Source organism: Psittacula echo (assembly GCF_963264785.1).
Source record: "Psittacula echo genome assembly, chromosome: Z".
Classification (NCBI taxonomy): domain Eukaryota; kingdom Metazoa; phylum Chordata; class Aves; order Psittaciformes; family Psittacidae; genus Psittacula; species Psittacula echo.
In genome coordinates, this window is record NC_137742.1 from 102,076,470 (window position 1) to 102,192,778 (window position 116,309).

The window sequence follows — 116,309 nt, forward strand, 5'->3', positions numbered from 1 at the left end:
GGCCTCTGAGGAAGTATTTTGTAAACACTGGTGTGTTTACACTGAGCACCCTCACTAATCAAAGCTTTCGCCTTGCTGTACTCTTTGAAACAATAGTGATAATTTCATTAAACAATGAGTGTTTTCTAAAGCCGTGGCTGTGTTTTAAAACGTTCATTATTTGAAATACAGTCAAAATGAAATCGAATAGGTGTCCTGTTACCTTGTGGATGTATGGGAGAAAAAAGAGGGGGACTAATGAGTAAACTGAGAAGACTTTCAGTTCAGTCTTCTGACCATTTGGGCTGTCAGACAGTACATGAGACCTTGCACATTTTTCACTCTGTTGATTTTCCTGCTTGTGAAGTGAAATGCAAAGCTGGAAGATTTCCTCTCTGAGGCCCAGATTGCTCATCTGACAGGGGGGTGATGTTTCTCCTTGTCATAAGTCACAGCAGAACCATATCTCAGGAGAGCCCAGCATACTTGGCTACTCACAGACACATCGGGAACACAGGTGGGATGCTAATACTTGTGTATTAGAAATATCTGGCCAGAAACACCTGCGGAGGGAAGGTGCCCAAATGTTTCTCCTTGATCTTAAAGAAGTTCTGAAGGCTGGAAAGAATGTTCTCAGCAATCATAAGACAAAGATAGCAAATAAATAAACAGCTCAGTTACCAAAGTGCTTGACATGAACAAGGACAATTCTCCATAGTACAGAGTAAAATGCAAACCTGCACCAGCATAGACACTGCAAGCTATCTGATGCATGCACAGTTCCATTGCTTCAATTGGTTCAATTCAAAGCAAGATAGACAGCCAGAAAATGCTAACTTGGTCAGTTGGAGAAGTCACCCACAATTACCATTATCTGTGACTAAGCAAAATTAAACCATCTGATTCTGCCAGAGCAAACCACAGCTCTTAACCTGGGGCACTTTAGGAACCAGCAATAAACTGAACTCTTGTGTCAGACTGGCCAATTATATTACGGTCAGGCCCACTCAAGAGATAAGTATATTTGGACATGTGAGGAAACACCAGTAGAGAGAATTTTCTATTAATCTGGAGCAGACAAAGCAGGTTCCTTGGTTAGCTGCCCTTGCTATTACTATCAAGAGGTGCAGGAATGCAAGGATAATAGCTATAGCACAGGCCCCAGCTCTTCTTGTGGCTCTTTAGCAACCAAAATAAGTAGAAACCACCCTCTGACAGATCTGAGTAAGTGCAAGGACATTACAGGGTCAGTGGCAACGATGTGGAACAGAGTAATGAAATTCAGGCGTCTCCAGATGAGTCTCAGTGATTGCCATAACCATATATCACACAGCACAGCTGCACCTCTGTCACTTGCGTTTTGGGCTGGGATCCTGTATCCTATTGTATTGAGAAAGGGACCAGGATGATTAAAAAGGGCTTTTCCACATCTAACTTCTCTGATGCTGTTTCTTTTGAAAAGGACTATAGGGTATTGCATTATTTCCAGCTTTGTAGAAAAGATTTATCTTAAGAAAGATTCTTTATTAAATAGTCTCCTGCTGGGATTCATTTACAGAGTTGGGTTATCTGAGTGCTCCAGAGTGCTCTGAAAATAGAAGAGGGAAAATGCTTCAATGCAGGAGAGAATGTATGCCTATTCTTAAATGTTAATGTGAAATTTCCTAGAGTGTTGGACACACAGAGAATGGTGGCTATTGAATTATATTTTTTTTACTAAAAATATTCCAGTCAACTCCAATTGTCTCTTCTACTCATCTGTGTTTCCAAAAGTCTCTTTGAAATCTTCCTTTCATCTCCTGCTTCGTTGTCTTTGATGATGCTGCTGGGGTCAGTTATTTTTTCTGAACACATCTCTTCCCTTTGTCAGGCTGGGTTGCATGTGACCATTGAAAACATGCATCAGTTATAGAAGCATCTCAAAGTCTGCTTATGAATGAGGCCAATCTGGTTTGAAGCATTGCACAGCCATAGAAAAGCAGTCCTTACACCAAGGAATTTGTAATCTAACCCTCAATCAGCAGTCAAGCCCTAGACCACCCTCTCCTAACAATTCAATTTGCAATATACGATGTCAGATACAAACACTTAGAGAGATATTTCTGATCATAGAACCACAGTCTTCCTTCAGTGCAGTGTGGAAGTTTTCCCTTTTAAATCCAAGTTGCTGTAGGTCTATGTCATACTAATGATTGAATTCTTGCCTTAGTACTTAGAAGATATCCAAGATGAGCTGGTAGAAGTGTCTGTATATACACCAGGACAACACTTGTCTGGGGTGATGTTGAATTGGGTGTGTTTTATGAGTTTGGTTTGCTTTTATGATCTGTGGGTGTACAGATGATACTGCCTTCACTCATCTGTATTGTTTTCCCACTGGTTGTGTGTTATGAAGAACAGAACAATTGAGTAAACGGCCCCAAAGGAGACATCCCTGCTAATTGCTCAAAATTAATGTGGAACTTGACACAAGAGATAATTTAAGCCTCTGATAAAATTGCGTATTGCTTATTGCTCCTGAAGGGAATGCTTGACAGCTTGGGGAAATTAACTGATCCCTAACCATATTGATGTCCAAATAGATTATCCCAAGCACTGAAGTTAGAGAAAAGTTAAATGCTAATTTAGAGGCTCTGATGGTGTCTTCTGAATTCAGCTGCCTCTCTGCTGATCCACGAGTGAGCTAGAGGAAATAAAAACTAGAAAGGAATGTGATCCAGTCTGCTGCTGTTTGCCCTCTGATGCACTGTGATGACCTGTTGGGATGGAAGTATAGGAAATCTGCATCACTGGGTAGCAAGCAAATTTAGAAAATACTGCTCTCCTTTAAAGTGTTTCGCATAGGCCTTGCAAAGATCAATGACTGAAGAAATAAAAAGCACCTTATCAATTTTACATTTTTAAGTTATCCTGAAAAACTCTTCATCATGTAGGATACTTTTCAAGGAACTACATCAAAAAGGAGGCTACAGCTACTAAAGGAATTACAGCAGTGGGGATGACCCATTGTCAACGTTAAGCTTCTCCTTCGGTCAACGTGAAGCAGTCACGCTAAAAGGAAGGCATAAAAATGCAACCACGCTGCAGTGATGAAGCTGTCAAAGTCAGAGCACTGTAATACATCCCTTTCAGCGATCATTTCTTCCTGAGCTCATCAAGTAGAACATCTTGGCTCTGTGATAGTGCTGAAAAACACCATTTAAATTTATTAGATACCCAGCATGGTGCCCAGTCTCCAGACATCTTTGCTGTAGTATTCACTGCTTGAAAACTAGTTCAGGGCATCTTTCCTCGTGCTCTAGATTCATCTGATCTTGTCTAAGCAGCATAGTGGGGAAGATCTGCAGCATCACAGATGTATGCTTAATGCTCTGTGCAATTGATTTATTATAGTGAAACCTGGCGTGAGAGGAGGTAAAAGAAAGATAATGTTACTTCTGAATCCAATTATCCTCCTTTTGTGTACTTATTTAAGAACACAATCTTGCCAGAGGCTGAAAAGCTTTGGCTTCAGTTTACACGGACACTTTGACTCTGTCTGCTTGTCCAAATCTTTTACCCTTACATGTCACAGCAACATCTCTGTATCTGGTCCTATAAAGATTGATTTCAGCTGAGCAGGAGCCAGTAGATGCTGATTTTACCTGGACTGTGTTCTTTAACAGATGTAGCTCAGCAATAATTCATGTAGTTGAATGCAACATCAAAATATGAATACATGATTTAAAAAAGAAAAATCACAGTTCTGAGTTTGTTTTTTTCCTTTCCATTTAACCAACAGTAATAGAGAGAAGAATCAGATGACCTGCAACAACAGGTCTTTCTCATTTCTTTTGTACTTCATTGCTGAAATGATCATTTTTCTCTCTGAAAGAATGAGAGAGCAACATGGGACCTTATTACTAGTTGTAGAACGTTTTCTTTGGTGATGCCTTTATCACACCAAGTTTAGAACTGTTGAAACATGATGTAGATCCAAAAGCTTGATAAAGTGAAGGTTTGTCCTGTAGAAGAGGATAATGAGGCATAATTTCAGTTATTGGGTAACAAATAGAGCTTGTATCAGACAACATAAGGGTAGGAGACATCGCTGTAACTTAATTTGCACAAAGGAATTGTGGAAATAAGTTAGTTAATTGCTGCAGCAAGTTCCAGGGTGTCCAGCCACAAGAACCTGTAAGTGTGTAAAAAGACAAGTAGAAGTTCACAAGTTTCATCCTGGAAAATACTGGAGATCCCTGGCAAAGTCTGGGAACTCGCAGGTATTTTCAGGGCTCCAGAGAGGTTTATCCCGAATCCATCTCATGCACCAATTGATCTTGTACACCAGGCTGCCAAAGGAGAAGCTCTCTTCTTACTGTTCGTACTGATTTATGAACTGGATCTGAATGCAAACTGTAGATGTGTCTTTCTCTGTTCTCTTGAAATATAGTGGAAGGTCAAATCTGGCTGTAGATTCAAATAGAGAATTTCAGGCCTATCTGTGATTTATATTGGTCTGTCGTGCTTGTAACATGAAAAGTACTCTGTTTAACGAGAAAGTGGACTCTGTTTCTATTCCAGCTCCTATATCCCTGATTCAATCTAAACCACATTTCCTTCACAAAGAACCTTTCAAAAGCAAAGAATTTCAAAAATCACTGCTATGAGTTGTCCAAGAACCTACATTGTAAAGAAGTCCCCAAATGATCCATCACCATTGCAGATTTGTTTGTTAGCTGGGATTTCTTGGTCCAGCAATGGGTGAATTTTCATACACAGACAGAAAGATCTTTTGTTTTCCCAAGTATGTGTGAATCTTATGGAATCTCTTTAGAAAAAAAAGCATATCTTTAGCTTCAAAGTGTAATGCCAGAACCAGTTGCTTTGAAAACATCCTTGCCTCTAATGTGTTTTTCATTAGGAAAATGTATTTCCAAACTGAAATTAGTACCAGTTTTCAGGAAGGACTCAAGTGTGTGCTTGCCTTGACATCTGTTGGTATAAATAATGTAGTAAAATGTAAATTCAGAATTATTTATGTGTGTCTGAGAAGATAACTTGTTACTGGGTAGTAATTCTGACAACCTGCTTGTAAATGCAGAGCTGTGCTCAATTCAAATACTACACCCTGCATAAAGGAACGGAGTAATTATTGCTGGATCACACTTGCAGATTGGTTTCACAAGTTGCAACCAAATAAAAATGAGAAATTGCAGACTGGCAATGAAATGTCACCAGGGAGCAGCCTTGGGGACAGTTAAGCTTGGAAAAGAAGTTTACAGTGAGAGCTGTTTTGCTGTTGTGATTTACATTTTCAATAAAGCTAAACCCCAGGGGAATTTTGGCCTGTGAAGGGTGTTTGCAAGCTGGTTAATGCAGAACATGGATGTTCTCCATTAACCAGATTTTAAAATTCACCCCAAAAATATCCTTGCAGAATGAAAAGCTGTATGTTGTGCATTAATATTAGGGATAAGTACATTAATAAGGCAATAATTAATTGGCAGTTGCCCTAACAGGCCTCTCTGACCTTAGTTCCAGATTCAGTCGTTATTGCTTTTCAAAGGATTCACCATTCAAAGCAACCTCCTCCCCTTTCCTCTTATGCTGCATAAAGGATTGGTAAATAACAGGCATTCTTTCTGCAAACAGCAAGATTGACTTGCTGGAAGCAGTTTAAATGCTTGAATGTTAAAAACAGAAACTTGAGCACACATTTCACTGCTCTTGGTTCAATTTTCGAGCATTGTGCCTTCCTGCCTTGAGTGAAAGGTACTACTTTATGGTGTTCATAACAATAGTAGAAGCAGAATTTCTCTACCTAGCTCCACAGGCATTATCTGGGGCTGCTGCTCTCTTTTGTGCCTCTGGGTTAAGTGAAAGCTTTATGTATTCTTGCTGTTTATCCTGTCAGAAATTTCCAGTTTCTATTAATCTACTGAGAAGAAAACTCAGTGATCTGCAAGCAGGTTCAGAGGCAGTTGTGCGGGGTGGCAGCATTTACCAGGAGGGCAGCTGGGGGCCAGTAACCAGTTCCATACCTTCTTTTAATCTGCCCTTACATTTCCATCAGAGCTCTTTCCCAGCACATCATTTTTATCCAACATGCACTAGAACCAAACTTTCTTGGTTTCTTGCCTGGTTTACATTTAAGAGGATGAGCTTGTGCTGCTTTAGTTTAATTCCACATCAATTCATAAATTCTTTTCCCACTGGAAGGCTTCAGATTTTCTGGCTGTGCTGAAAGTAGCATTTGGCTACTATCATAAGCCCTACTTAGACAACTTAATCTATTCAAAATAGTGCTGAAAGGAAAAAGAAGCATTATTGCAAACAAAGGCTTGTGTATCCTTATCTAAGGATGAGAACCTTATGGCTATAAGAGACAAGTTTTATCTTTGGATCCAGCTGTAACGCTTTACTACTTCAGCTCTTTGCCCTGTCTGCTCAGCCTAGAGTACAACTGGCTTATGTATGGCTTGTGATTGCAAATGCATCTGAGTTAGCGAAAATGCACTTTGTATTATATAGTTCCTGAGACAGCGAAGATACTTGAAGTTCAGAAGACATGAGATCAAATCTAATCCTCTGTGCACAGCAGGCAATTGTATTTCCCCTCTTTGTTGAGCCCAGTGGTGTTTTATTCAAGCATTTATTCCAGAAAGAGAGCATTCTTGCCTTGTGTAGTAGAAGAAATGGTGAATCAATTGCCTTGACTGTTTCTTCCAGAGGTTAAAAACCTTCCCTTATGAAAATGTGTGTCTAGTTTTTTTTTGGGTTTTTTTTTTTTTAGTTTTTTTTTTTTTTTTTAGTTTTTTTTTTTTTTGTTTCAATTTGTCTGTCTTCAGCCTTCAGCCACCAATTCTTGTCCTGTCGTGCTGTGCTCAGCCAAATGATACCAGGTCAGCCCCCAGCAAAACATCATCCTGTCTCTTCACTCACAGCCCCAGGCAGCATGGTTCACATTTCTATAGTTTGATGCCCCATCACAGTAGGTTTTGTTAATTGCATACAATTGTTGAATCTCCTCTGTGTCCCAGGTCAGTAATTCTTGTAGTATGCCATCCCATTCACTGCAATTAAATCACCCACGGCAAAAATGTGCTGAATTTATGACTGACTCCTCTGTGCACTCGTGTAATAATCCTCAGATAAACTGATCATGAGATTGTACTGCTTAAAGCCAGTGTTTATCTTTCCAAGCACTTAAGGCATTAAGTATCAGTATGAGAGGAAAATGAAATGCTGGCAGAGAGTTTTCAGAAACAAACATGAACCGGAATATTAAAAGGCTTGATGCAAGAAGAGCCATCTACCAGATTTGTGGTTTCATTTGACAGGTCCTAGCTTTTAAATAAGGAGGAGGAAGAGAACAGATTTTGTAGTGTGTCTGATTTACAGCTCTGATGTAAGATATACATCTCTGTACAGATCATGGTTGACATTCTGTATCAAATAACTCCATAATTACATCCACATTAGACCAGTGGCAGCATGATTCTGGAAGCTTCAGGATTCTCCTGAAGGTTTGCCTGAGTATGTTAGAAAGAAGATATAGTTTGATGCAAGATGCTTCTGGGAAAACAGCTTACCAGCGGAAGGAAGTGCTGATTTCTGACTTTGTTTTTCATGACTCTGAAATGCTTTTGTTAACCCTGTAATTCCATCTGAACTGAAGGTGTTTAGGGAAAAGAACTCAAACCGTTTTCAAAGAGAATATGGTATCTGATGACAGCCAGCACAAGGATATTGCAAACAGCTGCTTGTCTGGGAAGTAAGGAGAATACTGATACCTTGATAAGGATACTGAAACCCTTCCATTGCAAAATGGACAAGAGCCACTTTTTAGCTAGAAAACAGTGTAGTGCTGCTCTCTATTCTTAGTAGTTAAGTTCAAATGCTTTTAATAGCCTACACAGAATAATTTGGCACTTGATAGCATGAATATAATTTTATGATAAAGAGTTACAATTTTTTCTGAAATAAAAAAGAAAGCTAGTAATTTTTGCATAAAACCTTAGGGGTTTTGCAGGATTTCTCAAGAATTGTGACAGCTTTTATTTTAATTTTGGTTTGGAACTCAGCAAAACTGAAACATTGAAATTTTAAGTTAAAAACACTTTTCATGCTTTTTGGTATGATAACACACCCTTTATTGTTACATTCTAGATGGAAAAGAGCTGAAAATTTAGACTTGGTCACAGCACACTTTAAGGCTTTTCTGAGCCCTGTATTCTGTAGTGAGATTTCATATATTTTCTCACTTGAAACATTTCTTGGTGCATAGTAACCTAGAAATCAGTGTGAGAAGGCATCCTTCCACCTTTGCAGAGGGCTGATCTCACTATAGCTTTTTTGACTCCACCGAGGACACCCCTGAGACCCGTTGGATTCCTGATTTTGGCAAAACACTTCCTCCCATGAAAAATGATGTCAGAATCAACTTCAGTGGGACAAGATTCAACTCTTATTATTTTTAACTCACATCACCAATATACTTACTGGAGTCTTGCCCTGTGTGTAGTAAAACCTAGCTTAAATTGCTGGGTTCAGCTGTTGCCTTGAACAGATGCATTGCTGTAATTTGCCAATAGGATGTATTACATCCTGATTACAGTTTCTGTTGAGTGATAGGCCAAAATTACGAGGCAGAAATGTGGCTAATCACGATAAAGAAGATAAGTCTATTAATCTACTGCCCACATTTAATATTTGCAGAACAGATGCTGTTTGTTCCCTTTCTGAGGCATCCACATGGAAATGTACTTTCATTCTGAAGACACCTTAAGGTAAATGAAAAACCTTATTGGACATTTTGATGGAGGAGGGAGAAAGCTGAAATATCTTGGAAGGTTTCTTTCTGTTTCTCAGCCCTGTTAGACTTATACAAATCAATCAGTTGGTGTACGATGAGCCAAGTGAGCTACTCCAGGCCAGAAACAGATGTCTGTGGAAGCTGAAGTGACCATTTTTAGCAGATGGATTGCCAGCATAGGTGCAAATCGTACTAGGAAAGCCTGTACCACACGAGGGATTAAGGCCTAAGTGGGCTGTGAATGGTGGTGTTGCACTCATTCCCACCAAACAATATGCGGTTCATCATGCTGCAATTGAACCATCTCTCAGTGTTTCGCATCATCGGACCATAAAGCCAAGCTTTAGATGAGGGCTGCACTAACACATTGCCCCCATTACACACTAAAGAGGTCCCAAAAGTCTGAGGTTTGGAGGCGGAGGAGGTCTCACTTCATAGCTCAGTAAGAGAGATTCCACTTCCACAATGTGGAATGGTTCCAGTCTGGGGAGATCTGTGATTTCCCTGCTTTCAGCCCCACCAAGCACTACTGCGACTGTAAGAAATGCAGTGCCAAGAGCAAGCGGAAGCGCGTCCGCTGGGGACGAGGCAAGAAAATGAGCCACTGTCGTCACGCTGAAACAGAGCTTATAGCTCACATATAATACTGACAGTGATTAGACAACGTCTCTTTTTGTGCTGTGTCCCGGAGCACTGAACTGAGATAGACTCATATTGTAATGCACAAAATGTCTTGCATCTCCTCTTCACCGCTCTCTGCAGCACCTCCGGTGCCTTGTTGCTAAATAACTGCAACAATTCAAGCTGGAGAGATTAGGTCACCCCAGGGGTATGTGCAGCAGAGCCTACTTAACACCAGCCAGTAATCTGGCATCATGCACTCCTTGGGACAGCAGGCTATAAAAACACGGCGGCGGTTTCCATGGGCTGCTCTGTGAAGCCAGGGTTGCCTGGTTCAGCTATTTTATATTCTGCAAAGGCTCACTTGCTCTTCAGAGTGAGAATTTGTTGTTCACGTGTTGCAGCTTGCTATGACTCAGAGCAGCCTTGCTGTCTCCCATGCTCAAACCACGACTTTGCCCCTGCATACAGAGCCTTTTTCTCCCTTATGCCTACCGTGGTCTCCTAAACACGTCTTGGGGTGGTTGCCCTTTCACCCCATCCCCTACCACCATCTGATTGCACTGCATAAAAGACCCCCAGTCTGGGCTTGCTAAAAGGAAGCCATCTGCTGTGTCTGATGATCAGAAGATTTTGGAGGATATTTTGCTGAGTTCTGTTGCTCCCTCCCTACTAAAACTGAATGCCACCTCATATCTGCTGCACTTGTAATGTGGGGGAATAGAAAATCCTTTGGTGATGCCAAATATAAAGCAGCCGTTGAACCGTTTCAATCTGTTCCTTGCCAGACACAGCCCCCAGAGTGCTCTCGCCACCACTGATGCTCTCCTTTGCTTTGTCACAGGCAGAGCAGAGTCTCCCCAAGACCCAAGACCTGACATACGGCAAAGCCCCCACTGGGCTGCCACACGAGGAACACCGCAGGCTCCTGTAATGCAGCCCACAAGCCTTTGTGCAGCAGCAGGGTTTTTTAAAGCCTGATGAAAGGGCTGATAAGGCCAAAGCAGGCTTTGAATACCAAACGGACACAAAACAGGGCGCTTGACTATATCGAAAATACATTAAAAATGAAAAGGAAAGCCCATGTCTCAGACAGTCATTAGCATAAATCCCAGGATGGGGCATTATCAGCACTGCTCTGATAAAGTGAAGAATGCATATTTTAAGAGGCTGACTCCCCAGGCTGTGCTGTGGGGCCCTGTAACATACAGGCTGCTATTTCTGCTTCACTTCCACTGTAAAAGGCCCTTTCCTAGACAGAAGTATTGTGCTCCAGGAACAACAGTATAATCTGGTTTATACTGATCCTTCTGAAACACTCTGAGACCTCCTGATGAGAAGTATTACAGAAAAAAATAGGTATTCTTGATTCCTTTTTTGTCTCCACCACTCCAGTACAAATGCAGTCTGTAATAGAGTCCCTAATATATCTGATCAGAGCATCAGCCGCTTGCATTCAGCAACACTAATGTGCTGTGAAGGATGATGCTGAGGAGGCCTGGAGCCTTAAAATAGAGACAGTTTCCAATTTATGTTGTGTTATTGTGATATGCCAAGCGTGAGATCCCAAATGCACCACCAATAATTGGGTTTACGCTTTCACTCTTCACGTCCCAGTCTCTTTTTCTGCTTAGTTTTTGTCAATTGTTTCTTGCATTCTTAATTATTACCAAGGAAAGATAATGCAAGCATGGGGTAAATACTTTTCCAGCAAAGCAATAGCAGACCCCAGAGATAAGTTAAGTTTTAGCCTGCAGAGCAGGTTATGTATTACGCCAGGCACGTATACCCCTGTGACTAGCTGCACTGCTCCTATTACAAACTTAAGGGTTTGACATGATACTGATAAAGTCACCCTCTTGAGGAAAATTAAGACCATTTGGTAAGGCTGAAGTATAAACAACATTTTAGAAACAAAGCCATTTAATGGCAAATTCAGATTACTCTTGCGAGAGTGATGAGTACACAGGGTGGGAAGCATTGAATTCTTGAAACACATTTTGCCCCAAATGCTCCTAAGCAGCCACTTGGGATGTATATTCATCAGCTTGGGCTGGGGTCAGGGCTGGGTGTGCTTCCACGACATTCTTTATGACAAAGATAATCTTATATTTGACCGAGGGTTTGACAAGCATGGATTTGATTACCTTGGCTGTTGCAGTGTTAGGGGAACAAGACTGTACAAACAAGAGCTTCCCTGTGGGTTTTTCAGAACGGACCCAACTGTGCTCCAGTGACGCCAAAGACAGACCAGCAGTAATGCTTTTGTACATCTCATGCTGGTTTCTCCCCATAAAGTTCTTCAGAGCAAGATCACTAGGTAGCCAGTCTGAGAAGGCAAAATTGAGGCTGGAAACAAAGCAAAACCCCACTAAATTCTCCATTATTAGTATCGTTCATTAGGCTACTTTCCCCATAAGGATTTATCCTGATTTATCTTACCACAAATAACTAATTCCTTCTCTTTCTCATTTTTCTCATGTGTATCTAATGCTGCTCAAGCAGTTGCTGTACTAGCAACAGCAAGATGGATATTCCTGTGGTCAAAATAGGACCACATGTGCCAGTATACCATAGAGACAATTCAAAGAGGGAATATGGGACCTTGCATGTTGTGCAATCTGGACTGACTTAGGGCAAATGGGGTGGTTATCTTGTATGAGTACTTTGGAGTTCCACTTCAGACCACTGCAGGAGTCAGGGGGAAATCCACAGGAAGGATAAGCCCAGTGTCTTCTGTCCCAGTTGGTTCAGCCCCTGCTGGTGAGTCATTTAGGGCACTGGGTCCCAACAGCAGTTCTCAAAGAGGGCATGGAACAGACATGCCAGGAGAAGTGACCTGGAGGAGACAGACTTAGAAAAGATAATATACTATAGATAATATACAGAAATATACTCTGATAATATAAGAAAATATATTAGAAAAGATAATACACTAGATAATATACAGAAAAATACTCTGCGAGAAGCATGTGCTGACTGAGGATAGCAAAGCCACTGAAGAGGTCAGGGTGGTGCCTTCACTTCCTCCATCCAAAGAACTCTGCTTTGACTCACTGAGATGCCTTTGAGCGGCTGAGGATGCCATTTTGGCTCAGTGCTTAGCTCTTCCTTGAGCAGTGCATCAAACCCCACACCACAGCTGGTGCTGATGAATTTCCCTCGATACTGCTGCCAGGCTTCAAGACCAGGCTCAGATTGTTGCCTCAGTACCCCACAAGCTGTCAAATAAAAGTTTATCATGGTCGCTGAAGCATTAAGGCAAAGTCTATGAGCATCGCAAGCTGTCTGCAAAGCTCTTTCCCTTTAGTTACGCCTGTCCCCACTGTCAGTCCTGTGAAAAATAACCATATTCCTTCTTTCAGGGGAAGTTTTAGTAAGTTCTGTCCAGAATTGTAACACCCCATGTAACCCTGTGCAGGAAGCTGAAAGTGTTGCTCTTGCTCCCAAATCCGTTCCTGACCTCTCTACATTTATTTTATGGGGGTGTGAAATTCTTTTTGACCTAATTACAATTCTCACTTGGCATTTTGGTGCTGGAAATTTAGACGTAGAGCTGCTGAACAAAAAAGTGTGTCAGATGCACTGTGGTCACCACTATGTCCTTTCAGAGTGGAGATGAGCAGACAAGGGCTGCAGGCACAGAGATCATTTTACATTTAAGCCAGTGTTTCATTCTCCTAATAGCCCCAAGATCACCAGAGCTCAAAGTCTTACACACAGGATTAAGAGACCTCCTAAATATAGGCTTGTTGTTGCATGGAAGGTAAAAGAACAACAGAGTTGCTGAGGACTATTTTTGAAAAACATTTATTTCTGTCACGGGTTTATAGCGAGGACTCCCAAGCCCCAGTACAACACAGTTTCCCCCTACACATAATTCTGAAGACAGTTACATTTGATGAAAAATGAAAAAGCTATACAAAGAAGCCCCCCAAACAAACAGGATGATACAAAACAGTGCCCAGTTTCTCTCTGGGCCTCTGCTGCTGAATGTTTTATCCCCACATAGATGGAGCTGCTGTGCTCCATCCCGTACTCATTGCTAGAGGAAAGTTCACTTCCTAAAGGCTCCAAATAACTGAAGATGTTGTGTTTAACTGCTTAAAAAAGCAGGGTGCACATGGGCAAGAAAAGGCTGCTAGGATTCAGTGGCTGCTATTTTTGCAGACATCATTTAAAAAGGAAATCTGTGCATTTCAGTTTTACCTCCTGAGCCCCAGCATTAAGAAAGTCAAATATAAACCCAGAGACCAATGTACATAAAATACTGAACAAGTGTCCAGACATTTCTAAGCCACTCGGTTTACTGTGCCTTGAAACCTCCAAAAACCAACAAAATCCCCACATCTGGATCATGTTGGATCTTATTTTGAAGAGGGAGGGATAGAGATGCAGCACATAGCATAGCAACTGTCAAGCAATGTTTAAGGCAAATTTTTTCCCATTTAGGAGCTGAAGAATTTTGTTTGCTTTGTTGTTTAAGCTGTTGGATAACATCTCAGCTGGACATTAAAAACTTAAGACAATTTAATCAACGTTTTGGTGAAGTTGGCTCAAGTTGATCTGAGCACAGGAGAGCAAAAAGCATTATCCCCAAGAATATCAACCTGAACAAATTTAGAAAAATTAATCGATGTTTAGAACTCCCCCAAAACTTTCTTCCCTCAGAAACCAAGTTTGAGCCCAACTAAAAGACACAGACATGCATGCACAGGAGGAAGGACACAATGGCAAGCCTCTACAAACACAACGCTGAAAAACACCAAAAGCAGATACAAACCTAAGTTCCACAGATGTGAGAACACCCACAGAGTTATGAGTAAAAAAATGGGGAAAAGAGAAAAACGAACACCCCGAGAGTGATGTTTCGTGATATGGAATGGAAAGTCCACCATATGTGAAAAAGGGAGTTCTTGTGTGCACAGACAGAAAGCTGGGGGGTTCAGTTGCCTCATCTCTCAGTTGTTAGTTTGTTGTGCCTTTCCTCCCCCTGTTAGACCCAGGTGATGGTGCCAGGAGGTTGGTATGTTTACTCATTCTGTGCATCATAGTTAGCCCCCCCTGCTTTCTTCAGCTCGCTCTTGATGTAATTCTCATCCAGCTCTTTGTGGTCACTGATCACGAATTCTTTGGCAAAGTTCTGCAAGAGAGAAAGAAAAGGTTTGCTAAAAAAGGAGATACTTACCCAAGTACCTGAAAAAAGACAGTTATCCAGCTTCCACGGCTTTATGAGCTATGTACCTACTGCGGTAGGGATGATAACAGAAATCTCTGAATGAGACTGAAGACTGGCAAAATCCAAGACTTATTCTAGAAGACTTGATTCTATTCTATTCTATTCTATTCTATGAAAGAAACCCACAACTATATGTCTACTTCTACAGTCACTGGCTGCAAGACCCAATCTTGCCCCATGCAACAGCTCTTCCTACTGATAAATGCACAGGATGGGTTAGGTCAAGTTTCCTAAGTAGTATGCAAACCAAAAAGCTCAAAAGTGTTGACCGTCTAACTGCCACTGACCCTCAGCATAATCTTGGGCAAGTCACTAATACTATCTGTGCCCTTTTTAGGACCCCTTCTTCTAAAAAAAGAACAGTGCTACACCACAGTACGCTGCAGTATCATAAACAACAAGCTAACAGGAGGATGCCTCAATTAAAGATTGAGCAACTTCAGTAGATTTACTAACTCCTCCTCTCAATTATCTAATACATGTCATGGCCAAAACCAAGATAACTGCACCAGACAGGCTGCGGGCGTTAATAGGCTCCACTATGCTCTGTGGTCTAATGATGCAAGTGACCTTTAAGGACACGCTTTATTAATACACTTGTGTGCTATCTAGCTGCTTGAATGCTTTTTGCCGCTGCTGGGATCTGGGCAAGCCCAAAGCAGCACGCTGTGATGTGAGGTTGTGAACAGAGGAAACCTTTCTCTGAAGAGATGGCTGTGAATGGGATCCCACAGTGCCTTTGGGGTACTTGTCAGGGCAGCGTCACTACAGTCAAGGATTTGTTCCTTTGTGGGGGCTGTTTCCCCTGTCTCATAGCAAGGGTGGCATGCATATGTGCACACAGGCATTCAGCAAACATCCACATTTGCCTCTTGCTTTAGCATTTTCCTTCCCTTCCTAACCACAACTGAAAACACTGCATGTGTCCTCCCCTTCCCCCCCCGAGCCCGCAGAGGTTTTAGACAGCATGAAAAACACGAGCATCCACTGGACTCTGCAGAGATAGGGGCAAACTGACGGCAAATAACCATGAATCAAAATCCCAACAGCCCTGCTGCAATGTCTCAGGAAAGCTGCAATGCTTGGCTCCCTGGGCAGCAAGCGCCCTGAAAGGTGACTGGGGCAGTGCTTTGAGAGGGAAGCAGTCATTTTGTCCGGGTCTTCCCGGCGCTAGAACAGCTCCGGCACGGCCGTGGAAGGGGGTTTCTAATTGATTTCAGACTCTAAGCCATGGGAGAGCTCTTTATTTGGCAGCGTCTCAAGGGTCTCAGTTTGGGATCAGAGTCGGGTAAAGGAGGGGGTGGAGAAGGATTCAGCTTGAAAGAGCCTCAGCACCTCTTTCATGCGGTTGAAGGAATGGAAGGGAGCGCAAAACAGCTCCCTCCCCCTCGCCAGTCTCCCAGGCTGTGGCTGATCCTGTTTCACACTGCAGGAAATCCTCACTACCGAGGAGTTGCTTGGCGGGGGGGGAAGCTTATAGCAGCTATGAGAAGCCTTGTCCGCTCTGCTTTGGTGTATCAGCAGCTAGACAAAGTCCCAAGACATAACAACTGCTTCGTAGCACCATTTTGCTCCATGCTTCAATGGTCAGCTTTTCTGGTCTGAGGACAGATAGACATTACAGGCATTCATCTGTGTCTGAGCAGGGCTCAGGGAAAATAGGAAAGAAATTGTTTATTTAGAGAAAAAAGATCCTTCTTTTGAGATGGGAAATGAAGAGGCAAACTGCCCAAAACATCAGATTTAGTCATGCTCACAAGTGTCCCACTTCCAGGTCTCCTGTGTGAGATGTCTACACAGCTCAGCTCTTGCTAAGACCAAACAAATGATTTTTGACTATTTGATGCTCACTGAGATGTGTTACCTCCATGGATTTTGACCTGAGCCTTTTCAATTTCTTTTCTCTGTGCTAGCAGGTTTAACAAATCTTCCTTCAACTCAGAAAGCAGATTATTCAGGACTACTCAACTTCACTGATAGTCTTTGCCCTGACTTTACTGAGAACTGAGAGGTAGGTGCATAAAATCATTTCTGAGAAGGATCCCATGAAAAGTGTGTGTATTTTATAAATCCATGGAGGGTTTCCTTCAGTGCCCACTCTGCAAAATCCATCTGATTCTGACATTAAAACTGCAAGTGCAACCATGAATGAACAGAGAGGAACTGAATTATACATTCCACAAACTAATCATAATTACTCAAATGTTCTTCCCAACTAGACACTTATCCAGATGAGTCCTGCGTGATGATCTCTGGGCACCAGCCACTATTTCGTGTCTATGCCACCAAGACACCTTGCAAGGTTTGAACAATTCCCCCTAGCAATAGCCAGATGGGTGATGTTTCCAGCTACTCTGATATATCCTCTTAGCTGCCTGGGCCACTTCTTGTGCCAGATTTATAGCCTCAGAGTCTGGGTCACTGTTTAATAACTCTTTGCTTTATTTGTTTCTGCTATCAGGGGCTTCTTTGGTTCTTTGCACCAACTCTAACCCACCACGATGTCTCATCAAGCATGGCCCCAAGGGGAGAAGATGCTTCTGGTGAGTTTGCTGCCTGCAGCTCCTGATTTCAATATCCTCCTTGACCCTTCTTCAGCCATAGCCTTCCTTGTAATTCTGAATTCACTGTCTGAGCTCTTTGGAGTTGAGCTTTTGTCCAGGATGCAAATCATAAGATGAAGGGAGGCATATAAGTATTTTAGAGATGGTTGACACTGCCTCCTGTGTCATCAGGGCAGGAAGACAGGAGGGACTGGGGCCCTTAGATCAGGCGACTGGGCACCCATGATCAACAGTAGCACTTTTTGGCCAAGGGCCATCTTATCCAGAGTTCACACGTTTTCACTACCAGAACTTAAAGCTGCTCACAACTGATTTAATTGGGTCTGATGTTAGCTAGACCAGGCAATGGCCCTTATTTGGCATGACTGTCATCTGCAATTATAAATAACTGATCACAGCAAACTGGCTCCTGCAAAGCAACAGGAAAAATCCCAGCTTCAAGCAGCTAACAGCAATGCCAACAGGCATCCAACTTAAGACAGATTTCTGCTCTGCCACCAGATTTTCTTTATGGCCTTAAGAGACTGGGGTGGAGAAAGTCCCTGCTTTCTCTTCTCTTGCATACACCAATACCTAATGCCTTTCAAGAGCACTGCAGAAGTTGTAGCCACCTAAGGCACAGTGCATAACCGATGCTGAGGCCCTAGCTTTGCTGACATGCATCCTTATTTTACATCCTCCACTTCCTTTTTTCTTCTCCTCCCCCTATCCTCAAGCTTTTTACAACCACAGCAAGCCCTGCAAGTGAATTCTAGCCTTTGTATTCACCCTAGAGTCACCAGCAGCCTACAGATAACAAAAACAATGATGCCATTTATCTTTATCACTCTCACACACAACAGTGACCAGTCTCTTTGCTTTGCCTCTCAAATCATTGATTTTGATGTAAAAAGTAAGGTTTACTCATGGTTCTTCAATACACCTATCTAGCACGTGCTTTACTTTGTGCCTGAGTAGCAGAGGGTCATGATTTTGCAATCCAATCCCGTGTCAACCTCTACGCGATACTACAGACAGAAAGGGCTCCAACCACGCAGGTCAGCTTGCCCTAAGTGAGCCTGCATCTCTCCCTGGGAAGCATAAGATTTGTACAGCAAGCTCAGTCCAGCCTCTCTGTTCCAGACAACTTTATGGGGGAAAAAAAGCCCAAAAAGGTGGAGTGGATTTCTTCCTCTTCCAGGCCCTGTATGTTTAGCATATGGGCCCATAAAATTTCCCTAAGTTGCACAAGGGAAAATCTGGGCGGTGCAGACACTGTACCAAAAAGGTCTGCAGAGGCCCTTATAAATCCCAGCATGGGTAGGCCTGAAGCCAGAAGGAAAATCCTTGTATCGTCTACCGACACTTGGGTTCTTAGCAGCTAGGGATGGTGCCAGGTAGTTGAGCAGCTTCCCACTGGTTTTATTTACACTGGGGCTTGCAACAACCTCCACTGATGTTCAAAATCCTCAGTTCTGCTGTGCTTAATGTCACCACTCCCATCCACTGGTAATCTTATTTTCAGTGCAGTACGGAGGAGGTGACATCTCCCATGTTTCTTATGAGTCCTATATCTGAGGTCATGGGGAAGAAAGGACATGTCCTACGGCTACAGCAGAGGTATGTTCTATCAGGGCCTCTCTGAGTACAAGGAGAGCTATAAACTGAGAAGCACCTATAACAATACATTACCATTGTCCTCTACTCTACTCTGGCTACACCAAATCTGGTCCTGTGATCAGCTGTCACAGTCCAAGCTATCAGCAAAACCTCTCTCTTCAAATCTGCTTCTGGCCAATTTTTACATGGACCAGTTCCAGCCACTGGGAGAAGCCAGCCCAAAACCTCAGGCAAACACATCTCTCAGCAACGGGAACTACATTCCAGCTGATCTGCAAATTCTTCCTATCTGTGCTGCATCCCACTGGAAAAGTCACAGGGCTGTGTGTCAGATGTGGGGGGATGAGAAGAGGCTGCTTATTCGGGCCTGAAGAAGTTACTTACAAAATTAGCGCCTTCCCTACACTAGGGCTAGGAGTTCTTGTAAATCCATATCCACATGGTATGGTCATTACAGTAAACCATAACAGGAAAAACAGTCACAATGAACAATCCCGCTCGCTTTCCCAGCAGGATCTCACTCACCCTTCTGAGAAAGACCATCTCAAAGCTATCACCATATGAGTTTGATTTTCTGACTGCTCTAACAAAGCTATTAAACCAGCTGTACTGACATGAGAAACCCAATGCACATACATGGAGTTGTATGTGTTGTATCCGTCCTGAGACCAGGGACAGTAACCCCATAAGTGCATCCTCCCTTAAGAGGTACCAGCATCAGTGCAGTGAGAAATACAGAGGAAAAGAGAAAGGTGAACAGAAAGAGATCTGGCCATGAGCTTGAAAGCAGGAACTCAGTAAACTTGTTGACATCACTAAAGCCAGACCAATTCTTCACTGAAAATAAAAATGAATAAAATGCCACGAATATTTGCTCACAGAAACAAAGCTGTTTTACCCTGAATATGCAAATAATAGAGCATATGACTTTGTGGGGGCAGCAGCGCTGACGAAAACAGGGAAGAGTAAAAAGTCATGGAAAGCAGAGTGTCAAAGGTGAGGCAGTCCCTTTGCTGAGACAGCCCTGTAGAGAAATTCAGCCCCTTGAGGAAAAAGACCTCCACATTGCCTAATGAAGGGTTAAAATCTCCTGGTAGGAAATGCAGTCATGAAGGGCTACAAGTTCACAGAGAGGAAGCAGCACTCAGAGGGAAACCAAGTCCCGTGTTCAGTTCTTGAGCATTCACGTCAAAACCAAACCGCTTTAGTGCCATTCACCACTACCTGCCCCACAACCGTTGTGCCTGGGCTTGTCCTTACTGGAAGAAAAGCACCAGAACTCCATCCCACTGCCTCTCAAAGCAAATTCACTGTAAGGCCTGATGCTCCTGTGCTTAAACTCCACAGCTGCCAGGTTTCACTGTGCAGGAATTCTTATGGCTGAACTAAACCTCGTGCTGGCAGCCGTTCCAGCCCTGACAAGCAGCTTACAACAGCCTTGATTTCTGGGCTTAAGCTGACCGACCTGTTTCTCCTGGGCCTTTGGAATAAAACAGGTCAAAAGAACAGCCCTCACAGCACAGAGAGTCCCCTGGATGGATTTGTACTAAGGCTGAATGAGCCACAGCTTATGCATATAAAGGAGGTAAAAAGCAGAACCGTCCTTACTTCCAGTGACATAAAACATGAGTTTAAGACCAGCTTTGAATGATCCCCTTTTCAGCCAAGTAGAAAATATGCCCAAAGCCTTTCTTTTCAGCTGGTACCTACTGCCAGCTGGGTACCACTCTGGCATGACAACTAGTGGCTCCCAGTGATCAAACAACAGCACAGGATACAAATGCTGCTGCGGGGTCTGCTGTATATGTGATGCTCTTTAAGCATCTGCCAGTTCACCCACAGGCACAAGGTAAGACTTTACTGATGATGACAAAATAGATGCAGCCTTAAGTCATCCTGGCTTAATGCTTCATAAAGTTCTCCAGCTGTTCAGTTTAGATCATTCTAGATTTTGACTGTACCCCAGAAATGAACTCCCAAACATGTTAAGCAACAGTTTGAAAAGCATGGGATGTTGTGTGCTACCACTCCGTACCCCTAGGTATGTCCTTGGTCTAAACAGAAGCTCAGTGAGAAAAGATTTACACAAGAAAGTCTGTACAGTTTAGTACTTAGCCGTACCCTTAAGAGCATAGAGATAAATACCCATTCCCCAGCCTGGCTTTACTCCTAACCTACTCTGAGCTGAACTACTTGTACCAGGTCACAGGCTTGATTCAGTATTTCCAGCTAAGGTAAAGAGAAAGGATGGACAATAAATGGCTATGGGGAAAAAAAAAGGAAAAAGCTACTGAATGTTCCTTAGATGGAAAATGCATTTTCCTGCAATCCAAAATAAACACAATAAATGCAAAGCCCATTTTCCAACAGCATTAAAGAGGTAATAAGGATGATCCCAAATAAGCAAGAAGACCTGATTCTCAGCTAGAACAGATCAGAAGAACTATAGCCATTTCCACCAGACGAGATCCATCCCTGTAATTTCAGTTATCACAGCTGAAAATCAATTGTCCTTTCTTCCTGACAGATTTTCTGGCAACCTCCTCCACTGACTATCAGCATTGCTTCCCAGGCCACCTCCCTATAGATTTCACAGCACCTGCTCCCCCTTCCAAGGCAGGAATACAAAAGTGACGCAACCCAGTTCCTCTCCTTGCTTTATAATACTTTATCCTTTTGTTCACAAGCCCAGAATCTGCTCTTCAACAGTTCATATCCCTTGTGTTTTCCTTATGGCAGGTGCTTCTAGGAGACTGCTAATAATCACCACGTGTGAACATTCCTTATTCTAAAATGCAGCATGGTGGGGTTTGCTTGCTAGGCGGCATTCCGGCTGACTCCCTATCACTTGGAGTCTCAGTGGAAGAACATTTACTGGCATTTGTTCAGCATTGAGCGGAGTTCAACCGTAGATTATCAGTGCATCTACAACACAGCAGAGGATAAGAAACAGGCTCCCCTCACACCCCATCTTTGGTCTTAAATAAAGAGCCATATCATCTTTTGCAGCTATTACAAGATAGTGAGAGCCCGTTGAGTTTTTACTGAGGGCTTCTCAGACTGAAGAGCAGTTGTTCTGGAATCCAACCAACCACTTCTACAGATGGCAAAATAAAAGCTGTTACCTGCTGTACAAAAGGCCTCCTTATACCACACTTCCTTGGAAGGAGAGCCATCTCACACAGGTGAAGTGCACCTATAGGCTGTGCGCTAAAGCTGCAGAAAGCCAAACTGCATCAGTAGTCTAGATTCTCTTCAGGGTTTGTAAAGAAGAAAATTCCCACTTTAGGTTACTGCTTATTCCAAATGATGAACCAGTGCTATCCAATTTGTAGTTTATCATTACAGCAAACACGCAAATGTATTTTTCTATGTGTAACTCACATCTCAATCTCTGTAAGAAGCAGCAGCAGTGGGGTGACTGGGAATGTACTTGAAGGTCAAGAGAACTAGTAAGAGTGAAATAGCCCTGAGATGAATTGCCTCCGCTAAATTTCAGTTGGATGTTCTTGTCCTTTTTCATTTTGACAGATTATCTGCAAGGTCACATGCATAAAGAAGAAAATAGTTCTGCTTTTATCCCACTGCACTCAGAGGGATTCAGTTGCACATGTAGAACTATTCAAAACAGTGGCCAAGATAATTTCCTATGGAAAGGAGATGACCATTGACATTACTTTCAGAAATGCTTTGGAGTGGGTTGTAGACATGGTTGCTCAATTGTGTATTAAGCAAAAGTTGTACTGTTTTCACATTTTAGTACAGATTAATTGGATTATGAAAACTTTCAAGTAACACCCAAGAACAGTTGAAGTTCCACCTTATTATTAACTCATTTAGACTACTAAACAAAGATGAAATAAGTGAAATTCAAACTTAAATACAACTGACCTGAGGAGGCACAGATCTTACAACAGCATTCAGGAATGCTATTCAACTCAACAGGAATAAACTGTCTAAACATATTTTTTCTAAGTCTTGGGCTTAGTGACTCTTCTATGAGTCATGTATTAGCACTCTATAATTTCATCTTCAGCTACAATTACGCAGTTTCAGCTACTTCACATGAATAGAGGTTTGCTTTCCTTTCTTCAGGTGTCATTATGGAAGTTTCTTTTCAGAATGGACCCCTTTGCAGAGTTGTCATGCTGAAACATTTAGCAACAGTTCTTACCTTCTGGAAGGATATGATTTTATTATATTCTTCATGCTTCTTATCTAAATATAATCTTCTGTATCATGCAAACCACCAATGAATTGAGAGAGACTGCGTTCTCATCCTTCATATTATCCTACTGGGAGATTTCTTTACATAGGCAAGAACACAATTATAGAGGGAGATTATTTCAACGCTCAGCCTGTTTTCCAAGCACCTAAGAATGATCATTCCTCAGGCAATGGAGAGCTGGCCCTAGGTTTAGTTGAAAGAGCTAATCTTGCTTTGAATTCTTCTTCATGGGAAACATGCTAAATGTTAGCATCTTCTCCAATAAAGTCAGCTTTTCGGCAGCATCTTTTTGCAGCCTTACACAATTCAATTCTCTTGTGGCTGCTGCTTGGACTGAGACCAGCTCAAAGGACTCTGGGAGGCCTCGACAGAGTTAAATGATAAGCTCAGTTGAGGCAGACACATTCAAGTGAAGCCCTTCCGACGCACATACTAAGATCGTTTCTCTTTTTCCCTGATAAGTTCAAGGCCAAACAGAAGATCGTTCAAATCTAGTTAGTTACCAAAAGCTGTTAGTTAATTGGTACTGATAGAGACTTCAGACTTTAGTCGATTAGGTCCATGAAGTCATTGTGCAGAGACAAAAAGCCTCAAAAGAAGTTTAAACAAGGGTGTGGATTTTTATGTTTATTTTACCTGCTTAACTTAATATTGCCTTGTTCTCTGTCATTCCTTATGTTATTTCCATACCAAGGAAGGAGATGGGAAACAACTTAATGGTGACAAGGATGAGAGTGCATATATTCCCTCCTTAGGAAATAGTTAAGACAGCCTTACACTCAAAGGTGCTTCTTTATGCCTGAATGCTCAAAGGGCAAATATTAAGCCTTCCTAGTAGGAAGACAGGCAATAGGGAACTGTCTTCTTTTTAAAGGATTAGCTACAAAGTTGAAGGATGATCCAGTCCCTTCCCCTCTCTGCCCTTCTGCTGGTGCTTGTAGAGCTAAAAGCAATCAGAACTGGTGGTTAAAAACAGAAGGAAGAGGTTACCTGTACTACTTCTTTGACCAGAGTCTTATCGGTCCCAGTTTTGGCTCTCTGCAGGCCACTGACATCCTCTCCAATCCAAGTGATAAGGGCAAACTTGACTCGCTTGCTCATGGCATCGCCGGTGGTGAATCGGACAAAGCCAAACAATCTAACATCATCTGGAGAGACAAAGCAAAAGGATAAAATGATTAAACCCAGAAACATCCCTGCTTTGCTGTTTTCCAGGGTGAAAACTGAAGACCAAGCCTGATCCTGTGTTACAATTCCATCATTTGGGATCAACAGGAGCTCTGCTCTTAGGGCCTTCACAGTGGCCATTGTGCAAATCTCATCCTTTCCCCTCCCTCCCTTCTGCAACATTTCTGGCTCACTTGTACTATGAGTTTAGAAGAAGGAGGGGAGAAGAAGGAGCAAAAGAAAAATCTGCAATTACTTCCCCAGATGCGTTTCAGTACTGCTTCCAAAGCTCCGTGGAGAAAGGCCTTGGATTTTAGAACTATTCTGATCTCTGTTTCATGGCTGGTTTCTGCTATATCACATCAGACTAGAGCTGTTTAGCCTGGCCATATGTGTAAAAAACCTTGCAAACTCCTTGTCTCAAAGAGTTTATTCCTTCATTCCAGGATGACTCACCAGCTGCAGCATTCGGATGCCTTCGTGATCAAAGGCCCTTAGAACATCATAGCATCCACTCATATTCCCAGCCTCAGTAACATGCACGATGCTGGAGCCTCCAACCAGGATTGTGCAGAAAAGCAGAGCAGATGGACAGTTGTGCAATCATGGAATATACCTAATCATAGCTACTTCATCTGTTACAGGTCACTCAAGACCTTTTAAGTTAAGATGACTCAAAATAGAAGAACAAACTTGCCGTTTGACAAGAATCATGTTAAACCTGGTTACACTTGTTGTGACCAGTTCAACATGCTTTATAGTTATTTATTTGCTGTCTTGACTACTGCCAAGTGAAGACGAAAGCTCCAGGTGTAGTAACATTCACCAGCCCATCCTTAGCTCCATTACAGAATGCTCCATGAACAGTCAAGACAGCCCCAGGAGCTCTGGGGAGAAGCAGCTCTAAATTGCTCACCCCCAGAAAATAAGCTGCTAGAAATCAGTGCAAAAAAACCCCAAAAGTGGGATGTTCTCCGAAAGCTGACAGATCCCAGAGCTTATTTAGCACCTTGTTTTGTCAAAATGTGAGTAAAGACAACTTCCCCTTGATAAAAGGTAAGATGTTTTTAAGTCTGGACAAACAAATCTACCTATGCTCTCTCTATTTTGTTCTCTGTTTGCTTCTTTGCCACTGACAGAAGACTACTGAGGAAAACTGGAAGACAGACATAGGGGAGTGTGTGAGCCAGTTCAGGGTTTGAAACAAACTCCTCTGAAGACTTCAAATTTGAATCAAAGAGAAATCTCATCCAAAGGAAAAATCCAGATGGAACTTTGAAAGGAGAGTAAGAGTCATGTGTATTGACACTGCAGGCAAACACAACCTCTCTCTCTGATACCTATTACTGGCAACTACAAGAAACACACAGAGAGGCTCCTGTTTCTGACAGTAAATCCTCTTCCCAAGATTGATTAGAACCATAAATGAACCGACAGCCAGGAAATACCCAAGGTGAAGAGAGGCAGTAAATCCCTTAACGTTACTATGAAAAAAACTTGCTTTCCCAGATCTGACAGCAAAGGAGGCCATGCTCTGCTAAGAATTGTGCTGTGGTTCCCAGAGGAACTCAGTGCTCGAAGGCATTTTAATGTCATCAAGTCCTGGCCCCTACTACACTGTAACCGTGTCACAGCCCTTCCCATGGACCCATCACTTTCCACCTTGAGTATTTAGGTGTTTCATCCCTGCCCCTTCTGCCAAAGCGTGTTGCACATCCTGAAGAGAGTTCTTTACAATATGCCTCTTTATAATAAAGATAATGCAAAAATATAATGAATGTGAAAAAGCAATGATTTTTCACAGCAACATAGAAAGCAAGTTGAAGGAATTTAGCTGTCAGCATGAACTTTAACTTGACATGGACCCACAGATCACTGACAGCAGCAGGATTTGCTTCTCAGCAGAAGAGTTTTAGTGCTTCCCCATCCTGCCTGAAAGCAGTTTGATCAAGAGATCCAATTCCACGTGGGCTTTTATCTATTAGCTCACCCACTACTCAGTGACTATGAGCAACTCTTACTTCATACTGAGTAGCAAGAAGTTTAATGAGTAACTGAGGTTAGATGTGAGGCTCTGAGTCACTGTCTTAAGCAGAATTTACCTGGGGCTGGTTTACTTGTGGGGGCTTGAAAGGTTACACCCAAGCTGTATGCTTTCTCCTCCTGTTTCCCAATGGAGGTTGTATCCCCACAGTAGGCAGAACAGACTCTTCAGCTGCCACAATTTTCATTCAATGCACTTAATATAAAGTACCAATATGTGATGCTTTAACTTGAGGAGAATTTCAGCAGCTGCAGATAAATCCAAGAGGGAATGTGAACTGGAACCCTTAGCAATTAACATGCCTGATTTCCTAAAAAGGCCACAAGGACAGATGTGGAGGTTTTTAGCACTTGTTCAGCCTGGGTATGAGCCCCTCCAATTGCAGGGCAAAATCCCTGAGCAGAAGTGGTTGAGTTTCACAATTAGCCTGAAGCATGTTCAGAGTGATAACGGTATCAAAACCCAAGTTCTTTTATACTCCCAGATTTCCTCTTTCATAGTTAATCAGTTCCACCCTGCCAATCACATCACTGCACTGGAAGTCATCAGTGCCATTAGTGCCAGCTCCCCTAGAAATATCAAGGCATTAATACCCACCCTCCTTTCCACACAAACCCAATTCTAGTGGGTTCAGGAATTTACTCTGTGTGTGTGTGTGACAGATCATAGAGAGACAGCAGATTTCCTCTGAAAGAGGAAATCCTGCCTAGCTCTACACAACCACCATCCTAGTCACTAAGCCATGAATTTCAGGGCAGAAAGAAACAAATAACAGGTCTGGGCAGAAGGGAAATAGCAGCTTTATTTCAGCAAACAAAGAGCAGAAATTAACAATGTTAATTCCTACTAATAGCACTACTCCTTTAACCATGGTTGTACAGCATGACGAGGCTATGCAAACAATTAAAAGTTCAATGAATGCCTTAATGAGCATCACGTAGTATTTTTCTCCAAACCCTTTACTTATCAGTGGGCAGGATTTTCCAAATATACTGACTAAGCTGCCCTTGGCTGTCAACAAAGCTCGATGCCAAGCTGCAGAGATTTCCTTGATGGTATTCTCTTTCTCATCCACTCAAACCCTTTGGTTCGGCTGTACTAAAAAACTCCCCATTAGATCAGAATGCCCTGACTCATCAGTAAAAGATAATAGCTGCAGGAAAGAAATACAGTCAAAAGCTTCATGGTTCTTAGTCTTACAGCTCTGAATGGCAAGCCAGGGACATGCTAAGAGAAGGCCACTGCTCCCAGCTTCACCTGCTTGCTAAATCAAGGTCACATACAGCAAGGCAGCTGCTGGAATGATCTGCTTTTGTGTTGTGTCCAACAATGAGTTGCTGATAGTGCATGACAGGTTTCATGAGGATTTATTTTATTTGTTTCAATTGGATTCATTTTAGATTAATTTGTCAATTTTCCACCTTGTCAGTCACCCCTGTAGTCACATGACTGGAAGTGCAGACAGAAAACCTTCCCTAACTCTCACTACGCTGCTTTTTACCTCTTTAACCCTGTACTGAAGCCTGCATCTCTGATGCAGTGCTGCCCTGCACTGTGCTGACATGTTCATTAAGTCATCTGAGACAAGTACAAGATGTTTGACCTCATGACCATAACCCCAGGACATGCTGTAGCTGGGGCACCCAACCTTTTGCATGGAACCTGAGGGGGGTGAGAGGGTACTCAGGACATGAGAGCACAGGGAGGATGACCCCATGCTGACTTCTCCAGCTCTTCCTGCTCCAGAGGAACCACCAGCAGTGATTCATCAGAATGAGTCACTGCTACTCCAGTGGCAGTGGTCCTGTGATGATCTCTCTCCTGGCCTGGGTATATACTGGAGGGCAGTGGGAGGAAACAGGGCATCCAGCTAAATTTTGTTCCCTTTTCCTGAAGGAAGGCACAGTTGTGTTAGTTGGCCAGAAGTAAGGGCCAGGCAAGCCCCAAAACAAAAAGCATGCCAAAGGTCTAATGCTGCTCTTTACCTGCTCCTAAGCCTAGCACAGGATGTTAAATGCAGACCCACAGCCATGTTATTTTGGTTAAGCATCACAAAACTAAACTAAAATTAAAGCAAGAGCTACTATTTCAGTGCAGAACTCAACCTGATCAGCTCCTACCACAAAAATTGATGAGAACATTCCCTAAAACAACCTCCTGTCCACTGCAAGGGACAACCTAAGTCACTGGTCAAGCTGTCAGCCCGGAGATCACTGTCAAACATATGCCACTTGAGATGAGCCTCCCAAGAGCACAACTTCTACAGCAAGCGGAGCAGGGAAACACTACAAAGACAGTGTGAAATTCCAATAAGCCATCATGGCCCCAGGTCTTCCTTTATAAACAGGCATTAAGGGAAAGCAGGCAAGATGCACATTAAAGAGGAAAAACAAAAGCAATAGGAGACTGATTTACAAAGCCCATTTTAGCAACTGAAGATGTTGCCAAATGCAGATAATCACCTATCTCATTATACATCGTCGTGCATTTTTACAAATCTTTCCTACAACTTACGGTGTCAGCGTAATCTTGGTGATCTCCCAACTCTTAGCTCCTCAACTTTACATGCAGGCGAGGCCTTACAGGACAACTGTCATAAGCCCAAAAGAGCTTGCATTTATCTTCGGAACCAATTCTGTTTCTATTTCCTTCCTAATATTTTATGTGAACCAGAAGTTATTTTATATGGTATTTATTTTAGACTAAAGATTGTCAGTTCTTCCTCGTGCTGAATGCACAGTGTGGTTTTGGTCTGATCTTTTCAGACACATGAATAACTATCCCATTTCATGCTGTCACTGCAATTATTTATCTGGACTGAGGCTTTCCAAATAAAAGGCTCGTTATTTCTTTAGTCAGAGATGCATTGAAAAACAACTGTTCACATGTGGCATGGTGGGGGAAACAGAGTCTTCCGACGTCTCCATTACTTAATGGCAGAATACATACTTCCAAGACAATAAACCACAGACAGACACAATGCACTGCTCTGCTGCTTCATAATATGGAAACTGAGATATAACTGACACACACAGAAGTTTACGTAGGTGTTTCTGGACAGACTTTGAGTTCAGTATCTCAGTTGAATGTCATTGTACTCTTCTCAGTAACAGCCCAGCTATGAGACTTTGAAATTAAACACAACAACAAAAATACCCCAAGACCCTTCACATCCTTCCGTACAATAACCTTCAACTCTTATCTGTGATTCTGGATTCAAATCCACCAGCTCAGCTGTTTGGGGGTTTTTTTAAGTGTACTGATGGCACGTACTACTAAGCACCAAATTAATGCTACATCTGGATCTGTGCCATCTGCAGAGGCAAGAGCTGTAACTGTGAAGTAAAATGGATCAAAAGCCTTGAATTAAGTCCTTCTTTAATGCAGAAGGAATCTGTGCTGTTAAACCCAACCCAAGCCAGAAGACACAGGGGATGTCTATACTGTGTGTTTAATGACTTCGACACAATATCCTCAACTTTAGTCTCCAGAATCTTTGGGTCAGACAAAGGCCAATACAGTCACATGCACTGGTGACTGCAAGAAGTGCCATCAGCAGCCACCTCCCAGTCACATAAGGACTTTACTGTACCAGTGGTTTAAGCCAACCTCCTTGACTTTACTTTGGGATTGGCTGGAGGAGAGGTGTTCGCACATCTGTGGCTGGTATTTGGATGGCAGAGAAGACTAAAGCAGAGTCTCCTACCTCCCAGCCAAGGTGCCTGAGTTGTCTTATGGCCTGACACAGACCTGGACAGCAACAGTACAACAGTGACTGATATGCAGAAGTCCAGGGTTCAGGCTGTGTTTGCAGAATCATCCTGGGCGATAAAGAAGCTTTTCTCACTGTGTTTTCTTCCTTTAAGAGTGGCAATTGCTGTCTCCAAACAGCGCAATAGGAGAAGGAGGACAGTCTCCTTATGTAGTTCCTTAAACTTTTCTGCTAGCACACAAAGCTTGGTGAATAGCTTAGGAAGAAAAAGCCTCCACCCCAGGGTATGTTACATGTAGGTCTGATGTGCAAGGTGTATCTGAGAGCATAGCAGGGAGACTAACAAAGCCTGCTCAAGGCACTCTGGGCGCTGCAGCAGTTCCTGGCTCAGGGCATGGGCCTCACTGCCCCAGGAGCTCAGCATCTCGGGCTGTCGCGTGTTGCCCCAGTGGCAGCCCACAGAGCCTAGGTGGAGGCTTGCAGAGCTGGTTCTAACACGGTCTTTTTGAACTGCTACTTCCTTTAAAAGAAGCAATTTCAGTTTCTTGCTTTTCCCTTTGTCCTCAGCCACCCTCATTCCCCGAGGAGGTTTGCAGAATCAGCAATGGGCTGGGACATGGTCTGCGCCACAAGGGTTACGTATAAGGGGAAGAAAAGGCAAAAGTACAGGCCTGCTAGCGACAGCTCCCTCCAGGCCTTCCCAACCTCCCTTGTTGCACAAGGCAGGTTCTCCACCACAGGCAAATGTCTCCCAGACTGGTACAAAAGACCTTCTTGGTCTCAAAGCCACAGGAATTAGCACACACTGACACTGCCTGCTCTGTAATTTAATGCCCTGGAGGGGAGCAATATGTACCACATGCCAAAGATGCTTTTAATAAGAATGGTTATTAAGGAAAGCAGGGGACACAGATGTTTGCCACTCAGAACAGCACTGAAATAGATGGTGCAGAAAGTAGAACAGAGCAAGCCTGACAGAGGGGCCTGGTGACACTTCACATGCTGAGGCTTTCAACTCCAGCTCCTGCTCTCACCTTCCAGCACGAAATTAGGCTCAGCTTCCACTAGAGGCAGCTGCAGTGTTCTGTGGCTTTCAGGGCAGTGTTTTTCACAAAACAGGGATTCAAAACAAGGAAGTTTATTCTGATAACAGGTTTTTTCAATCTTCTAATCACATTGTCTGAAGCTGTTTGCACTGACAGTAGCTCTTGTCCCCTCCAGCAAAATGTAGGAGATGGGGTGTGAGCCAGGAAGGAAGAGACGTTAGCAATAGGAAGGGATAACATTCAGCTTCTCTTCCCACCCCTTCCTACTGTCTTTTACTGACTTTGTTTCAGTAGAAACATTCCAAACAGCTCTACTTCTTAGTAACATTTGGCACCTTTCTTCCAGATGGGAAGGAAGGCTCTAACTTCATTGCTGGCACCTGCCTTGTTTTGTGACTGCGTTTAGTGGCCCAGGAGAAGATGCTGCACAAATGAAGGCCCTGAAACTTGTGTCTTTTGCTTCCCCAACTGCTGCACCAGGTTCCTGGCTGGAGGAAGATCCTTTCCAGGGCTCAGCCAAGGGCCCAGTACCTGCCTTTGCCTCCAGCAACTGTGCTCCAGAGGTAGGTTGAGAAGAACCTCTTGCCCCTGGTCTGCCAAGGAGCAGCCCGTACCAGGTGCATGAGAAGGAACAGGGAAAGAAGGAAAAGGAACAGAAAGCAAAGGAGCAGCTATAAGGGATTTAGTTCCACATTAAAGGTTAACAATAGGCCAACCATCAGCCCCACAGGTGCTCTTCTAACTCTTCCTTTTCTGTGCTTATGCCTAAAATATGCAAAAATTACTTTTTGCTGTAAAAATACTTCAGTACTGAGCCAGCCTGGCACTTTGCTGGTATAAAACAAGTTTTCCTTAAAATGTGTTTTAATACTCTGTTTATAAATAAGGATTTGGCACATGAAAACAATGGCAAGAAGACAAAACTGGCCATATTCCACAGTTCAGCATGTGCCTCCATTAGCTGTTATATGCCTCCTACCCAGCCCAGCCGGTGCCTGCTCTCTGCCTACTTAGTCTATTGATAAAAGTATTCCCCTTGCTACAGAAGGGAAGATAGGAACTATTCTTGAGAATGTGCCACTCCAAACAAAACATTAAAAACCAGTTCAAACAGAATAAGACATGGAGTCTTTATTTCCTGTCCTTAAAAACAAGGACAGAAAACAAATGGCGAAAGTTCCTCTGCAAGCCTCAGCTGTCTGGAGATGCTGTTATTTTGTCTACAAGAGGAGACAGAGAACCTGCACTTAGATACTGAAGCAGTTGACCTTTGAAGAAAAATTATAACCCTTTAGATAAGGTTGGTGTGAGCACCAGAAGTGCTGAGCCCTGGATATTTCCCTGTATGCCAGGTAATACTTCTTTTCCATTCGTTGCCCATTAAAAAGAGTTGAGTGGGAAGCAGTTCTTGCAGGACAGGGCACCAGGTCTTCTGACATCAGCTACAAGAGGATCCTTTTGTGTTCTGAGCATCTCCCCTGTGATGCCAAGCTCTCAAGACCAGCTACAAACAAGTAGGTGTGCTAATCCTAGTAAGACCCCACTGCAAATGCCACAGCAGAGCAGCCTAAACCGTCTTGATTTAGTGGCTGCTTTCCAAGGACTAGAATGTATTTTCCTCCTGCGATATTTATGGACAGAGGACAGAGCAGACTGGTCCTGCCCTCACTGAAGTTAGTGGGAATTCTCCCATTCACCTCAGTAAAATACTGAGTAATCATTCAACTCAGTAAAATACAGCCAAGCCCTAGGACTTGACAGACCAAATTTGGATAGGCGCTGGTGTTGCAATGGCTGTGGTACTCTGAATGCATTGCTCCAGGACTCACCCCACCTTGAGAAGGGAGAGACTGCTCAGCACACAGCTCCTCACAGTACAGACACGTAAAGCACAGGTTAACCGCAGTACTCGATTGTGGAGAAGCTCGATGAGGGAGGAACGCTTTGTTATAGCCCAGTATTAGTTACAAACACTTCATATCTCATGCCAGTTTATGACATTGTTAAATAGCAGCCGAAGTAGGAGCTTAAGCTATACCATCCCCCCCTCCCCAGTAGCTGCTTTGAGGAAAATCACAGCTCACTTTCGTAAAACACATTAAAAGTTAAGATCAGATGAAGTTAAATATTCCTCAGTTTATTTTCATTTTCCCCAGGCTTTGTTTCTCCTGTTAATGTTCCACAACCAACAGTTCAACAATCAACTGCCACGTTTAAACCCAGAGCCACAACTGTTGCGGCTGTGCAACGCCACAGACACGACTGTTTTCAGTGCTGTATTGTTCGAGCTGACCTTCGGCAAAACCACTCTCTTCTTGGGTTTAATGTTCCTAAAAGACCCAAGCGAGCCTTCTAACTGCAGCTACTTTAGCGCTATGAACACAGAAGAGTTCTATTGCAAAATGATCTGCATGCCTGCATCGTTTTATCCACAAAAATGGAGTCTTTTTTGCTTTGGAGCTGCAGCACTGACCAAGGAGACCGATGCTAATCAAGTGTTTTATCTTGCTTATGAATGAGAACCGAAGAAAAACTGTGCAAAGGGGAGAAAAGAGCCCAATAGACCTGAAGTTAAGGGTGAGACAAAGGACAGGCAGGACGGTGGACTTCAGCGAGTTGCACTCAGTGGCGGCTGGAAGCCCATCGTGCAGGACAGCGCAGACGCGAGGAAGCAGCGGCTCTAATTCCAGTTTACCCAAGTTTTTCCACATCCTTTCCCCCCTCCCTGCACCAGGCAGCGAGCAAGATGAAAAGGTGCTAAAGGGAATTAAGACAGAGCTTACCCGTGCACTTCCTTTTAAAGGTTTCATAGTCTACCCCTTGGTCTCCGGGGACGATGGTAGAGCCGTTGTATTTAAAAGTCACCCTTTGGGAAGAGGAAAAGAGAAGGGGAGTGATACGTTTAACAGTCAGCCTTTGGGATGGGGCAAAGTGAAGGTGAATAATTCATCTAAGAGTTAGCCTTTGGGAAAGGGGAAAGGGAGGGGGAATAATACATTTAACAGCCTTTAGAAAGGGGGAAGAGGAGATAGGGAAGAATACACTGAAACCCATCCTTTGGGAAGAGGGATGAGGAGAATGTCTATCAAAGTCACCCTTTCGGGAGGGGGCAGAGAGAAAGGCACCGAGCACCGTGCTTCCTTACCAGTTCACGTCGGTGGCATCGTCCCTGACGAGGTTGTACGCCTCTCTGCACGCCTCTTTGTCGATTTTGGTGGCCATGGGACCGTCTGTGCTGGGGAGGGGGGGTGAGCGGGGCGCGGAGCTGAGCGGGGGGGATCCGCTGCCTATGCTGCTGCTAGCGCTACCGCTGCTGCACCGCACCGCACCGCACCGCCCCGCGCAGCGCAGCGCCACGCAGTGCCGAGCCCGCCGCCGCCGCAGACCGCCCCGCTGCTACCGGCTGCCAATGGCTCCTCGTCGTGCGCCGGGCCGGGCGGGGCGGCCGGGGTGATGCAATAGGCCGGGGACGGGGACCGGGAGCGAGGAGGGGGGGGCACCTGCCCTGGAGCCGCTGCAGGGATGCGCTTTACCGGTATTGCTGCAGCCCCCCGATGTCTTTGCAGCCCCTGACGGCCGGGACGAGGAAGGAGCGAGAAGCGATGCGCACGATGCTGCAGCCGCGGCGGGAGCGGCGGGGCCGGGAGCCGGGCCGGGCGCACGGGAGGTAGCCGAGCCGGACAGCAGGTAAGAGAGCGGGGGGCGAGGGGATGAGGATGGGGACTGTGCCAGCCACGGGGCCGGGCAGCGTGAGTGAACACTGCCCTCGTCGGGAGCCGGGGACCGCTCCGGGCTTCTCACACCGCCGGCGGGGGGCGTGTGGGGGACACTGTGGGCTGTGACAGCTCGGTATTGCCCTGGCTCCGTGTGTGTGTGTGTGTGTGTGCACGGGTGTGTGCGCTCACCCCGTTTGAAATGCAGCGATCTCCCCCTACCGGGCTGCTCCTCCGGCTTTGCCAGCTGGAAACACGAGATCTAACCCAAGTCAATGCGCTTAGGAGGCATGCTGCGGTTCATGCGGTAGGATGAGGGATGCTTGTAAGATCGGTCCTATGTCCACAGAAACAGAGGCAGAGCGTTGCAGAGCTCAGCTCGGAACAAATGTCAGCGGTTGCTGTTGTGGCCAGGGATCAGAATTGCAAACACCGGTCCCTGTGTGTGTTGCTGGGTTTCTACCTTAAACAGGGAGCTGCTTATAGCAGATTCAATGAAAACTACGTTCCAGGACAGAAAAGTAACACTTTTTTGTTGTTCTTCCAAAGTTTGCAGTGAGATGTTCATTATTTATCTCACATCAGTATGCTGTATATGCAAAGCCTGAACAGTAAGAAAGCTCCTTACACACACAGCTCCTCAGTGTTCTCAGACATCCCAAGGAACGAAATCACCCGAGTGTGAGTTAAGCACCAGGCACACCATTTACTGCGGTACAACACGAAGCCCTAATCCTGAACGTGGCTTATTGCTGAATGACGCGAGGTTCCCAGAGCACCAGGGCTCAAAACATGAGCGTGTTGCTGCAGCGCATCTCCGTGGTGTAGATGAGGTCATAGGGAAGGGAGAAATATTCCTGAAGTCAGTACAAGGGTAGGACATGGTGAATCATGCCCAAGACTGCAGGCTCTGGATGATAATATAATCACACATTAGTAGTTCTGAATTTCTATTGATTTTCTTTTGGAACTGCCTTTAGGAACACTTTTTCTTCTTTTAAAAGCCTTTATGCTGACCATTATCTGCTCATAAGCATATTTTATCCCCTGTAGTCACCATTTAGCATCCCTTTGGCATCACCTTGCTGCTGTAACACCGGTTGTCCTTGGCCTTTCAGGCTTGATCCTCAGCTCCAGATGTTCCCTAGGGTAGAAGTGGGTGGCTGAAATGTCATTTCCCTTAAAAGGAGAAAATCTGAACCTTGTTTAGGTCTCTGTGACCCTGTGGTTTGATTTATATTCGCGAGGAACTTCATGCCTGATGCTCTTGTGCCAGATTCAAGCCTCAGAAGCATGTGCCTTCCCTCGCTTCTCTTCTTTGCCTTTGATGCGTTTTCATTTGTCTTTTAATTATTAATTATTTTTTTATTTTAATTATTTTTCTTTGAATGCATGAAAGAATAAACACTTCACTAGGTTTCATCAGGCTGTAACTGGAGAGGGGGAAATACCTACTTTTCTGGCCTTGGTGAGTTCTGATTTGCTTTTCACATAGGGGTTTTGAGACCTCCCTCTTCTGCATATGGGTCTTTCCATCCTATGTCACCGGCAGAAGCATCTTTCCATGTCCCAGGAGTCCTCATAGGGAAAGCACAAATAGAGAAAGTAAAAGGACTTAAAAGAGGACTTTTAGACTTTCTCAAATAGCTGCTTCCAGCAATATGAGGTGTTGGATTTCTGAACTGACATTTAGCTGTCTAGATTGCACTAATGACGTTCAAGAAGGGTCTCAGAGAGGGAGCTGAGCAAACAGGATGGCTCTGCACAGCCACAGTGCCCCAGGAGGCTTAGCTGTTCTCCTAAAATACATTGCTAGTGCCTTCCTCCTATGGCTCTTTGCCAGCACCCCTTTTTGCTGCCTTTCTGATCTTTCCATACGGCTGTCCCCAGTCCTGCTTCTCCATCCGTGTCTTTTCTGTGCAGAGAAGATAATGGAGAGAATAATACTTTGTCTTTCAGGAAGGGCTCCTGTGAAAATAGGGATCCCAGTCAACATTAGGGATGTCAGCAAGGTAGGTTTTGGAATTGAGGGTCTTTATCCTGCGTCCGAGCTGGGGTGTCCTTGGTGACAGCAGATGGAGCTTGGACACACACACACACAGCCTTGCTGTCCTTACCACAACCTCAGTAAGACGGCCAGCACTGCTGGGTTAACAAAGGGGTATTGTGTTGTGGAGACTGAAATGGGTCTCGGTGGGGTCCCCACACAAACCCTTTGCATCTTACTTCACCCCGAAGGAGCTGTACCATCAGCCCTGCTATTCACCAAGCTGTTCCCATTAACTCGTAACCTAATGAACGAGACAAAGCCGGGCAGCAAGCAGGCACTGCTGCAGCGATGCCGGCTGCAGGCTGCGCTGGTCCGACAAGCTTCACACCCAGGTAAACCAGACGGCACGGCAGCGGGCTGCTCGCTGTGCCGTTATCACACGCACCCCATCACCGCCGCACCGCTGCTCGACAAGGGAACACCCCGAACCCCGCGGGCCCACAGCCCGGCCGCCATTTGCTGCCTGCGGGGTCACCTCCCCCGGCGCCGCTTCCCGCCCCGCCTTGGTCCCGCCCCGCTCCGACCGGCGGCATTTCCTGTGCCGGCCCTGAGGGGAGGGTGTCCGGTGCTGCTGCCGTGCTCCCCTGGTCCTGCGGGCGCTGCGAGCCGGCTCCGAGGCGCCTTCCCCTCGGGCGCTGCCGCTTCGTTCCCGCTCCCTCTTTTCCGCCCCGGTGGACCCGGCCGGTGCGGCTGCCGCAGCGCGATGAGGATGCGCGGCCGGGGCCGTGCCGGAGATACCCGAGGCCCGGTGTCGGCTGGGGGTGAAGCGTGTCCTGGCTTGGCTGTGAGGGGGAAGCGGTCCTGCCTCTGCCCGCTGTAGCGAGCACTGGTGAGTAAATGAGTTCCATCAGTCGTACACGCGGTGAGCTTTGGTTATACCCCAACAGCCAACTTGTTGACACAACCGAGCGTTAATAACATCACCAGGCAGCGATAAACCCATCCTTTTTTAACCCAGATATTCAGGTTAGGGTGTGCACGCCTTCTTAACTGTTAACTTATTCATCACGCCGTGGTTTCAGCAGCCGGAAAGGATTGGTATGCTGCTAACAGCTTTGCTTTTGTTGCAGAAGTACTGCGGAGCCGGCTGTCATGGAGGGAACCAGGCAAACCAGGATCTGTCGTCCACACAAGATAAGCGAGTCCTCAAAGGTTTGTATGTTTTGTGTTGCAAAAGAAACCCCAAATTACACAAATAACAAGAAGGATCGGGTGTGTGTGTAGTAAAGGCTGTTCCTTGAAACGAAATGTTTTGGAGGAACGTGGATATTGAGAGGTTTAAAAAGGGGTATGAAAATGGTGATCTGCTTGCTCAAATATTTTGGTAGAAAAAGTTGCTACCCAGGGATTTCTTTTTTTTTTTTTTAAAAAAAAGGAAAAATCAGCAGCAAATGGGCATCTGCTCGTTGTGACTCATAACTCGGAAAAGAAACCCACATCATCGCAGCACAGTGTTTTCGCTGCACCAGAAATTCCGTCATTGAAGGCAATGCATTTATTTTGGGGATTTTTCACGCTGATCTATCTCACAAAGTCCAGTCAAGACACAGGCAAACCTGAGATTGCTCCTTAGATTTAGATTCAGATGAAATTGAGTCTAGATCCTGCAAATAGGGGTTATTCCAGTGAACTCACGATGGTTTCTTCGAGTTTTGAGGCTCATTTTCTTTGCATAGCACAAATACATTGATTTTAGTTGGGAATCTGCAGAAGTCCACCTTAGGCAGGTCTTTATGCAGGTCACAAGAATGATGGCCTAAGGCATATAAGATGTTGATATCAGCTGCAATTATTATGTTCACTTTGTTTCATGCCAGTAGAAACTGCTTTTCTGTTCCGGGGTGAGCAGTAGGTTACAGAAGCTGCACAGCAAATACCTTGTACTACCAACATCTAGAAAAGAGAAGCTTCCAGTGCTTGTATCTGTCTTACAAAAGCTAAGTGAAACAAACCTCATTTTCTCTTACATCACTGATGGGTAGTGGTACTGCATTAACGATCTGAAAAAAATTAGATCTTTGAGTCTGAAAAGAAGTTAAAACACTGCTCTGATACGATGGATAAAAGATAAATAGGGCTAATTTTTAAATGCATCCCTGCCAGTGTAATCTGTCCTTCAGCGCTGATCCTGTCTGCCATTTAAGTGGTTTATTCTGAATGTAATAATAATTCACCACATTAAAAATTAATTAACTAGACATCATTGTTTTATTTTCTTGCTGAGACAGCAGCTGTCACTGTCTGTTAAACTTAGAATTACTGGATGAAGCTAAAGCTGCTCTACAGAATATAAATAGCTTGAGAAAGATGTTCATGTTTAGTATAAAACTAGTGTGGGTTCTGGAGCATGTAGCTTTCAGCTTCTGTCACTTGCTCACTGAACAAATGAACTTGGTAAGAGGCTGAAACATGCTAATGTATTCTGAGGCCATCCAACGCCATACATCATGATTTGATGCTTGATTCCTGAAGTAGCAGCAGTTCTACATGGCAAAAAGGCTTTTAGGAGTACAAGTTATGGGGTGTGTTTGCAGTAAGGATGCTGCTGCTTACTCAACATCCAGCCAAGTAAATGGGGATCTCTGGCAAATCTTATGTTCTGGTGTAATCTTGTTATACATGGTAGTGTATTAAGAGAATATTAGAGAGAAATGATCAGCCAATTTACAGAGACAAGAGGGAATATGTAATCCAATAACTGTCCTCCAGGAGGCAGATGCACAAGAGAGTGCTATAACATGTTAGTTATTGTCTGCTCATCCACTGTCCTTTATCATAGTTGCCACAGATCAGTGGTTTGTCCTTTGCCATATTTATTATTCCTCCCATTTCCTCCATCCCCTCGTCTCTGCTTGGGCTGCTGTATGATGCCACCTTTCTCAACCTCAAAAAATGAAGATAAAATACTTTACAGTCCTTAAGCCCCAGATTTTTTTCTGAGACAGATGTCTGGCAGTTTCAGTTCTCAGTCAAAGTTACTTTGTTGTTTATGCCATAAATCTCTTTTTAGGTTCAGAGATCTGATGAGGCAATGAGTATAAGGCAAATTAAAAAGATTTTGCCCAGGAAACTTATAATTATTGAAGCTTCTTCACTTACATTGGTGTAACTCTGTACCCTGGCATATACAAAGCTACTCCAACAGAAGGCTTTTTGGCAGCTTGGTCTCCATTGTTTAGAGAAGAGCATAAGCAAAACTAACTGGGCTATCACGCTAACAGCAGCACATTTGGTTATTAATCTGGATCTCACCATTGGTGGAATGCCTGTCACTGTACCACTGACTGCTAAAAGGCAGACATAAGAAATGAGGCTCCCAGTGTTGGTGTTAGCTTGGGAAGATTGGCTGCCATCATGTCTGGCCAGTGGTGAGCTGCGTGCCTAAATCCTGGTTATCTCATCAAATAGAAGCACAATTACCAAATTATATATACAAAGCACGTATCTGAAACAAGGGTTGCATGCAGGGGAGAAAACTTGACTCTACAACTTGAACCTTTCCCACCCAGGGTAGGAGGTTGTCTCACCGTGGTTTAACCAACCCATTAATGGCTTAGCCAGACAGCAATAATCATGTGCTTTCTGTTTGGGAAGCCAGGAAAGCCACGGATAGTTAAGGGTTTCTAGGAGAAGCAACAGTTTCGTGTGAGGGAAAGGTTGAATGCCTGAGAGCCTTGAAAAGACCTCGAGTCATCTGTGTGAAGGTTTGCCATGGGCTGAGGTGACTTTCAGGATGTCACTTCAGGGAATGCAGCCTGAGGGTATAGAACTGGACAAGAGCCAGGGTCTTAAAGCCAGAAGTGTTCAGAGCTAACTTAAAGATGTGCTTCCTTTCCACCTCCTTTCGTTTCTCTTGCGTGTTCCTACAGGCTCTGCAACTCTGCCTGGTTTGGATTTGGTAATTAAAGTTATGTATTTGCATTTAACTTAAGCTGACTTTTATTAAGAGATTTTACAAAGTAGCTGACAGTACCATCAAGCATTCCAGTCCTCTGGAAGGAAGGCCCTAAAAGCTGCATTGCCTGACATACTGGGGTGACCAGCCCCTTCAGTATGTGTTCTGCAGGACATTCAGGGGGTAACAAAACATTTCCATTTTTGTTCTTCTTAAGACTAGTGATGCGAGTCTGTGAGAAAGAGGCAAATGCTGTTTGCCTCAAAAGCTCTGTGGCATGTACGGAGTTGGTGGAAAGAATGTCTGGACCAGAGGCATCCCATAGGAACACTTAATGGACCTGTTCTGGGGGCATTTTCCCCTTTCTTTAAAAGAAAAATACTTAGGTTTTGTTTTAATGAATATGATTACCTTGGCTTCTGGAAGCAAGTAGAAGTCTTACGGGAATAACTTATCCACATGTGTGGCTTTGCACATAAATAAACAGCTATTATTTTTTAATGCAGTGTGTGTGCGTGTAATAACACAGAAAGAAAGAGAGATTTTACCCTAACAAACTTGGAAATGCAGAGTTCTGAAGAGATTTAAGAGGGGGTAGCTGTCAAACAAGCACTAACCCAAACAATACATTTAGCGAGTAACCCAGTTGAGAAGAACTCTGTAAGGAGTCATTTGGGGGACAAGTAAGAAAGGAAATGTCAGCAAGATGTCTCGAAGACAATGAGTGGAAGAGTTTCAGAAAACTGTGCTTGTATAAATCATCAGGAAAGAGATTTAGATGCAGCACTGTGGAGGAGGTGGGAGTAAATTATATATATAAGGGGAGTAGGAAGCAGTGAAAGTCTGCATAGGCCTTTCAAAGTGAAGGTGAGGGGGCTTGGGTGCTTGTACTATGTTGCTTGCCAACTGCTTCAATCAGAATTAATCAGAAATGTGCATCACAAGTGAGCTTTTTAGAGTGATTTGATGGGGAGACGCTTTTGTACACACTGAAGTTTATCTTGGTGAAGATAACACCCGCCTAATAGTGTTTGTTCATTCCAGGTATACAGGTGGGATGACCACTCCAGTCTGGTTCTTCAGAGCCTGAATGAGCAGAGGCACCAAGGCCTCTTCTGTGACATTGTCCTCGTGGTGGATGAACAGAGAGTCCCTGCCCATCGGAACCTCCTCGCCGTTTGCAGCGACTACTTCAACTCTATGTTCACCATTGGTATGAGAGAAGCCCACCAAAAAGAGGTAGAACTTTTTGGGGCCTCTTACATTGGACTTAAGGCTGTGGTAGATTTCCTTTATGGCAGTGAGCTGTCTTTAGATGGAGGCAATATCGACTATGTGCTTGAAACAGCTCACCTACTGCAGATCTGGAAGGTGGTTGACTTCTGCTGCGAGTACCTGGAGAATGAAGTCAGCGAGGAGAACTACTTGTACCTGCAAGAGCTGGCCTCTATTTACAACCTGAAGCGCCTTGACTCCTACATTGATTCTTTCATCTTGCAGAACTTCGGCACACTGTCTTTCACTCCGGACTTCCTGCAGAACATTTCCTTGCAGAAGTTATGCCAATACCTGAACAGCAGCAACGTGCAGCAGGAGTGTGAGCACGACTTGCTGCAGGCTGCCTTGCAGTGGCTTACCCAGTACCCGGAAAGGGAGAATGAGGCATACCAGGTTCTGGATAACATTCATTTTCCTTTGATACCTAAAAGTGATCTCCTCCACCGAGTCAAGCCTGCTGTTTGCTCTCTTCTTCCCAAAGAAGCAAACTGTGAGGGGTTCATAGAAGAGGCAGTGCACTATCACAACAATGTCACAGCTCAGCCAGTGCTGCAGAACAAGCGGACAGCTCTGAGGACCTGCGAGGAGAGGCTCCTCTTTGTAGGTGGGGAGGTTTCGGAGCGCTGCCTGGAACTGAGTGATGATACCTGCTTCCTGGACACCAAAAATGGGCAGTGGGTAGCAGAGACCCCTCTCCCAGCCAGACGAAGTCACCACTGTGTTGCAGTCTTGGGAGGCTTCATCTTCATAGCTGGAGGCAGCTTTTCAAGAGACAATGGAGGGGATGCAGCTTCAAATCTGCTATATAGGTATGATCCCCGCTGTAACCAGTGGATAAAGGTGAGACTCAAGCTGTTTTATTTCTCTGTTTAAAGTCCTTTATGTTTAGAGTGTTTTCTTCTTTCTGGTGGAAGGACAGGGTTCATTAGAATAGCCAACATAGCAACACTTGCAAATAGAAATTAAAGCTATTTAAGCTGAAAAAACCAGCTACTTGAATCCTTTGTGGGTTCTTTGTGTACACACACAGCAGAAGAGTTTGGGGCAGATTTTCAACTTCACTTGAGATTTGGATGCCTTATCTGTGAAATTCTTGGTCAGCATCCACCTCCAACTCCTAAGAGTACTTTGGGACTAATGCTACAATGGACTTGGAGAGGTGATTCTTTAGCTCATCTATCTCAAGCAGGAGCACACACAACTAAATCAAAACTGGGTCTGATGTAAAAAGAATGTCTTTGATTCTTGTCCAGTGTCCCTGTACGAAACATCTCTTAGAACAAGCTATTCACTTCCAGTCTGCTGTAAAACCCTGCCGTCAGTGCAGATCCCCATATGAACCAATCATCCAATGTGATTCAGTTGTGGTTTTGAGTGATTCCAATATATGTTTCTTGCAGAGTTTTGGAAGGAAGCCTATGTAAGACAAAATTTATAGAGTAATCTGCCTCTTAAATGCTTCCTGTTGTTCCCTTTTTTGGAAATGAATGCTATGTAACATGCTATTGCAGAAAAACAAAAAGTATTTTATGAATATAATGGTCAAAACCAGTAGCTCTTCTTTCCAAATAAATGGGAAAAGGAGCTATTCTATTCTTAGACATGAATATACTTCAGTCAGCTTGCTTACCAGAAGATATCAGTATGTTGTTCTTTTTGACAGGTTGCCTCCATGAGACAGCGCCGTGTAGATTTCTACCTGGGAGCTGTTACTGACATGCTGGTAGCTGTTGGTGGCAGGAATGAAAATGGAGCACTTTCTTCAGTCGAAACTTATAGTCCTCAGAAGGATTCATGGTCCTACATAGCAGGCTTGCCCAGGTAATAGACATGTTTGGGAAGTTATCCTCTGTTTGAAGAACACTTGTAAACGGAGCTGATGAATGTGTATCCCTAGAAAAGAGGTGAGGGGATATGAAACCAACATGGTAGCTGCAAGTAACAAACCATATCAGCATTTGGTATTTGAGCAACCAGCTCTTCCATGACAGCATGCCTCATGTCAGCTTGGTTGGCTGTAATACTTATGCTGAGATAAGTCTGAAGGATAAGAGGGAGAGTTCTCAGCATTCTGCTCCACTATTCTTAAAATGTTTTTCCTGAGGTCACAAGGAACTGAATCTTCTCAGAGGCACTGTTTAGGTCTTGAGCAAAGGCTTTTATAATTCATTTGGCCTTACTTTGTCACCTTGGTGTGATGGTTTTCCTTGTAATATGTTTCTGGCTGCTCAGGTTGGCTGTTGCAGTTAAACCACGTTGACCTGTATTGGAAATAGGTAACCCTGGCAAATGTGACCTCTCTTTCTCTCAGCTTGAGTTAAAACTTAGCTGTTCTACTTCCTAGAGGCTTTAGTACCGCAGCTCTTCTTGTAACAGCAGCACAGGACATTGCTAGTATTTTGAATCAATATGTGAGTGGTGACTTCATAAGAATTGTAGGATAGCATTTAATTTGCAGAGAGCTATTCAGGCTTAGTAACAGTTGACATCCATGGAAATTACAGGAGTATTGGCTATGTGGATGGTGTTTTCTTGTCTGAAACCCACGACAGCAGCAGCAGCACTTGCTTTGTTAATGGCATCACGAACAAGATAATTGCCATCTCATTTCTGAGTTGAGGCTTCTTTCCCTTGTTCCCTCAGCTGCAGAGCTGCAGAGTCAGAGGCGCCTGTTACTCAGTTCTATTTTGGGCTGGTGCTGCAATGCGAGTGTGATCCAGGCTAACAGCTGGGCTCGAGTGCTCTTCAGAACCAGGGTGCATTTATCCACTTCATTTCTGCTCACGCAGGCAGATTGAGCAGTCAAGGCTAAACAACACAATCATTTTCCTGAGAAGCTTTGTACAAGAGCATCTTCAGTTCTAAGCCTTACTGTTAACTGGAGTGACCTGTGAGATGCCAGTAGCATCTCATAGAAATTGTAGCACCACTCTTCTTCTAAACATTTTTCTAAGAAGTGTAGATGTGACCTCACTGCCCTGTTAGAAAAATAACTTTAGAACAGGTATGGATGTTTTTGCTCAACAGTGATCCTGGGGAATCTTGCACAATTGGCTTAAGCAGCCAGACTGCAAGCTGTCCAAAAAGGCGCAGTTTGCATGTTCCTCTGGCTACCTGAGTGCTGGCTTTGGGAATTTTACAGATGCAGCATATAAAAGTGAACTTGGACACAGGGCATGTTAATTTTTCATTCAATTGCATAGCTGATCCACTTGGACTAGGCAAAAATCCCCCTTATGGGATAGACCCCACTTAAACTGACTTGGCTGGTCACTAAGCTGCAGGGTTGGGCTGTGCAGTGACTGTTTTAAGCTATTGCTGCATCCCAAAAACATAGTTTGGCATCCTTTCTTTCTGCCTGCTCTGTCCTCATCCCATGCTAACTGTCCTTTGAGCCAGCTCAAGTGTTTCTAGGGAAATAGATAGTGTCCCAGACTTTCCTGCAGCTGCTCTCTTGCATGTTAATATGTCTTTAGTTAGATCTTAATGGACACTTAGTACCTTCAGCTTTTCTGTCTTTTCAGCCCTCTTTGTTCTTTTGGAGAACTCTTGCCTTGGGCAGCATATTGTTTGCAACAACCACTTCCCTGCACAAAAAGAGTAAAGCAAAACATACATTATGAAGGTTGCAAAAGACAAAAATCAGTGCTGAGGTGGACAAAGGAAGAAACCTTTCTGAATGCAGCACCAGGCTGCTTGAGCTCTGAGAGGGGAGCAGCTCTGGGAATGTACCTTTCCTGATGTACCTCACATGGGTTTGCAGGCAGTGCAGGCAGCATAAGAACGAAATTTGCGCTCTATTCAAGACCAGAAGAAAGCACCTTAGCTGCAGCTCCTTCTGTGTACTCCTACCTTCCCTTCAACATGCCCTTGAGCCAAGCTGTTTTTCTCCCCATCACATGCTTTTGTTCCTCAGATTGATTTGAGTTACTGTTTTAACTCAAATAACATTTTCCCCAGCCCTATTCTACCAGCATTTCCCCTCACATAGGGGAAATCAGAATCTCCAATCCTTATTGCCTGATGAAGCATGTCCCATCATAGCTGCCTCTATAGCTGCCTTGTTTCCTGTATTTCATGAGGGTTCTTTTGTCCTCTTGAGTGCATGGCCACCAGAACCAGGGCAGAGACTCATAGAAGACCATTCCCTGGAGTGATGGGCACATCTTGAGGTCATTCTGGTGTGAGGGCTTGTATAGTTCAATTTGAGCTGTGTGGGGTCGGACTCTCGAAGGTTATATTTGTTACAGCTTCTATTCTGAGCATCCAGAAAAGGGTTTAATTTTTTTCTTCCCAAGGGTTATAGCTCACCGTGTTTGTGGAGACTTCCAGGGGAAAGGCTGTGGTTGCGTTCTTGATACATGCCTCCTGCCTGCTGCCAAATCCTGTGTCCATGTTGCTCTACCCAGGCACAGTCACACTCCCCTAAAGAGCTTTGCAAGCTCTTTTTTGTCTCTTCTTCCCTCTACCCTCTTCCCACCCAACGTGGTCAAACCAACACGCTGTTTTCTCTAGTCAGTTTCCTGGAAGGAGCTGAGCTGTTTTGATTGAGGTACTGCTGTCTTAATGGAGAAGAAAACACAGCCTCTTGAGGCAGATGCTTACTGTGGAAAACTTCAGGCAAGCTATCTGAAGGGTGGACCTGGTTCAAGTCTGCTACAAGTGATTTTGCCTGACTCTCATTAGGGTCCTTGGTTGTGGGATACTTTTCCCATTCTTCAGAGAGGTCCTGTGTTTTGTTTTCACCATTTTCCCAGGCTCTCTGGGAGCATTTGCTGCCATAGTTTCTAGCCCGGAAGGGAACAGCAGTGGCTGACAAGCTTGGCAGAACAGAAGTTGGTGCAATGTGTTCTCATCTTGAATAGACCATGAAAAAAAGCCTGCTGCAGACATCAGTGAAATTAGTTGAGTGCCCCTGGGTTAAAGTTTGGCAGAACAACTGAAAGCAGTTGTGAGAGGATATGTGTTGGGACAGGTGAAGGAGTGATGGTATCTGCTCTGCTAGTTGTGTCATGAATAACCTCGCAGGGTTGCAGCAGGTGGACACTGAGATTCGGAGCAACCACAGCTTGCCTGGACTTTGGTTGGAGCAGGGGATTCCCAAAGCTTTATCGAGCCTGGCCAAGTGTTCTTCTGTGCAAGAAAATAAGTGGTAGATTCTTTAGCATTTACTGAATGGTGTTACTGGGTCAGAAACTGTAAGTTTGCAGTGCTGTATTGCGTAAGTCGTTCAGAATCGGAACTGGCTCTAGCAGCAGTTCTAAATTGAAACTCCCCTTAATGCTTCTGTCTTCTTCTGATCACTCTTACTGGTAATGCTGGAGAACGCTTGATTCTTTTTGTTGGAGGATGTCTGTACCCACTGCATTGAAGTTTTCTGTCGTGTTTTGTGTTTAGAAATGCCATGGGCTTGCAGAGAGGATCCCTATTGATTGTTTTCAACTTGTGTATTATATTTCATTCCATTTTCTATAAATGTGAAGCAGGGTATGTACAATTTTGGATGAGCTTTTCAAAAGTCAGGCAAAGTGAAACACCTCCAGCATATTTCAATGAGTAATCTCCCTGAATTGAAAAATAACAAATTGATGGTCGATTTGATGCTTCAGATATGATTGCTTCTTTCAGATTACTTTTGTAGCTATTGCTGTTCACTAGGCATAGCCACTGATTGCGGCAAAAAGCATCAGCTTTTTCTGTAGCTGTCTATGCTAGACTGCATTTCATGTGCTTGAGAGAGAATGTCTGTTTCTTGTTTACCTCTACAGAACTCCACTTTGCAATTACTGTAGGAAAACAAAACTTCAACAGAGGTCACTGAAGTTTTCTTTAACTTGCTGCCATTTATTTTTAATTTTAATTAAAATGGTGAATGTAATGTGATTGTTATCAGCAGCTCAATAATCCTGGGCTTTGTGCTGGATCCAATGTCATTGCACTCTTCTCTTGGCTCCTCAAAACCATATGTTACTTGACGCTGCCTCTGCAGTGGAGCATGCTGCATGTCCTCCAGGTGGCTTGCTGGTTAGATGTGGGTTTAAAATCTGTTGCAATTTGAGAAAGGAGACTAATTCAAGTTGTCCATTCCACTTCTCAGATAGGCAGTCTACTTCTTAAGACCCATCCCTGGGTATATAGGGAAGCCAAAGATTCCAGCAACCACACTAGGTGCCACTGGAGACATAAGCTTCTGGTTCTTGTCCATAAGAGACCACAAACAAGGTGGAGCAGCAGCTATGCACACTTCACCTGCCACAGCTTTTCTGGGAGGTGTGAAAACTGGAGAGCATTGCTCAGGGTATGTCATGTCAAAGAGGAGCACTGAACGTGAGTTATGTGCTTCCATGGTTAGGGAGATTGTGAGCTGTGGAATTTTTGAGTTGCTTTTTGGGATAAAGTCTCATAACTATGCTTAGTCTTCCCTTTTTCTTCTCACTTTCTTTTTCCTGTGTGACTAAGAAGCAGTACAGTTCTGAAGTAATCTCTGCAAGGTCTCCAGGGATGGGGCTCCAGCCCCTGTAGTTGAAAGGTCTGTTCTGGTCACTCAGCATTCTTAAGCCAAATGTGTCAAGCATTTCTCTGTTTCTAGTAGCAGGAGCCTGTTAAAAGATCTGATTCATACACCAGTAAGGGATCAGAAGCTTCTGTAGGCATCTAGAATAATAAACATTTTTCAGCTTCTCTCAGAACTGTTGTGCTTTTGGGGTAGATGTGGGGTTTCTTTTCTATTCCACCTTTTCCTTTGGCACAAAAGTGCTTAGTGCTTAGGTGTGTGGAGGAGCTTATGATACCATTTGCATTGCTGAAACTATTACCATGCAAAATAAAACCAGCTCAGGCTTCTATACACATTGTTTCAAGCATGTTCAGACATGGTTCAAAAGCATTCCAGGCTAAAGTAATGCTAATGTAGCTTTTTGCCTGCCATAGAGATTGAGTCGTCTTGGATCCTTGACTACAAAGGATGGTAGTAGAAGCTGGTGCGTACAGCATGAGGAGTATATTGCTCTGCAGCGCTATGGGTATAAAATTTGGCTCTTTGTACCAGTGTGTGAGCCAGTTTGCTGTGGCTGGTGCTGCATCTACATCTTTTGACACCCTGCACACCCCAAAAAAGGAAAAAGGCATGTGCAGGAAGGGTATGTTCAAAGAAGATGATGCTGTCCTTGGCTGTAGCATTCCACTTCTAAGAGCTCAGAGGGGTTTGGTTGGGAATATCCTTGCGTGAAGTCACAGAAAAGCCTCAAAAATTAGGTTTGTAGTGGCTTTATTATAGCTGATCAAAGGAGTTTTCTTTATGCCCTGTGGAAATGGCACATGTCGTGTTGGTTCTGCCATCTCTGTGTCTTGTTTCAAAATGTGGACGCTGAGCTATGATTGACCGAGGTCTGTTGCCTTGTCTTGGGGTGACCAAAGAAGTTTATTACCTGTATAGAAGTGGTAAAACAGGGATACTCATGAAGAGGACACTTGTATGTATCATGACTACAGATACACTGGCTCATGGACAGTATTGGGTAAGAAATGTGATTTGTGATCCTGCTGCTGTGAAAGGGGAAGGCAGCAGTAGTTTTCTTGGCTAATAGCTACTGATAAGTCTGAGAGGTATCATGATTATTTCCTCTTTCTGTCATAGAAACCCTTGCTGAATGTGGATATTTTCCTCTCTGACCTTCTGAAACTTATCCAACCCAAACATTGCAGCAGGAAAATCGGAGTGAAGGCCATGCCAACTAGAGCAGGATGGGTCACTTCTGTTGTATGACACACTGTAGAAGATGCCTTAAAAAGTGATTGTCATACCTTAGCATTCTGCAGCGCAGGGTGGAGTGCTGTGGATGAGAATAGTTACTTGATAGCTAAGAGGATCAAGGATTCCTTTGTCTTTAGTTACTGTTTATTTTGTTCTTTAGTAGCAGTCTCTGTTGAACACTGTCTGTCTTGGTGAAATCCGTAAGCACTAAGCCAGATTGTTTTTGATTTTCTGTCCTAGGTTTACCTATGGCCATGCTGGAACAGTCTTCAAGGAATTTGTGTACATTTCAGGAGGACATGATTACCAAATTGGCCCCTACAGAAAAAACCTGCTGTGTTACGACTACCGCACAGATGTCTGGGAGGAGAAGAGGCCAATGATTGTTGCCCGAGGGTGGCACAGCATGTGCACCTTACAGGACCACATCTACTCCATCGGTGGTAGCGATGACAACATAGAAACCATGGCTCGCTTTGACATTCTGAGTGTGGAGTCCTACAGCCCTCAGTGTAACCAGTGGACCAGAGTTGCTCCTCTTCTGCAAGCAAACAGTGAGTCAGGGGTGGCAGTTTGGGAAGGAAAGATTTACATCCTCGGAGGCTACAGCTGGGAAGAAACGGTCTTCTCCAAAACGGTTCAGGTTTATGATAAGGAGAAAAATAAGTGGTACAAAGGAACTGACTTACCCAAAGCAATTGCCGGTGTGTCTGCATGTGTCTGTGCGTTGAAACCCAAAACAGAGGACAAGAAGAAAAAGACGAAAACAAGAAAACATCAAGATCGAGGAAGATGACTACTCCTGGATGACCACCCTTTGATGGTGGGCTCTAAAAGGACCTTGTATTAAATAATTTCTATCTAACCTTGATTCTTTTTGAGTGTGGGGGGGATATTCTGAAGCCTCATAAAATGTACAGTTGAATGTAGTTTTGGGAATTAAGCTCATGGTTAAGATAAAAACAACAAAAGAAACAAAAAAACACCCCAACTCTGAAACTCTATAAGGGGTGAGATGGCAAGAGAGGTTGTGCTGCTGTCCTCAATGTTAAGGCTCAGTCTTTTAGTTCTTGGCTTGTGGCATTTCCACATAAGTTGTATAATGTCAATGTTTTCAAAATAAGGTTTAATCTGTGGCTAAATTGATAACATCAAGGGAGAGGAAGGAGGCAGAGTACTGAGTGACTGGTTTGAAGTTACAGAGCAGTTCAAAGGGATTTAGAAACAGCTGCTAAGAGAAAATTAAACAGATCTTCACTGTTGTAAATCTTGATTTTTATTCTTTTTTTGTAATGTTATATTTCATTTACAATATGTTCTTGAGTTGTACGTATCAAATTTCTGTAACACATGGGTGTTCAAAGAGGATATTGCTTTTGCTGGACGTAGGTCAGATCAGCTTGAAAAGCAAATAACTCCACTGTACTCTTTAAGATTTTTCTATGTAGCTGAAGAATAGATAGGATTGACTGGGGCTTGAATCAACAGCATTATGACTTGGAAATCTGAGAAAGGAGAGATGACTTTTGCATCCCTTGTTGTGGCACTTTTCATCTCTACGCAAGTTTTCCTTGGGCTTTAAACAGTGTCCGAGATTGAGTTAAAAAAAAAAAAAAAAATCTATTGAAGAACTTGAAAGAAGATTTGAGAATTTGGATGGAAACTGCACAATTTGCCTCAGGCTTCAAAGCAGATGGAACTCAGAGCCCACTGCAAGTCTGAGGTTTGCCAAATAGGGTAACAGTGGGGAAAAGTAGCAGGAGGATCCCTCAGGTGGACTTGAAGTGGGAAGATATCCCTGCCTAGCCCTAACAGGATGTAGAAGCTGGGATCCACCTCACTTAACTCAAGGCTTACAGCAGTCATGGCTAGTAGCCAGTGTGAGCAGGAACCCATACTAAACTTTGCTGTCAAAAAGCTTATTAACCAAGGATGATTAACTGGGGTTTGGTGATCCTGAAGGACAGCAACTTGTTTTTTTTAACTGAGCTAATAGCTCACACTTTCCTCCTTTTTTTAAGTTCAAAATGTCTTTCCTTGAGAGTAGCCTTTCCTGATGGGTTTGGTGGGGACTCACCAGTCACTCAGCAGTTGTGCAACCAGACACCTTCCCCAGCAAGACAGGTTCAAAAGGCAGAAACCCAAAATATACTTGGGCCTGTGTTTGGGGTCCAGACATTGGGACTGAACTGACAATCGTCTGTGAGACCCTTTGTGTCACAGTATCCTCTGCATACCAAGTAGAGAGATTTCCGACCCAAGTGTTAGTCCACCCTCTACAAACACAGCTGATTCTGCTGCAGATACTAAAATTCCCCGACTGTCTGGGCAGCTTTCAGGCATTCACCCTGGGGCATTTCACAAATGCACCTCTGATTCACAAGAAGTCAATCACCAGCAATCTGATACAGCCACTTCAGTTATTGTAATAATGCCGCAGACTAAATATTCCTCCTTCCCAAGAGAACTTTATAGGCAGTTTTTAAAAGCAACTTTTATACTTTTTTATACCGCATTTTGCTAACTCAGTCTCCTGTTTGCCATATATTGTTATTTACTGTAGAAGCTACTGCTCTGTAATCATGGCCCTCCTGTTGCCATCAGGAGCTCATCATTTGATGGCTCTGTTGGTCTTTGTGTGGTTGCTCGGGATGCGGTGCAGCTGTTGGAGCAGCATTTACATTCTCAGCATTGTCGGGCAGTCCGCTGTAATTGTGACTATTGTACAGGCTCTTCCCCATAGCCCAGCTCGCCAGACGTGCTGATAAACATGCTTTATTTGCAACTAGTGGGGATCTGCAGGGGCTTTGGTTTAAAGTCCTGCTGGGGAACTGTTGATTGTTGCTGGTTTTCTTCCCTGATCCTTCTTTCACATCTCCCTCATACACCATAACTACGTATTTAAGATTTGCCTTCTTTATTTGCATGTGGTGTACATACAGCTGATATCCCACTACCCTCCTTTTCTTATTATTTTTTAACTATTTACCTCAATAATTGGGAAACACTAAGAAAACATTTTTGCACTTAATCACATTTGAAGCTCTTGTAAATTAAAGAACTCCTACACACATTATAAGACTATATTTGTATTGAAAGGTACTTCTGAGTAAGTTTCTGGACTGCAAGGAAGTTACAGGTTTCTTCTTCAGTTCTAAGAAAGGATTCAAGAAAACTATTTTTGTGAAACCCCTTGAGGATTTTTTTTTTTTTTTTTTTTTTTTAAAAAAGGCCTCTGGAATTAGTCTTTCATTTGCATTAATGGATTTCTTTTAAAGCCTTTTTACACTGCATGAGGTAATGGTTATTATTTTTTATCCTAAAAATAAATTTAAATCCAACCAAGCAAACAAAAAAAAATTCTGATTATGACAAACTCATTAATTAGTTGTTTGAGTTTATTTTATAATCTGTAATCCTTGCTATGTTGACTGACAACTGCTTAATTTTTTGATATTTTCATGTGTATAGAACATAAATTTCAATGTTTCTGTTAATGGGTTGCTTGTTCCTATATCCTCCCCTTTTAATGTGTTTATGTATTGCATTAATGTCTGGAAACAATAAATGCAGTTTAGACTATTGCATTCATCACCATCTGACTTGTGTATTGATTTAAGGGAGGCTTTCCTTTTTGAGAAATTGGAGAAGGAATTTTGTAATTATGTTTAAGTGGCATTGATAATAGCGGAAACATTTTAAGAGGCAGAAGCTAAATGTAATAACATGAAGCAGAAAATTAACTTCTCTGGCTAATCCACCTTTTCTGCATGGTGCTCCAAACCAGGCAGTCAGAAACTATTTTTCACATCTTTCGCATCTGTGAGCAAAAGACCTCATCCAGTTTATATAGTGGTTTCAAATACAGCACTTAATGGGGAGTAGATAAACATGTTAAGACTTCATAACTTTAAACTTAATTGCAGGGGCAGAATAGAACCTCAGTACTCATCAAAGAAAGCTTTATTTTTCCCAGTTCATTTATCATCCCTTTGAAAACAGAGGCTAGAAGAGTATGGGACATCTCTCACATTATCAGAGGCCACTGGGGTACCATACCTCTTGCTGCCGTAAGCATTTTTCCACTATTATATGAAGAAGTTATTACCATTTGCACCTCTGAGAGCCACAGCAGTTCAGCATTGCCAAAAGCACAGTCTGGCAGCATGGATTTTGGATGTTATGAACCCAGACATGGCTTGTCATCACTCAGGAAGTGTTAGGAGACAGCACATGATGCCTGAAAATAAGTTGAGCTCCCAAGTGCTGAACTGCTCTGCAATTGGTGTGCTGGAATTCTGCAGAAATGAAAGAATATGTATGACACAAGTGGATTTCTACGTTGATTTTTGAGGACTGAATAGCTCCCTGGATGAGTAATTAAAATGGGTAGAAAAAAGGCGTATTCTCCGGGTTTGTGCTTCTAAGGAATCACTCTGGCTCCTGCACCTGCCTTCAACTGCAAGCTCTATAAAACGTTTTAGGCCTCGCCAGGAAGCACAGATCTTTCTTCCTGCTCTGGGGAGAAATAAGTACCGCCCTACCTCCTTTTAGAAAGGCTCCTATTGCCAAATTGTGAGGAAAGCTGGTTTTACCTGACACAGAGCAGCTACCAAAAACCTCAGGTTTTCTCTTCCCACACTTCCATGCATGTATCTTTGCATCAGCATTGTCAAGAAGCTGCTGCCTGCAACACCAATGTTAGATAACATAAATCCCTAGAGATACCTTAACGAAAAACCACTGACATAAGTGATGAAGTTGTTCTGAAGGCTTGAGAAAGAAGCTGGAAATATTTTTGTTAAATTGAGACAAATGTGCCTGAGTGTCTCTTTGTCTGTCTGTCTGCCTCCACAAGATCAGACTGCTTTCCTCCAAATACCAGTGATTTTCCATGTGCAGTTTAGGATTCAGTATTTTTTAAAGTGACAGATTTTATTTTGGCTTCTTGTCATATTTCAGTTCTCATTAATGTAATAATGAGTGAGAAGCTAATTAGCCCTGTGTGACCTTATAGCTTCGAGTTGTCTCATAGGCACTGGATCAGGGCTGATGTATCCCAAGTCCAGATGGAGGTATTTCCTTTTCCCTTCTGACAGCTCCATGATTCAGTGAGAGACAGACAGCCCAGCAGCGGGTTTGTTGATCCCACATGCATTTTTTAGCATCACACAGGCTCTTTTTGGAACTCAGAGTGGCTTTGGGAAAATACGTACCTTTGTTTATATCCTGATGGGTTTGGTGACAGAACATGAAAAGAAAGTGAGACATAGACTTGCAGGTCTTTTTTGAGACTGCAGCCCTAAAACAGATGATTGCATGAGAGGAGAGAAGGCTCATGTTGAAGATAAGGATGAGTAAGTCACAAATAATTCAGCCATGAGGTCTGAATAGATAACTGAAACACAGAACATACTGAGCCAAGCCTCCACATGATCTACTAAAGGCTTGCCCAGACTTCAAATTTGTTTCAGGCTGACTTGAACTGGTCCATACTGAAGTTCCTTGCATTGACAAATTAAATTTATTGGTTACAATTTCCCAGCAAATTTAGAAATCCAGAATTTGAAGCCAAGTTTGCATTACTGCATTTTTTGAATGTAACATTTGCTATTGGTGTTCTTTGCTACTTGGCTTATTGTGTCCACCCACTTCTGGCCTCTGCAATTCAGGCCACAGCAAGTTAAAACTTATTCTGTAGTCTTGTTTCAGTGCTCTGGGTACTCCAAAGTACAAGGCTTCAGGAAATCCTCAGGAGAGACTATCCAGTGATAGCAGCTGTCCCAAAAAAAAAAGAGGTTCAACAAGAAGAACCAAAGCAAGTTCCCCAAAGGAAGAAGCAGCACTTTATCAGGGTTGTAAAAATGCGTTGTTATAACCATGAGAAGCAAAAGGGACCTCTTTCAGCAGTGACTTCTGTTCCTTCTCACAGGCACCACATCATGTAACAAACAGCCTTTGGGCCCCTATCACCACAGTGAAAACAGCTTCATCTACCTGCCTCCAGCAGAGCTCACGGCACCTCTTGGACCTCATGCTGGAGGAGCTTTGTGGCAGCTTTGTTTGGCAGGGTGCAGCAACAGCACCTCTGGGGACGCTGGCCTAGATTAGGCTCATTTTAAATGGAAAACCTGAAATACAAGGAGCCAACAGACCCACAAGCAAACACTTCTCCTGGCAGGCTGACCAGGGAAGATGGCTGCTGCCAGTAAGTTCTTTATTGTAGGCAGTGGTGAGGGCAGAGGAAAAAGAGCTCCGTCCCCAACACTGTTTTTGTGCCATTATGGGCTCCAGGTTGGCACCACCATGGCCCCTTAGATTCTTGGTGCTTTAAGTAATGTTTCTAGGTTTCTCTGTGCAGCAGCCACCTTGGCTTTCTGAGTCTTGATCTCCCAAAATACAGTACAGTGCTGTTTTCTTTTTTCCCCTGTTGAATCCCATTACCTGAATGACTAGAGAAGTAGCAAAGCCCTTATTGTGCTCAGAAACTGTTGGGATAAAAGTTCTTCATCTCTGAAGAAAGTCTTCATTGCTCCTAAAGCTCCGGGCACTGGGAGGAATCTTTACATGGACAGAAGGACACCTCCCATAGTGATCAACCAGTTCTTGCAACACTCCAGGAAGATACTCTCCTCCACCCTGAAAGTACAGATGTGTGGGTCCTGGTTGCTTCAGAAAAGTCATACATATAAATCCTTCACCTCCTGGGTGCTGTCATGAGCACAGGTCTTTCTATCCAGCGAAATTGTGAGGAGTTTGATTTGGAAGGCTGAGCCATTCCCAAACACTTTGCATTTCCTGTGGGATAAAAACAATTACAGCAGTTACTGGAAGGCAGCTAACCTGGGAGTAGCTTATTCAGTTCACTAGCTAACATCAGACAACCCTTTATTTCCACAGCCATGGACCACGTTTGTTGTTGATCACTTCACAAAGTAATTAAGTCAGTACCAAGTTGTTAAGAACATTGCTTTACTCCATGAATCTTAAGAGCATGGATAAACTGAAAGAAATACAGTATTTTTTTTGAAGTCAGAAATACAGCATGCTGTTTGTGAGCTGTAATTCATGGCCACTGGCATAAAGGATAGATATAAAGAAAACTGATTTGAGCACTGCAGTAAGTGGTAATGCAGTAACAGACCATTAAAAAGGCAAAAATGAATGATAAAAGAGAACTGAGGTGCAAACTTCCCAGCAGGTAAGTTTCTGCAAAACAATAAGGCTTCCTTTTACAATAAAACTTTCAAAATTTACATTATTGCAAAATATTGTGGTAAATTGAGACTTTACAATGAAACTGTATTAAGATGGGATAATATTTGAAGGTGTTTTAAATGTTGCTGAATTACAAGACAGTGCCTTTATGCCCATGTCAGTTTCTGCCATCAGCTACAGCATTTAGCAGTATTGGCATTTGAATTAACCAGCTTTCAAGTGGGAAGTACTGTTCTCATTTGTATATCAGCCATTTGAAGGGGCTTTTTCCAGCAAAAACAGCCTCTTTATTTAGGCAGCGCTGCGGGCAGAAGGGAATTTCGCCTTCAAGCGGATGAGCTACATGAGGGTTTTCACTCCTTTATTTACCTTGTAAATGAGACTCCCGAGGGGAGAGGGGGTTTCAGACCTTTGAAATGCTGTATGCAAAAGGCCTATACATTTGTCTCCCTTTTTTGTTCCTCTCCTTTCATATTAAACAGCCGTTTTTACTGCTAGTTCTCTGCCTTGGGACAGAACAGCGACGCTTCCTAGAAACACAAGGGAGCGGCAGCATGGGTGTGCCTACTAAAACGACAGAGGCCGATGCAGAAAATCATTCGCTGTCATGAGCACACATGAAGTGCTGTACTTGGTAAAACGAGAGGGAAACGTCCTTATCCGAGGGAAGTGGATCAATCTTCTTTCCACAAGAAAAAGTCAGCAGCCAAAGAAACAAAGTTATTTATTTCCCTTTCTTCTCTTCAACATTCACGGTAATGTTAAACTTTCCCTACCACTTGCATCCCAACTGAACAAGACTTTTGCAGGACTTAGTAGTTTAAAGAGAAAAAAAAAGGAGTAAATTAGCAATTAATGTAATGGATACTCGCCTGGGGGTTTCAGAATTCGGTTATGAGTCAGTCCTCTCAAAATCATGAGATTGGCTTAGTCACTTGAGGGTTTTTTTCCCCAGATATAAACAATGAGCCCATTCCCACTCGTTATTTGGGTCAGACGTGAGATAGCTTCACTCTACCTCACACGGGCACGGTTGCCTGCCGGAGCAACCACTGCCGTGCGGCTTCTAACAGCCTCTTGAGATGAAGCCTGCATTAATTCCTCTGAGACAGCCTGGCTACGTGCAGTTTTCCAGCTGCGTTTCTCCTGCACCGCTCTCCCTCACTGCAGTACCACAGGGCCGGCCGGAGCCAACGGCGATGTGAGACCAGGCTCCTGCGGACGGCTTTCTTTAGCCTGGGCCCTCCTCACAGCAGCTCCCCCTGCCCAGCCGGTGCCCAGGGGCTGAAACCGAAGCGGTTTGCGCCGCCTCGCCCATCCTCCCGCCTCTGGGCGGCCCCGCTGAGGAACAAACCCGCTCCCCGCCGCCGGGCCCCTACCTCACAGCGGCCCCGGCCGCCACCGCGCCTGCGCGGCCACCGCCGCCCGGCCCGCACACAGGCGCAGAGCCGCGCCCGCCACGCCCCTCCTCCTCCGTGCGCAGGCGCAGTGCGCACCGCCTGCCCGCCCGGCTGGTGCGTGCAAGAGAGAAAATGGCGGCGGCGGGGGCAGCAGCGTGAGGCGCACGGGAGACGCCGAGCTCCCCACGGACGCGGAGCGCCATGGCGGTCAACGGTGCGCAGGTATGGCACGTCCCCGCGCTGCCGGCTCAGGGTGTCGCAGGGGCTCCTGAGGGGCCGCGAGGGGCCCCCGGGCCCCGTGGCGCGGCTCGCCGAGGGGGGGGAGCGTGGTGGCTGGGACTAGGCCTAGGGTGATTCTGCAGCTTCATTGAATCTCCTGAGGGCGGTGGAGCCGCCTCGCTGCCCGCCGGGACGGCGGCCTCCCGCTCTGCCGGCCCCGCGGAGGGAACTAGCGTGCCGGGGCTCGCCCCTTAGCCGCGCCGGTGTCACCGCGCCTCGGCGGGGCGAAGGAGCGGAGGGGCGGAGGCGGCATGCGGAGCTTTCGCGGGGTGAAGCCGGTGCTGTGCCCCTGTCTGAGCCAGCGCAGAGGGAGGATGTGGGGGAAGAAAGGCGATAGCTTGTGCTTATTCCTTTTTGGAGGGGGGGACAGATAGAAACGAGTATATAATGAGAAGGGGATATGGATATTTGTGGGCTAATTTCCGCCACCCCCCGCCCAAACACTCAGTAAATCTCAATGCATTGGGCTGCAAAGGGCTGAGTGTTGCAAGATCGCTGTGCATGGAGATGTGTGTCTATTTTCCCCGTCTCCCACTAACTAAAGCAGCCAGAAGATGTGTGCGTGGAGTAGAAGAAGAAAAGCTGCGGTTGTGGTAGTTTTTCAGTGGAAGTTAAAAGTTCGATTCCTGGTATAATCTTGTGTCTGCTTAGAGCAAGTGATTGAGTGGGATAACTTCACTATTTCTTTCCTGTAAGATTTCAGTCCCCAAAAGCTTTAAAGCAAAGTTATCGGGCTATGCATGTGGTGCACTGAGGTGTATTTTTGCAAGACTTCATACAATTTTGGTTTTAGCAAATAGTAAAGTTTAGAAAGCTTTGATCATACTAAAGATGATTTTATTAAGAAAACGTGTCTTTTATGATAGAAAGTACCTTCCATAAAATTTAAATGTTTGAAATAAAGCTGTGCTTTAATTCTGAGTTCTGCTTTTGTGAATGGCAGTTGAGATATGTGTCTAATAAAGTTGTGCACTAGTGGTCTTGACAGTGATTTTTCTATAAACGAAAGCCTTATTGGTGAAAACTATAGTAACGTTTCTTGTCCAGCTTGATTTATTTATGTTTGGAAAAAAGAAGGATGTTGTTTTGTTAATGTGAGTGTTCTGAGGACAGTTGCAGTTTCTGAGGTTTCCTTAAAATTTTAAAGTGTTCTAAAGTTTTGTATCGTTCAGTTTTTATTTTACTGTGGAGAAAATGCAGTTCGTTTTGGACATCTTTTCCTAATGAATGCTAGTTTGAATGCACGTATATCAAAAGAAGTCAGTGGCCATTTCCGAAGCTGTTTTACTCACTGCCTTCCCCTCCCCTCAGTACTCTCAGTACTAGGCAGCAGTGCATGTGGTCGGTTGGATAACACGGGGTTTTACATTGCAGCTGTTTTTTCTGGATTTAGAAGAATTAAGGACTTTTTTGTGTCTGTACTTTAATTAAGTTGATGTACCTTGAAATACAAGGAAGTTCAGCTGATGATTTAGTTTATGGTGAAGCAGTACGCAACTGTAATTAAAACTAGCCTGTAAAGTCATGTTAGTAGTAGCTTTCACATAGGCTATTTTAAATCAATCTCCTCTATAGCTAAAGGGAGATATTTAGGTCTCATGAGGGTTGCTGCTTAAGTTCATGTATCATTTGGAAGCAAATCTGTAAGATATCTTTCAGTTAATGCTTGTTTGTGTCATTAAACACAGCCTATCCTTGTGTTTTGTTTTGTTTTATTTTTACATTAATAAATCAGTTTATTTAAATGCTGTCTGGGATTTATACGACTGTATATTCTAGAGCAGTTTAATGCTATAATGCTGAAGTCAGGTAACAGTATTTTGGATTCTTGCATGCCTGAAGATGCAGCTTTTTATTGTAGGATGGTAGTGTTGCAGATCGATAGAAATACGTTGATAAAAGTCTGTTCTGAAAACGTAAATAACATTATTTGGTGATTATGCTTGTGTCATAATGCAGAGTCTGAGACAAAAGTGCTCAGTTTTCCCTTGTGACTGTAATTTGAGCATACTGTGATTGAGACATACATTTTTTTGTCACATGGGGCAAAAAGAAGTCTTCAAGAAAATCGTATTCTTTTAATAGCTAAGATGGGTAGTCAGATTTCTGTGAGTTGATGAATTCGTGTAGTAGTGCACAGAAATACTTCATCAGGTGCTTTACATATTCTAACAAATAAATCATGAAACATGCCTATCATTTATTTTCAAAGAGGCATTAATTTTGGACAGGCAGCTAGTCAGCAAGCACGAGTATATGGTAACACAGGTTAGACATTGCTGGTCATTTGTACCTCTCTATTGCATGTCATTATTTCATAATCATTTAATGAGATACTTAAGTATTGCTGTCAGTTTTCTAGGTGTGTTCTGAGTATATTCAAAATCTGTAAGGTTTTTATTAGTATGAGGTAGAAGTAAACTTGCTGTATCACTACAGGCTTTGCATGATGCTACAGATGTTGAGCTGATAGCGTTGGGTATAGTTGAAACCATTTGTCATCAAGGTCATCTAAATTAATTTTTTTTTTAATACATTTAAAAAAACTATTTCCCTGTTTAGAAAGAGTAATGCTCTGTAGAAACTGTATAAACAGTTCTTTTAGCCACTTCGCCTATTGTTTTTCATAGAAAGAATTAATACAAACTCATCATTTATAAATCTTGTGAAAACAAGTTAAACAGAAGAAAGGATACCATAGCAGAATAAATCATTTATGGTTGTTTTGTTCTTTCACCATTGCTGTGGTATCATATTAACTCAGTGTTATTTTAAATGTACCATATTGTCCCCAAACCCAGCTGAAGTAAAAACCGGTCGACTTCTGAGTTCAGGAAAAGCTGAACAAGCTCATAGTGTGCTGTTCATCCTCACCCAAGCCTGTGTCTGGCCTGCCAACCAGAATAACTGGAACTCAGAACATGACATGCAATCTGACTCCCTGAAATACTGCACTGCAAACTGCCTCTTTTATGGCCAACTTGGAGTGTTGCTCCCTGGCACGGTGTAGTTTGATGCTCCCTTAAGCCAGCACTGGAAGGAGAAAAAAAAAGTCTGCAGTCTGTAGGCATTTGTTCTGTGCTGTCTTTGCAGTGTATTGCCTTATGTTTGTGAGTGACCTTCATCAGGAAATTGATCTGTCTCAAAAATACTCTATAAGAAAACCAAGGTTGCTTTGCAGCTGCATGCGATTCTTGCTGGGTGAGTGCTAGCTTGCTTGCATCTGTGCAGATGTGTATAACTTGACAGGGTCCTTACAGGCAGAAAGAAGTGCTTGGAGAGAGGGCACTGTGGATTTTGTCTGTCAGGTTTATGAAACACACTGATAACTAGGGAGGACAACCTAAACGATGAAATGAAAGGTGACTGTGGGCAAGGGCTGCCAGTAGTGGGTTTGAAGGGAAGTGTTGGAGTGCATCGTGTTGCTGTAGCTGCTGCTTCTCTCCTGTCCCGGTCAGTTGCTGTCCTGTGTTTTAAAGGGATGAAGAAACTGGATTTGCCTCCCTTCATTTTTAAATCCTGCTTTCGTTGCTCTGAGCAAAAAGGGTTTGTCCTTTTGCTAAAACTTTTGCCAGTGGAGTGAGTAGTTGTAAGCTTCTGTGGTCTCAGGAATTCAGACTGCAGCTGAAGCTGTGAGTTTAGATAGCCAGAAGATATAATTTGCCTTTCTAAAATGTGAATGGTGGATCCATGCAGAGTACAGTGGGTGAATGTGGGTTGGTTAAAAAAAGCAAGTCTGAGAAAACTGACATAGAACAAATTTGGAACTATATGGCAGCATGCAAATACTAGAATAAACTCCACAGGTTTTGTGAATCACTGCTATTTATTCTGTGCATTCTAGACTATAGCACTGATTTGGGGACATCTTAGAATAGATCCAGTCATTTACCTATTAATAAATCCATTTTCTCTAGGCAGTTGCTTAGACACACTACTTTTTCCATACATGTAGCTGTTAAAATACTTGTAAAGTTAAGTGGGGTTTTGTTTATAGGTAAACTAAGCAGTCTCATTTCTGTTTAGTGACACACATGCAACATGCTGTGTCGTACAAAACAGCGAAATCTTGTTGTAATAGAAGTTGCTGGCCTTGGGCCATTGGATTATAGTCATTTGTCACTCTAATGCCATTTCAGCAATGTAGATGTTCATTTCCAAAGAATTAAACATGCTAGAACTGCGGTTTTCCTTTTTGATGGAAGTGTTTTATGTGTGATGATTAAACATACAACTGCAGATTATGGAACAAAGAGTTATGCTTAATGGTGAAAAACTGTGTATTTGTGTGTGTATACGTGTGTGTTTATATGCAAACAGTCCATAATGGAATAGTCTGATACTGGGATTTTAAACCCTATCTTTACTTCATGAAACTGTAACATATGCATGTAAGACTATGTTTTAAGTATTCCCATAATGGTGCCATGATGATTATTTTTAAAACACTTTAAAGGATTTTGTTACAGTAGTGCTCATGTTAATGTATTCGTTAATGCTCTCATAGAGTAAAACTTTGAAGTACATTAGTTTTTTTCATTTTGTACTTTACTCTCTAATACCTAATTTAATTGCAGATGTTCTTGATATTTTAAATACACATAAGAACTTTTCCTCCTGGTTTGACGGTATAAGATCTGTTGATTTTCTGAGGCATGCTACAAGGTCTGTTTTCCTTCATGTATAGTTAGGCAGGAGATAGCTTAAATCACAGCAGCTGTAACAAAGTGTTTGTATGAGGTTTAAGGAAAAGCATGTGTTTAACATAAAACTAAGGGCCTTCTTGAGATACCATGATAGTCACAAATGCTAGTGCCATACAAACTGGAGAAAATTTGCAAGAGTGCTTTTGGGATTTTTGCTGCTTATAGTATTGTATGTGGATTCATACCATGTATGGAAGTTTTAAAAGAAGCATTGTAAGATATTTGCATTGGAATTATAGTAGGAAAAAAAGAGATATGGATCAGCTTCCACTGAATGTAACATTAACACAAACAGGAAAATCACTTAATGTTTCTGTAACTTTTTTACTTTGGTAAATAAAGTAAACAACCCAACTGGGGATGAGCTTTGAGGTGGAAGAGAAAATGCCCTCTCTGTAAGAAACGAAACTGTAAAGAACATATCTCTAAAGACTGTGTGGAAAAAAATGCATTAAAAAGACCCCCAAAAAATAATGTAAGAAAGTAGGTTTTCTTCAGAGAATTCTGTGTATGAAAGATTTATTTTTGTTTTGTTTGAACTACACTGAACATAACAGTAGAAATAGCTGTATTCCCTCAGTGCAGCAGGCATGTTTTTTTGTATATTTTAGAGCCTGCTGTAGTGATTCACAGGTTTCCTGCCTCATTTTTCCCCATGAGTGTTGCATAGTGGCAATGTATTTGCCAGTGTCACTTATAATACGGAAAATTGTGTATCATTGATGCAAAGAAGTGAAGGCTTTTGTCGTGAAAATGATCCGTCTTGTTGGAGTAGGATTCCTCTAGATAGTGTAACAACATGTTACCAATAGTAATTCTCAGAGTGTCAAGGTAGTGTTTGTGTATTCATGAGTACTTAACATTTTTGCCATATGCACATGCCTGTCTCAATGGGAACATGTATATAATTTGCTCTTTAGCTTCTATTGCTAAAATAGACATAAGTTGGTTGAGAGTCACCTGTTACAAGCATTGAAAACCCCCTAGAATGCAGGTGGGATTACCCCAGGTGTCAGGTGACTAAAGTGACTTTAGATGAGCTGACTTTCATTGTGTGAACATATCAAGGCTTCAAATGCTGTACGTGGTATCAAACCACAGGTACTCTCACTCCTGGTTGTCTGGTGAAGCAAAGTTCTGTTGCACATATCTCTTGAACAGGCTCAGTGTAAGTTTTAAAGAGGGAGATGAATTCAAAGCGAATCTTTTTTACAAGGTGGGAGTTAAAGAAATGACTGTGACAGGAAAAAAGGAAGATAGAGACAAGATTCTGATAATCCCTGTGATTCTTGCTGCAGGCATTAGGATGGATGGAAAGGGAAGTAAAAAAAGTTCGGTTGCTAGTTTAATGGTAGCAACAGACAATTGGATTAATCACATGCAAATAATGTTTTTTGGACTATGGTACTGAGAAGGGTATTTGGTTAAGTGATGCTGTACATGTACATAATATGGGATGGTCTTGTCATTTTAAATATGAGTAGGTATGATAAAAGGAGAGGGAAATAAAGCAGAGAGGAATCACTGTCAGCACAAGTTATGGCTGAAGAAGAATTAAGTTATTCTGAGTTCCAGTCTAGTTCAGCCTATCCATTAAATCATATGGTCTCTAATAATAGCTAGCTGTTACTAGAAAGTAAGAAATAAGTGCTTTAGTGTCAGTAAGGCATGGCAAACCTCACTTGCTGTTCCTCTCCTGCCTTTGGTATACAAAATCAAAGCTGCCACTGTTTGAAAATTCCTGTAGGGCACTGTAGTTAATTGATACAAAGTTGGAAAAAAGTAAAAAAAAAAAAACTTATTTAGAGAATTCCCAATGCATGTTTTCTTCTTGTCAGCTAAAGGCTGTGACCATAAGGCTATTGCCACTTTTAACAAGAAGTTCAAGCTTCCACAAATCACAGATAGCAAAAGCTTCCTAACAAAACTTAAGACAGCCAAAAAAGGGTTCATGTAGTTAACATGCTTGCAGTGCTTTCATATGTCTCATTCTTGGTAGCTATGAAAGGGACAGAAAGTGTAAGTGCAGCAGAATCATAAAGTGTGAAAGAGGAGTAATCAGCTTTCAGAGCAGGAGTAAAGCTGTTATGTTTGCTCTTGTCAACAGGTTTGTGTTCTCAGTCTTTTGAACTTTACCTTTGTTCCAGTACAACACTGAATTGGGGTGGTCACTCTTGTTGCTGCCAGTCAGACTGGCTGTAAATACCAGATGCTGGGGTGTGGTGTTTCAGGTGTTGCCAAAGACTCGGAGTTTCCTTAGTTGGGGAGGATGAAGGTAATGGGCATGTATGTCACTTGGTACTAATGGTTGTCACATAAAGGCCATTATGGTTTTCTGCTTTGATGTAATTGCGTCCTTAAGATAGAGATTTCCCTGAGTTTTCGTTAGTGTTCACCCCTGGAATGATGCTTTAGGGCAGTTGCACACATTCTTTTTTCCTTTGTTTTGTACTGCTGCTATTAATGATGTGTACCATAGGCAGGAGTTGCAGTGGGCCAGGGGGATCCCTCATTGGCAGAGGTAGTGCTTGGATGTGTGCTGAAGCTACGTACCATGTGTATGTGCAGTGTTTTTATGGTAGTATGACTTTATAGTTTGAATTCATCAAAGTGTTTTCCTAGCCAAAAATCTTAGGGGTTAGCTAAGAGCCAAGGGATTTTATGGCCCTTTCCAAATTTTGTATAGATGTTCGTGCTTCAAATTTGTTTATTTTACGACAGGTAAAAAAAAAAAAAAGTGCTTTTAATTAGCAAGCAACTGCTTATTATCTTTGAAAGTCAACTCCAAGTGTCCAGCACATCTAGTGTGTTTACTGAGTAGCCAGAGGTTGCAGTATTTGATAATGGCAGACATCACTGATTTGAAACTTAGTTTAGTTTGTATTTTATGCTCTATTTGCAAAACAGCCACTTTGAATAGTAGCTTGAGCAACTGATTGTGTTTACCAAATGTTTTTATGATTTGCAAGAGTTCTTCATTGTATTTGGGACCAAAAGAGGCATTGCACAGCCACGGCAGAAACATGTTCTTTCAAAAGCTGCCTACGTTGGTGGTGTTTCAAAGTGGAAAGTATTGTTAAGTTCTGGATATGCATGCTGAAGTGTGAGGGAGTGGCCTTATTACTGTTGCGCAGCCTTGAGCCTTGTCAGCATTGCGGATTAGATGGCAATTTGCAAGTATTCACATGGAGACCCCCTAAAATGCTCTTACACCTTTGAACCATAGATGGAGGAGGGAGACGACAGAAGAAGCTGCTGGCATTGCAGACATGCTCATGAACATAAGGGGTGTGAGCAGGAACACTGCAGGCAGCAGCTGCTTCTGTTCTCTTTACTCACTCTCTTGCCGTGAGTAGAGCCAGTGCTGCGTCATGTTTGTCTCCCCTGCCGTGTATCGGCATTCCCATTTGTAGATAGCTGGATGTGCAGGCCAAAAGAGTGGTGACTGCAGCTCCTACCTGGGTAGAGGGCATCAGATGTGTGCTCTGATCTCACAGTGTTGTGGGCTTTATCAGTAATAGTGTGTCAGAGTATACTCTGGTTTAGTCCCTTTTCTGCCATCAATAAGCAAGAGAATTTCAGTATCTTCAATATTTTAAATGTGTTGGGAAGGATCTTGAGTGCTGTGTTTTGCAGTCTGTTCATTCATATGTGCAAGAGAAATCTGACTGCTGTCAGATCTCGTATAAGGAAAGACATGAAGTAGCACCACTATCAGAGTTACTCTTTTTGAAATGATCTACCTAAAAAATAAAGGTTTTAAAATTGTCAGTGTTGTTACCAAAAGTGTCCTACTGCCATATTCAAACCCATTTTAATGCTGCCTTTAAAAAATGCAGGTGCTTTACATGCCTACTTGTCAGTGTTTTAGTTGCAGCAGTGTATTAATACATGCATTCATTTTAACAGCATCTACATAAAGTTGTGTTGCAGATACTTAATCTGTAAACCTACCTCAGGAGGAGGTGGCATATGTGTGGTGTCCCAGTTTTCATTTTAACTTTTATGCCACTTCAAAATACAAAGTGGCTATCATGGGCAGTGCCAGATCCTCTCGGGTTCCCACCTGCCACTTGCCATACATAAGGCTGGTAGAGGAGATGAATGGCTGCTTATATACTGAGAATCAAACCAATGAAGATGGTGTTCTCTGTCTGCCCCGGGGACATGAAGCATGCACATGTGTCATGTGGTGAAGTGATGAAAGGGGCTTGAGTTCCTGCAGAGAGAAGGTAGAGGAAGAACCTCCACAGAATTACTCTCAAACTTCAGCAGTCACAATGCTTAAAATATGGAAGACTTTATTATGTGGTGGTAGTTGTGTTTTGTTTCTGTGATCCCCTGGAGTCATTTACCAATCGTGTTTTTTGCAAGTTCTCTGGTTTATTTTTGGCTGTTTCTCTCTGAGATTATAACCCATTTTTGCAGGTCACAACTTGCAAAGGGGAAAGTCTTATACTTTCTTGCTCCTGGCCGCTTCCATCTTTTGCTTTACACTGGTTCCTCACCTGCTTCCCCCAGTGAAGAAAAATATGTAAAAAAAATCGTCTGGATCATTTTCTCTCAGAGTATAATCACCTTGCTATTTAAACTGGGGCAGCACAGGAGGCGGGAATGTGAATCTAGTGCATCAAAAAGCCAAGTAAAGTCTGTGTGGCCTTCGTGAAAGGAGCAGGTGGTACTTGTTTTTAATGATCAGCCAGTGTTTTCTCTTAAATGTATAGTGCCTTGCCAGGGGGGCTACCCCTCTAGCTTTTGCATTTTTTTTTATCCTCCTTTGGTGGTCAGAGTGATTCTGATAGGACTTTGCACTGCATTTAGATTAATATTAAACTTTATAGGTTAAATCTCACTCAGCTGTGGTTCATAAGCATTCAGTGCTTCTGAAATTTAAGGTTGAGATACGAAGTTAGGCCTTCAGAAGAAACTTAATCAGTCCTGGGTAGGTGGGCTCAACTGCCTTCTTGAGTGTGCTAATCTGTATTCCCTGTCAGGATGGAGTCCAGATGACTAAGATTAGGTGAGGTAAAAATTAGCTATTTTAAATCCTGCCCTGAGTAATTGCTTGTGAAAAGCATTGTGTGGGTGACTTACCTAGCTGTGGTGCTCTTAGGGATAGATTTTAGTTTTCCACAACTTTTAGCTACAGTTATTTAGAGGTTGCCCATTTCCCACCCCACCCCACCCCCCCCCACCTTCATATTCCAGTGTGTTTTTCAGCTTCCTTGACAAATGGGAAGAACAGCAGTCACCTTACTGCCCAGGGTGGAATTGTCCTCTGGGAATGGGTCTGCATTAATCCTGTGAGGATTATTAATCCTCTGTAAAGATGTGAGAAGTGGAAATGAGCAAAGAAAATACTGAATGTACACAAACTAGTGGCAATCGAATGAAGATAAAAGCAGTATGAATTTTTGTGCAGCTTTGCTTTTGATTATTTGATCTGAAAAACATAACTTCTCATGTAATTTCCTTAATAGGGTGCCATCCTGAACCTCACGTTCTGTATCTACAGGGTTAGCACCTTTACCTACACAGAAAGAGCATTCACTACTCAAGCATGTGGAGCAGTTCACAAGAGAAGGAGTACTGTTAACAAAGCTGAGATACATACTGCTGTAGCTGAATTAAAGAGGCTTCTGACAATGTAGAAGTATTCTGTGACTCCAGAATTTTGGGTGATAATTCAGCTTTTGGAGAGGAGAGTGGTGTGGTAGGCACAGACCGGTTCTTTCCATTTCTTTTTTCCCTCCTGAGCTGTCTCTACCAGTAACTTCAGATCCTGTATCATCTTTTCGTCTTTCTCTTGTTCCTCATCTTTGGCATCATCAAGCCAATTGTGATCTCCTTCTTGAACTACTTAAAATTGCTCTTATATTCAGACTTGTTTAATTTCTTAAAACTGTTTTTCTTTTTCTTCCTAGAGCTTTACTTCTCTTCTGAATTATCTTATAGAAGTCTAGATGTATTAGTTTTACTTTTTAAAGTCATGGATTTGAAGGATAGAAGTAACCTATGAGGTAAATTCAGGTATAGTAAGCACAGAAGAAAGGCTTCCCTCTGCCAGGGCACTGCCAGATGCCTCTGAAGCTTGCTAACTGGAAGCCATTACAGGGAAAGCCTGTGTTTGTTCTGGTAGTCTGGAGCATCTTGCTTTGCCAGGATAGGAATGTACAGGCTCCTTGATACTACAGTTTATGTGGATGGTAGGAAGGATAGTCCATGTGGTGTTTTTCCAGCTAGAGAATTGGAGAGTAGCTTATTGAAAACAGTCCTTCCAAATCTTAATTGCTAGAATCCCTGCTAAATAAAGATTTCACAAACCTCATAAAAACACTGATTTATACAGCGTGTCTGGAATTTGGGTGGACTGCTGTGAGGTGTTCAAAGACAATTTGCTATTTAATGTGGCCAGAGCAATATTCTCCAGTTGCAGAACTGATTTTACTACTGTGTTCTTAGAAGTTTGCTCTGCTGTAGGTATCTGGCACAAAGGATTGCAGCCCTAATGATTTTAGTCTGGCACAGGAAAAAACCAAAGGCTAACACCAAGGTTTTTCTGCTGGGAAGTATTAGATAAAATTACTGGGAGATTGGTTTACCTGCCCCACCTATAATAAAATAGCAGTTAAACTGGCTGTGTTCTTGAGTAACTTCGTGTTCCAGCTTCTCTCTCCTCAGTGCTTATCATGCTGTAGTAAATTAGAGTAATTCAGGTCTTAATTATTTTTGTTCTTCATTATAGGAAGAGTTTACAATTTATGTGTTAGACTCAGTAACGAGTTCAAGCTGTGCTTGCAGAGCTTGAAGGAAATGTGTTTGCTGAATTATGAATAACCAGCTTGAAGCTGGTGTTTCCAAACTCTTTTAGGGTGTGAAGGTAGAGGTTTAGCAGTAAGTGTTTTACCAACGGCTGTACTTGAATAAAAAAATGAAGAAGCATCTATTTACCCATTTTGGAAGTACTTACTTTTGATATTTGCAAGGACTGCCTACTTGAAAAATCTAATAGGAAAGTATTTTTGTTTGGCTTCTATTTTGATTTAACATTGCAAGAAAATAGATTGGAAAATGTTATTTCTCTGAATCACTGACAGATGTTCTGTGGGCTTGTAGTGGTGGAGCTGCTGCTGTAAAGGTGTCAAAAATTCAATCTTTTGCTCTCCAAAGAGCTAAAATTCGATGTAATTGGCTCTGATAATTCAGTTATCTTCCTTTTAGCTTTCTGTCTTGAGTGCATTTCCCAGGTATTCCTGCTGTAGTCCCAGAATGAGTGCTCTTCATTACAGCTCTTGTATAGCATGTGAACATATGCTCTTACCTTGAGGTCCAGTGGAAGGCTCAAATAAGGTATTTTCTTAGCAAGAATACCTGATTCTGTTTCATAGGATGCAAATTGAAAGTTACATAAAATGCAGATACAGTCTTCTGGCATCTGGGCCATTGCTTTGTGATCATATGGAAGTGATACATGTGTGTTGTTCTCTCTATAGTAGTATTATTTACATAATGAAATCATGGCTGTTTTGGGCTTGCTTTATTTTAATTTGTTTTGTAGAGCAGAATTAAAATATCAATTGTGGAAAGCTTTAAATGTTAAACAACAGAGTTGTTTTTTGCTGGGGCAGCCTTCCTTTGGAGACCAGAAGATAACGGAGCCTATCTGTAGTTGGGGAACATAATAAATGTAAGATTCTGAAATATAAGATGATGGGTAATTTTTTATTCTTCTTTCTAAAAATACAATCCTAACTTTATATACAGCTTCCTTGGCCTGGTTGCAGTTTGTGGCAGCTGCTGTTTGTTTGAAATAAAAGCATGCCAACAAGCACCTAATTTTTGGTAATAGAATGAAGAGAGTATGTAAACAAAATTTGTTTTGCAGGGAATTGGCTCCTGGCAGGTTTCTATATGGTTATTGTTAGGTTTGTTGCTCTTACTTGAAATATGTAAGTGATAAAAGTGAAAAATAATTAAAGCGCACAAGGTGTTCTGCTTTTGTGAATATTTGAATTGCAGTCTTCAAGGTAAACTGTTCTGATCCACATTGTGCCCCTATGAGTCAGTCAGGCTGCAGGGCCATTTGTTCATTAAACCTGCTATCCTGGTAACTCAGTGGCCTCAGCTCAAATGTCACCAACTTGTGCTTTCACACTAGCCAGTGATCTGTTTTTTCCTCTGATCAGAAAGTGAACTTTTGAGAACGCTTATTCTGTTTTTTTTCATAATGGAATAAATTCCCCTCAGATTAATACATGTGAAGTGTGTGGAAAATGCCTGCCGCCTTTCAGCTGTAAGAATTCTGTATTAACATCCAAGGAAGGATGGAAGGTAGTCAAGCATTGTATTTTTGAGCCTTTGACTGCTTAAATGGTAGGCAGGCAGAGTTGCACTGACTCATGGGTTTAGTTGACCTACATTTACCTAGCTCTGATCTTTCTTCAGGCACTACATAGATGGGTTAATGTTCTAGTTTTAAGCTGCAGGCTGGTGATAAAGGACTGCAAGCTGTACGAAGAGTTTTTTCATGTTTTATTGTGTTTTCAATTGTTAAAAGCTTTAATATGCAACCACTCCACCTCAAAAGTACAGATTCATTTTTATGCCTTTTTATCTATAAAAACAGATTTTACTTTTCCATTGAGAGAATGTATCAACATGGGAATTTCTCATAACTGGTTTGCCTAAAATACTACTGTTTAGGCTGTGATACAACTATAAACATATGGCCAGTGGTCTTCATAACTCCTGGTTATGAGTTGTTGCTTGCAAACTCAGAAAAACCCAAACAACCAAAAAAAGCATGTTCTTCAGTCTCACAATTTTGTCTGTGTTTTTATAAGCAGTTTAGCAATAAGGTTCAAGGGATTTGGAAGTTCAGAAAACCTTATTGTATCAAATTAAGTAATCATCTGTGTACTAGGTCTGGATATGTTTCAGCTCAAAAGGAAGTAGAACCTTAAAGAAGGTTGTCTTTCCCTACACTTTCCACATTGACAACCTTGAGAAAATGGGAAGGAAGTAATGGGTGAGAGAGAAGCACCTTATTTGCTGCTGGGATGACTAATGTGAGAGTGTTTCCTCTTCTAATAAAATCCAGGTGCAGTCTTGTGCTCTCTTTTTCTTGCCAGAAAGCAAACTGAATGTCTTTCTCTACTCCAGCCTATCCTGATAGCTGTAAGAGTAAGTACACATTATAGGAGTCGCTCAGTGAGCAAGATTGTACAGCTTATGGTATACTTATAAGGTGTTTCATAATTTCAGTTTATATGTGAACTCGTTTTGAATTGTTAGGTCTTCTGCTCAGATACAGTTGAATTATTCTTTGTCGCCAGTAAGTAAAAACTGTATTTTTAAGTCATTTGTGGAAAAGTAGTTGAAGTGGGAGTATTTGTGGCATAAACTAATTTGATCGAAGATCTGAAGGTGTTGGTTATTAGATGAAAGTCATGTTAATGCTTCTTGAAAGCAGAATTTGACGCTTCATTTTCCTAGCTTTCTTCTAGCACAGGTGACGCTAAGATGAGGGTACATCAGCAGTGCTATTTCTACTCATTTTTCTAGGACAAGCAGCTGTGTAACCCGTACTCCTCCTCCTACTTGTATTCCTCCAGGAGAGTATTTATGTTGCCAGACTGGAATACCAGTGGAGATTACATTACAGACAGTGGGGTAACATTAGCATTTATTTTTTACATGGTTAAGGAGAGCATGGCAAAAAATGGTTGACATGGGGAGAGCTTGCAGTCAGGCATTTTAATTCTTTGAGGTCTGCAAAGAACACTTTTTTTCCCTGCTTTCTTGGAATTAGTTCTGTTGCTGCTGCTTTTGTGTGCATAATTAAGGTGCCACTTAGTCAATTATGGTAATCAGTTATTAGAATCATGGAATCAACTTGGTTGGAAAAGGCCTTTAAGAACATCAAGTCCAACTGTTACCCAAGGATGGCCAAGGCCACCACTAACCCATGTCACTGAGGACCTCCACGTGGTTTATGAACACTTCCAGGGATAGTGACTCCACCAGAACCCTGGGCAGCCTGTTCTAGTGCCTGACCACCCTCTCTGTGAAGAAATTGCTCCTAATATCCAGTCTAAACCTTCCCTGGAGCAGCTTGAGGCCGTTACCTCTTATTCTATCAACATGTTACTTGGTAGAAGAAACTGACCCCATCTCACTACAACCTCACTTCAGGCAGTTGTAGAGAGTGATAAGGTCCCACCTGAGCCTTCTCTTCTCCAGACTAACCCTCCCCCCCTGCTCAGTCCCTCAGCCGTTCCCCATCACACTTGTGCTCCAGGCCCTGCACCAGCTTTGTTGCTGCTCAATAAAGGTACAGCCTCACCAGTGTTTGTTACAGGGGGATGATCACTGCCCTGGCCCTGCTGGCTATGCTATTTCTGATACAGGTCAGGATGCTGCTGACATTCTTGCCCGCATGGGCACAAGCTGGCTCATGCTCAGCTCTTGTCAATCAACACCTCTAGGTCCTTTTCCATGAGCAGCTTTCCAGCAACTCTTCCCTAAGCCTGCAGCATTGCATGGGGTTGTTGTGGCCCAAGGCAGGACCCAGCACTTTGCCTATGTCTTCCCCTAGAGGAGACTTTTTTTCTGTTTTTCTTAAACAGCTGCAAATGAAAGATGGTTGAAATTTATATGATACTGTTTTGGCATTGCTCTTCATCTGTGGCAGAAATCAAGCTCCCCAGAGTGAGGTATCTTAAAGGATCCTTGAATACACTTAACTGCAAGATTAATGGTTGCTCTGCGGAGTAAAATAATCTCAAAAGTAGTGGGAGAAATGCAGTGTGAAATATGTGCTCCCAAAAAAGTGTGAGAGGATTCCTTCCCAGGAGCCAGAAGAGGAAGCTACGTAGGTTGCCAAGATAGTTTGGGAACGAGAGATCAGCTTTTACTCTGAATTAAGCCTCTTAAGGATTATGTATCTTTAAAAGTAAGTGTAGGGGTAATGTTATAATTGTAAATGTTCAAAAATTTCCCCCAGTATTCTTTTGGAGTTTCACTTCCAAATCCAGTGTTGGTGTGAGGCTGGACTCTTTTCTAAGTGTCATTCCTACTCTACCTTGTGAGTTACCATGTACACCATTGACTACTATTTACATGCTTTTTGAGCAAATGCTTTTATATCTGAGGATATAAATAAAAATTAATTTTTGACATACGTAATTGAATGATAAACAGTATTTTTGCTTGATGAAAGCTTGATTTTTTTTTTTTTTTCCTTAAAATGAAATTTGTGCAGAACTCAGAATAACTAAGCTTCAACTTTTCACTGTTAACTTTTCTTTAATATTTGGGGTTTGTTTCATAGAATCATAGAACAGTTAGGGTTGGAAAGTACCTGAAGATCATTCAGTTCCAACCCTCTGCCATGGGCAGGGACACCTCACACTAAACCATGGCACCCAAGGCTCTGTCCAACCTGGCCTTGAACACCTCCAGGGATGGAGCATTCACAACTTCCCTGGGCAACCCATTCCAGTGCCTCACCACCCTTGTTTGTTGTATGTACTTCAGTTAGTGTATTGTTGATGGTAACAGGAGTGGATTTTGCTAACTGGGCCAGTTGAGCTGTCTGGTTATATGCATTGTCACAGTGATTGTGCTCCTCCTTGGCTCCTTGGTTACTGTAAAGTGAAAGGCTGATACTGCACTGACAGGTTGGGAATGGTCGGTGTGACAAGCAGCTTAGCTCCGAGCACATCACAAGCTCTTGCCTGCTTTGGGGCTGACCATAAGCAGTCTGTACCCAAACCCCACTTTTTCCTCAGAGTTTGTATGGTGAAGTCCCACTCTATTACCCACGATCACGACCTTGAAGTACTGTGACCTACACCCGACTTTAGAGATTGATACAGTGTAGGGCAGATGAGAGTTTGGCATTTAAAGGAACCAATTTGGTCTAGTCCTAATGGGTATATTTGTTTCTTACATGCATGCCTAAAAACGTTGAAATTGGAACTGAAATAGTCTGAAATGGCTTTGGCGAAGTAAACTGCTTGATTGTTCCAAGTATTAGATTTTGTCAATTGGAAAATGTCAGAAAAAGAATTGTACCTTGAGGCTTTTGAAATGATGTGAAATGGTTTAAAGTGTACAAGCTAGGATCCCAAAAGCTCACACTGATAATGAGATTATTTCTTGCTAGGGTGTATTGCTTTTATAAAATCCTAGTGCTCTCTTGCTTAAAATTGCTTGCTTTATTTCAATTACTGATAAACCTTTTAAATTTGAATCAGTGATTCAAGCAAAGTACTACAGTGATGTCTTTCTGAAGCCGTTTCATAGCTAGCACAGGTATTTTCTTGCATACAGATAATTTGTATAGTGCCAGACACACAGATTCAGTGGGACGTAGTGTGGATGGGACAGGCAGGAGCTATGACTGCATTTCAAGTTGCTTAATATGCAATGCCATTTCCTCCTCAGCGGGATATCTGGTCTTTTTTACCTCGGCACATAGTTGTGCCTTAGAAAGGGTAAAAAACTCTGTTGTGCTTGCAGAAATCTATTTATTGGGAGATGAGGCTGCCTTGAGAGGCAGAGAACAGGAAGGCCAGTTAAGTTGGGAAAGGCAATCAAGTCTTGTGGCCTAATAAGTTTTATCTTGAAAGAGTATTTTTCTCAATTTATTATGTAGGGATCTTTTAACTGATTTACTTTGTGTTTATAGGTATAAAGCATTGTTAAATAAAGCCTCATCAAATCCTGGTTTCCTCAGGCCTAAATAGATGGGATCTTTTTGTGATACAGTTTGACTAGGATTGGGTTTTGGGCTAGATGCTGGTAAATTTTTGAAGTCCTGTTTTAAATTGTGAAGAAACAGTTTTCATAGATGCAACATTTTCTATGTGAGTGCATCATTATATAGTAAAACAGTTCCATTAAGATACTATCAATGATCACTTTGTTTAACTTCAGTCTTGTGTTCAGTAATTAGAAAAGAAGCACTTTCTTTTGCTCAGAAAGAAGTACCAGGCCTGTGATACCTCCATTAAAAACATTGATAAATGAAAAGCCTGTATTATTATATAGAGGAATTAGAGTTGAATTCATGTAACTTTTGGTAGTCTGTAGTTGAGATTATAATTTTGTTATGCTGCATGACTGCATCAAAAATACCTCCAATAAACATAATTCAGTTATGATTCACCAAGTGTTTTTCTTAGACATATTTTTGGAATATCATAAATTCCAACTCTTAAGTTACTGAATAAAAATGACTTGTTTATATCAAGAGCATAAGCCAAGTTTAAGTCCTGTGCCAGGAACTGTGGAGCCATTCAGTCAGGTACACTTTAGGGATCCTGTTCTCTTTGGGTGTAGCACTTTGGTAATGTCACCTTGCTTCAAACATTTGTATCACAGATGTTCTGGTTTATTTTGACTTTTAGAATTGTTTATTGACTAAGCCAGGTAATATTTGTTTAAAACCACTGAAAAAAAAAGTGATATATGTATAAATTTTAGTGTAAGAAAACTTTATTTTATAATTGCTGTGGAATTTAGCTTTAACTTAAGCTTCGAAGTTTGTAAATGTAGATAGCTGTGAGTCATGCAAACAGCAAGTACGTGAGTTTTACTGGAATAAACCACCTAAAGTCTGAAAACAGCCAAGCTAAGGATTTACCATGAGCAAGACTTGACACTGCTGAAAGCTTTTCTGCTGAAAGGGTGGAGGATAGTAAAGAATTGTCTGAAATGATTGTCAGAGGATGCTGAAGAAGAATGAGAGTGGTGAACTGTAATGTAGTGGACCAAACTGACCTGGTTTTATCCACATCCATAATTCTTGTGACTAGTGACTCTTAATGTGAATATCTTTCCACATGCTAAGAATGTGTTATTACTGGTATTTTCCAGTCCTCTTTGTCTATTTGGTCAGTTTATTCAGCTCCTTGTTTCAGCTTTTCTGTCCCAGTATCCCTCTGCTGTCCTGGCTATTTAGATGCTATTCAGTGAATTACAACTGGGTTGGAAGTTTTAGAAGCTTACAGGTGCTATGAAATGCCAGCATGTGAGGCCTTCGTATTGGGAATGTTGTGTTTTCTGTCAACTAAATATAAACTCTCATTTTAGTGGTGATTTGGGTTTTTTATTTGGTTGGTTGTGGGGTTTCTTGTTAGGTACCCGTTTCTTTTTTATCACAGAAATATAGATGAAAGGTATCTAGAAGGGTGCAGGAAGATAATGTTGGGAAAAGACATTTAATCTTAGGTTTGTTATGCAACATTTGAGGCACAGGGGTAACAGTATAGTAAGAGCAGCTGTACCAAAACTGGTGTTTAGATCTTGTGGTTTTTGTTTGTTTGTTTTTTTTTTTTTTTTTTACACCTAGGCAGTTTCAGTTATGTGCTTGTGCCATTAGGTAAGTGGTACCATTAATCTTTTGTAACTCAATAGTTTAGCAGAACTCTGGAGAATTCATTCTTGGTTTTTTTTTTTTTGTTTGTTTGTTTGTGAAGGATAAATATCCGTGTTGTTTTGGAAGGTATACCAGTGTATACCTGGGCTTACATGGACTATATATATTGGTTTAAGACTGGTCACAGGATGAACTGCAATTAGTGCTGTGCTTAGCTCTAGTGGGAATTTGAAGGAAAATTTATTGTATGCAGTTTTAGAGCCTGAAGTACTTTGCTAAAGACTTGGGAAAGATGAGAGCTGGGATGCAAACAGATGAGTTTCTGGCTCCCAACACACAGGTCTTTTGGAATGCTCGTGCCTTAACAGAATTAATAATGAATTTATTGGTTGTATTACATGTAAAGCCTTTTGTAACAAAGATTCTTCTCTTTTATTTTTAGTACATTTTTGGGGAGTTCAGCCCTGATGAATTTAATCAGTTCTTTGTGACTCCACGATGCTCTGTTGAGGTAAGATCTACTTTAACCTTCTTTTATAAATTACACATTAATGCTCCATCTCTTTGTGTGTATTTGAAATAGAGCACTACAGTTACTACTTTATCATTCTTTCAGCTTGTTAACTAACAAACTGAAGATATTGAACAGGAGTCTGCTTTCTGTGTATGTAGATGTTAAGTCATTTTTTCAGAAATAAGAAATTAATTATTCCACCTTCTGCTTGTCAGCTTCCTGAGCTGAGTAGCTGACACTGTAGTGATAGGATGTGGAAAGTGAGTTGTACTGGTACCTCAGCTTTGAGTTGCATGTAGAGAGAACTTTTTCAGTAGTGTTCTTGTTGTGAGTAAGGTGGGCTTCTAAGTCTTATGAACCTTTGGAAGCACAGAGATTCTTATTATTTTTTAAAAGGTGGAACACTGCTGACCATCAGAGCTACGCTTACGAGGAAGGCTGTGCATGAGGTCTGAGAAATGAGTCAATAATGAACTAGTTACAGTGGCAGTGAGAACCACAGAATGGAAACACTTGTCTATGTGTGTTTGAGTTCATAACATACTACAGACAGTATTGTAGAATCTTATTTGTAGTTCTTGGTAGAGGATGACAAAACCATTTTCCTTTGTAGGGAAGAATATTATGCCATTGTCCTAATCTCCAGACTTGGAAAATAATTTTTTTCCTAGGTCAAGTTCTGTGTTTTTGCTCTGAACATTTCAGTCATGCTTCCGTCCTCCCCTCTCAGCATAAAGGAAATGAACACTCCCGACTGCACAAGGGGAAATCCTTTTGTCACATTTTACAAATCTGGTGACCATTGTCAATGTGACTTAGTTTCCTGTAACTTAATTTCCAAGTATAATTAGTGTAGTATACAACTAAACAATAAAGGTGCATGAAGGGAATGGAGTGGGAAAGTTCAGGAAGAAAAATACAGTTTCTACCTGGCTTTAGGGAAGTAGGGATAGCTTTGTATCTTCTCTGGTAGGTGGGGAGTAATGCGGAGTAGATCTTCAGGTAATAAATGGTTCCTCTGTCTATATTGCTGTTTTCCCACTTTTAAATACAGTAGCAGCAGTGTGACATTTGCATCCTGTTTAGTGTCACCTTAAGTGTTCTGCATCACCTATGCTAACGCTTACATTGTGGGAGATGAAAATGTCATGCTTTGACTTCTGTAAAGCTGTTCTCGTACAGCGTGTTGAGAAAACACAAACCTACAGCATTACAACCAGTCTTACTTCATTTTGCAGCTGTCTCAAGTGTACCACTTACTGGTTAGCTATCAAAATAAAAGTCTGTGTTGAACGATGTTCTTTAAGTTTGTCCTTGATCTGGTTCAGTTCAAAGTTTTAATTATCTAGATGATGAAATAAAAATTATGCTTATTAGTTTTGCACTGTGCAGATATTTCAGAAAAAAGTGGTCTGAAAAAAATAGGGTGAAATTCAAGAAGGGCAAGACCGAGATTATAATGCTGCAGAGGTGTTTGACATACATTCTGTTGGATACAGTGCCAGTTCTGGGAGTCCAAGCATCTGTTGATGCTGGTGTCCCTCTGAAATCCCCTACCTTTAGTCTGAAGGCTGGACTGAGGCAAGGGACTAGTTAAAGCTAAAAGCTGTCTAGAATGTCTCTTCATACGTGGCGTTCTTACTACATGTTCTATCAGATAACCTGCTGCCTGACTTGACTCAGATGACCCAATTGTACAAAACAGGTCAACTCAGAAATCTCTGGTTCGCAAAGGTGCTGTTGATTAACCAGATACATGGGGGACCAGTAGGTGCACTACTTTTTTTTTTTTTTTTTTCTTTCTGTTCCTTGAGCTTGGTATTTTTCTTAAGCCTTTGGAATTGGAAGAAAACCAAGAATTGCTTGGTAGAAAGTCTTCAGTCAGCAGTTTGAGTAACTTTCTCAGTTCTAACTATAACATTATATTGAATGTGTTCAATATTAATATAGATAATAGGTTCTTAACAGCTTGGAGCCTGTTTCTCACCCACTGATTCTCATTTCTGACCTGGAAAGTTCATGTATTAAGACATATTATGGCTCACAAAATGGTTTTACAGTATGTGTTCTTTTTATGCACTTTTTAATAATGGCATTTCAGTAATATTTTTCTTGGCATTTGCAATGCACTGCTGTCTGCAGTGCCTTGAGAAGACAGTATGTAAGTATCTGTAGCTTTAGAGAACTGAAGACTTCAGTGGAGAAGCCTTTGATATTTATTACACCATTACAATGAATATTTAGAATAGCATCATAAAACTTCAGTATACTCAGTGTTTTTTCTCCCACTGTAGAAACAGTCGTAGTAGATGTAGTTCAGTTGTAGAACAGATGCAGTTCATCTGTTACCCAGGGAGCTGCTGCACTGTGGTGTAGCAATGGCTCCCAGTTCATGCAGGCACAGAAGAAGGCTTTCAGCTGCTGAGGAGTTTGAGAGCAGGTAAGGGGGGATTAGAAATTGCCCACCTGTGGTTACACAATAGGAAGGATTCTATCAACCGCTGAGACTATAAAATGATGCCAGTGTTTTATACTAGACATATTTACAATCCAGATAGAAGCTGTATGCTGTGGTTGTGTTATGCTTAGGCTGATGATTAAAAAATTTTGTTAAATGTGGTTAAGAAACACCTTAGCTGAAGCATTTCAAGGGCAATACTGTAACTAAACCAAGTTGAGAGTTGAAAGATTTAGGTGTGACTATTGTCTGTGCAAAACTTCGTTTCATCCTTTCACAGGTCATTTGTTCAACCTTAGTTTCTGTCTAAAAAGAGGGTATGTTCCTTATTTTGAAATCATGGTGAGTTACTGTTGGTAAAGGAAGATCCTGGCGCTGTGAGGTAAATTGTTTGAGAAGTCGATGAGCCTATGGTGTGTAACCACGATAATCTTTATCTTTTAGTAGTTGTGGTAATCTGCAAGGACACTTGAAGCTACAGTGTGGGATTTGATAAATATAGAAGCGTAAGTTCAAGACATACTCTCAGAAAATCAGACCTTCCAATGATGTTATTAAAGGATTCAGGTGCTTCAAATGAAACTGGTATCAAACGGTAACAGTTGCTTTGTCTTTCTTTTTTTATACAGCTCCCCCCATACAATGAAACAGTTTCGTGTGGTATTAAGTCCGTGGGTAAGTTTCTTGATGGTAAGAAGTCAATATCTTTTTTTTTTATATTTATTTATTTTTATTTAAACTTCAAGGTTCTGACATTTTGTTAGATCTACTACAGTTTCTCTTTAATCTTTAGAACTCATTCAGCAGGTATATATGCATATATTTGGCAGGTGGGTTTTTTTAAATACCTTTATGGAATGAGATCTGTGAGGTAGTTGAAAATAGTGCATTGAACTTCATCTAGGTAAGGTGGATGTGCTTACTTCTCCTTGATTGTGCTCCCACACAATCTTAGTGCCTTGCTGAAATACTGTGAGATGTAGCTGTAAAAATGTAGGGGGCTGAGGCTTGATAGAGAACTTGTAGTGTAGGAACATGTGGTGTTTAGTGTGAGTATTTTCTGGCAGTTGCAACCTGAAGACAGCTCTGCAAGCAGTGTTCTGTGTTCCCTTTGATTCTTGTTTTTGTCTGGCTCAGCCATTTTTCTGGAAAATCCTTTTTTTTTTTTCCCATTTTTGGTGAAGGTACAACTCTTGATGTAAAAATGCATTACAGAGTTCCTATTTTAAAGCTTTATCAGACACACATCTACTCTTGTCCTGACCCATGCACGTTGCAACCTGCACATACTTCATAGCTCTATAAAGTTGACAGTTAAGTAGGAGTTGCCATGGGATCGTCACTCTGCATAGTTTAAGCCGAACATTGACAGTATTTTAAGCAGCAGGTAAATTAGTGTTTGTTCTTTTTTTTCCCTGAACCAGGGTAGAGCAAGGAAGCTGAGACTTACCCAGATGTAAATGAGTGATACAAATGACATCCAGATCTCCTTCGAAATAATGCAAGTGTCTGACTGGACATTTCTCAAAAGTACTTAAAAGGGCTATGATGCACATAGCAATGTTTAAGAACATCAGATTGTTATGCTTAATGACTTTGGCCTTGCATTTGAAGGTAAATAAGATAGCCAGTCATAAAGAAGGACAGTAGGTCCCATTTCAAAGCAAATGCACAATATTTCTGAAAATTGAGGAGCTTTATTTAGTATAAGACCAGGTTTAGGACACTGAGTAGTTTTAATTAGGAGTTTGAGAAGTTCATGAAAAGGAGCATGTGGTATGAATCATCTGTTGTTGATGGCAGGGGTGTCCAGTCATATATTGCTTTGTCTAACTGTTGATTTAAGTTCTGTTCTTTGAGACTGAGATTTTAATGCTCACTAGCCATACAGAAAGCTGGTTTGTACAGATGTTTTTCAGATCATTTCTAGACCCTAAGAGAACCCCCTCGCAGCCCTGAGATTAGGTAATGATGGCAAATTAGGTTTTGCCTGAAAAATGCCTTTAACAAGCTTGCACTGTATTGTGCATGAATATTATTACTGCTATGGCTGCATAAGAAGCTGCAGAAACTAAAATGGAATGCTATGCTTATGCAGAATATTTATAATTACAATAAGATGATCTACACTGACCATGTCACTCCGCATAAAACTTTTTTTCTATACTTACCTTAAGTATTAGACTTCATTATGGAATTAGAAGATCTTTTAATACTTACTAGAAATAATCACATCACAGCTGAAGCTCTAATATGCAGAACTCTGGTCAGACTAATTAGTATATGTATTCACAGCTTTTGCTGTAATACACAGACTTTGTCCGTGGAGCATCTGTTGATACTTGTTTCAATATGTGTGTCATGTTGTTCGTGACAGATACATCTGTTTCAGTCCATTCAGGAACAGCCCTGTGAACTAGGTTGAAACAAAGATGCCCAGAAGCAAAGTTGAAAGTCAAAACAAATAGAAAAAATTACCTCTCATTTTCTTTAAACGAACCTGACACAATCTTATGACAAATAAGCTTCTGCCAGTCTTTCCATAGACTAACTGTACAGTAGGTATTGGTATTTATTATTCTAATCCTGCTGTAAGGTGTAAAGTTTAATTCCTAATTTGTATGTTAAATGCTAGAATATCAGTTTTGCTCTTGGCAGGATTTTAGCCTACAATGTTCATGTTGTACCTTCAGCTAAATTACAAGTATGCCATAACTGAGACATAATTGTTTGGTTTTCTGCTCCTCACTTGTCCTGTGTTGGCTTTTGTGATTGTCTGGTGTACAGAACACTGTAAAATTCACTAAAACCAGGAAAAAAATACTTGGTTGAATTAATTTTTTTGCTGTCTTAGCTTTCAGTACCACAAGCACTGGAAGCTTGCTGGAGAGGAGCACAGAAGTGAACTTTTGGCTGTGGTAGACTTGACTCACCCATGAAGGGAAACCACATTCTTTGTCTCAAAGCAATTATTATTTCTTTTTTTAACTGGGATTTTGGAAAAGAAGCACAAATCCCAGATTCTTTTGCATTGGTAGGATTTTGAAGTGTGCCCAATAATTCATTCTTATCATGGCTGGAGGAATATTAGGTATTGCCAATTGTCACTTGTGCTTTGTACTGTTGTAACGAAGGGTAGAGAGCTAGCTCTTGGTTCATGCTTGAGCTACCAAGTTGCTCCATAAGTAGATGAATTAATGAGGAATAGTTTTATTGTATACTTGTGTTCTATATCGCTTAAAACTCCCATGTCCTGCATTTGCAAGCAGATGACACTGTGGCTGGTTTTGAGCTGTGTGCATCCTGACAGGACAGGCAGTGTACAGTGCGGATAGCCCATTTAGTGCTGCTGCTGACCAGTTAGGTGATGCCTGAGATCTCACAGTCCTTCCCTCTTATGTGGATATCAGGTAGCAGCTTCCCACCTCCCTGCCTTTAAGCTGCTGATTTTTATCAAAGGAAACTTAAGCCCTCTTTTCTGGTTGGTGATAGCTAGTCAGTGATTGGAAAAGTACTTGCTGAATGGTGGATTGTCAGGCATGGTGTTTGTTATACGATGACATGATATGGTGTTATATGATGATTTATGACAAGTGTAGTGTAGACATGAAGCAGATTTGAAATTCAGACTCCTGTTAATATGATTTGGAGAAATCAGGTGGGTATGGAGATGTTTTCTTCATCTTTTTGTTTGTTTCCTTCAGTCTGACTGGCAGCAGGATTGAATTTGATACATGAAATGTGTTTACTTCTCAGATTCATAGATCAAAGCAGAAAAGCAATTAACATCTATATTGTATATCTTTGTTCACTATTTCAGAATATGTTGGTATTGCATGGGTAAGTCAGGCCTCAGCACACATGGAATGTTTGTTAAATATGTACCTTGTAGGTTGTTTGTTCTGACTTTTTTTTTTTTTCTTCAGATTTATTTTTTAAAGCTGTAATTTTCATTAGACTTTTCTAGAAAGTATTTGGAGAGATTCAGAATGGTTGCATTGACTGTTATCTATCAAAACATTCTCCACTAGGCTCTGTGCTCCGGTACGATTATTTCTTTAGGTGTGCGAGTAACTTTTTTTTCCCCCTAGGAACTGTTTCTTGCTTTTTGTTACTTTAAAAGAAAAAATATAAAAAAGGAAACCAGAAAAACCCCAAATCAACCCCACTCATTTTTAGTGTCTTTGTTACACTGGAAAGTAACATTTGCTGATGTGTGTTAGATAATGCAGGTTGCACAAACTCCTCAAAGTTCAGTGGTGTATCTACTTGTACCCCTTTGGAAATAGTATCTTATGTTGTTTGGTTCTCTAGTAACAGTCTTAAAAATCTGAAATGTGTTTCATAGCTGCCTCATTTGAGGAAACAGAAAATACTGAAAATAATGTCTTTGAGACAGTAACACACATATCCTAGAAAGACCTACAGAACTTTTAAGTACTAAAACATGATGCTTTTAACATTTTGAGACTCAGTTTCATCAATTTCATCTCTTTATTTGATAGTTAAGAATATAGCTATAACGGAAGTATTCAGTGTTGCTAGTTCCCACACATGCATTATGAAACTAAGTTCCGTGACATTGCAGTACTTAGTGACGGACAATATTTTGTGGTACTGCAGCCTGACAGGAGAATATTTCTTAGCCTTCCTGTAAAGAGCCTGTCAAAGTTCCAACATAGGTAAATAAAAAACCTCAACAGAAATCAAAACCAAATGTGTTCATAAATTTTTCAGTACTGCTTATATGTACAAGTTGAATGCTGACATCATGATGTTGAAGTCTGTTACATTTTTTGTCATAAAATTGACATGTCATATCTCGTATAGTCATAAATTCAGCTGTGATAAAATTAAGTTAGTGATGAGCCTAGAGTTTCAAAAGATGTAATTGCTTTGTTTCCATACAGTTAATGAAAACTTGCTCAGTTGTTAAGGGTTATGATAACTTTACACACCAGGAAAACAAACATCCCCCCTCAACACCAAACTACACATGTGGAAATTATTTTTTAAAGTTAAACAGGTAAAGACTGGCTTTAGAAGAAGTGGGAAGTCATAATATTGCACTGTATTTTATATGCAGTTATCCGGTAATTAAATTAATATAGACCATTGCTAAAGTCATTTGGATTGAAGAGTTTTTCTTAATAGGTGAATTTAATAGGTATTAGTTATTTGGAGGAGCAGTGCAGTGGTTTGGGGAATTACATACCCTGTTTAAGAAAATCTGAATCATACTCTGTTTTCTTTAACAAAATGATGTTTTGAAATAGTCTTCAGGATTGAGATGGAGGATAAAAATTATTTTAATCTGAGGGAATGTAGTTTGTTTTCTGAGATGTAGGAAAATATAGGATTGTTTTCTTTATTTTTGTAACTTTTTAATTAGATGTCATTCACTAACTCAGGTTTCCTTTCTCTTGTCCAGGGGAAGAGTACCAGAGAATTGAATTTGGTGTTAATGAAGTGATTGAGACACAGTCATCTGTACTAAGTAACACAGACTACAGTATTTCAAGTACTTTGAATCCTCAGGCTCCAGAATTCATTCTCAGTTGTGCACCTGCTCAGAAACCCCCTGATGATACTCTCAGTGAAACAAACTACAACTCCATTGACTGCCAGTTCACTGATCCAAGCCTCGCTTTGGATGGCGGTTCTAACGCTGAAAACGATGGCTTGTCTGGAGGCCTTGGACAAAGGGAGCGTAAAAAGAAGAAAAAAAGACCCCCTGGATACTACAGCTACCTGGAAGATGTCAGTGATGGCATCGCTCCAGCAGAAGCTCTTGTAAATGGCCATGCAAATTCTTCGGGACTAAACAATATCAACACAGAGGATACGGAACTGACAGGAGACATACCCTCCCTGGCCACACCAAGGACTTGCAATAGCCCGGACAACTCTGTGGACTTCATTAATGAAACTGTCTCTGATGATTCTGTTTCTAGCGCACTAGACAATACCAGGACTGCAGGGCAGCCTGAGGTATGCCATGTTACTAATTCTGAACAGTTTTGCATCCCCTCAGAGACTGGCAGAGATAGCCCTTTAAGGACAGCTGTTGTACAGTCTTATGCTGGTACTGATACTACTGAAAATCTTGGCGTTGCTAATGGACAAACACTTGAATCCTCTGGTGAGGACACAGCTGCCAATGGGGTAGAATTGCACACTGTGGAAAGCACTGACTCAGACCAACCTAAGCCTGAGGAAGCTTCACCTACTACTGAGGCAACTGTCCCGGTTGCAGGATCAGTCCATGTTAATCAGCCTGCAAAATCGTGGGCTAGTCTTTTTCACAATTCCAAGCCCTCTGCTTCCACATCTGTGGTCTATGTTGAGACTAAGTATACCCCTCCTGCCACATCTACTCTGGTCCCTGAAAAACAGGTTGAAGTCAAAGAGGGACCTGTTCCAGTTTCAGAGGATCCTGTAGCCATAAAGATTGCAGGTATAGTTAATACACGAGTGGATGTTACACTGAAAGGGTATTAACTCCCCTTGTAAACAGGAGCATGTGATATCAATAGAGAAGATTCCTCTGTTAATGTTCTTAGCAACATGTCTGTTCAAGCACTGCATGAAAGATGTAATTTAAAGCTAGTTTTGTGTTCCCAAGTAAACATCCCAATGAGACATTACCATGTTGTTGTCCTGGATACCATAAAATTATTGCTACAGTGTCAAACTGTTTGATTAATTGATCTGTGATTTTAAATAGACTGGAGTGTAATATGGAGAATACATTAGAAAAGTTTGTTCTGAAAATTGTGTTGTACTATCCAATATTTACAATCTTGTAATGCATTTCATTACAAGAAGGAAAGAGTATTAATGTATTTTTATGCCAGAGTAACTGAAATTCCTGGATACTTAACAGTAGCTTAAATGTAACATCTAAATAGGAAATTCTAATTCAGGAAATAATTCTTTTTATTTATTAACACGCCGTTGAGAGATTTGTCAGTCAAATTTTGAAGAAGTAACCATTATAAGCAATATCATTTTGTTAAGTAACAATGCTAGCTATTGTCTGTTCAAGAAAAACCATAAGGAACTATTCAGAGGGTACATGAGGAAAGGCAGTGCGTGATACAAAGGCTTTGACCGTTGGTCCTGTCGTATTTATGATTCTAACAAGAAACGCTGGAATGCGCATGAGATTGTATTTTGCTGATTCAGTCAGAAAACATGAGGAAAAATACCCAGTTTGCATTTTGCATTTCCTTAACAACTGACTTATGGAACAAAACCAATTATTTTGAATACGTGAAATAGTCTGTATGTGAAAAGGTTTGTGCGAAGTCCTGCTGTTCCTGCTACAAGCTAACGCACAAGTACAGTGGCCTTTCGTGTGTGACAGCTTCAAGTTTTCTATTCTAACAAGAGGTTGACCTTGGTATTTCTGTACAGGATACTCAGAAGTGTATGCTTGCCTCTTCTCCTTTCCTTACTCAGTAATAGTTTCATTACTTAAAATTGTCTGTTCAGAGGAAAGCTGTCAGAATAATTTATATTTCTGTGTATTTTTCACTTAGTCACAAATGCAGTTTATTATTAAAAAGAATATGTATAATCAGGTGATTATGCTTTGTACAAAACCATACATGTGGAGTATGTTGTACTCTTAAAATATTAAGCCGTCATTTGGTAATGTATTTTAACTTAAAACTATTTTGTGACAACTGTAAAGCTACAATTGCTTGCCATAGAAGAAAAAGTTGGGTTTTTTTTTAATGTTATCCAAATTGCTTCAGCTTGAAGTTAACTTTCTAGAGTTCTACTGCTTTTGTACTATTTTTTGCCACCAGGTGGGAGCAAAGCTTTTTATTTCATCTTTAATGTATTAAAATAGTGATGTAATTCTTAGACAGTTTTCTTGTGCACCTTCACTATTAGCTAGTTGGTTTTGCAGAGGAATAATCTGAGCATAGGTCCTTTTCAGTGAAAAAGAATAAATCTTCTCATTGTTGCTGGTTTAGGTGGGAGTTATATTGCTGTAGTTCAGGTGCTACTAATCTTGGTCTAAAACATTCACTTTAAGATCTCAATGCCATGTAATAGGTGCTTTGCTCTGTGGAAAAAGGTGACTTTCTCCATGGTCTGTTCTTTTTCTAACATTCTCTGTTATGTTTGGAAAGTAGGTACATTAGTCCTTTGTTCATACACCCATACTCACAAATGTGTGTTTGCAATGTGAGCTTCAATTTATGATTTCCAGGCAGATAATTTGTTCTATATGTTTCGTTTCTCATGTATATATTAAATCTCCCTAGGTTAATACCATTGTATAAGGATCTGTGGCAATCCTGTATGTGTTTCATAGGTAGCTGCTAATTGTGTTCCTTGTTTACTGTGTGGCAGAGTTGAGATCCTATTGTTGGATTTGCTGGGGATTCACCAATTTCAACTCATGCTGGTGGGAAGGAATTTTTAATCACAAGTGCCATAGTGTGCTAGACACAGGTGAAATCCAGACCTAAAGTATTTTGAGCTTAGCAAGCAAAACTAGCAAATTTTCTGACTTAGTGTTGGAGCTCTGAGGCCCCTCTATATAGCTTTTATTTGGATCAGATTATCAGGCCACAAGAACGCACATTGCTGGTTTGTGCCTCCATTTCAGCAGGTTAATGAACCACAGGCACCTTAAAGGTAGTTTAATGCTGCTGTAGTTTCTTAGGTGTCAAAAGGAAACGAAAGCTACAGAAAATAAAGAGAGGAAGATCATGAGTAGAAAATAAATAAAACAGTCAAATTTCATGTTAATCTTGATGAGAAACACCACTGAAGAGTTAATTGTAACAGGTGGCTAAGGCATGTGGTGAAAAGCTTCACAGGCAGTATTAGTGAGCAAGTTAAATCAACTTCTGAAGCAAACTATGAACCACTGATGTTTATTTGGCAAAACTTAAGGCAGGTAACATCAGAATGGTAAAGAAGTACACATACAGCACTTGCCTATTTAAAAAGGGACATTATGAATCATACGCCTTAGCCTAATTTAGACACTAGGACAAACATAATTGTTTCTGAGGGTTCATAAGGTCATAAATGGTCTGTATTTGTAAAAAAAAAAATGGCTTGGGCTTCACTTGCCACATTGCATAGTTACTAACCTCTGATGCATAACCTGATGAAAGTTAATAATGCCTTATATAATGTCATAACTGATGATAGTTAATAATGCCTTATATAATGTTCTAAGTAAGCTAGGGAAGTAAGTGGTTGCAAGACTAGCTGTTCTTTTAACTGTTCTTGGTAACTTCAGGAAAAAATTTAATGGGAAAAGCTAAAAAGATTTTCTGAATCATGTATTCCTGCAGTGTTTTCTTTGTGGATGAGCAATTAACAGTGCACATAAAACTTGTTTATGGCAGGCAGAATTTCAGATGAAGAACACAAACAATTAAGATCTGACTAAATCTGGCATGATGTTAAATTAGAAAGAGGGGAAGCCAGTAAATGCAAGTATGGAAGAATACACCAGAACAGAAATAAAATGGAAGCGTGAAGTGTGAGGAATGGTTGGGGGTAGTATTAGAGGATAAAAAGACATGGAATTCGATCTAGGGAATTTATAAATGTCCTTAGTAAAGCTGAAGAAGGCAAAGTGTTTTTTTTTTTTCCAGTGTGTGTAATACCAATTTACATGGAAAATACGGAAGATAAATTCTGTTGTTGCTGTCAAGGACTTGATGGAAATGCCATCTTTGGGCCTGATGTAACAGTGCATCAGTGAAAACAGAATTAAGATCTGAAAACCATCATCTTTCAGCAAACATGGGAAATTTGGATTTACTTTGTGTCGGATAAGATTGCTGGAGTGATTGTGGATGTAACTTCAAATATGTAGCAAATTCATAAAGTGGGCAGTGATTCGCTGCTCTCCCAAGACTGCAGTGAACAACATAAAAATTACTTAGTTTAATTTGTAACAAAGGTGTTTGAATGTTACACAGTAGAAAATGTTTTCTTATTCTAGGTAAGCACTAGAGCACTAGTTGTGGAATGGAGGCATGCAAGGTTTGGGGTTATGTCGCTTATAAGCGACTTTGTTAGTCTGTTGTATCATCAAATGGTATTCTTGCAGAAACTGATTTTGGGGTGGGTTAGCCAGTAGTGTTGTGCTGGCACTGTCCAGGTTTGAAGAGAGATCTTAGCAATGTACATAGATAGCATTTGCTAAATAATGGTCTCAAGCTAAATGTTAAATTGTCAAGTTGTAATACGTATCTCTTCAGCTTGGAGACCGTACCCGCATGTTTTCTCTTTTATTAAACTTTGGACTTGCATTGATTAGGGAATTACCTTTTTGTCTGGTTTTGACTGGTAATTGCAATAACACCACCTTGTGAATGAGCCTTAGCAAAATATTTTGTATTTATGAATAGAAATTTCTAAACATGGTAATACTGTTCCAGATGTGTTTTCAAAGGGAGGCCACAGTCAATATGCACCAAAGGGAATGTGAATTCATTCTAACAAGTGATCTATGCTTTCTAATTTCAAGTTTTGAAATTTTTAAGGTTTCCTCATGGTTGTAAGTGTATTTTTCTTATGATAACTCGTGTAAAAATTCTTTTAGATACTGTGTAAATGTTAGATGCGAAATTAAAACGTGGTGTTGAATGCAGTTGCTGTACACAAAGCAATACTTTATGAAACAAAACTCACTGTAATTGTTCTAAACATTGCTTACCAAGCACGTTTATGGCCACAAGAGGATGCTAAAGGTCCTAGTAATACTTTAATACAAAATGGGGGAAAATACAGTGCATATAAAAAGTTATTAATGGACATCAATATAAAGCACAAATACTATTTTCATTATTTTAACCCTAATTTTCAACTATGCTTAGTTATATTAACAAAAAGATTGTGTGCATCATGTTTCAAACTGCTTTAACAATGTACTCTGAGATACTTGAGCAGTAATTAGCAACATTATTTCAATACTCACAGAAGAATTTTAATCTCCATCAGTGCTAGGTGCTAACGTCTTGCTGTCATCATTTTGCTCACATCATTTGCTAACGTGTTGCTGTCATCGTTTTCCTAACATCTTGCTTTCATCATCTTGCTAATACCATTTTGCTGTCTGCCCTTTCAGGCAGGTTCTTTATGTGATAGAAGACTACTTTAAATATGTTCTATTTTTTGTATGGTTTTATTTATTTAGAACTGGTGGTATCAGCAGGAAATAAGATCTTACAGGTAAAGAAAGAGTTTGGAAGTAGAAGGACATGGATTTTGTTTGTAATTCTGCTGCCTCCTCTGCTTAGTTATGGCTTAGTGCCTCTGCTTTTCCATCTATGTCATGTTATCTTGTCTGCTTAGGTAGTCCTTCTAGTAGTGAACAGCTCAAAACTCTTAAGTTTGTGCAACAGCATATAAGGGCTTTAGAGGCCCTCATGCTTATTACAAGAATAAATAATCCCCTTGTTAGACAATTGCTATGTTTATTTGCAATTTTAATTCTGTCTTGTATGCCTCTTGTCCTTAGTTTGCAAATTGAAAATATACCAGATCCAATATTTTCCTTAAACAGTTTTTATTTAGGTACCTAAATAACAGGTCAGACTTCCTGGAAAAACTCCCCCTGTTGCTGTGTGTTTCATAACTGAGGCAGACTTATTTACGTGCAGTGGTTTCTAAGTTTTAAAGTTGGGCCGTTGCTGAAGTTTTTGAAAGCAGGAAAGTAGGCATTGTATGATGTGAGCCTCTTATCTTGGAGGTTTTGGAAGTCTTAAACTGATAAATAAAGCATGCTGTTTTGAAGATCAGATTGGCATTTACCTGTCCTGTTTGCAGTAAGATATTTTTTGTGTAAGATAGTGTATGTTGAAGCTTGTAAATGCAGACTGCAAGTCAGCTTCATCTCTTCAAAGCAAAGCACCTTGGGAAATACTTAATAGAAGTGGTGGCAAGGGATTACAGCTAATGTGATTTTTATATCTATATAAATAGAAGTATCTGATTTCACGAAAACAGAAACAAGCAGGTTTTCTCAGTTTTGAAATTATGATGTTTACTTTTTTGTATCAGCATCCTCCTGACCCAAATTCCAGTCTGTCTTCAGCTGAAGAAATATGCCTGATTTGAAATACGAGCAGTGCTTAAATGGAGCAAAAATTACTTGCTGAAGTTTCTGGGAATCTTGTTGATTTATTTGAATTATTTTGTAATGCAGCAATAGATACTTGTTTTGATGGCTAGCATGTGCAATTTTGTTGAGGCTCAACTTGCTGTTTCTCATTCTGTAGAAATACTGGAAAATATAAGACTAATACATAAGCCAGTGTCTTTGCAACCACGAGGACTGATCAACAAAGGAAACTGGTGCTACATCAATGCTGTATCCTTACCTTGGGAAAAACTAATACACTTAAGTTAAAGCTTTTATATTATATCTGTCAGAATTTTTCTGGATTATTCTGGTAAGTATTTTATAATATGTCTGTCTTTCCATATCCTACACCTGTGGTTAAAGTGTTTAAGGGTAGTGTCTAGAAATCCAGGGGTGTTTTGTGCTCAGAGTCCCCTTGCAGTTGGTTGCACAATCCTATTTGCAGTTTATTACCTGTGTCAAAATATTGCAGAACTTTCTCCCAAATGAAAACCTTCTTGTAATTTCTACTAATTTCATGTCTCTGTGCGTAAACCTAAGTGGTTATTTCTCTTTTGTACTTAAAGTAACTATTCTTACTCTTAGGGTTTTGGGGTTTTTTGGCAGTTTGGTAAGTGGATCGCTTGTTTTTCTGTTGAGCAGGCTGTTGCAATCATGTTTCTGTAAATGCAGTGTTTAATGGTTTTGCAGCAGGATGGAAGACTAGCTCACTCTTAATTTATTAGAATTGCATTCCCCCCAAAAAATTACTTGCATAACAGAAATCTGCCTTCTTCAGTGCTGTATTATGATAGTTCAATAAGGATTTTTATTAGTATATCTATATCTCCTATGTTAGCAGTGGCTCACTCCAAGTGACAATCAGGATATTTAACTTCTAGTACTGCTTGAGAAAAACATTAAGATCAGTTTCAAGACTAATTATTGCAGAATGTAATAACCTTATTGAGAGCAGTGGCATAACCAGTTCTGCACTCATGTATTGGCTTCCATTTTTAAAGTCTTAAAATGCTACATGAGAATTTGTAACTCAATGTTTGGATGCCGTAGTGATCAAGTTAATATGTCTGTGGCTGTTGAGATTTCCTTACCCCTCATGTCTTCTAGTACATTGTCTCTGTTCACTGTTCTCACCAAGTAGCATGGATTTTTATGTTTTTAAAGTATTTCCTCCCAACATACACTGCAGTTTTAAAGGTCACTCTAAACTCTGTAGTGCAGAATGTCTTACATGTATTTGTGCTGTAGTTTGGTTATGAGAAAGAATCATCATCTTTAACTTCTCACTCCTGTCAGCTGGCTGCTGCCATTCTTGTTTGGAAAACATGTTAGAGGTTATCACTTGCCAATTTTCAAATTGTTTATATTATGTTTATATTATTCCTATGAAAGTTCTTTTCCTCTCCTGCTCCTAGACTTAATGTTTCCTTCCCCTTAAATTAAAATCTTGACATTAAGTGTCAGTAAAATCACAGCATGTTACAAATTGATGGGTTTTTTTTTTTAGTGTAACTTCTGTATGTTGATGGTTAATGTTGTGATGAAAGTCCTTCCATCAGTTCCAGTTTAGTTGCTGGATCTACTTAATAGGGCTGCCTTTGCTTTACATATAATTTTAAATGTAATTGAATATTTGGTTAATATACAGATTACATTCTTTGAATATTTCCTTAATGTCACTGCATAGACCCTGCAAGCTTTGGTTGCTTGCCCTCCAATGTATCATTTAATGAAGTCCATTCCAATGTATTCAAAATCGCAGCGGCCATGTACCTCAACACCAATGATAGACAGTTTGTAAGTAGCTTGTTAAAAACAAAATGTGTCTGTGATCAGATTAAGCTCATTCAGCAATGTCTTACCAAATGATTGTTTACTGCAGGTTTTTAAAGGTGATATGTATCTGGAAGTCTTGTTTTTTTTGTGTGTAGTTTTTTGGTAATACATGGCTTTTTATAATGAGCTTGGTATCTTACAAATGCTTGAGTAGTCAAGGAAGATCATTCCTGTTGCCTGAGGAATGTCAGTTTCAAATGGTGTTTAATATGCAAAAATGAATCATGCGAGCTGCAAGAACTAATTGAACAAGTTGATTTCATCAGCAATATCGGGTTAATTTTTGTGTCTGAACTTTACTCAGGCTTCATAATGATATTCTTCAATCTTATTTTTTGACAGTGATCTATTTTTACTATTTGTCCTTCTAAGTCTTAACTTGCTGCTCATGTCTAGTTGTTCCTTCCGTTCTGTTTCAGTGTTCGTTTAATGAATGAGTTCACTAATATGCCTGTACCTCCTAAAGCAAAACAAGGTGAGTGGGAATAGGGGGAGAAAAGTCTTAAAATCATGATCAGAAGTTTTTTGGGGTAAGGACCTGCATCGTGTGCTGTACTTAAGACCTTTAAAAAACTGGTGATTGATCCCCTTCTTGGCTCTTTGGACTTTTGGAGTTTCTTGATATCTTAAGAAGTTTGTGGTTGGTTTTCTGCCAGTGTTAACAATTTTTCTTACTGGTGTCAAGAAGTCATAGGTGTTGCACCTTATATTTTTTTCTTCTATTTGGTAGATCAAATGTACAATTGCAATAAGAATAATTTTTGTTGAAGGTTAGCTTAATTGTTAAGATGTCTTCTAAGAACATGCCCTTTCTAACAAAATCATTTGATACCTACTCGATTTTACTTTGCTTCCTTCCTTACATATTTCCAGCTGTTTGGCTTATTAACTTGCTCAATTCTATCGTTATTCCTTAAATACTAAAGACTTGCATTCATTTGGAAGAAAATAGGACCATAATAGGTCTCTTTAGCAGTTAGAGATTGCCTGCAGACATGTTATCATGGCTTTTAATTATTCTCCATCCTATGCACTATTTCACTCTTAAAACTGTAGAAGTGTACATTTATCTTGAAGTTTTATTTTTTAATCTCTAAACCAAATCTCTTGTATTACAAACTTATAGACATAAAAACCAGTTTCAGGAATGTGTTTATGTAACATTATAAGAAAATATCACAAGGAGCTGGTTGTTCCAGCGATTTCCAAACAGTTCAGACATTTCTGTGGTTTGCTGCTTAGGTTTTGTTTCTGTAAAACAAATCTTAGTGTCTTATGCAACTTGTTATACTTCTAGGTCATTTTATTGTCTTGTATATTTTTCAAATCAAGTTTCTGAGGCCTTGTATTATCATTAGGTTGAACATGCTGTCAGACTGCTTTTTGTCTGGTTTTTTTTTCTATTAGAATTACAAGTACATGAAAGATTTAAGGAAGTGTTCTTTGAATACAAAAGTACAAAAATTTAAATGGAACTAGAATTATTCTCTTATGATGGCTGTGGATATTCTTGTTAATCTTCAGAGTGTTGACTGTAAAAAGGGGTAATACTCTAGGCCATCTGTAAGTACATACGGTGATGTAAGATGTATTTTAATTAAGAAAAGTTTACATGTAAGAGAGTGATATGCTATGAATTCTGAGCTTGAATCTCTAAAATTGTAATAAAACTGTTAGTAAAAATAACTTTGGATTCCAGAAATCTAGTGATGTGTGAAGAGAACATGGAGGTTGAATGTAGAAAACCTTGTCTACATCTCGTTATTTATATGTACCTTTGCCTTGCAGCTTTAGGTGATAAAATTGTGAGAGATATCCGACCAGGAGCTGCCTTTGAACCTACATATATTTATAGACTGTTGACGGTTATAAAGTCAAGTCTGTCAGAAAAGGTGAGACCTTCAAATCTTTGACTTTTGTAATTACATGGCAAGACAGTCACTGTTGTTAAAGCAATGTAAAGCTATGCATCAGATTCTGTGCGTAAATACCAAGAAAATCAACTAGCTGATAGTTCATTGTAATGAAGTTAAGACTGTCTTGAGACTTAAATTAAAGGAAGATGTTAATTAGAAATTTGTCATGATATGACAAATTTATCATGATTATTCTGGCATTGATATATCAGAATAATGAAAAAACAACTATTGGAATGGAACATCTCCTTTTATAAAGAAGATGCCTACGGATTTATATTTAAGAAATGGACAGTTGTTCATTTCTGCTTGGGATTCACGTTGGAAGGGTTGAAGGTATATAGAGACCTCAAGATATTATTTCAGGTTTAGTTTCAATTTAAAGAAGAAATAATAGTCCAAACCATCTTTTTATTTGGCTGGGGTTTGGCAACAACTTTTAATGTCACTTTGAAAAGAAATAGCAAGAAACCCACCCAACTCACATGTTAAATTGAATTTGTATTGAGAAGAATATAGAAATGCTTGTTTCCAGGTCAAGCTTATGTGTGTACTTACTGCTTGAGGGAGTTTACCAGTTAATGTGTTGGTTCTTTTTGACTGTTTTTGTCTAAAAATGAGGAGTGGTTATAGCAAAATTTAAACTTTACTTGAGTTTACAGCTTTGACTGAGTAGTTGGTTAATTGGCTAAATTAATAGGAGAAAGCTATATGTTCAGTGTCATTTAGCTGCTGTTGAAAACATGAAAATTCATATAATAATTGGAAAATCAAATATTATTCAGGGCAGGCAAGAGGATGCTGAAGAATACTTGGGATTTATCCTCAATGGACTACATGAAGAAATGCTGACCCTCAAGAAACTTCTCTCTCCACATAATGAAAGTTAGTGGATGCTTTTGCATTTTCCTTTTTTGTGTGATTCTATGATAGAGCGATGTTTGGTGTAGATGTTCAGATAGGGGTAGAACGCCATGTTTTAGTGAACTTGGACATTAACAAATAATCTTTTCTTGAAATCTGCCCTGAGGGTAAAATGAGTCCATTCTGTCCAATTTAGAAGTGATCTCAAGTGTTACTTGAGTACTTCGAAAAGCATGATCATTCTGTAAATGTTCTGAATGACAGTAAAAATAAGCCATTTACTTGGTGGTCCTAAATGACACATTTCTGTATTACAAATTTTTACTGAGCTCAACTAAGCAACTCAAGTTGACTAATCCTGTCTTAAACATGGGTATGTTTGCCTGCCATTCATAATACCTGCAATGTCAGTTATTTACTGGGAGTTTGGTTTTCTCCATGGTAGTTAAAAATTATATCAGTGTGTTTTTTCCACTGATCTATAAAACCACTGTTAAGATCTTTTTTTTGAAGCGGAAAATTCTAGACTAATGGCTAATTTATATGTAATGTAAAACAGAGCATATGAAATTGTTTTAAAATTTTTATTGACAAAATTGGAGAAATTTTCTGTAAAGAAGTATTAGAATTTGTATGCGGACTAAAATGTCACTTTATTTTATAGTGACTTTACGTCTGGGTCTGCTATTAAAAATGAAACAAAACACTGTTAGTCTTAGCCAAATATTGGCCAAGTATAGAATTAAGATCACTACTTACCCAATTTTTCTTTAGTAGGGTAAATTTTTTATGATATAAAACGATCATTCTGTATTTTGTTCTGTAGCTGTGTGCAGTTTATAGCCTCCTGACTGGCACTTGCAAAGAAAATATTTGCTAAGCTTTGGGTTCTCTGTAAAATATCTGTGCAGAAAAGAAGTTGTATTTAATAATGGCATAATTACGTTTCCAGAATAACACTTGACTTTCCAATTTTCTACCCCATGAATTTACTACTAAAAATATATCACGCTTTGCTAGAAAACTACGTCTCTTTACATACAGTCATCAGTGAGCTGCATTCTGTTAATACATGGATGTGTCTAGCTGAGAGTGGGCCTGGAATATGCTTTTTCTCATTTACTTTCTCCAGTCCATGATCAATGAAAACATTCTATCCTCTGAAAATTACTTGTATTGGGTTTTATTTTATCTTTCAAATTCTTTATCTGTATGCATGTTTTATTTGTACAAAAATCAATGTGGTGGGTTTTTTTTTTACTTCTTCACTTTAAGAACTCTCAGTTTCCAATGGCCCTGAGGCTCAGACTGTTCAAGAGGAAGAGGAGCAAGATGAACAAGGGGAAGGCAGTGAGGATGAATGGGAGCAAGTGGGACCTCGCAACAAATCATCAGTCACTCGACAGGCTGACTTCGTTCAGACTCCAATTACTGATATTTTTGGTGGTCATATAAGGTATAGTACTTTTCTGTAGAAGTTGTTGAGGTCACAGGCTGCTCTGCTTTTACAGATAACGTTTTCCTCTGCTTTACTTTCTGTATCTTTCGCCATTGGATAGTTGGGTGGAAGAAACTGTTACACAGTTTGTTCAGGCCAGGAGAGATGAACATTCTACCATGAAGCGTTTGGTATACAAGAGAGAGTTCCGAATATGGACCAGAGGTCAGATGATTCTGTGACTTACTAAAATGTCTTAAAAGAATAGTCTGTTTAGACAACAAAAGCCCTGAATTGCATATAGAGAATGAGTTTGAAATACGTATGCTTTGTGTATTAATCTATTAAGAATTCTGAAGAACTTTAGAGCTGCCTAATTTTTATGACCTCTGAGGAGTCTTGACTAATTTTGCAAATAAGGATACAAGAGCATAATGAGATTTGCCTAAGAGTTAAATCTGGTCAGTGAAAGTGAAATAAAGAAATTGTAAACTGTTGGTGATTTAGACAGTTTTGCTTGCCAGAGGCAGGAAAGTTACATGTAATAGTTAACGTTAAAGGCCAAAGAAATTTGGAAAAATGTAAATTACTACAAGATGTTACAGGAATGAAAAGAATGTGGGACATTACTTATATTCAGGTCTGATACCAGATGAAGGCAGAAAGTGATACTGAAAGAATATTTTCTGGACAGGAAGCCTTATGACTTGTTTGGAGAAATGTGCAATTTAAAATGAAAGCAAGGTAAGCACTTGCTAAAAACATACTCAAAAACACAAATGCTAGACTTGAAGAATTATTTTTAAATTGGAGACAGACACTTAATTGCTAGTGTTTGACTCCCTTATGTTGCCAGGTATTCAGTCTAGAGGTGTGAATAATGTGGGCTAGTGCCTTCTGCCCATGAAGTGCACTTAAATTATTCTTCTGGGATTTGAGTTAGACAGCTGGCAAATAAAATGATATTTTCCATAGAAACTGGCAGACAGATGTTCATATGTATTGATAAAATTCCACATTGATGGTATGTATGTTCATGTCTCCAAGGTATTGTTAATACCTTTATTATATTTATCATAGTCAGAATTGATCAGATCTCTACACGATTCCATTAGTTTTTAAATTAATAACAAGAGAGCGCTGTCTTCTGTAGGAAAATTACATAAAGCAAAGGTAATACCAAAAACAGGCAAAAACTTGCAGCAAGCAACAGAATCATGGGGTCCAATCTGACATCTGTTGGCTGCTGTCACCACATCCACTTCATTTATCGTCCAAACCAGATCACACAATTTACCACTCAGAAACAGTATCCCATGTGATGTTGGAAAGCTTCATCCTTGGAGGCTGAGTGTGGACATAGGAAGGATTGAATACAGAATTGCCAGTAGAATTCCACTAAACAAAAGCATCAGAAGTGGGGAAAAATTGCATGGAAAAAGCAGCTAGGAAAAGAAAATGGTTTGAATTGGCATCTTTTGGCTTGGGAAGCTTCAGGCTGTCCTCTTGAGGGTTTAATTGTCTGTTAAATGCATATTTAAGCACAATAGCTTAAGAGAAAAAAAAGCCAACCCCAAAAAGTCTCCCTTAAGCAAAGTGAGACTTAAATGTTGTAAGTACAAAGATACATGGTTCTGTCGGGATCTGATTTATCCATCTGCAGGAATCCCTTTTTGACTTCCAGCTTGTGTGAATTTCAAATACTTGTTACGCAAGCTAGCTCACAGGGCAGTTAGAAGTCTGCTAAGTATTTCCATGAGTAGTACCAACTTCTCCCTTCAAATGCACTGTTTAAAAGAAAATACATCAATTACATTGTTGTGGTCTAAACAGGGTAGCAATGCGCAGTGCCTGTTTTCCTGAGAAATTCTCACTGTAGTACAGTACCCAAGAATAATTATTCATTTGATGCATTTTTCCTTGACCAGTTGAAACATTATAATAATGATGTTGTTATAGAAAATCATAATCCTGTAAAGGTTTTACTATGAAATTAACTTTTATATATTTTTTTGAATGAAATATGTTACAATTTAATTTCTAATATTTTTTTAGAAAGTTTTTAGTTAACTTTTTCTTTTCAGAATATTATTCTGAAAATTCTTAATTAAGTCTTTAATACATGGACTTGAAAAACGCTAACACCTCCAGCTGTTTTCTGTTGATTATTTCACTAAATAATAGTTAGCTTAAAAAAGGTTTGGGAAGTATATCCAAAAGTAGCAAGACTTAGCACAGTGAAGGGTTTGTTTGTTGAAACACTGTGCTTGCCATGTGTTGAAGGTTTTGTCCTTAAATATAGCCAAGAAGGAAGCGTTAAACTGAAATAAAGATGCTACTGTTTTTCATACACTATGTTTCCTCTGAAGGATATATATTTGCCAACATAAAGATACGTTGCCTTTCTGTTGGTGCTTCAGGGCTTTGCCTGAGTCCGAGGGGCTTTTGGTAAGAGTTTACAGTACAGCATTAAACCTGTGTGTTAACATTTCATACATGACCTGTAGACGTTCCAGCATGGCTACATGGATTAGAGAGCTGTGTTAATCACCTTACTGCTTTCAAGCTTTGTAACGCGCTGTAGCAAGCGTAACAATATAAGAAATGAATGATTTCTTTGGCTGTATAAAACCACATTTTTGTAACAGCTGGGTCTTTTTAATGTAAGCACTGCCTTGAAAATAAAAAAAAATATAATTCTTCAGCCATATTGGGTGGTTTTCCGTGAAACATAAGAAAAATTAAAAGCAGGAAGAGTCCATTTAATGCAGTGACGTGACTGAGGAGTGTACTGCTCATTGCACAGAACAATGGTCACCAAGCCAGGCTACTTGAATGCTGCAACTGAACGCACTTCAAACCAAAATCAAAACCAAACAGGAAACATGTTCTCATGGCCTAGGTCGTTATTCCTGCCAGTTTTCCAAAAGATTCCAGTTTATGTGCAAGGAGTTCACAGACAAAGTCTGGACGCACAAAGGATGGGAGGAAAAGGAAATGCCAGTCCTCGAGGGAACATAGTTTATATTTCCTATGACAAGATTTAAGCAAACAATTTAAAATCACTGTGAAATTGGTTTTAGGGAAATTGCTAAAAATGTTGTGTGTTTTTACTGGAGAATCTGGAATCAGGTGTGATTTTTACAGTAGAAAGTACAGTTAGAGGAGCACTAGTATTTTGCACTTCCAAGAATCTGTTGGAAAATATAATTTCAAGACTCTTTTAACGCAAAGAATCCAGAAGCACATCTTTTTAACCGCATTATCAAAAATGTCAGTATTTTTCTTTAAACTTTTTGTGCTAATCCAGTAAGTGATTTGATCCTTGCATAAATAAAACAGTTCAAATATAATCCTGCTCATGCTCTAAGTGGATGTGAAAATCATTTAAATTGCAGTAAAGTGGATTCAGGTTATTAAAACTTAAGCTTAACCTTTGTATTTGTGTGTGTTGTTTTGGATTAACTACAAATAAAGTTGCTAAAGTAGACTTCAGTCCGTTCTTACTTGAAGGCTCTATATTATTACTTTATTACATGCCTTATTACATTTTCTCTTTTTTGTTTCCATAGGTCTGTTGTTTACCAGCAGAGTTCTAAGGAGTCTGCTACACTGCAACCTTTCTTCACCCTGCAACTGGATATACAGTCAGACAAGATACGCACAGTTCAGGATGCATTAGAAAGTTTAGTGGCGAGAGAGTCTGTCCAGGGTTACACCACAAAAACCAAGCAAGAGGTGTGTTCTGTTGACCCCTTTTTACAGTCAAATACTAAACTTTTTAAAGGCTTTTTATGCAGCTCTTCCTTTACAAATAGTTGAACACTGTTATGTTAACAAAAGAGGTACTGACCTCTTCAAAGCGTCCTGCGGTACTAAAACATGTTACACATGAACATATACACTGAAAGGAAGAGAACTGACTCTTAAAACCATTTGTGTAAGTAGGCGTTTTTTTCTGAGTTGGTGTAGTAATTGGTTGGAGATTTTACTTGGGCTGTGTGTTAGCAAGGTGAACTGTGGTAATAATACATGCTATTACGAGTTAAATACCCTAGCTGATCTTAACATACTGATTCCTGGGGACTGCCAGATGTTCTTGGTAAAGAAGCAACTCTTCAGAGTATCATTTGAAAGCACACTCTAGCTTTAAGAAGAAAACTCCTGTAGCAGAACGATTGCATTACTGTCTGTGTGGCTTTCCTCAAGGGATTTTGATTTACCAATTTCACTTACAAATCAAAGATGAAAATACTCGTTGGTGGTAGGCCTGGTAGAAACTCCCTAAAACTTCTCATGATCTTTCTCTCTGGATTAATAATCTGAAATCCTTCAATAACCAGTAACACCTCCATTCAGTAGTGTTCTTGGCACTGTGTAGTTGCTGGTTTACAGCCTTAAAAGGAAATAAAATGTGGAAGAGAGATGGAACTAGATGTAAAACTTTATATGTCATGGCTACTTTGAAAAGGAAAAGGCTGATCTTTCTCAGTGATGCTTGGACAGTAAACAGTAATAGGACCTGGACTAGGTGTTACCTGTGGTGCGTGTAGAGTTGTCTTCACTGCTTTAAGGGAAGGTTGGAGAGACACCAGTCAGAGATTATGCAAATTGTTATAATTAATACAGAGGGGATGGAGTGGAGATCTCCAAGCCCTGTGATTCACTGTCACTTCCAAGAACCAGGACACTTTATTCTGTATTCTCATGCAGCTCTGCAAACATTTTTTGTTATTTTTCAAATAATAGAATGCATAATAGTAATAATTTCAATAGAAAAACACTTCAAAGGAAGAAAAGCATGAAGCTTTTTTCCCTTTTGAGGTATTGCTTCCTATGGTGTGCATTAGTGAATAGCATCTCTGGTGTGCGTGGATTACTCAGATGGAATTTTTGAATACACTGTTCATAATATTGCTCGGTAGGATGGAAGGAGGCATTCTGACATTCATTTCTAACACTTCTGACGTTCATTTTCATCCTGACACTCATTTCTGTATCTGTAAGTTTTCTAAATAGTCCAGATGATAATACAGTTAGATAAAGACCATTTTCTTGGAAAAGCTAAAGATGGATAGCTGAAATTTGTCTTCTTTGTATGCTCAGTAGGAGTGTTAGAGAACATTTATTTCTCCAGTTGTCTTCCACATGAAAGAAACATTTACAATGCAAGGTCATCGTGATCTATCACATGGATTTTGTTTTGCTAGTCATTTTTTGGTTTTTACTGCATATGGTTTTAACTTCTTTACCGATAACCCCCAGTGTTCAATTATTGGGTTTGGAAGAAATGGGTGTTCAGATTAGGTGCTGAAGGTTTGCTCTGGCTTACCTTTTAGACTCTGGATGGAAATACAAGCATTCACAATGTCCTATAGATTTTTTTCGAAAGAAATTCAAGTTGAAATAGCTGTTCTTGTATTAAGATTGAACTGTACAAGCAGCACAGGACTTTGCAGATAGTAATTTTCAGAATGTGTTTTGAAGAAGTTCCATCTCCATTTTACAGAAGGGGGGATCTCAGGATGACTTGATAAAGCTAAAAATTAAAAATTATTGTTGTCTTCTGATTGTTTTCATCTGGATTGCATTTTATTTTCCCTTTTATTCAGCTTTTTTTAAAAAGGTATCAGCTTTTAGAAATTAAAGTAGCTTTTCAGAACCTCTTGCATCAGGTACTGAGGTGTAGTACAGTTGTCTTTTGTAGTTCAGAGTTCTCTGAAATCAGCAGCCTGTGTTACAAGTTACCGACCTTCAATTAATGTATAATAACTTCCTTAGAAGTCACTAAACCACCATGAGGAGTTGTTCCTGGGGGGTCTCCAGCAAGGTGTTTCTTCAGTACCGCAGAACCTAGATATCTGTGGTCATTCTGATACATTACATTCTGCTGAAAGTATTGACTTCTTGGAGACAACACTTTGGTTAAGAGTCAGTGTGGTTTAGTCATAAACTGCAGTGTTTGCCATAAATTTACATTACAACAACAGTGAATCTCTGTTTTTTCTGTTAGCGTATTTAAAATTAAATACTGGTTCTTCAATTAAAGGAATAATTTTGAGCAATTAACAAAAAAATTACAGGTTTTCTTCATCTTTGTTCTGTGTATCTGTTAGGTGGAGATCAGTCGAAGAGTGACACTAGAAGAACTCCCCCCTGTTCTTGTTTTACACCTCAAGAGGTTTGTGTATGAGAAGACTGGTGGATGTCAGAAGCTTATCAAGAATATTGAGTATCTTGTTGATCTGGAAATCAGTAAAGGTAAAGATATTTTAACAGAATTTCCCCCTCTTTAGGGAAAAGATGATACTGTATTTCTTAGGGGTATCTGTGTTTCGATTTTCTCCTTCCTTATGCACAAGCTTTCTTCTCCATTGTTGTCTGGAGACTTAATAATTTGGATAATAATCTTGTATGCTGCCTTTTCTTTTCCTTTTTCCTCTCTCATAAAAAAGAATATGTTTGGGATTCTGGGTTCAGTCTTGCTGAACCTGATGCTTCCTCTGTATGAGTTTGGGCATCCATTTTGTAAAGAACAATATAGCAGAAGACTTTAATACCTTTGGCATGTCCTGAACATTGGGTTGGCCAAATAAGAAATCACTGCAGATTTAAAGAATAAGGTTATAGACTACTGAGGACAAATATTGGAAGTGATCCTACTGAATGTGGGGTGTGTTCCTCTGCAGGGCTGTTGCCTAGTAATACTGAATACTTTTATCAGATTTCATTCAGAGAAATGGCAAATTATAGTAACATACAGTGACTGATGAAAAGAAGCTGGTGTTTGATAGAAAATGGAGCCTGAAGGTAGTTCAGAGATTAAACAGCCAAGTTCTTTCATTTAACAATTATCTTAAGAGATACTGATTTTGAAAAGTGTGAGAGTTTGCATGTAATCCAGTATCTGAAGCTTGCCAAATCAAATGCGTTTTGTTTTGATCTGAGAAATTGACTGTTAGTTCTGATAGGGGAAAAAAGAATTAGATGAATGGTTACTCATATCTCAAGTCAGACATGTACATTATCAGACAGTACCTTTTTGTTTTACTTAATATTTTATTTAAAAAATTTCCTCAAATAATATGAATTTGTTGAACTAGTTCAATTTGCCTTGACTGACAAAAATGGTTGTAGTATGATTTGGAATCTGAAATTGATTTTGTCATTGGCTGACATTAGGAATGAAAGGAAACAATATCTTGAATTAGCTGAATTGAATATATCTGAATATCTTGAATTGGCTGACATTAGGAATGAAAGAAAACAAGGATCTTTCCCCACTCCATCCCCATCTTCTCCTCCTCGCCCCCTTCATTTTTTCTGGTGGCATTTTTAAATCTTCTGTTAGTGGTAGCATTCAGTAAACCTCAGAATTCATTCCCTTGATTACCAGGTGTCAGAACCATGAACATTCTTTAGTGTCTAAAGAAGGCATTTTAGCTACGTTTTTTCCTTTATGATAGTGTTGGTTTCTCTGAGAAATAGTTGATCCATTTGAAATTGCATTTCTAAACTTGCTAACTACTGCCTTTGTGACTTTTTTTCTCCTCCAGAGCTACTATCTCCTGGTGTGAAAAGTAAAATATTTAAAGGCCAAAGAACCTACAGGCTCTTTGCAGGTATTTTATCTTCTATATGCTTCTAGTCCCTGTATTGCAAGTACAAATTCCGCATATAAAATTCTAGGAGCACTGGAATTTCCTGGATTATATAAAATATTTTAAATTACATGGAAGTAGCTTGTGGGTGTCAGAATCTTGTATTTAGTGGGGTTTTCTTGAATTCTTATATATACACATACATTGTTACATGTGTTTTTATATCCCGCTGATCCAGCATTATGCAAAACCGGAGTTCTATAACAGATCCACCCTAAAAAATATCAGCAGAAGCTGAAATACAGCTGTAATATGGCTGTGCCTAAAATACACCACATATTTTCAGAATAATTTCAGATGTCCTTTGAAGTGACTGTTTGAATGCTGGCTTTGCATCCTTTTGATCCCTCAAGATGAGTGTTTCTGGCAGGGTATGAATAGTGTATTGTAGATGGAAAAGTTTAACTTGGTGATTTTTCTGTGAGAAAACAATGTGTCTATGATGTACACAAAATACCTAAATTGGTAGTTAAGATTGAAAGCTTATATAAAAATTCAGAAACAGCATTTGAATATCTAACAAAACAGCCTCTGGGCAGTAATGAATTTCCTTAAGTGTAAAACTCTTACACAGTTTGCACCTGCTTATTTGTGTTGGCTTCAGGAGAACATAATAAAGTGGAGAACCAAAGGTCTTCACTTCTGCATCACCAAATCTGTGCCAGTTACTGGTGGCCTTGTGTGACTTGGTGGTTTGGATCCAGTTGTGTGACCACTGAGGTTACAGAGGGAAACAACATACCTGTGTCTTGTGGAAATTCAGGAGTGTTTCTGCCAGTGTAATTTCTTTTTTTTTTTTTTTTTTTTTTTTTTTTTTTTGATAGTGGTTTTTATGGGACAAGTTTAGACAGTGTATTTAAGGTGGCTTGAAGACAATGCGTTGCTGTAATTTTTTTCTAAGTCCTTCTGTGGAAAATTGTTCATTTTTCAGTCAGTAGAGGAGTTCTTGTCTGCAGAAACTGAGTTTGTTAATTTTAAATTACTAAAATAAGCTTTTGAAGAACTAAGTTTCAGCTGTTATCCAGGATTCACCTAATTATCTAACACTAAATTTTCGAAATCAGTCAATCAAGTTTAAGCTACTTAAAAAAATTTTTTTCTGAATTCCTAAACATACAGGTATAGTATGTATAGGTGTAGTATATAGTGCCTTTTTGCTTTGCTTAACTCCAATTATTCTAAAATGTTTATTTTCTTAGAAGTGTGAAGAAGATCTGAGTAAGTTTGAAGTGTGAGTAGTCTTGAAAAAGTGTAAAGAATTCGATAATTATGTACTTCTGTTCTTGTCAAATAAGGCAATTCCTTCTGGTTTTATTTGTTCTTGTTAATTATAGGCCTTACATACTCCTAGAAGAAGTTGCATGCAATTTCCTTTATACATCCTTAGAATTATGTACTTAAAAGGTCTCTTCCCTTTGGACTACTACATAGTTTTACCCAAAGTTTTTATTTTAGTTTTACAAATAGTTACAACAGCATACTGTTGTCTTCTGCAGACAGAGCCAATGTCTAGCTTAAGAGTATCTTGCTAAGTGTGGCAATTCCTGTTGGAAGCTCTGAAAGGTGTGCTGCACTGTTTCAGATGGTCTTTGTGAGGCACATCCTTCCCAGAAGATCCTCTAGGAAGTCATAAAAAGCAATTTGATGCTTTTGATTCTGAATTTACATAGAATCATGAGATCTGGTATGTTAGAGAAACATTACTAATACTACGTAGCATCAAATGTAAGCAGGAACTTACACTAACACTTAAAAGATTTAATCATACAGTACCAGATTGGAAGGAACCTCAAGGATCATCTGGTCCAACTTTCCTTAACGAAGCACGACCTAGACTCATTGTCCCAGCATGCTGTCCAATGTTGGGGAGTTCACCACTTCCCTGGGGGAATTCTTGCAATGGCTGTTTGTTCTCCTTGGGAAAAATTTTCCTCTAGTGCCCAGTTGGGATCTCCTTAGGAGATCCTATTACTCCCCATTACCCATTACTCCTCATCTTTTCTACATGACATTGTAAAAAGGGAGTTCCATCTACTTTATAGCTGCCCTTTAAATACTAGAACATGGTGATAAGGTCTCCTCTGAGCCTTCTTTTCTCTAGGCTGAACAAACCCAGGTTCTTGCTTAAGCAAGATCATATCATCTGGCTAAACCATGAGTATGCTGTGAATCATAGAATCATAGAATAGTTTGGGTTGGAAAGGAGCTTAATATCATCTAGTTCCACTCTTTATGTACTCTTCCAGTGGCTGTTTATCAATGTGTAGTGTATATATGCATCATGACTTTCTCTTTGCAGTTGTCTATCATCACGGAAACAGCGCAACTGGTGGCCATTACACTACAGACGTCTTCCAAATCGGCCTAAACGGCTGGTTACGCATCGATGACCAGGCAGTCAAAGTGATCAACCAGAGCCAGGTGGTGAAGCCTTCTGCAGAACGCACAGCCTACCTCCTGTACTACCGCCGAGTTGACCTGCTGTGAATCCTTGCCCTTCTACGCTGTGTGTGCAAGATACCTGCTTTGTAGAACGCCAACTATCACTAACTTTTTTTCTTCTGTAAATGCTCTTTTGAGTGAATATTTTTTTTTTTCCTTTATTTTTCTTTTTCTTTGGGTGTTTTTTTTCTTATCTTCCCTTGCAGCTGTGAGTCAAATGATAAAGGAAACTGCCCTGGGTTTGTGCACAACGTAGTCTGTGTTGACTTTGACTTTACGGAGTGAAGTCACTTGATTGAAAGACTTCAGTCTCATGAATCACAAAAATACAAGAAAACTCCTATTAAAAAAACTTAATCTGTGTTAACGCTGAATCCTAAGATAATGAAAGGGGATTTGCATTTGATTCCCACTTCCTAATTGCATAGTAGACAAAAGCTCTGCACCAGCAACAGAACTTGTAGATTTCTGTGAAAATGTTTATCTTAAGTAAAAAAATTTTAAAAAATTAAAAAAAGAAGAAATAAAACTAAAAAATGCTCTCTGCTCCCCCAATAGTTCTTAATAAGTGGTAAAATATGAGCCAGTGTGTATGAGATGGAAATGGTCCTACATGCTTCAAAACATGTACGAGCATATGAAATGCAGAGTTGCTGGTTCCTAATAAGAAACATTTTGATAACTGTGCGATGAGAAACTGCTTCAGTACACATTGCAGATCAAGTATTTGAAGTTAAGATGTTAGTCTATATAGATGGGTGATTGTAACTTTATTGCTATTAAGAAATTTCAAACCGCATTTATGCTTCTGTGTACATGAAATTAAAACAAAATGGGCAAATAATTAAGATTGATACTTCTTTTAAGTCTGCTTTGTTTAATTTTGCTGTCTGCTCCCCTATATTGTTAAGTTCCTAATTGTACACAGTTTAGTGATACCTAGAAGTATAAAGTTGTCGCCCATCAATAAAAATCACAAAGTTGGTTTAAGGTGTGTGTGTGTGTGGGTTTTGTTTTTCCTCAAGTGTAAATGCTACCCTTGGAAGTCCCATAGCACTCATACAGGCTGTAGATAGCATTCCACAAATTAGCATAGATTCCTTTTTCTTTTACAACTTCTTGAGACTTTGGAAATGTTCCCATTTGTCATTGAGATGGAATTGGACTTCGAGGAGAGAAGGAAAGGGAGAGGCAAGCAGTCAACCCACAATGGCTGTAGGTTCAAGGTGGGCCTGTACTGGGGTTGTGGTGGTCCTGGGACTGAACACCCATCAGCCAGAAAAGGAATTGGATCCCTTCTGTGTCCTCCATGAAAGCCCTGCATGGTTGTTCTTGAGATGGTTGTTGTTTTGCTTTACTGAAGTATTCCCTTCTTTAGCCAGTTGACATTTTCATTGAAAACTTTTGACCAGCTGCTATTGCCTTCCCTGCCGCTGAAGATGATGATAAAAATCTATATATTGTTTAATGCTTAATTTGATGATAGCGGTGTTCTGTGCTGACTGGGGAGATGTTACAGTTGTCACTAGTGAAAACAGGGTTGATTTGAACACAGCTTGTCAGTTAAAGGTTAAGCCGCATATACTCTGATCAAATGTGGTTCACTTTAAATGTCTGTGCAGGAGATGGGTGCTGGTCTTCAGTGAAAAGCAGCATTGGTTTTTTAGGAGAAGGAAACAGCCCTGCACATGCCTCAGGTTTTAGCATGTGCCCGCCGGCATGGGATTCACATCCCTCTCGGGTGTTCTGGCCACATCAGACAGCACTGAAGGTTGTCCATGGCTTCTGCCTGGGGGATGTTGGAGGTAGGGGGATGTTAAATCACAGCTGCTCTTTGCATGATGTGTTGTATGGGTCTGTCATAGTGGATGTACAGTTCATGCAGTGGAATCAAAACTCCTTCCACTTGTCCTGGTGCTGGGTGAGCAGCGGTACCTGCTGAAGGAAGCTCTCCTTGCTTACCCTCTGGCATTTCTGCCCTCCCATGGGGTGGTGGATTGCTGGGGACTTCCCTGCCTCTGAATTGCCCCTGGTGATGGTGCCCCATGGTGGGGCCAGGCTGTTTGGGCTCATCCTGTTCTCCCTGCTTGAAGCTGTGTGATCTTCAAACAGATGATCTTCTGTTTCTTGAATCTTTAGGCAGTGTTAACTTTATATCATTACCATGGTCCTGATGCTGAGAAGGCTGTATGGGATTTTGTCACCTTTGATATCCAAATGTATAGCTATCTTCTTCTTTTCTTTATTAAACAAATTTCACTAGTATTTTCTGAAGTGAGAATTCTCACTGAGATCATTTTCATCTTTTATTGATAGCATTGGCTGCAGTAATCACAGTGTTGTGGAGTTTGGGATCCAGCCTGAGAATGCTGAACTAACTTCTCAGACAAAGGCATTAGATTTTCAAATGGCTAAGGGAGGTATTCCATTGGAAGCTTCTACAGAGAATAAAGGAGCTAGCAAGTGCCGGGAGATTTTCAGGAACACTACTGGAAGCACGAGAGCATTTCATTCCCTTTAAAGGTAAGGGAAGTACTTAATTCTTTCAAGTTCTTAAGAGGGCCTATAAGAAAGATGGGGAGAGACTCTTTAGCAGGGCTTGCTGGAAGAGAATGAGGGGCGATGGTTTTAAACTAAAAGAGATTCAGGCTGGATGTTAGGAAAAAATTCTTTACCCTGAGGGTGGTAAAACACTGGCCCAGGTTCCCCAGAGAAGTGGTGGATGCCCCATCACTGGAGGCATTCAAAGCCAGGCTGGAGGTGGTTCTGGGCAACCTGATGCAGCTGAAGATGTCCCTGCTCATTGCAGGGAGGTTGGACTAGGTGGGCTTTGAAGGTCTGTTCCAACCAAAACTGTTCTATGATTCTATGATGTTCTTGATTTTAGTGGCATTCTGCCAGCTCCAAAACAATTTTCTGTCCTGAGCTTGCTTTGATTTTGGGCGGTCGCAGGGGAAAACCTCAGCTCCTGGCTGCTCACTGGGCACTGACAGCTGAGAGGAATGGGGAGGTTATTCCAAACAGGGAAGAAAACAGATTTTGAAATTGTTTGGTACTGGTGGTTATTCACATCCTGTGTCTGCACCCTGCTTGAAGTAGTCTTCTGTTCTGCCGAAATCTCTTCTTCCTTTGAATTTCCCCTCTCTTGCAGCTGTGTTGAGTATTGACCTCCAGTGGACTGTGGACAGGTCCCTTCCTGTTAGTGAAGGTTTATGAGGAGCAGCCCAGATGAAATTGCAGGTGATCAGTAACCAATATATTACTTGATATCAGGTCCCTGCAGTTACCTTTGATTTTGACTGGACAAGATGGTTGACTGGTGAATTTTGACTTGTGTTACTCAAATATGGGTTCACGTTTGGGTGTATTTAGCAGAAACAAACTGCAGCTTGTTTTCAGGTCCAATTTGGACAGATGAGGGAGTTTCTAGCAAAAGGTTTTTACTATTTACAGATGTCTTAACCAGTTGTGGATAGATTTGTAATACAGGTGTATTCAAAATAAAGGTGTAATGAAATACTTTTCATTTCAGGGATGGTTACTGCTTGCAAGCGGCCCTGTAAGGCTTTCCCAGGATGTGAGAATAGGCGGTTGCTGTGGTTTAAGCCAGTTGGCAAGTCAGCCACACAGTTTCTACTCCCCCCCCCCCCCGTCCCAGAGGGGATGGGGAGAATCAAAAGAATGTAAATCCCACGAGCTGAGATAAGAACAGTTTAGTAACTAAGGTATAACACAAATCACTACTGCTAACACCAATAATAATCATCATCATGGCTTGACTTTGCGAACGAAGATTTGGGAAGGGCTTTACCCACCCTTACTACAAGCATGCTGATGATTAAAAAGGCCAATGTGGGACAGGCAGATCTGGTTGCAAAAAGCACAGAGACACCAATAATAATAATGATAAGGGAAATAAGAAGGGAAGAGAATACGATACCAGCTGCCGCAAAAACAAGCCCGACCGAGCAGAGAGTGCCCTTCCGGCTAACTCCCAGTTACATCCCCCAGCATGACGTGCTGTGGTATGGAATACCTCTTTGGCTAGTTTGGGTCAGGTGTCCTGTCTCTGCTTCCTCCCGGCTTCCCCTTCTCCCTGGCAGAGCATGAGACTCACAAAGTCCTTGGTCAGAGTAAACATTCTGACCAGCAACTGAAAACATCAGTGTTATCAGTACTATCCCCAGGCCGAAAGTCAAAACCACAGCACTGCACCAGCTACTAAGAAGGAGAAAAAATGACTGCTACTGAACCCAGGACAGCAGTGAAGTTCAGTTTTCTTCTGTCAGAAGTCTTCTGCTGCCTGTTGGAAAGGGAACACTGTTAATCTCAGTCTTGCTATAAATAAATCGAGTCTTGGTTGTAGATAACACATCAGCCTCAACAGTGTTCCACCTGGAGCAGATGCCTCTGTGAAGAGCAGTTTTGAGTTGAGTCCAGCACAGCAGAAATGACTTTATAAGGGCAAAGTGAAGAAGAGAGGAAGAAATGAAGAGGAGGATGTGAAAGAAAGAAGTGGTGTAAGACTAAGGAGATTTTAGTATTGTTTAATATAGCTGTGCTTGCATTTCTGCTCGGGTTTGCTTACACTTGCTGCAGATGTGATGGATTAATATGACAGTTTTTAAACCACAGATTAATCATCTAATACAGTTTTACCTAATGTAGGCTTGGTCTGAAGAGCATCCTATATGCTGGGGTTTTTTTTCTCTGGGGAGCTTTTTGGTGTTGGATGGTGCTGTGTTCCTTTGCAGCTATGGGAGCTGCTGCAGCTTTTCCAATGTCCAACGTTCATAATCCCCTGGAGTAAGAATAGAACACGAATTTATATCATAACTTGGTTCTGGTATGCAACAGAGACCTTTCCTCCTCGTAGAAGACCTTTGTAGACCTCTTGTAAAGTTGTCAGGATTGGGGAAAACAAGACAGGAGCTCCTGCTGTGAAGATGCAATTCACCCTGGGCCTGTCTGTTCACTTCTGCATTTTATTTCACAGGAACAGGTTACAAGTGTTATTAATTACTCTAAAGAAATGACAATGAGTAATTGCCGGTTTAAAAAGCAAGTGTTGAAATCTCTCCCTCAGTATGAGATGGAAGTTCAGATGGTATTAATTTATCGATTTCTCACTAAGGATATTACAAATGCACTTGTTGCTAAAATCTGTCTTCTGCAGTGTATTGCTCAAAGGAAAATAAAGTGTATGTGGCAAGAGTGTGATGTGGACACATAACCAGAATTCTTATTTTCTATATTAAACTCCTCCCCTTGTTGCAAAATGAGGATTTTGCAGCCTTTTGATTATTTGCTTTGTCTGGGAGTGATTATGTAAAACAAAAAAAACCAACACCCAAGACAATCCCCCCTCCACTACACCATGAATCTGGTGATTTTTCACTTATGCTTAAACCAGCTTTGAAGAAATGGCTCTTAAAGACACACACATTAAGACCTAAAGTCATCAAAACTAGAAACCTGGGGTGTGCGAGGCCAAAAGGCTGGTGGAAAGCTCTTATGCCATAAGCCAGATCTACATGGGGAATGGTTTGATGGGATGGGGAGAAAGGCCATAAAAGCACAAGGTATCTGGGGGTGCAGGGGCATTGAGTGTTTTTTAATTAAGAGATTGTTCTGTTTTCCACAATTTTCCCCCAGGATGATGTCGGGTGCACCGCAGCAAGGGCATTGGTGGCATTCCCAAGTTTTGTGGTGTTCCAGCTGAGAAGCTGCTCCCAGAATTGCTGCCTAGGTTTTGGGGGATCTCCTGGCATGACAGCAAGGGGATTATCTCCATGAAAGTACCCTAAATCTCCCTGGGTTTGAACAGGAATGAAGGGAGCGCCTGTGACATGTAGTGGTGTTCTGCAGATGTTGGGGATTCACACAGATGTGGGTTTATTCTGAGCTATTTCTAATGGCCCAGAGGATTTTGGAAAGACTTTGTATTGGCAGATAATGAGATGTGATGTCTGTGGAGCTTGTGATTGCAATTCACCTTCTCTGTTTTTGGGTGAAATCTCCAAAGATCAGTGTGTGGGGTTAATATTTCTGAACTGTTTATCTGCAGATAAGACCAGTTATTATGACTATTAAAAATGCATGTTTCAACATGGCTTATTGCAGATATAACCAGGAACCATGGTGAGCTGCAGTAACAAGGTGAGGTGAATTTTTAGTTCATGTTTCACTTGTACTTGGTGCAGTCAGTGACGCCCCCCGAATTGTCTGAAATTCCTGATGATTGTGTTCCTATTTCATTGTTTTACCTTAATTTTCACACTGAGGAAAGAGCACAGGCTTTGGGAAGTTTTGTGGGGAGTTATTTTCTTACATGTCAACAGCAGACTACATGTTTGGGGAGATGCTCTTTACGATGAGGAGGAAAAGAAGCTGCAGATGGACCTGGGTGGTTACAGTTCAGGCTGCCCCAGAACAGGAGAGCAGTGAGAAAGAATAAATAGGGGTTCATTGTGCCAAGCATTAGTTGCATTTAGAGTCAATCTCTGCCTTTCACTCCAGTGGCTCAGAATACCCACGTTGTCAATTCATCAACTGGAGCAGCCTGTGGATAATGCCAAGGCATATGGTCAAGAGGCTGGGGCAGCCTCATCTTGTATATGGGTGCAAGGAGCCATCTGGAGCAGGAATCAGAACCAGATACAACAGGAGTTACCGCTATGGCTTTGAGCCTCTTGCCCTGCTCTTTGCTCTGTCCCTGCCCAAGTTTGGTGCCGTTATTACTGAGCCACTATTTGAATAGGAAATAAAGAGGAATTTAGTTGAAGTTGAAAATCAAGACGTGCTGTCTGCATGTTCAATTAGGAGGGCATAGTGAAATCTGTGTTCCTTCCTATCCATTGGCTATTACATTAAAAGCCTTCTCTCCTAATATATACTTATATATGCAGCCTGCTTTATGTGGCTTTTACCACATATGAAATGGAGACGTTATAATCAGGGCGGTAATAACGCTGAATGATTAAAAGTAACTTCTGATTGTTTTGGCTTTGGTCAAATGTATGACATAAAACTGCTGACTCGAGACAAAATGAGGTGGATAAAACATCTCATTCCAGGCTGTGCTCATCCCTAAGTACAACCATCTATGACTTGTACAGTGAAACCATAGTGGTGTATATTAAAAAAGTAGATTAAAGTCAAATCTCTGAAGCAGCAGGGTCAATGGAGAAGTCAGACAGCCCAAACCATCCTACAGGGATTAATTTCCCATAGGAACATTTGTGGACATTACAACATACCGAGTTTCTCTGGGGTCTGGAAGTCATTTGCATGTCGGTATGTGAGATTTAAAATGAGTTAAATCCAGCATTCTGGTAATTGGAGTGAATGGCACCTTCTGAGAGCTGTGAGTC

General features: G+C 40.9%; 3 protein-coding genes across 4 annotated transcripts; 2 read left to right on the forward strand and 1 right to left on the reverse strand.

The window, feature by feature from the left end:
- Nucleotides 1-13,225: 13,225 nt before the first annotated feature.
- Nucleotides 13,226-34,260, reverse strand: COTL1 (coactosin like F-actin binding protein 1). Its single transcript, XM_080637134.1, has 4 exons — nucleotides 34,142-34,260; nucleotides 33,780-33,862; nucleotides 24,018-24,175; nucleotides 13,226-14,540 (listed from the first exon to the last, which is right to left on the reverse strand). Exons 1-4 carry the CDS (start codon nucleotides 34,216-34,218, stop codon nucleotides 14,430-14,432), a joined length of 429 nt encoding a protein of 142 aa, XP_080493260.1. The 5' UTR covers nucleotides 34,219-34,260; the 3' UTR covers nucleotides 13,226-14,429.
- A 3,065-nt stretch (nucleotides 34,261-37,325) lies between these two features.
- KLHL36 (kelch like family member 36) lies at nucleotides 37,326-53,372 on the forward strand. Its single transcript, XM_080638759.1, has 5 exons — nucleotides 37,326-37,588; nucleotides 37,830-37,911; nucleotides 41,699-42,772; nucleotides 43,596-43,753; nucleotides 49,926-53,372. Exons 2-5 carry the CDS (start codon nucleotides 37,852-37,854, stop codon nucleotides 50,479-50,481), a joined length of 1,848 nt encoding a protein of 615 aa, XP_080494885.1. The 5' UTR covers nucleotides 37,326-37,588; nucleotides 37,830-37,851; the 3' UTR covers nucleotides 50,482-53,372.
- A 5,049-nt stretch (nucleotides 53,373-58,421) lies between these two features.
- Nucleotides 58,422-109,891, forward strand: USP10 (ubiquitin specific peptidase 10). Of its 2 annotated transcripts, XM_080637019.1 has the most exons (14): nucleotides 58,422-58,525; nucleotides 78,117-78,185; nucleotides 81,276-81,321; nucleotides 86,078-87,103; nucleotides 92,916-93,007; nucleotides 94,467-94,576; nucleotides 95,035-95,090; nucleotides 96,404-96,507; nucleotides 97,317-97,416; nucleotides 98,671-98,851; nucleotides 102,406-102,571; nucleotides 104,950-105,094; nucleotides 106,390-106,455; nucleotides 108,794-109,891. In XM_080637019.1, the coding sequence occupies exons 1-14, from the start codon at nucleotides 58,505-58,507 to the stop codon at nucleotides 108,979-108,981; spliced, it is 2,370 nt and encodes a 789-aa protein (XP_080493145.1). In that variant the 5' UTR covers nucleotides 58,422-58,504; the 3' UTR covers nucleotides 108,982-109,891. The 2 variants fall into 2 exon arrangements, with proteins under 2 accessions (XP_080493145.1, XP_080493146.1); XM_080637020.1 differs by lacking the exons at nucleotides 92,916-93,007; nucleotides 94,467-94,576; nucleotides 95,035-95,090.
- The last annotated feature ends 6,418 nt before the right edge of the window (nucleotides 109,892-116,309 follow it).

Bases quoted from the DNA above. Each gene is read 5' to 3' on its own strand.
- KLHL36 (XM_080638759.1), top strand. From the start codon at position 37,852: ATGGAGGGAACCAGGCAAACCAGGATCTGTCGTCCACACAAGATAAGC. The intron at 42,773-43,595 runs GTGAGACTCAAG...TCTTTTTGACAG, and splicing joins GCTGTAACCAGTGGATAAAG to GTTGCCTCCATGAGACAGCG. The intron at 43,754-49,925 runs GTAATAGACATG...TTTCTGTCCTAG, and splicing joins TACATAGCAGGCTTGCCCAG to GTTTACCTATGGCCATGCTG.
- COTL1 (XM_080637134.1), bottom strand. From the start codon at position 34,218: ATGGCCACCAAAATCGACAAAGAGGCGTGCAGAGAGGCGTACAACCTC. The intron at 24,176-33,779 runs GTAAGCTCTGTC...TTGTCTCTCCAG, and splicing joins CTTTAAAAGGAAGTGCACGG to ATGATGTTAGATTGTTTGGC. The intron at 14,541-24,017 runs GTAACCTCTTCC...TCTCTCTTGCAG, and splicing joins TGGTCAAAGAAGTAGTACAG to AACTTTGCCAAAGAATTCGT.
- USP10 (XM_080637019.1), top strand. From the start codon at position 58,505: ATGGCGGTCAACGGTGCGCAG. The intron at 87,104-92,915 runs GTATAGTTAATA...CTCATTCTGTAG, and splicing joins TGTAGCCATAAAGATTGCAG to AAATACTGGAAAATATAAGA. The intron at 96,508-97,316 runs GTGAGACCTTCA...AATATTATTCAG, and splicing joins AGTCAAGTCTGTCAGAAAAG to GGCAGGCAAGAGGATGCTGA.